The 111863-nt window shown below is 40.6% G+C and overlaps 1 protein-coding gene across 2 annotated transcripts; it reads right to left on the bottom strand.

The window, feature by feature from the left end:
• Positions 1 to 10567: 10567 nt before the first annotated feature.
• foxn2 (forkhead box N2) lies at positions 10568 to 76618 on the bottom strand. 2 transcript variants are annotated; one of them, XM_062970426.1, is made up of 6 exons: positions 76366 to 76618; positions 52956 to 53509; positions 29550 to 29674; positions 24474 to 24538; positions 22208 to 22276; positions 10568 to 20640 (listed from the first exon to the last, which is right to left on the bottom strand). In XM_062970426.1, exons 2-6 carry the CDS (start codon positions 53493 to 53495, stop codon positions 20075 to 20077), a joined length of 1365 nt encoding a protein of 454 aa, XP_062826496.1. In that variant the 5' UTR covers positions 53496 to 53509; positions 76366 to 76618; the 3' UTR covers positions 10568 to 20074. The 2 variants fall into 2 exon arrangements, with proteins under 2 accessions (XP_062826496.1, XP_016846200.1); XM_016990711.2 differs by lacking the exon at positions 76366 to 76618 and adding an exon at positions 62520 to 63613.
• Positions 76619 to 111863: the final 35245 nt, after the last annotated feature.

Raw genomic sequence — 111863 nt, forward strand, 5'->3', positions numbered from 1 at the left:
TCTACTCCAGTCAATGTCTCTCAGACAAAGGAACTGCCAGGTAAGAAAAATTTATATTTCTAGGCTTTAAGGCAAATTTGAAATGTATCTTTCTGCCTCTCTATATCACCTTTGACACACATTTCTCTGTTCACTTGATGCTTTAGACTAGATTCTACTAAAACACATCATCCACTAGATAGCTCCCCCTCTCTAACTACTTAACCCATAATCTTGTGCCGGATTCCCTATCCCATCACCTGTGTCAACCCAACCCCCTGTGGATATGGAGATCTAGATAGTCTCCCTCCTTCATCCATGTCCTTTCTGCCTGTGTTTTCCTTCCCAAGGAGGGTCAGCCCATCTAGTGTCTAGATGTCCTTGCCTTCCTGGACCCTCTTGTGGATGTTCCACTATCATTTTCTGTAATTTCATATTTCCTCCCCACAAGAGGACCAAGGGAGATAGGAGTCCCTTAGAGAACCTTGTGTATCCCGATCTGTGTGTAACCCCAAACCTGTGGGGACCAGGCCTCTGCTCGTACGGGTACCCCTGCAACCACAGCCCCTCATGTGTGTGCATGTATAATCTTGTTATTCTTTTGTATCACTTTATATAAAAAGTGGCACAGTGTGTTAAAGCACTGAGCTGCTGAACTTGCAGACCAAAAGGTCCCAGGTTCAAATCCCGGGAGCGGAATGAGCACCCGCTGTTAGCTCCAGCTCGTGCCAACCTAGCAGTTCAAAAACATGCAAAATGTGAGTAGATCAATAGGTACCGCTCCGGCGGGAAGGTAACGACGCTCCATGCAGTCATGCCGGCCACATGACCTTGGAGGTGTCTATGGACAACGCTGGCTCTTTGGCTTAGAAATGGAGATGAGCACCAACCCCCAGAGTCGGTCACGACTGGACTTAACGTCAGGGGAAACCTTTACCTTTTTAATATAAAATATTGGAAAAGTCACCAGCTGAAGTCTTGCAATGACATTTGCCTGCATTTTCCTGTCCTGGGAAGGTCTGTCAACTTCTTGCCAGGTTTCATCTACACAATGGGCTCAACCAGCTACCACAATGGAACCTATACAGACAAATGATCCTGGGGATAACAGGAGCTGGACGGACCACCCTTCCTTTGTTCACTGCTTGGACAATATGTGGCATTCACCAACCTGGCATGGAGTTTCCAGTCACGGGATACCATGCCACCATTTTGGAAAGGCTATTTCCCCTTTGTTATTCCTAGCCATGGACATTTATATGAACAATATGTTCTGCTGGACTTGTTTGGAAGCTTGGTGTTGGGGATGCTGGGCTCCATCAGAGACTGTACATGCAAAAGGGTAATAAGAGTTTCAACAGACCCATCAGGGTTATTGTGCCCACACAGGCCAATGGAGACTCCACCACAGACATCAGAAGAGTTGTAATACCAAGAACAAGCTATGAGTAAAGACAAAGATCCATCCAGGAAAAGTGTTCTTACCATACATCAAGGAAACCACTGACCACATAGGGAAGCTGATGAAGAAACATAACCTACAAATAATCTACAGACCCACCAAGAATATTCAACAAATGCTACGGTCAGCAAAGGACAAGAGGGACCCTTTCACCTCTGCAGGAGTAACGTATACCATGCATCTGTGGACAAGTCTACATAGGGACCACCAAATGCAGCATTGCCCAAACACGAATCAAGGAACATGAAAGGCCCTGCAGACTAAAATTATTATTTGAGAAATGCTGTACCACGCTGACAACCATAATGTCAGACTACACAGAGAAGCCATTGACATTCAGAAGCACGTGGACAATTTAAACAGAAAGTAGGAAACCATCAAAATGAACAAAATCTGGTCACCAGAATTAAAAAAAAAAACACCAAACTCAAGACAGTAAATAAAGAACAACACTCATTCCTTATGCTGGTCTATGAACGTAATAAAAACTTTTGATTTGTTTGATTTTGAACACCATTCAGAAATGGGAATTCCAGATAGCAAACAATTAAGTTCTTTGTATTGATTCATTTTGAATGTAATGTTGCAATCTCTGCTTCCATTAACTATACATGGGAAGACACCGTATAAATTCTCAACCTATACATTCAGGGCCATATTTGAGCTACAGTAAAGATCTTCTCTTTACGCCCAGCAGAACCTCTGAAGATGCCAGCCACAGATGCAGGCGAAACATTAGGAAAGAATGCTACTGGAACATAGCCATGCAGCCCCAAAAACTCACATCAAACCAAACCTGATTAACAGTTCTTACACATGTGAGTAAATGCAATGTGCATTTTACCTTAGATACACCAGAGGGAGCCTTTTGACTGTACTTTGAACACAGTGCGGGTTCAGCATCCCTTATCTGGATTTCTGAAATCCAAAAAGATTCCAAAATTGTCTACCTCCATGGCTGAGATAGCAAACTCTTTGCTTTTTGGTGGTTCAATGTACCCAAACTTTTGTGTCGTGCATACAATTATTTTTAAAATGTCTTTCAGGGAATATGTATAAGATACCTATGAAGCATGAATGCATATAAAGATATCTCATTATATACATATATACAAGTATAGATGTTCCAAAAATTTTTGAGAAACTGAAATTGAAAACAGTTCTGGTCGCAAGTGTTTTGGATAAGAGATATTCATCCTGTGTCTAATTTTAACTTTGAATATGTTTTAATGGCTTTTAACTTTATCCTGTTTGAGTATTTGTATTTTTTAAATTATAAATTATAGGTTAATGCTTTTATGTTAAGCCGCTTTGAGTGTTCTTCAGGAGAGATAAAGCACGGTATAAATAAATATTATACTAGTAATTTTTTGAAGATGAGAGGAAAAGCAGGGTTTTTTTCTAAGCAGGGTTTTTTTCTAAAACTTTGAGTAAATTAACAAGAAAGATAAGAGTGTATTGCAGGCTGTTAGGAACTGTGGGATTGAAATCCAAAACACATAGAGGGCCAAAGTTTGCCCATGCTTGGTGTATTGTGTCTAATATACAAAATTTCATAAAGTAGTTCTTGTTGACATCGCACAGAAAACTCAGTAATTTTGTCTCGTTAAGCATATACCTTGTCCACCCTTTCCAGTTCCCTTGAATAAGAATATTTTTATATGAATCCCGTTTGTTTAAGCAATATGTAAATATGGTGTAGTGGTTTGGGCATTGAACTACGACTCTGGAGACCAGGGTTCGAATCCTTGCTCAGCCATGGAAACTCACTGGGAAAAAATACCCTCTCAGCCTCAAAGAAAGGCAAATAAATCTTTCCAAGAAAACCCTGGTGGGGTTGCCACAAGTTGGGAACTACTTGAAGGTACACAACACATATATAGATTTGTAGTTGCTGTCGTATGATTAATATAAACAGATTACAAAAGAGGATGTTATAAATCACCTTTCACCAACTGGGATACCCTTTAAATGTCTTACAATACCCATCATCGTGGTGGGAACGATAAGATCTGTAGTCCTATACATCTGGATGGTTCCAGAGCTGGGGGAAAGCTCATAATAAGTATTGATTATGCAATGATGGCATCCCCCAGACCAGTGAAAAATTGCAAGCGAAGCGGAGAGTTACGACCGAAATAGGAAATGGGACTCCAAATCTTCCCATTCTTAAGGCACAAATGAAAGACTGGGGAAAGGGAGCCTGCGGTGAAGTGACCTGAGAGCTGAATCTGGCAAAGACCGGCTCTTCTTCTCATTTCCGCCCTGGACTCCTTCCATGCCCTTGGAGAAGCTCTTGTCTTTTGTTTATTCAGTTAAAGTTGTTTTACACTTTTGAAAGAGTCTCTGCCTTTTGAAATCTTCAACAAGGCACCTATTCTGAAGCTCTGGGAAGAATGCAAATGTTTTAATTTAAACTGTATAATGGCCTTGAAGTCAATGATAGAAAAACTATTGACTGAAAAGAGAGAGGGAGCTGTGTTTTAGGAGCAGGTATGTTTACATCCAGGGGGCTTGAAAAACTAGCATAAAACTTTTATTTCAGTTTAATTTTTACGACTTGGAGCAGAACCAGACAGAAATGTGGTATCCGACACCAGGTTTAGACTCAAAGGAAAGAGGTGTGAAGATTGGAGTTTAAAATATCAAGAGATTAAAAATATTCAGATGCCACCCTATTGCCTGCAGAAAATGGGGTAAAGACTTGGGATTATTATTGAGAAAAGTTAAGGAAGAAAATACAAAAACAAGGTCATAGTTGAATACAAAGTAAAGAAGAATAATGATTTACATACATTTGAAATGGGTCATGAAAACATTGGAATAATTAAGATTTTCTATACCTTGCTTTAATTATTAATCAGTGTGCTGATTTTAGTCAATAAATCAGAAGACAACGAAGACTTTGGCATTCCCAAACATCTCTCCCCATTGCCTTGCAGGCAAATGCCTAACTGACAACAGTTATAGATCTATTCTTTTATTTCACCCTATTACCCTACTTTCTGAATATGGCTTATTTTTAAATTTTCTAATATAAATATGAACTGAATAAACTGAACTGACATGTTATCAATGTGTTTTAAATATAATTGTTTACAAAATTTAAATATAATTGTTTAGTGTTGTTTATAATATTGATTGCATTCTCTTCAACTATTATGATATGTCAGGGACAGTCCTGATTAATCTTCTCTTGTCCTACTTTTTCCATTGCTTTTTAAATGTTTCGGTTTTTCTCTCCTCTTCTCACTCTTTCCCTTTGTCTTCAGCTCTCATAAATTGCTGCAAACCGAATTCAAAGTGGGTTCAGACAAAAGTTACCTGCTATTGTCACCTATGCTTCAGCAGTTTTCTTCCTCATTAATAAAATTTGACATAATGATCATACTCTGTTATTGGTTTGTCATATGAATCTCAGGGCTCTTCCACACAGCCATACAATCCAGAATATCAAGGCAGAAAACCCCAGAATATCTGCTTTGAACTGGGTTATCTGAGTCCACACTGCCATATATCCCAGTTCAAAGCAGAAAATGTAAGATTTTATTCAGTTATGTGGAAGGGGCTGCAGTTTACACCTGTGAAATGTTGGAAAGTATGTGACTGACATCCTGAATCAAGTACACAAAGTGTATGTAACTCTACTCACAGAGTCATATAGCAATTCTGCAACACCACATATACATGCACAATGCTCATCCCAATTCAATGCAGTTATGTGCACAATAGCAATCCATTCCACAACCACCAACTGAACACAGTAAAATTACATTAGACAAAAGCACCTAACTCCTTTCACAGGGAGATGTACACACATATAAGACATAAACAGGATTCCACCCTATAACTTTTAACTGTTGAACAAAGCCTTATCAAGTGCCACATTGGCCCATTCAAGGAGAAAGAATGGGCTTAGATAAGTGTGCCAAACTAAAGCCAAAACATTGTGAGCACCAAAATTCCAGAGGGATATTGACAAGTTTGAAATGTCCTGAGAAGGACAATCAAAATAATTAAAGATCTGGAAGCCAAGCCCTATGCGGAGAGGCTTAGGCAGCTGAGTTTGATTAGTTTAGAGAAGGTTGAGATGATAGCTATGTTTAAATATTTGAAAGGATGTCATGTTGAGGGGGAAGCAAGCTTCTTTTCTGCTGCTCCAGCGACTAAGGCATGGACCAGTAGATTCAAACTATAGGAAAAGAGATCCCACCTAAATATTAGGAAAACCGTCCTGACGGGAGGAAGAGTTTGATAGTAGAATATGATGCCCCAAAATATGGTGGTGTTTCCTTCCATAGATGTGTAAAAAAAGAGGTTGGTAGACCATCTGTCAGAAGCGCTTTGATTGTGTATATCTGTTTGGCAGAATGGCATTGGACTGGACAACCTTTGTAGCCACTTCCAATCTATGATTCCAGCATCAGTTGAATCTGAGCCAAATGCCATATTTTTACTCCCTTTTTGAAAGTTGCCATGTTTTCATTCTTCATATGAGAACAAATCTTTGCTTTGATTAAAACTACCATAAGAAAGTTCCAGCTACTGGGATTTAAATTCCTATGACATAATGCCAAATTCACATATCATGTAATCTATCCTATCTACCTACCTACCTACCTACCTACCTACCTACCTACAGCTCTGCTAATAGCCATATTCTATCTCAAACAGCTTTGGTAAGGAAACATGCCAGACTAGAGCTTTCTAGATCTATTGGAATGCTATTCCTATCATCCTTCAGCGTTTGAGGTGTGTATACCATGACACCTTTGGACAGGTTGGGCAGGATTTTGTCAATAGTTGCTCCACGCTTCTATTCCGAAATATTTCCATGTCATTCTCAAAGCCACCAGAATTACCCTCTACCACCAGATTTTTGTTCTAGCAAACTCCATCGTGGGAAGAAGTTTCTCCCTATTGCCTGGTCTTGTTAAATAGTTCTGGGAATATTTCGCAACAGGCAGTTCATTGTGAGTCACTGAAAGCGATCAGCCCAAGCCAAAACCGGGCCCACGGATGCTGATGCTGCAGAGCTCTGAGCTGCTGTTTTGTTGCTGTTATCATAGCAACAGCAAGGTTGAGCAGCAAGATGTACGTGCTTTCTCATAACAGATCAGACAAATTCTTTCTTGTAGGGCATTGCCTTTTAAAGCTCTTCAAATCCATTTATTCTTGTCTGAGCCAAGTACCGGGGAGTGGGAGATGGGAGCAGCAGGAAAGACAGGTGTGTTCTTGGCTTGCAGTACAAAATCCATAAACATCATAAGACCTGTAGGGCACTCAGTGCTGCTGATTTTGCATAGTGCAATCCTCCACAAAGCAAACATCTTCCATTATTCAACTTGACCCAAGGCTCCTTTAACCCTCCTTTGTCTATAGAATGGAATTCCTGGACAGGTTTTGGGGCCAGACAGACCTCAGTGACATCCAATTCAGTTCAAATAAATTTATTCAAAAGAATAAATTTAATATACAGTCAGCCCTCTACATTCTCTGGGGTTAGTGGCACAGGAGCCATGCAAAAGTGGAAAAAACACCCCCGAAAAACTTTTATTTTTTCCCCACTGAGAGTTGAATCTTTCAGCTCACCTCTATGATAAACTTCAGTAGAGTCACATTGGAGTAGTGTTTGTTTTATCTAGATTCTATGGCACAATTGTATGGCGGAAGTTAACTATGTATGCAGGGGTGACCCTGGCAAGTCATATTGTCTCAGCCTCAGAAATCTTCAGGATAGGTCCACCACTTCTCAGAGTGAGCCTTGGCAGATTTATTTGACAGCTATGCCAAGTAGTTGTAAAAGAGCTCTTTTCCCGCCCACGACACCCCTGATGTTCCAGGGCTCTGTGAGCAGTTAAATATAATAGTTCCCTTATCCAGCTGCTTGATGTTGGAACACTTCACCAGAGGAAAGATGATGAAGTGTTGGTACTAGAGCCAGAGTGAAAAATGTAGAGGGCTCCTGTATTCCTAATGGTTGTGCAGAAGAAAGCATTTCCAAAGGTGTTGCTTGCCATGTAACCAGGTAACAAGCAACACCTGCTGAAATTTCTTCTTCTGCACAACCATTAAAGGGACAGAAGCTCTCTCTTGTTTTTAGTCCAATATCCCTAGATGCCACCTTAGCATTGTATACCAATGTTGTGTGCTGTCTCCAGTAAAAAAAAAAACTATCAACATTAGCAGGAATATCTCTTTAATAAATGTACAGTGGGCTCTTGGTATCCACTGCGGTTTAGTTCCAGGTCCCCTCTTGGATACCAAAACCCGTTGGTCCTCAAGTCCCATTAGGCTTCAAAACCTTTGATCATTTTGGTCGCCCTTCTCTGGACACATTCCAGCTTGTCCATATCCTTCTTGAATTGTGGTTTCCAGAAATGGACATGGTGTTATTCCAGGTGAAATCTGATCAAAGCAGAATAAAGTGGGGCTATGACTTCTCTTGCCCTCGATACTATATTTCTATTGATGTAGCCTACAATTACATTGACTTTTTAATTTGCCACTTACAGAAACTGTGGAAAAGGATGTGCCATTGAATGCAGTCTAAAGAACAGTATCCTGGTGGGGCTGATGGATTGAAAACTGGAGACAGCACTTGTATTTGTAATGTCTGTGTAGAAGAGGGGAGTTCAGCAGAAGTTAACTCCTCACTCAATCAGCCAACCACCAGTTGAAATTTGCTCTTCAACACAGTTCTTAAAGGTACAAGATTTAATCTGGCAGCCTTGGTACCTTTATAGGACTGTCTTTCAGCCCTATGGAGGAAAGGAAATCAGCGCCATTAGGGGCAAAATTGGTCCAGGCACTGGACATGCCTTCCCCAACAAAGTCAGTGGAGAGTAAAAGTGCAACCTCTGGATTCCTCGTCTGTGGGCTTTGGCACCCCAGGAGTCCCTTGCAAGCATCTCCACTTTTAAATTTGAAGGACCATGTTTGGTCCTCAAAATAAAAGAGTCACCCGACTCCCCATATCTACAAACAAAATCTGAACTGACATAACAATATTTCCAGTTTCAACTAGAAGCTTGCCATTTTGAAAAATGCTCTCCTGTGCACCCAAGCATTGAAGGTGGCACCGTCTCCTTTTGCAGATTGCAGAGATATTTGGTTCTTCAGAAGCTCACATCAGGAAACATTGGAGATACGACAAATCCTGGACCTTCTAGAGTTAAACCTTTTAAAACAAGGTCTTGCTGAAAAAGCTGGCTTGTTGCCTAGCAACCAATGCATGGGATGCTACTGTCATTTACTGGATACTTCCCCAGAGAGTCAACCTTCTGCTCACAGAATACAGGTTAGGATTGGATGGAGATGACATCAAGCTATTTGACAGGAGCTCCAAATTGGGAGACATGCTTTCATCCAAGTACTTTTGAAATCAATGCTACAAAAACTCTCATGTTCCTTTCAGGCAGCCCAATCTGGCGCCTTCTTAAATGTCTTGCAGTATAATTTCTGTCTTCCTCAGCTAGCATGGCCAATAGCTGTCAAATGGTAGCAAAGATCCTAAAGCACAGCTTCTACAATGACATTACTCTTTATGCTTTTCTCCTGGAACTGACTGCTCTTATCTTCACTAATGTGTGCAGAAATAGAAGGGGAAAAATCTATAATATATTCCGAATGTTTCCTAATACTAATGTGTATTATGGATTCCACCTAAATATTAGGAAAGACTTCCTATTCTATATGTAGATTCATAGGTTTGAGGATGGAAATCTAGGGCGTAAAGAGATCTTTATGGGACTCAAATATGGCCCTGAATGTATAGGTTGAGAATTTATAGGGTGTCTTCCTATGTATAGTTCATGGAAGCAGGGATGGGAACATTACTTTCAAGGTGCATCAATACAAAGATACCTTAGAAGTCATCAGTAATTGTAATAGGAGTAATTCAATCCATCACCCCAGTACTGTTCAGCTAAGGCAGTGGTTCATAACCTGTGGGTCCCCAGGTGCTTTAGACTACAACTCCCAGAAATCCCAGCCAGTTTACCAACTGTTAGGATTTCTGGAAGTTGAAGGCCAAAACATGAGGACCCATAGGTTAAGAACAACTGAGCTTCAACATGTTGTTCTCATTCTCCTCTTCAAAAGTAACTTGGAGTCATAGAGTTATAGAATTGGAACAGGCTCCAGTGTTCCTTAAACTTTAGGTTCTACATTACCATTTAATGCAGTTTCAAACCAGTGCTGGAGAAAGTGGTTTTGTGGTGCAGATGATTACACAGAAATTTCTGGAACTAGTTTGAGGCCTGGCTAGGGACTGCACAAACCACAGAGCACTGATGCACATTAAGGGTACTTTTCTGGGAGTTTATTGTCTGGCTGTTACTACCTTTGGACTATGTTAAATGGCCAATGTAGATGGGGGGGGGGGGGGGCGAGATGTTTTGTACCTCAGCTTTCAGAATTCCTGACCATTGGGTAAGCTAGCTGGGGCTTCTGGGAATAGAAGTCTAAAACAACTGAAACACCAGTTTGGGAATCACTGATAAAATCCAATCTCTACTCAATACAGGATCTCCAGTTAAAGCATCTCCAGCAGCCTTATTGAAGAGGCCCCAAACTCTGCTTGGAAACAGACACCATTAAACTCAATGGGACACTATTTCTGAGTTAAGATAAATAGAAACAAATTATAAGATAAAGGTTCTCAGAAAAAATGAAGAGAACAATAATGACTAGAAGCACATATAGAAATGCCCAAATGAAGCTGTATCCAATAATCGGAACACTTAATCCTATAGATTACCAAAACATCATGGAAATCATAGTATAAACATTTAGCTTTAAAACCCTGTAAAATGCAATTGGCATTGTCATTGTGGGCACTGTGTCATCACATTTCTAGTATGCCAGTTTGGATGCGGCAAAGAGGGTTCCTCTGGCCAAGTAGAGTCAAATCCTATTAAGATCCCCGCTCCTCTGCAGACTCAACAAAAACCAGTTCATATCTCCCAAAATGGCAGGCTGAAACCATGACTTGAACTGATGTTGATAATATGTAATGGCAGAAGCACTGGCAAGCCAACATGAGCTTAACAGAACTGAGTTTATAAGAACAAGTCTTTGGAAAAGAAGCACCATATCTATTAAAAACCCAAATGCATTCAAGAGTGTTATAAAACAAAGTTTATTTTGAAATACTTTATCATAATGAATTGCATCTCTTTGGTAAAAATAAACTCCATAAACATTTCAATTAATAGAAGTTAGCATACAAAAACTAAAATATCTGTAAAATTGTCTTTAAACCAGGTGGACTACTAAACTGGGCCTAGGGAATAAAGTGTTAGAATGGTACTTGTCTACCGGCAGAGTAATTCTATGTAAGTCCAAGGAGTTTCCTTATGCTATCATTTCAGGGGTAGAGAAACAACCTAACAGGAATCTTTAGAAATAACTCTAGTTACTTTGATCCAAAAGCATTCTTACAATTTCCACATTTTAAATAAATAATAAGTTTACAATGAATTGGCAATTGTAAAAGGTTTCGTTTCACTATTAGATGGCAACATAATACTTTTAAATTAGGTACTTGAAATCTGGGAGAAAAAAATGTACATTTCTAAAACAGACCTTTATTGGCACTGGCAGTTAAGCTGTAGAGAATGTGCTTTTTTTCCAAATAAATGGCAGGTACAATATTTTAAAAATAGGCTACTCTTCTTTTTCAATAAATATTTTGACTACCCCATTATTAGCATGGCAGGGTGTGCTTTGCTTTAACCAAAGCACTGGCTTCAGCCAAAGAAAAGTAGCTGCAAACTGTGCAAGTTCAAAGTTAGGTTTTTATTTTTTTCTAACAAGGATTGCCTGCAATTCTCATAGAAGCTATAATTTAGCACTGGAGAACAAGAAAGATTTGCAAAGCACCGGCGTCAGTAGTTATATCAAGAATGGGCAGGCCTCTCTTGGAAACCTCTCCATGTTAATTTTAGGACTTGACCAGATTCATTTAACCTTTCCTCCCGCTGCCTTCCACCTGCTGCTAAACTGATGGTTTGACATAAACTCATTGAGAAAGAAAGGAAAAAGGAAACCCACAAGCTTTCGACATCATTTGAAAAGCAGAACGAGACTATAGGCTTGCAATGGAATGTCCACTACTAATGGCATATCTGGCTCCATTTTTCTCCACTCCCATTATGTAAGATCCTAAGCGTGGACAAAGGATCCTCAATGGTTAAGGATCACCCAGCTAACCTAGCTAGTAGGGGGACCTGGAATTCAGAAAAGGCAGTTTTCCATATTTAAATTACGATCATTTCCCCATTCATGTCGCCACCTTTCGACAATAGCAACTCATCCCACACATTGCATGGGACTGACATGTGAAACAGCCCCATATCCAACACTACTATCTTACATAGATGGTTATTGAGACAACAGCATCACCAGTTACTAAGGAATTACTGCTGTAATGCCTCAATAAAAACTACTAGATCTCTTTATCCGTTTCACATGGATGTAGAATGGAGTTACTATCGCCCTCTCCTCCAATAATAAGTAAACCCAAATAATAGTTAAGGGAAGAGCTCCATGCTCAGAAACCTTCATATGGCACAGTCATCCTGGGACAATGATACTGAATGCAATGGGAGACATGTGACTACATCCAAATACAAACTCTCTATAGATAGTTAAACCACTATCAGGGGCCAAGGTAGCCTGCTTCCAGGTACTCTATAGTTTTCTACATGCAAGAATCATTCAATTATACAACCATTATTATCACTCTGAAAAGGGCAGTCCATGAAGGATTGGTGTAGAGAACTGCAGTACACAACTCTTCCTAAAGACACACACAGGTTTAGTTTAGGAACATATAGAGAGAAAAAAATCTGTTCCTGATAAGGTAAGTTGTTACTTCAGTTGTAACCTAAGGATCCTGAAAGGAAAAATGGAAATGCACCTTACTTGAGCACCATCTATATATACTAGGGCCTTTTAAAGTAGAGAAAGAGATCAGGTTGGAAAGAAAGGCAGACTGATAAGAGAAAGTGAAGCACCACCAAACAACCAGAAAGCATTTGGTTAGAAAACAAGTGCTCTTAATTTGGTGTTTGGCTAGCAAAGGTTAATAGAAAAGTATGTGCAAAAATGCTACCATTAAGTCATACCTCTCTAGACCTATTCACTGTCTGCCTCTTGGACTTGACAGTTTGTGTTATGGAAGCCAGCAGAAGGTGAAAACCTCAAGAGGATATGAACCGTAAAGACCAAGGAAGCAGCAGATTTGCCAAATATCTATTTCTAAAGAAAAGGCTGAGTAGCCCTTATCCGTGCGTGTCTGAGATAGTGACCTTTGCTTTCTGATGTACATAAACTATTGTTTCATGTACAAATCACTGAAAACATTGTGCATAAATGAACCTCCAGGCTATGAGTATAATGCGTATAAGAAACATAAATGGACCTCATGTTTAGACTTGGGTCCCATCTTGAAGATATCTCATTATGTATATCCCAAAATCCAAAACACTTCTGGTCCCAAGCATTTTGAATAAGGGATACTCAACCTATATCAGTATCATTTGGATGTATCCCAACTGCACCAGAACCAACCAGACGTTAGAAGGACCTCACCATAGAGGTAGAGGGATGAGGTGGCTCTAAGATGGAGAAGTCTATAGCATTCCTTGCCTGTCTTGCCCAAGACTGGGAGACGTGGTCCGATTCATTACAAGCACCAACCTTGCCTAATCTGGTGCTTTCCTAGGACCTCCTCCACTAGCATGGCCCTTTGTAAGTCACCAGGTTGAGTAAGTCTGCTCTATATGTGGACTTTGGCCATATGAAAACATATAACATTCTGTAAATTTAGGCAAGAAAAACTATCCTGCTACACCAGAGTATCAAATGGAAATTACTGAATCTCCAAGTATGAGAAATCACGTAAAGCTCATTCATATCATGGCCTAAATCGGTTAGTGGCAACTAAAGCAAACCCAAAGATTTAATGGAATTTACTTGAGTACCAACTTACCAAATTCCTTTTGATGAATAAGATTTGCCTGAGTTGGGACTAACAAATGGATATAAATTATGTCAGCCCTTGACTGCGTGTAAAACCATAGTGGGAATAGACATAAGAACTGGTGAAATCAAAAGAACTATTTTAGATTATATTTCCCTCTCTTGGGCTCTTCCAACAATACATTTGGAAGAAACCTCCTCACATGCTGTTCCTCAAGATTCAACACTACACAGAATGCAAAACTCTGGACAAAAATGTTTTAAAACTGAGCTTTGGCTATGTGGGCCTCATTTCTCCTTGAGGAACACCACGAAATGTTCATGCACTTCTTTCTGTTGGGTTAACTTGCGATTCACTGAGAGGTTACTGAGTTTTCTTAGAGCAAAAGTCTTACTTCAGATCTGCAAGCTAAAGTGATCCAATCCAGAAATGGACCGCCACATTGTTTGCATCACAAAGCCCTGAACTTTTAGCACTTGTTCAAGTCTTGCTACAACTACAGCCCTTCAGTTTAGACTTTTAAATGGTTCTGTTCCTACTTTTATTGCTCTGCCTTTGAACATATGTTGGGGGGAAAGAAGAATAAAGAAACATAACCAGGGACGTGCAGTTGATGTTAACAAGCACTACGCATTTTCAAGTACAAAGGTGACCATAGACACTCCAATAATAATGGAAGACACAAACTGCTCATACACCAAATTCTGTTGTAAAAAAAGAGACTGCAGACAGAGTATATTAAGTCTGATGTAAAACAACAATACTGATCAGATGAGACAAGGGGAAGTAAATTCTTTTTTTAAAAACCTGACTGATTTTTAACAAGAACTGATTTCAGAACTAAGAGAAATCCTTTTTTGGACTACAGTTTACCAAAACGGCATGGGCAGTAGCTATGCTGGCTGGGGGATTCTGGCAGTTGTAGTCCAAAGCAACTTCTCCAGGCTCTGGTTTAATTCTTGCCAACTTTCAAAAGATATACCGTGTCAGAGGAATAGTTATGCTTTTTAAGATGGCTGTTTGTCTGCATTGCTACAAAAACAATTACCACATCACATTGAAAAGTTACTGAACACATATTTGGGACACGTGTTAAATGGAAGGGACAACTCTGATAAGCAACACAACATACAGGACTTAAAATGCGCATACACACTTACTATACAGGTTTGTGGATTTGCAAGTGGTGAATTCACCTTAAAATTCCCATGCTGCAGGTGCTCAAGACCACACAGTATATATCATTCTTCACTTAAGGGAGTGGGCCTACAAGTCATGCTTTTGGCAAAAACCAAGATATGGGAAAGATATGCAACTAGAGCCATTCACAAGTTCAGACCTATCCTTTTCTTCCTTTGCATTTCTGTTTAATCACTGCAGTCTCTTTTCAAGTTCACTATTCTGTGACTCCCTTTGCATTTCTGTTTAATCACTGCAGTCTCTTTTCAAGTTCACTATTCTGTGACTCCCCATTCTACCCAACAATGCAAATGTCTTATTGAGCTACTGGATGTCAACTATGTTATTTGGTTGCTTTCCATTTTCTTTAGTCAGAGATCCTGAAATAGCACTTTTTTTTGCAATTTACCTCATAGAACCCACTGCATCCTGGTTAGGTAATTCTGGGAGTTTAGGTTAAAAATATAACTTTCCTGAGTATTGAACTGCCCATTTTTCTGCTAAAAGCAATACTGCCAAATCTCAACTTTTGTGGATTTGATTATTCACAGATTTAAAAGAAAGTTATCTCTTGGAATCTATCTGTCCTTCAGTGTTAATTTGCACTGGAGGATAATTAGAGTTGCACTGGAGAACCTAGAGCAGTAGTTCTCAATCTGTGGGTCCCCAGGTGTTTTGGCCTCCAACTCCCAGAAATCCCAGCCATTTACCAGCTGTTAGGATTTCTGGGAGTTGAAAACCAAAACATCTGGGGACCCAACAGGTTGAGAACTACTGACATAGAGATTCTTTGAGAGAACCACTCTTTAGGAATCTCAAGGTCCTTCAATTAATGCTATGTCAACTTTCAGCAGAAGTTGGCCAATACAGTGATACAGGAGAACCTAGATAATCTCAGAGAGTGTTCTCTTGTGTTAAAAATCATTATTTTTATTCATGGTTTTTCACTTTCACGGGGGTTTAATACCTTAACATTAGCAAATGTGGACAATTGGCTATATAATGAAAGATAAAACATATGCATTCTTGAGAAATTGGGTGATGCCAATAGTTCCAGTTGTTACTGAGATATTTTTATGGCACTGTAACTATGGGACAATCCACCCAAACATGCTCTTGGTCACTATTTTAAGCATTTTCAACTGTGGAGTTGGCTTGATTTTTATATTACTTTGGCAGAATGTAAACTGATGGTTTAGGTTGAGTAGAAAAATAAAATCTAGAAATATTAAAATTAAAGCCATACAATATCATTGTCTAACTTGGGAGTGGACAGTTGCATCGACCCTTCCTATGCTGACTCGTAGCTAAACATTTGGGAAGCATAAAACACAACAGGAAGCCACATGAAACAGTAAATTGGGTTCGGGGCTGAGAAGAGTAAAAGCAGGCGACACAGAACGAGCACCATTTGTGTTGAAACTTTACATCAGAGTAAGTTGTGGATAAACAGGTGAACGTGCAAACAGCCATGCATCAACGTTTTGTTTGTTTGTCTAGAAACTAGCAGTGTGAATACAAAGAAGAGGCATTTACAGTTTGCCACCATTTTAACCAACGTTTTGCTCAAAAACGCTAAAAATGCTACACAGATCCTTCCCAATGCTAGGAGATTCCCTGCCAATGCTATGCAATATATTGTGTTCGACATCCAGCAGGCACACAAAGAGATCCATGTGGGTTCAATGGCACCGTTGCTCTACAAAATGTCTACATTACAGAATTGCTATAATGGAAGAGTTTATACCAGATATAAGGAGGCAGTACCCAAGAAGAGGCAGTAAACTCAAATCTCTGATCACCTACTGTAACGGGATGGGATGGGCAAATTCAGTGGGTCCAGAGGCCAATTTGAGAGAGGGGCAGGTTCTTCTATAAAGGCATGCAACATTTTCCTGCCATCTCCTGTAACTATCCAAACAGAAGTGGATCTTTTCTCATCAATACTACTTTGGAAAACAAAATACTTAGAAAATAATCTGGATCATCTGGACTTGTTCCTCAAGAAGCTTCCAAAACCACAACTACTTTCTAAAAGAAGCTCTTTGTTGATGTTGTTGCTATACTACCAAAACCTGGGCTCTGGGACCCCTGTGCCACAAAGGTATCTGGAGCCCACAATCGGCTTGCATGTTGTTTGGGCTTCTGGGAACCAAAGTCCAAAATTATGGGGGGCTTAAGGCGACTCTTCTAGGGGGTCACACTGCTTATGAAACCTCCTAGCAATGGCACTGGAGGAGTTTGTCCTCAGTCTAGATCAGGCCTGGGCAAACTTTGACCCTCCAGGTGTTTTGGGCTTCAACTCCCACAATTCCTAACAGCCAGAGTCCACGTTCAAAATACCCAGAGGGCCAAAGTTTGCCAAGCCTGGTCTTGATCTATTACTAATAGACTGCTCAATTTAAAGATGTGAGTATGTGAAAGCAGCCCTGTAATACCCAAGGACTCTCCTTCAATCACAACAACAAAAATCATTACAAACAATAGGTACAAGGAAAGGACTGTTTTAGACAATATCATTAGCTATGACGTGCAGGCTGTTCATCTTACCGGCAAAGATGTTTCCCTCTCTCACCTGCACAACTGTACCCAATGAATATAGCAGGTATCTTAGAAAACCCAAAAACACACATAAGGTCATATCTTCTGGCATGGGGGATAATAAAATACTGTTTTCTTGGACAACACTCATATGTGGCTTTGGATCACACATCTCACAGAGAAAGCCGTGTGCAAAAAATTGAAAGGCCTCTGAGAGAACATCTGAGGATTGGGCCCATTCAAGACTTCTCATAGGAAAAGGTGTTCTTTTATCATTTCCTTGTGTATTTTCGATACATTATGATAACACTGTGACATACAGTCATGGTATGGATGGCACAGAATTTTGGGACCAATTGAAAACTTGGCAGGAAGATTATGAACACATCCATGCTGCACAGTTATAGCAGTTTGGTACTGCTGGCAATGGTTTGGGCTCTGAAATTCCATGTTCAGAGAGCTTCATTAACTCCCCGAACCAGATGGCAGGGCTGTCTAGAAAAGAATACAAGTATCTCACCAAATTATAGGTCCCAGGATTCCATAGGATGGAACCATGGCAGTTAAGAGTGGTACCAAATTACAACGGAATAGTGTAGACATACTCCGTATTATGGCCGAAATAACCAATATGCAAGAAAGATGCTATTCTGACCACACCAAATCCATTCCTAGTCAGAATTTCATCCTGTCTCTTTTAGGTTTTGTGTGTCTGTGTGTAGGTTGCTAGGTTAATATACCAAACTATGTGAGATGGCTAATGTTTCAAGTGGTATGAAAGTGCATTCAAAAAGCTACCTCTGAAAAGTCTTTCAGGCTGGATCAACACTGCTCTAAAATCCAGTTTCAGAATGTGGATTAACTTCATTGATCTGGATTGCAGGGCAGTGTAGATTGATATCATCCAGTTGAATGCAGTTAATCCACATTCTGAAACTGGATTTTAGGGCAGTGTAGATCCAGCCTCAGATAGTATCAGGACTGTACAATTTCAGGATGCAAGTTGGGCTCAATGATAAGAACCTCCGATACAAGATAGACGATTCCTGCAGAGAGAACACTAGATATCTGAGAAAAGGCAGTGAGAAACCTTTGCCTCATATCTACATTTTAGCTGCATATGCGTATGTCTGTTTCATAGAGAACAGTGCAGAATCAGTGAATCTTCACCTGAGTAGGAAAAGATGCACTTGGAAGGCAATCATGCTCAGCTGCGAGAGATAACCTATGAGGAAAAGATACAATCCCGAACAGATATATCTGCCACCTTAACCTAAGAGAGAAAAATCAATCACCATTATATTATGCTACCTGAAAATGGAAATACGGGTTTCTCTTCACGATTTAGCAGCCAACATTTTTCAATTAATTCGGATATTAAAACAGCAAGAAGGGCCTTGGTTTTGCAAATGAATCCCTGTGTTGTAAAAATAAAAGCTAACGATTTTTTCCCACAAAGAAAGAGAGAGAGAGAGAGAGAGAGAGAGAGAGAGAGAGAGAGAGAGAGAGAGAGAGAGAGAGAACGAGAACCAGCTCCTTACTTCGTGCTACAACTAGGCAAGAAACTTTGGGACAGTGAGTACTGGGATGAACCACCCAACATGAAACCCTTAAATTCACATCTTATATATCTTCCACCCATCCCGTTTTAAAATTACAAGTATCAGTCTATAAATGATCCATGATGGCAGTGTTATAGCACTAAACATTTCACACTCTCATACATGAGAGAATTACATAATGATGGAGATAAAATAGGTGGGAATAGAAACCATCATCTCTGTCATTACTTGCACCAGAAGGTAAGATGTTGCCCAAACCTGCAACCACATATGCATTTTATCACAACACAGACAAGGCTCTGGCTATGCTGAGCCTGTAATAAGGAAGGGTGGAGCAGAGCAATTGCGGCTACTGACTTCATCCCTCCATGTGTAATTTCTCCACCTCCAGGCTCACCTGATGCCTGTTTGCTGGATGCCAGATTGGAACTGAAGTCTAAGTGAGTTACAGCGAACACCAGTCCTAATTTAGTTGGGACTTATTGCCTCCATACATTTCATTTGCTCTTTCCTAGGGAGAAATTTAAAAAGGGTGGACAACTGGTGCTGAACTTCCAACCATCTTAAGACAATGGCAAAGGTTCGTGGGAGTTTTAGTCCAACAACACCTGAAAGCTGCCAAGTTGTCCATCCTCAATGAAGTCCCATTCTATTTGATCTCTACTGCCTGATCTTTTAAGTTAAGAAGAATGTGAAACATGCTTCCATGGGTACGCTGCAACACATAGACCTGATCCACTTATCAAAATGTGAGAGAGCAACTCCAAATTGGGTTTGATGGAGAAAGTCACTGCTCCAATGGCTGACATACAAGCATCTGGTGAGCTTTGTGTGGGACAGACATAGGGTGCAATCCTTCAATACGCTACAATGTATTCCACCATACAAAAGGATAATGCATCCCCCAATTTCCATTTCATCCCATGAGCTTTACAAGATTCCTTTGCAGGGCCTGATGCAGACAATGACACATTTGTGAATCCAATCGTTCTATGGATAAATTTAAACTATTCCACTTAATTGAAATTATTAAGGAAGTTTGTAAGGCGTTCAGTTTTCCTCTTCCTCTGCCTGTCCTGCACAATTTCAATTCATCCTTCCCATCCGCCTAAAAACCATCATGCTCACAATAGAGAGGGGCAAAAAAAGAAAAAAGGAAAAAAAAGAAAATAAAATGTTTAAAAAACAATTTTTGTCAAACGACAGATCTGCAAAAAACAAACAAAACAAACGATTGAACAAAACAGTCCTTTTATGGCTTTGATCTCCCTTGTGAAGGGCAAAAAAGTAGGGGAGTATTGCCACACTGAAAAATGTAAAAAATAATAATATGCATTCCTATCTACTGGCAGGCGCAGCTTTTCACGCCGTGTCACTATTTGTTCTCCTTCGTTTGTGGCTGTGGGTCTTTGCAGTACTTATTAGGGTCCCTAGACACGTGCTAATGCCAGCGAGGTGAAGTAGAGACCCCGCGGCTTCTTTCAGTTCCTCGTCAATCTCTTGGCACAGCTCCTCCAGGACTTTCTGGCGAGGAGGGCCCTTCTCCGAAACCCCTCCGCACGGCTGTGAGGTATAACCACTATCCGCCAGGGGGTCGTCGTCATCTTCGTTGTCATTGTCATCCTCATCTTCGTCGTCGTCATCTTCCGAGTCCCCCTCACTATGGAACCCTTCGCTGCCGTCGCTGCCTGTCCGGCTGCCTTCCGAGACAAAATCATAGACTTCATCAATGGAGGACAAAGAAGACACGCTGGAGAGCGATGCGCAGCGCTGTGACGCCACACTGCTGGCGCTGTAGTTGTGATCCGCCTTAGGGTCAACGTTGGCGACTGCCAAATCACTGTTGTTCTGGCTTGACACCCCATGGTTGTGGAACGTGCTGCCATAATTCCTCTTTTTTGAGAGCTTGAGAGGCTGTGGCTTCTCACCTGAATGAAAATGAGCATCTTTATTAGCACCTGGGATAAGTACTCATTGTAGTCAGAGCAATGGGGCAAAGCCTGGAAAAATTACAGATTCCGCAATCATCAAGGGGGCAACTTTACCCAAGAAAGCAATGTTCTGACATTTGTAAATTATTGTCTAAAAAGATTTTGGAAGCAGAGAAACAAGGGATACATTGACATACATCAAGATCATTTTAATAGATGCTGTGGAATCATGGGAGAAGTAGTTGGGTGAGGAACTAAGACTCTTTGGCAGAGAAGGCTAAAGACCTTATAAAACTACAACTCCCATGATTTCATAGCCTTGAGCTATGGCAGTTAAAATGGCGTAAAACTGCATTAATTATACAGTGTAGATACATCCAAAGTCTACCTCTGTTTTCCAACTGATTCCTTCTGCTGTCACTGGAGATAACTGAAATCTCTAATCTGAGATTGTTCACATCCATCACTCATTCTAAACTTTTCTCCATGCATTCCATCTCGATTGAATTTTAGACACTAAGTCTTCCTCACCCCTCCATCAGAACATTGTTAATGGACAGCAGATATGGGCAACCTGTGGCATAAATGAGATACATGGCTAGTTTGCACAGGCCCTTGTGATGATTCATCTTCCCAGATCTTGGGAAATATACTTTTTTGGAGGAGTATGGTTTCCAGAAACTCCAGCCAATGTGGTCACGGAGTGATTTTAAGAGATGGCAATCGAAAAATCAATGTTTCCAAGTTCAGTGCCTACTTCTGCCCACAGCTCAGCTGATCAAGATAATGGTTTAATACAAGGGAAGGGACCTAATTCAAGGTCAAAGGCTTCAGACACACAGAATCATTACTTGTTGATGCCCTCATCAACTGATGTTCAGAAGACCCTTCAGTCAAGATGGAGCTTTAAGATAATTGCCAAGCAGTATGGCTATTGACACATCACCTACTTTGGAAGCCACCTCAGTTAGTGAAGAACACCTTCCAGCAATAAAAGACACAGCTAATCAATTTCATTAGAGTTCTGGTCTTATAAGTGTCAGAGGGAGAAAACCTCTCGTTTCAGTTCCTCCAAATGTATACATTTGTTGTACAACTCACCAGGATAGATGCACTCTAAGGACCCTTCCAGACAGGCCCTATATCCCAGGATCTGATCCCAGGTTTTCTGCTTTAAACTTCACTATATGAGTCCGCACTGCCAGATAATCTGGGATAAACAGAAAACCTGGGATCAGATCCTGGGGTATAGGGCCTGTCTGGAAGGGCCTTAAGTCTCACTGAACTAAACACATATTGGCTCTGATAGGTAGATAGAGGACTGGATTCTTAGCTTCTGTTTTGAATATAACTTGGGTGCATCTAGTGTAGTATTAATGCAGTTTAACATGACTTTAATCTCCATAGCTCAATGCTGTGGAATCTTTGGATTTGTAGTTTGGTTAAGCACCAACACTCTTTTAGCAGTGAAGGCGATATACTTGGTAAATCTACACCTCCCATGAATGGATTATCAAAGCAGCAGCACTTAAAGTGGAGAAGGGGTCACAAAAGACATATTTACAGTCTAAGATGCCTTCTTCAATTGAAGTATTCAAGAGCATCATGGCAGTAGCAGCATCAATATCAGAGTCTGGAAAAGTAAAGAAAAAAATAAGCAATAAATAAGATTCTCTTTGAAGGAAGAACACTTTAATGTGCACTAAGAAAAAAATAAACTAACAAATTAAGCAAGTTAAAGGTCTTGACCAAGAGTACCTAGTCAGTCTTACAAGCATAAGAATCTGAATACTATTTCCACTAATTCAAGGTCAAAGGCTTCAGACATACAGACTCTCCAGAAGAGGGAAATAAGCTACACTCCAGATCAGATCATTACAAAAGCAAATTAAAAATGGATGAACAGTATTCTCACATGGCACCAAAGTTTCCTTTAAAAGTTTTGCTATTTAAGTACCAAGCTAGAAGGGAGAGGCTGACCGTTCGTTAGAAACAAAAGGATGGAGAGAACACAGGAAGAGGAAATGCAGACTAAGTAGCTTGAAAAACATAAATAATAAATGGGAAGTAGATTAAGATTTAGATGAATCATGATTGCAAATGGAGTTGTAAAAAAAGAAGAAGAAAGGAATGAAAACAGAATGAGCGTTCATACTAAACAAGGACAAGAAATTGGAAAAAGACTGCAAGATGGCATGAAGGGAATACAAAAAGGCAGGTTTGTTAATACACCAGGAACAGGAGATTTTTCCCATGACCCCAGGTATCCAGGTATATAAAATAGTTATAGTAGGTAAAGGTGTTCCCCTTAACATTAAGTCTAGTCGTGTCCAACTCTGGGGGTGATACTCATCTCCATTTCTAAGCCAAAGAGCCAGCGCTGTCCGTAGACGCCTCCAAGATCATGTGCCCGGCATGGAAAAGTTTAAGAAGCTTGGCTCTAGAGGGCTTCTTTAAACCATCTAGAAGATCACTTTCAATAAGACATCCTTTCAAATATTTAAAGATGGCCTTCATATCACCATCTAAGTATCTATTCTCCAGGCTAAACATACCCAGCACTCGAGGCTGTTCCTCATAGGGTTTGGCTTCCAGACTTTTTATCATTTTGATTGCCTTCCTCTGGACATGTTTCACATTGTCAATAGCTTTACTAAACCTTGGGTACAGTGTGATATCACAAACGGGACAAACTATTGGTTTGCTGGTGACATTTCCAGTGAGGTCATGCTGGTGACATTCCCAGTGAGATCAAGGCAGTGTACTTAATTTCTTAATTAATCTGCTTATTTTCATTTAAGAAACCTAATGACACACTAAAACAAATGTAATGTAGAAATTGAAGTCCAAAACACTTGGGGGAACAAGTTTGTCTAGACCAGGGGTCCTCAAACTTTTTAAGCCGAGGGCCGGTCCACAATCCTTCAGCCTGTTGAGGGGCCGGATTATCATTTGAAAAAAAAAATACAAACAAATTCCGATGCACACTGCACATGTCTTATTTGTAGTGCAAAAACAACAACAACAACAATGAAAGAATAATACAATATTTAAAAATAAAAACAATTTAAACCAATAAACATTTATCAGGATTTCAATGGGAAGTGTGGTCCTGCTTCTGGCCAATGAGATAGTCAAGTTAATTAGGATTGTTGTTGTTGTTGTTGTTGTGTGCCTTCAAGTCATTTCAGACTTTGGGCGAGCCTAAGTCTAAAATTTATTTATTTATTTATTATTTACTGCATTTATTTACTACATTTGTATCACACCCTTCTCACCCCAAAGGGGACTCAGAGTGGCTTACCAATTATATGTACATAGAATATATTTTATTATTAGCATAGCACAATATTAGCATTATATATTACTATATTGAACTATACCACTATACTGTAATATTATTAGTAATATTATATGTAATATAGAATATATAATTAATATTATTATAAGGTATTATTATTAGTGTTATATTGTATTACATTATAATATTATTAATATTATATGTATATACAATATATTATATTATAAAACTGAGGGCAGGGGCCAGGTAAATGACCTCGGAGGGCCGCATCCGGCCCCCGGGCCTTAGTTTGGGGACCCCTGGTCTAGACCATTGAAGGAATGTTTTGACTATTTCTTAATAGAAATGAGAGCTAAACCTTAGGCCAGTGCTTCCCAACCTTTGGTCCTCCAGTTGTTTTGGACTTCAACTCCCAGAAATCCCAGCCAGCTTACCAGCTGTTAGAAATTGTGGGAGCTGAAGTCCAAAACACCTGGAGGACCAAAGGCTGGGAAGCACCGCCTTAGACAGTAGATTACACCACACTTACCTTTAACAGATCGGCTCTGACTCTGTTTCAGAACTGAGGTTAAGTAGCAAGGAGACGAAGAACCACTGAAAGAGAAGGAAAAAGGAATCCCAAGGTTTACATTCATTTTCATTCATATCACCATTTAATTTTTAGTCCTACCAGTTTGGCAGACTGGGACTCACTACTGACAAAAACAGCTGAATACAAAATCACAACCAGCTATCATATTAAGACTGTGTCAGAGAAATTATATATTTTTTAAAATGTCAAAATCAATTATAAAAAGGAAGAATAAAACACTGAAAATTCAATGGACTTTCCTAATCAAAGTGAAGCTCACTTGTTTTAACCATACTGTTTTTACTAGTTTTTATCGCATTGTAATTGCTGCTATAGTAGGCAGTAGATTTTGGAATAACAGGTGACTACCTACTTATTGAACAGAAAACATGTATTTGTTAAGGTGTGCAGTTTTGAGGGAATTAGTTCAAATTAAATGAGTTCAATTCTATGGAATTCAGGTTTTGAGGTTTTTCCATATTTCCTTTTAAGTGGGCTTTAAAACGTAACATATAGTCGATTCTCAGTCTATATCCATGGATTCTGCCTCTGTGGATTCAACCATTGAGGTTTTAAAATCCAAAAATCAACCTTGCTTTTGCTAATGTATATAAGAGTATCTATTTAAGTATGGCACTGTATATAACAGGACTTGAGAATCCCCAGATTTTGATATCCTAGAATCAAAGAATAACAGAGTTGGAACAGACCTCATGGGCCATCCAATCCAACCCCCTGCCAAGAAGCAGGAAATCGCATTCAAATCACTCCCGACAGATGGCCATCCAGCATCTGCTTAAAAGCCTCCAAAGAAGAAGCCTCCACCACATTCCGGGGCAGAGAGTTCCACTGCTGAACAGCTCTCACATTGTTGAGAGAGCTGTCGCATCACATTGTTGGCTCATGTTTAACTTGTCCACGAGGACTCCAAGGTCTTTTTCACACGTGCTGCTGTCGAGCCAGACTCCAATGGATATCAAAGGTCCACTGTACTGGACTGGGTGCAGAAATAATATAATCTTGTATAAATTCTTGAATTCATAGATTACAACTAGTTCCATGTCTTTATAGAGGACTAGAACCTCTGTAAATGAGAGTTTGAACAGTAGCTCTGGGCTCTTATTTCTTTCTCTTTCACTCCACCTAGTTCTGAACCAAAATCATTGGAGCTGACTTTATTCTGCATCCCAAACCAAACTCTGGTCTTGGAAATTCCCTCCTTAGGCTAAGAACCAGCAAATGTTTAAAAACAAAGCAAAACAATACCCAAAAAATGCAACCATAGTCTTTGAGTCCACCTCATGTGACTTTCGCAAAAGTGATTTGAATATCTGTTCATGGGAGCCCTTGGACAAAAAAAATTTAGAAAAAAAACTCTACTATGTTCCAGTCTATTTTGAGAAAATGGACTGAAGAGTCAAGTGGCCTTTCTGCAGCCTTGCATACAATCAACCTGTGGAAAATATTTCCATCTTTTCAGCTGCCCACCTAAGTATAAAAGGCCACCCGGGCAAGAGGACTCATTGGCCACTGTGGCCTTTGATTCAACCCAGTGGTTTTACGTCCCATTTATTTGCAGGGGCTTCTGAAATTAAGAGCTTGGAAAATTACTTATGTGGAAATTAGGGATCCCCCCCCTTAACTTGCCTGAAATTAGGCATTAGGCTGATAGCATACTCTGCAACTGTCCTGTTTTGACAGGGACAGTTCCAATTAATCCTCTACCATCCCATGTTTTCACCTGCAGCAAAGTAGGCTGAAGACAAAAGAGAAAGAGGGGAGAAAATGTCCCAGTTTCTCCCCTCTTTCTCTTTTGTCCTCAGCCTACTTCGCTGCAACCTCTGTGAAACGTTTGAGGATATGTTATGGATTGTCTGCTACAACAGACAATCCATATAGGGTAAACTTCAGCCCTCCAGGTGTTTTGAACTTCAGCCGGTTACAATTTTAATAACTGCATTAACTAAGTCATAAGTTAACATTATTTTGAATTACTGTATATACTCGAGTATAAGCCTAGTTTTTCAGCCCTTTTTTTAAGACTGAAGAAGCCCCCCTCAGCTTATACTCGGGTGAGGGTCCTGGTTGGCTTATATTTGGGTCAGCTTATACTCAAGAATATATGGTACATTTATTATTTCTCTCTGTTATTATTGGTATTATTATATTTATTATTTTTCTCTATTATTGTTGCTACTATTACATTTATTTTACCCTATTTTTATTATTTTTTATTATATTATTATTATTATTATTATTATTATTATTATTATTATTATTATTACTGCATTTATTAGTTTACTCTATTTATTATTACTTGTATTATTTTCCTGTATTTCTTATTATTATTATAGGCCCGGGCTGTGGCGCAGGCTGGAGAGCAAGCCAGCTGAATCCAGCTGCAATGAATCACTCTGACCAGGAGGTCATGAGGTCAAGGCCCGCTCGGAGCCTATGTTTGTCTTGTCTTTGTTCTATGTTAAAAGCCATTGAATGTTTGCCTATATGTGTAATGTGATCCGGCCTGAGTCCCCTTCGGGGTGAGAAGGGCGGAATATAAATGCTGTAAATAAATAAATATTACATGTATTATTTTACTCTATTATTATTACAGTATTAAAAGGATACATAAATACATTTACATTGAAGCAGATGAAATAATTATTTGATCAGAGTTGGACAGTCTTATCTTAAATTTGAGCTTTATGTAAATATTCAAAAACATTTAACCTACTGATGACTCAATTAATGTAATTTTATTGGTATCTATTTTTATTTCTGAAATTTACCACCTTCGGCTTATACTGGAGTCAATGTTTTCCCAGTTTTTTTGTGGTTATAATTAGGTGCCTCGGCTTATATTCGGGTCGGCTTATACTCGAGTATATACGGTATATTATACTGAAAAATCTATGTTTGATGTGTTTTCATTTACCCTGTTAAAAAGTCTATTTTAATATACTGCAGTCGTGGGTCACTTTGCCTTTATAAAATGAGGTTGCGACTTGAAAAATGTTGTGATCCACTAATCTAGAGATTTCCAAACTGTTGTTTTGTGACACGTTAGTGTGTTAGCTGCAGTGTGTTGGGTGTGTCACACAAATGTAATGAGACACCAATGAGTCTATGTAAAATATGCAATAAACTATATATTTTTAAAATCATAAATGAAAGTTTTCCATGAGATATGTTGTGCCTCCATACATTTTGTTATTACAATTTATGCATGTGTTTGTGTCTCTTATAAGGGGTTAGTTTAACTACCAGTTTGATTGTAAAACTGAATTACTGTGTCGCAAAATTATGCATGTATAAAAAGTGTGTCACAAACATGAGATGTTTGGAAACCTCTATTAATCTAGTCTCTCCTTTTGTTTGTCAGGATTTTTTTTAGTCTTACTTGTTGCTATATTTTAATGCTATAGTGTCAAATAAATTTCAGGAAAGGTGGGATAGAGATCCCTTTTCAATCAATGTGTTATCAACTGCTCTTAACCTAATGGCATGAGGTTTCAAAGCTAGACTGTGACAAAGGGAAGAAATGTAAAACACAGAGCAATGCAATGCCCTCTAAAACAAGTGTGAGCAAATGTGTGAGGTCTGGGGCCATTTTCACTTTGGATCCCCACAGAAGTCGCACCTCTCCCATAGCAAACTCAAATACAGTCAACCCCCAACATTTACTCGTTTTAACTTTTGTAGATTTGATTAACATGGTCTCTCTACGAATCTCTAGGTCAGAGCTTTGCAAACTGTGTGCCATGACATACATGTTAGTGTGTTGGCTGCAATGTGTAGACGTGCCATGTGGACATAACAAGAAACCTTTGAGTCTATGTGAAATAAGTAATAAATCATATATTTTTATAAATATAAATGAAAGGTTTTCATGAGCTATGTTATGTGCCTATACATTTCATTATTACAATTTACCTACATGTCCGTTTTTTTTAAATAAGTGGTTGATTTAACCTCCGGCTTGCTAATAAAACTGAATTATTGTGCTGTGAAATGACTTAAAGGCATATAACAATAACAATGGCCAACACACATTTTGGTGCCTCCAATGTTAGACCTGTTTCTGGGTATATCTGACCTGGTGGTTCCCAAAATGTCACCAGTTTTGCCCTGTCAGCAATATTTTCGAGATACAGGACATATGCCATCTACCACTTTTCATCTGCTCGCCCACAGAACATCATGAGAATTTGTGTTGTCGAAGGCTTTCATGGCCGGAATCACAGGGTTTTTGTTTGTTTTCCGGGCCGTTGTGTGTTTTCCGGGCTGTATGGCCAAAACCTCTGAGGATGCCTATCATAGATGTGGGCGAAACGTCAGGAAATAATACTTCTGGAACATGGCCATAAAGCCTGGAAAACACACAACAACCCTATCATGAGAACTATATGTAAGATGCTAGAGCTGGTGCGGTCTATTCAATGCAATTTTCTGAATCAGTGTCCCAAATAATTCCATGGAAAGGCCTCAAAACCAAGACGTCAATAGATTTTGTTTTATTGGGTTGCATAAATGGGAATCTGAAGACTTTGTGGACATTTTTCATACAGAACCCAAGCTTTCCACCACAAAGTTATGGTCCCCAACCTAAAAATGAAATGACAACTTTGAGCAACAGACTTTATCTTTGTGTTCATGCGGCCTGCTCTTGTTTTACTGTTTCTTGATTCCTTGATGTGATGTTTATTGTTATCTATTGTATTACTTTTAATTATGCTATGATATGCTGTTTTTATATTTTATTATATTATATTGCTCTGGGCATGGCCCCATGTTAGCCGCCCTGAGTCCCCGCTGGGGAGATGGTGGTGGGGTATAAATAAAGTATTATTATTATTATTATTATTATTATTATTATTATTATTATTATTATTATTATTACTAAGGTCAACACTATCCTGTTTTATTTTTATACCACTGTGTCTGGACAAAACTATATCATTCATCAAGACTTGACGTTACATTCCATGCTCCACCTTAGCTCTAATGTTATATATTTTTAAAGATCAAGCCTACCTCAGTGGTGATGCCGGCGGGGTATAAAACGCGAATGCGGAGGGAAACGGTTGCTTCTTCAGAGCTTGTATAAGGTTTGGTTTATATTCTGGGTCCACACACCATAGAGAACCTTTGCCATTCACCTAGGAAATAACAAAGCAGGGATTCTGGTTACAAAGGAGATTTTTCCAAATGTAAATCCAAAGATTATGCTAGGTGGCAGGCTCAAAATGAGATGGTCTTCAAGATCCCACCCAAACACAAAATCTCTGATGAATTAAATGATAATGGTCCTTTCCATCTCTAATTAACTTCAGGATCCCTGGACTTCTACTAAAAGTAAAACCCTAGGTCACAGTTCTCATCTACAAAGAAATAAACACAGAAAACGGTTGTGAAAGAATACAGCCTGAGAGCTGGATATAGCAGGCATGAGCAAACTTTGGCCCGCCAGGTGTTTTGGACTTCAACTCCCACAATTCCTAACAGCCTACCGGCTATTAGGAATTGTGGGAGCTGAAGTCCAGAACACCTGGAGGGCCAAAGTTTGCTCATGCCTGCTACATAAGGGATTGATGGTTCCTAAACTCCCCTTCGTTCTGAATAGTTGGGTAGTCATAGCAGCAGTCCCTCTGGGTTGGAAATGCTGCTGCTTAATGAAAGGTTAGTGAATGGGAAAACAACTGCCATTCAAGACTTAATCCTGGATGAGCATGCCAACCTGGCCTGGATCACAGAGTACTGCTTAGATGAGGCAAAACGTGGGGGTTAATTCTTGAATCCTATAGTTGGAAGAGACCCAAGGGCATCCCAGTCCCGTTCTGCCAGGCAGGAACTCACAATGAAAGCACTTCCGCTACAGCCGTTATTTGAATCGGGAGAGGGGAAAGTCTCTCTCTCTAGATGTTGGGCTGCAAATCCTGTCATGCACCATCGCTGGATGTGCTGGAGCCCCCGGTAGCGCAGTGGGTTAAACCCTTGTGCCAGCAGGACTGATGACTTGAAGGTTGGGTAGCTGACCTGAAGGTGGCCAGTTCAAATCCACCGTCAGGTCAGCTAGAGGGAGCGGATGAGCTCCCTCTATCTGCTCCAGCTCCATGTGGGGACATGAGAGAAGCGTCTCACAAGGATGGTAAAACATCAAAAACAATCGGGCGTCCCCTGGGCAACATCCTTGCAGATGGCCAATTCTCTCACACCAGAAGTGACTTGCAGTTTCTCAAGTTGCTCCTGGCATTAAAAAAATGGGTGTGCTTGTAGGAATAATGGGAATATTAGCTCCACATCATGCAGAGGTCAAAGGTGTTTTATTGATAAGGTAGTGGGATATATTGGTGTAGGAAACCCTGCCTGGATAAAAGGATTCTGTCCACCGGCTGGGTGCAGCTTTGTAAAGGAAAGGTACTTTTTGGCACAAAATTTCCCAGAAGTCCCCAACTCGTATGGCCACATGGAGATGCTGGGAGTTGTTCTTCCAAAAGTAGCTTTTCTAAACTGTATCCAGAAGCTTTGCATGAACCAAGAAACACCCTCAGTCTTCTGCCTCAATTTCAACGTTTCATAGTATTGTAGGTTTCTGGCACATAGAAATATGCAATCAAAACACTCCTGACAGATGGCCATCCAGACTTTTTTTTTCAAAGCCTCAGTGAGGCCTTGGTATCCATTGGGGTTTGGCTCCAGGACCCCTTGTGGATACCAAAATCGGTGGTTGCGCAAGTCCCATGCTATAAAATGGCATGTAAAATAGCATCCCTTGTGGAAAATGGCAAAATCAAGGTTGTTGTCCAAGGCTATCATGGCCGGAATCACTGGGCTGCTGTGAGCTTTTCAGGCTGTAAGGCCATGTTCCAGTAGCATTCTCTCTTGACATTTCACCTGCATCTGTGGCCAGCATCTTCTGACAGAACCTCTGAAGATGCTGAGCACACATGCAGGCGAAAGGTCTGGAGAGAATGCTACTGGAACATGGCTATACAGCCTGAAAAACTCACAAAAACCCCAAATCAATTTTTTTTTATTTCTTAAAAATATTTTCAAGCTGTGGATAGCTGAATCTGTTAATACCGAATCCATATATACCAGGGGTCCTCAAACTTTTTAAGTGGAGGGCCGGTTCATGGTCCTCAGACTGTTTAGGGGCCAAATTATCATTTGAAAAAAATGCGAACAAATTCCTATGCACACTGCACATATCATATTTGTAGCACAAAAACAACAACAACAAAAGAACAATACAAATTTTTAAAAATTAACCAACATAAACCTATCAGGATTTCAATGGGAAGTATGGGCCTGCTTCTGGCCAAGTCAAGTTAATTAGGATTGTTGTTGTTGTTGTGTGCTTTCAAGTCATTTCAGACTTTGGGTAAGCCCAAATCTAAAACTGAGGGCGGGGGCCAGGTCAATGACCTTGGAGGGCCACATCCGGCCCCCGGGCCTTAGTTTGGGGACCCCTGATATATACAAAGGGTGAATTGTATGCATATATGATTTTCCTTTGTCCAATTTGTATTTTGCCCAAAGTAGCTACTATTCAGCAATTGCATGTTAAACTTTTTTTGAAAAATTCCAATAAACTCAACAATTACGAATTTCATAATGATAGGTCTAATCAAAATTATCAAATCTGGAGTAAGTCAATTTCCTGCAAATCCTTGTCTTGGAAGTCAATCTCTTAGGCCCCTTCTACACTGCCATATAATCCAGGTTATCAAATCAGATAATCCACAAAAATCTAAAACCTACCACAGAAGATATCTAACCAATGTAATGTGATGACCAAAGGAAGGGCATTGAGAGAATAATTCTGACTTGCTCATTTCTTACACAATGGGAAACATGAAACCAAATACCGGTAGTTGTGTGCAGACTTTTCCAGATTGCAGCCGGCCAACCAGCTCCACCCACTTCCTACAAACGCCATTACACCCTTCCCCTAATTTCCTATTCTTATCCCACAAGAAGACACACAGCATTCCATAAATACCATGATTACGTAATCCTCAGTGAAGTGATTTGGACTAGATGATGATCTCCTAGATACTGATAATGTATTTCATTGCATTCCCTCTTGTTTCTTTGTGGTCCTCTTTTGTAAAATTGTTGTTGACACTCAACAACTGAGACTGGTGTCAGATGAAGCAATAACTTTCCTATCCACAAATGAGATTTTTGTGATCAACATTCACATTGTGCAGGAACTACCAATACGTTTATAGCTTTCACAGCTCCAAAAATTCAGCCAAGTAAAGTTAATCCTCCATCCCATCCCAAATGCCCTTGCCTCTGAGGGAGAGAAGAGCAGCATTTGCTGGACTTGATCCCTTCCTCCACTGCCGCTTCATTTTCCACCTGAGAGTACAGTCTTTTTGGAAGAATACAATACAATTCCTATAACCATGGGGGATATGTTCCAAGACACACCTACCCTGTGGATACCTGAAACTGCAGATAACAGCGAACCCTGTATTTAGACTATAACTGTTGTGACTCAGCTGGAACCTCAGATTGACTCTGACGAGGATGATGGGATTCAGGTTCAAAATCAGGTTCAAAATGTCCCTGTTGTAGAAGATGAGGAACAGATAGTGCAAGTTCATTTTCCCACAGCAAGGAATGATGTTGATGATACTGAAACTAGCCAGGTGCAAACTGACTTGGAAAAGGAGGACAGTTCTCAGTCTGATAATGAGGTTCAGCAAACTAATGAGTAGGCTGACCTTGACAAAACAGGTTCCTTAGATCGAGCTGACTGTTTGGAATTCAGGGTTCGGAGGAGTGTGAGAATTGCAAACAAGAGGGAGGTTAGAGGCCAGAGAAATGCTTTCATGCTTTGCAAAGGGTTTTAAGCAATGTGTTTGGAGACAAACCTTTGTCAAAACAACTTTCGTTCAACCAAGAAGCAAGCTCTCGTTTTCCTGGATTATCTTGCAGCCTATGTGTTCATGTTCCTGGGACTTTGTCATGCTCTATTGGGACTTCGTTTATTCCTTGTGACTTCTTGAATTATTCTATAAGGCTTTATTTTGTAATGCACTTTTGGAACTTTACTTTTGCTTTTTAAGAACTTTTTACCTTCTATTCTATTACCCGAGTCCCCGTTGGGGAGATGGTGGCGGGGTATAAATAAAGTTTTATTATTATTATTATTATTATTATTATTTTCTAATAAGCTAAAAAACTTCAACCTGTGTGCAGTCTGGTGTATATAGCAAGGTGAAGTTAGCCTGAGGTGAAGCTAGCAACAATAACTGAGTTTAAAGCATACCATAGAATGGCACTGGAAGACCAAGGGAGGTCCACGAGTGCTTATGGTTGGAAATAACTGAAGTGTGGGAAAGTGAAACTGGATATTGAGCCCATGAATAAAGGTCCCATAATGTAATAAGCACTGAAAGGGTTAAATGGATGTTATGACTCAGCAAAAGCTGCAGTACAATATAAGCAGGTGTGCCTGTAGTTTAGTCAGCCTCAGTTTGAGGGAGGCCTCATGTTAGTAGATCTCAGGGTGAGAAGGAATGGTGTGAGAAGCTTCTGTGAGAGAAGCCCCAGGTTGAAAGACTCATGTGTAAGTTCGATGTGAGAGCAGGCTTTGTGAGAGCGAAGCTGTTTATCTACATGAGAAAGCAAGCAAGGCTCAGCAAGGAAGCAAAGAAGGAAGTATAAAGAACATTTGTGTTGTGGAAACCTTGTTTTTGTAAAAAGTGCAACCATATTATTTTGTTACAAAGAAATGCTTCCAAAGGAAGAAATAACATCGGTCTATGTGTTTTTGTTCTTTTTATCACTTTCGGCTACTGGTGCTGGGTCACGCTGCTGCTAATAGTTTACTCTGCGATACATTTCTGGGGTCTTTTGTTAATAAGCCCACCCACTCAACAAGTTTCACTCCATAAGAGATACTGAGTAATAATCAAAATGTTTATATCGGTTCCAGCTGCCAGTACTTAAAGCTTGGCAAAGTTACTCTTTGGACCACAGTTCTCAGAATCCTCCAGCCATTTGGGGAGTTATTTGTAATCCAAATACATGACTATTCCAAGCTTTGCCAACAACACAGATACTACAGGCATGTTAACTACTTGCCACTTAACATGAAAAGCAATAAATTTTCCAGCATGAGTTCACATTGAGGACAAGTGGAAGAGTGCAGTAGATCAGGATATACAGATAGGTATCTGGACTGTTTGCCGCAGGTCCAAAATAACCATTACTATTTAAATAAACAACATATAGGCCAAACTAAGATTCTTTGATCTGTAGTAACTTGAAAAGGGGGGCATCCCACTGCACGGCTCATTGGGCTATGATAGAGAATTGACTCTACTTCCAAGCTACCATTTTGTAGCTAACTCTATCTGCTGAGCTGTGGGCTTTTAGAAATACAGCAAAACTGATCTCATAAGCCTTGGGTATATTGGATAAATTGCTGCACAGGGAGATCCAGGATTGAGTCCCCACTGAGCCAGGCAGCTCACTGGATTACTTGGGTAAGGCCAATTTGTCCCAATATTGGCTTTGATGTCCCTCACAGGTTTAGTGAGGATAAAGCAAGAGAGAAAGTCCTGTCTTCTGGTTTAAAATCAGTGGAGGGAAGGAAGAATAAATAGAACTGATAAATAATAAATTAAGCCCAAACTCTTCCTCCTCTGGTTTACCAGGCTGAACCCAGGATTGCCATGGTTGAGTAATGATAGGAGTTGCAATATAAAAAGAGCCACAAGCACCCCAAACTTGGCTTGGATTGCTCACTTCTTCTTGTTTGTAATTCAAGAAAAGGAGAATTTGCATCTATATTTCAACTAACTTCTCAGCCACAAAAACGCTTGCTGGAAGCCAGCGTCATTTAGAGCCAACTCAAGCTTTGAAAGCATTGAAAGATACGATTAATAGAGTAATTCCTTAATAGCAGGTTTGCTTGCTAATTGGATTTTATGTGGAGTGGTCTGGTATAAAAGGGTGTTTAAGGCTTATTGCAGGCATTCATCCATGGTCATCCAGCTCTTTAGGCTATGAATTAGCAGCGGCTACTCCAAAACAGGGATGATTTCTCTAATTTGCATTCTGCACATTTCCAGATGTGCTGTTATTTACATGGGCCGTCTACTGATAGGCTGAAAAGAAACAAGGAACCTGAGGCCCTCCAAATGTTCCTGGCCTACAACTCCTGTTGCCACTTGCCACAAACTATGATCTAGATCAGGGCTTCTTAAACTTTTCCATTCTGACTCCTTTCACCCTGAGATTTTCGGTAACTTGATTCAGCTATATAGTATATAACATAGGTGTAAAAGTCAAACATTAATGATAATACATCAGAATTTGCAAAGCCTGAGAAACAAGCTATTTTCCTTTTTATTTATGAAGTACAGCTGAAGAATCTTCTGCAGAATCCACTATAAACAATACACAACAGTCATGTAAATGTCTAAAACAGCCACTAGGTGGAGTTCAGAAAACTTGAATGCTGCCTAATTTTCGGGACCCCAATGTTGAACTAAGGGGACCCCATTTGGCGTTGGGATCCACCATTTAATAAGCAGTGATTTAGATAAGCTGATGGAAATCTAGAAGAGTTCTTCATCCATGGACTAAGACAAAGTCCATGCTGTACAAAATATCTGTTGCTGCCTTTTTCCGCCATTGCAGCCATTGTAACATGTACAATGCTATCATTAGCCTGCTCTGCCATTGAGATCTTTTGCAGACACACTTCCAAGACTCCACTTCTGGAAGACAATCATACATGGCCATAAGTGATCGCCTATGATGATACAAAGTGGTCTATGGACCAGTGTTGGCCTGTCAGTCATCAGTTGCCACTCCACAGGTCTAATATAAAGGGGTGTTGCTTGTAAAATTCTAGGAAGTTTCCAGGAAAATTAAAAACACAAACAGCTTTAACCACTGGGCACAAATGAGTCGCTAGTCGCAAGCACATTATGAACAGAAAAACTGCTGGTCCTCAACATCAGACAACCTGGACATCATTGGACTAAGAAGCTCATTTCCATTTTTATTTTTTTACATAATACAAATATAATCCCACCTTTCTTCCATCATTAAACTCAAGGGCACATCTATGAAGTCCCAAGGAGCGTCCCATCCACATGTAGAAAAGGGACAAGTTTGCTTAGCTTTGGAATGGATTTGGATGGCCCGTGGGTGTGTTTGTTTACTGAACAACTCAAGAGAACTGTCTTTCGCGTAACTGTCACCTATTCTCAGGCAACTAAAATTTACATTTAACTTTTCCGCTCTTACTTGGGGTTCCCAACAATCTGTCACTAAAGGAAATGACGAGATTCACAGCAACTTAATCTTCCAACATTGCTGATACATGAAAGGTTGAGTATCCCATATCTGAAATGCTTGGGATCAGAAGTGTTTTGCGTTTCAGATTTTGGAATAACTTTGTTTACATCTCTTGGAGATGGGACCTCTGTCTAAATACAACATTCATTTATGTTTCATATACATTTTCTATAGATACCCTGAAGCGAATGTTATTCAATATATCAATAATATCACACATGAAGCGAAGTGTGTGTACACTGATGCACTATAAAGCAAAGGTGTCAGTATCTCGGATATACATATGAATAATTTTGGATTATTTCAAATTATGGAATCCTGGATTTAAAAAATCAGCCTGTACTTACAAAGCTATTTGTTATACCTGGTTTACCTATTTTAGAACAGCTTCCAAGTACACCCAATAACTCAATTTCTCCTTTGGTATGCAAAGTTATATTGGGAAACTATTGGAAAACTATGGATTGAATCCTTGGTTACTAATGAATCTTAAGACAGACATACACACTCCTTCCACTCTTTTGATCTATACATACTTTATGTCTTAAGTATGTAAACAAGATAATTAAAAATTCTGGGTACTAACGCATTTACTCACTAAAATATTCCCCAAGTTCCCCAAGAACTAAAATATGGTTATCTCAGAAGTTAGTTTGACTTATTTCAAGGGATTCTACAAACAGGATGCTAGACTTAGGCTGTTGTCTACACAGGGCAGGTTAGTCTAAGGTACCTCTGACCCAGAGCTGTCCTGGATCCAGCATGTGTCCAAACAGTCCAGTCCATCCTCTTGCTGGCCCATCCCCTTGTTGCCATGTGGCCACCATTTCTCTCCGTTGGCCACTGAGCTCCTTGTGAGTACTTGACCATCAACTGTCACATCTGCTGATATTTTAACATGATACCCAATTAGCAAGAAGGATGTAAGTTGGGCAAAAAAGGATATATGTGCCAAGTCTGATCCAGATCCATCAAGGCATCTAGGAGCCATCCCAGAACATATATATAAACACTAGCTGTGCCCGGCCACGCTTTGCTGTGGCGTTGCCTGGTGGTGTTGGTGAGAAATTGTTGAGGTAGTGGTGGTATTGAATGTCTGTTGTATGGTTGTCTTTATGTTTAGTATGCACACTGAAGTGGATTATATGGCATTGTGGAGTCAAGATAATCCAGTTCAAAGCAGATAATATAAGATTCTAAATGGGTTATATAGCTGTGTGGAAGGGCCTTGAGTCTGCACTGCCATATAATCCAGTTTAAATCTGATAATCTGTGGAAGAGGCCTAAGTGAGGCCTAACTCTGCCTGTCCCCTGGGCTGAGGAGGTTGTTAGGAGACCAAGTGGGCGGAGCTTAGCCTTCAAACTGGCAGCAATTGGATAAAAACTATTATTCCTCTCCCTGTAATTAGGACTTTATTTTTCTTTTCTTTTGTTGTATCAACCTAGAGCCGTGAATGATGGGTTGTGTTGTCAAATTTCGAGGTTGGGGGGCCTGTAGTTTTGTTGTTTTGTCCGCTGCCCTGATGCCATCAATCTTTTATATATATAGATAGAATCATGCAAACATATTTTCACTTTTATATGTATAGACATTTTCTATATATTAGAATTCTTTGCAATTAGCATAGTTAATAAGTGAGTACCATTAGTCACAGAAATCATTACTTATCAAATTCAATCTATTGGCTCATATTTGATGTGTTAATTTGTCCACGAATGCCAAGGCAGTTTTATCACAATGGTGGGAAAGTTAAACAGTGTTAATTTCCAAAAATCAGTTGTGACTGAGAAATTTTGGAACAAGCTGGAATGCCACCCAACAAATTAGCCAAACAAGACTAATTGCACAAACACACACCACCCAGAGGTCCCTAATTAACAGCTAGCGTATTTCCAATGCCAAGAACAACAAAGAACATTTTTAAAAACCCTTTTAAAGCGAGGGTTTGTTGGGAGCCAGTGGTTAGAACATGGGACCAAGATGTGGGAAATTCAGATTTATTTTTATTTTATTATTATTATTATTATTATTATTATTATTATTGACACAAAGACAAGGTAAGACACACCAAACGAGATATATATGCTGGATTTCGTATCACAGAATCACAAGTCGAACACTAACCAAGTGTTTAGGACTGTGTGATGTATTTTCGGATGATGCGTGCAGATCTCAGTAAGGTGACCTTTTGAAGTTGACAGATCGTAATTTTAATAATAATAATAATAATAATAATAATAATAATAATAATAGTAATTTTATTTTTGTATGCCACCTCCATCTCCCCAACGGGGACTCGGAGCGGTTCACATGGGGGCAAGCCCAATACAATCATATAATATCATAAAGTCAACAGTTGAGGCATCAAAGAATGCATTTAAAAACAAATTAAACAAGTCATGATTTAAAATAGACATAATTAAAATATTAAACAATCATCCAAGGCGTTAAAAGGTCCAATATAGGACAACAGTCTGGGTGACAGTCAAAAGTGATGAAGAGAGTGTCTATTACAAAATAGAACAATACATCAAATAGACACAACAAGCAGGGAAGATAAATCTGAATGGAAATCAAACTATAAAGTGACAGGGCAAGTTTCAATGTGGATATGGACCAAGTTATAATGGACTTGTCTACTCAAAAGCACAACGGAACAGCCATGTTTTTAATTGCTTCCGGAAAACAGTGAAAAATACTTTGTCAATATTGATTTTTTCCAAATGCCAGCTAAGATCTTTTGGTACGGCACCCAGTGTGCCAATCACCACCGGGACCACCTGTACTGGTTTATGCCAGAGCTTTTGCAGTTCGATCTTGAGGTCCTGATAACGGCTGAGTTTTTCCTGTTGTTTTTCATCAATTTAACTGTCACCTGGTATGGCGATATCAATAATCCAAACTTTTTTCTTTTCTACAACCGTGAGATCTGGTGTGTTGTGTTCCAAAACTTGGGTCAGACTGGATTCAAAAGTTCCACAGTATTTTTGCATGTTCATTTTCCATTACCTTTGCAGGTTCTTTACTGCTGGCAGCTGGTACTTGTGACATAAATTCCAATGAATCATTTGGGCCACATAGTCGTGCCTCTGTCTGTAGCCTGTCTGTGTGATTTTCTTACACCAGCTGAGGATATGATCAATAGTTTCATCAGCTTCCTTGCAGTCTGCATTTTGGATCACTGGCTGATTTTTCGATCTTGGCCTTAATTGCATTTTTTCTAATGGCTTGCTTCTGGGCTGCAAGAATCAGGCCTTCTGTCTCCTTCTTCAGTGTCCCATTCATGAGCCAGTCAGGTCTTCTCCTTATCAACCTTTCCTTCAATTTTGTCAAGGAACTGCCCATGCAATGCTTTGTTGTGCCAGCTCTCAGCTCTAGCTCGTAGTGCAGTTTTTCGTGTACTGATTTTTTTGTCTGCTGTGCTTTGAGGAGTTTCTGATTTTTGACTTCAATCAAAGCAGGTTCTTCACTTTCCCTTACATATTCTTCCAAGGCATGTTCTTCTTCTTTGACTGCTTGTTTTACTTGTAAGAGTCCTCCCTCTGCCACCAGCTCTTCTAGGCAGATATAGCTGGTCAACAGCACTGTGAAGATGAAGTGAATGATGAATGGTCATGAGTTTTCTTGTTTTTCTGTGCAAATTGTCCAGTTCCACCTGCGTCCAATTTATAATGCCTATAAATATCTGGGTATACTGCAGCTGGACAACATTAAACATGAACATGTAAAAACTGTGGTCAGCAAAGAATACATTCAAAGGGTCAGAAAAATTCTCAAAAGCAAGTTCAACGGAGGCAACACCATCAAGACCATAAACACCTGGGCTATACCTGTCGTAAGATATACTGCTGGCATTATTATTATTATTATTATTACTATTATTATTAATTATCCTTGATTTCTATCTCGTGTTTCTTCACATAGGGACTCAAGGTGGAATAGATTCAAGTGCCCACTTGGCTTGACCCTCATCAGGTGACCTTGGGGAAGCTAACCTAACCAACTTTACAGGATTGTTGGGATCATAGAAGTGTGCTCATGAGAGAAAAAAGCAAGATAATAATGTGACTAATAAAGAATGACCACTTTTCATGCACAATAGTGTCAGTCAACACTACTGTATATGACGGTAGTCATTATTTATTACCATAATTACATTATTTATTGATGTGATTCAGCAAGGCCTTTGACATGATCTTATTAAAATGTGGGCTAGACTGGGGCTAGACTGGAGGACCAACTGTATCACCTTAGCCATCTTGAGTCTCCATGGGGAGAAAGGTGGAGTATAAATAAAGTAAGTAAATAAATTTTATTTTTATTTCATGTCAAAAGCATTGAATAATAAATAAGTTCAAAAGTGATAAAATAAAGGAATCACAAGCAGCTGAATAGTTTTAGACCAAAAGCGGGCAACAGCGACCGCATTGTCTGTAGCTTTAAACAACTCCTACTCCGTACATGAGGCAGGACATTGTGGGCAAGCATACATATGCGGAGTTGTTTGTTCTGCTCCACAGTCACACAAGGTGGAGGATTCCTCCAGGTAGTGCCATCTTGTCAGGTTGTCTTTTGATCTGCCTGCTCCGCTTCTGAGTCTGTGTAGGGACTTATAGCAATAACAATTAGGACATGCCTAACTTCCAAGTACATGAAAACCAAAAACCCCTTAAGTAAAATGAGTATCTGCTGCAGTCTGGTTCCAGGACCCACAGAGGATACTAAAACCCATGGATATTCAAATCCCATGCTATACATGTGTGTAGTTAAATGATGTCCCTTATATAAAATGGCAAAGTGAGGGTTTGAGAAATAGATGTTGAACAGTACTGGGCTCACGACCAAACCCTGCGACACTCCACTAGTCACTTCTTTCCAGGATGAAGAGGAATAATTGGTGATAACTCTTTGGGTTTGATTACTTAACCAATTACAAATCCAGCTAACAGTAGTGTTGTCTAGCCCAGAGTCCTGAACCCCAGATGGGGTTCCCCTTAGCTCCATTTTGGGGTCACAAAAGGCTCCCCCCTGAAGTTTGGCTTCCAATAGGATGGGCCCTCTGCACCCACAGATTCAACCACCCATAACTTGAATATCTATTTATTAATGACTTGGGTGAAGGTTTAGAGGGCATGCTGATCAAGTTTACATATAATAATAATAACAACAACAACAATAACAACAACTTTATTTTTATATCCCGCTCCCTTCTCCCCAGAGGGGACTCGGGGCAGCTCACATGGGGACAAGCCCAGTTTCAACATACAATAAAATACTGCATAATTAAACCAATGTAAAACAGGTAAAATAGTATAAACATACAAACCAGCATAAAACATCAACATCAAAACATTAGAACATTAGAGTCTGAACATAATATACAAACTGTAAGATAAAATTCAGCAGACTCTACAAGAGGGAATTAAGGATCTCATTACAGAGTTCAATCAATAAGAGTGGAGTGTGATAAAGTGCAGTAGTTGTGGCAACTAATAACTCACCGGAACTATTTATTCAAATGCACATCAAAATCACCATGTTTTAAGGTCCTTTCAAAAGATGGATAGTGAGAGTTCCAGCTTGATCTCCCTGGGGAGGTAATTCCAGAGCCGAGGGGCCACCACCGAGAAGGCCCTCTCTATCGTCCCCACCAACTGCGCCTGAGACGGGGGTGGGAGCGAGAGAAGGGCCTCCCCAGAAGATCTCAAGGCCCACGTGGGTTCATAGGGGAGGAGGCGGTCACGAAGATAAGCAGGTCCTGAACTGTTTAGGGCTTTATAGGTAATAACCTACACCTTGAATTGGGCCTGGAAACTTATTGGTAGCCAGTGGAGCTGCTTAAAGAGGGGTGTTGACCGCTCCCTATAGCCAGCTCCTGTTATCACCCTCGCCGCTGATCTTTGTACCAACTGTAGTTTCCGAACCGTCTTCAAAGGCAGCCCCACGTAGAGCGCATTGCAGTAATCCAGTCTAGAGGTAACTAAGGCGTGGACCACCATGGTCAAGTCAGACTTCACGAGGTATGGTCGCAGCTGACGCACAAGCTTTAACTGTGCGAAAGCCCTCCTGGCCACCACCAACACCTGAGCATCAAGCGTCAGCGCTGAATCCAGGAGGACCCCCAGACTGCGGACCTGCGCCTGCGCATATGACACCAAATTAGGAGGGATAGCTAATACTCCAGAGGACAGGATCAGAATCCAAAATGACTTTTACAGATTAGAGAGCTGGGCCATAACTAATATAATGAACTTCAACACGGAGAAATGTAGGATAATACACTTAGGCAGAAAAAACGGAATGCACAGATACAGAATGAGTGACGCCTTGCTCGACAACAGTACATGTGAAAAAGATCTTGATGCAGTTTAAAAAGCCAATGGGATTTTGAGCTGCATCAAAAGGAGTATAGCTTCTAGATCAAGGGAAGTCTCTCTATTCTGTTTTCGTTAGACCTCACCTGGAATACTGTGTCCAATTCTGGACACCACAATTCAAAAAAGACATTGACAAGCTGGAAGGTGTCCAGACGCGGGCAACTAAAATGATCAAAGGCCTGGAGACCATGCTCCATGAGGAGCATCTTAAAGAGCTAGGAATGTTTAGTCTGCAAAAGAGAAGGTTGAGAGGAGACATGATAGCCATATATAAATATATGAAAGGGTGCCATAAGGAAGAGGGAGCAGGCTTGTTTCTGTTGGTACAAAGACTAGGACATGGAGCAACAGATTTAAACTACACGAAAAGAGATTCCACTTAGGCCTTCGGAAGATCTGATCATGGATACGGAGGACCAACTGTATCACCTGAACATACTGCTTGGGATTGTGGTGGAATCTCCTTCTTTGAAGAGTGTTTTTTAAAGTCCGGGTGGCCATCTATCAGGAGTGCTTTCAGTTTTGTGGCAGAATCCTACAATTCTATGATTCCTGAAGCTGATGCAGAAGACTGCTGCTGTTTCTTGGTATGTGCAGAGCCTCTGGAAACAGATGAGAAAAGCTACTTTTGGGGCAGCAATTCCCAGCATCTCCTTGCAGCCATGGCAGTTGGGGACTTCTGGGAAACTACTTTTCTCTGTGTCTGCCACTTACAAAGCTATACCAAGGAGGTGAACAAGAGTCCATTCCATCCATCCAGGATTTCCTACAGCAGTTCATCCCACTATCTTTTCATCCAGAGCACCATGGACCTCTGGATAATGTGGGACTACAACTCCTATTGATCCTAGCAAGCACACCCAAGGACAAGGGATGATAGGTCTTGAAGGCCACCATCTGGGGAGCCACACTTTCCTCTCTCCTTGATTTAAACTAGGGCTCCGATTTCATCTCCCTGCCAAATAGGGACTTGGAAACAAAACAAAACAGAACACCTTTTATTTTCCTTCCCCTTGTTCTCTTAGGACAAACCGGTTTTGGGAGTAAGCAAGCACACTGGCCAACACCTGAACTCAAAGCCACACCCAGCTTTGCCCAGAAGTAGCCATGCCAACTTGAAACATGCCCTCAATTTCAGCTGAAGCAATGACCCTGGGCTGAAAAAGCAGAGGCATTTCTCCTGACAGCTGCCAATGCTTGGTAGGAAACAAAGTCAGGTTTTGCATTTTGCACATTTATGGAATCAGACTCATAGACTGCAAGGGCAGTCCATCCCAACCCCCTTCTGCCAGTCAGGAAAATACAATCAAAGCCCTCATGACAGATGGCCACCCAGCCTCGGCTTAAAAACCTCTAGACAGGAGTCTCTACCACACTCCAAGGCAGCATATTGCACTGCCGATGTGGACATATACATGTAGATATAAAAATACATATATAGTACAGTTACCCTGAACTCAGGCAACTAGAACTCTCAAGCATCCAGCAAAGAAAAAATAAATAAATACAAATTACAATAAAATCAATGTTAACTGCTATTTAACTTATATTGCAAACTGCGTTCACAAAACTGTTTTTATAATAAAGTAAAACTATACAGTGTTTCCTCAGTTATCGTGGGGGTTACGTTCCAGGACCACCCGCAATAAGGGAAAATCTGCGAAGTAGGAACACTATATTTGGACACTATAAATGATCCTGCCACTGCCGCTGTCTTGTGAGGCGAAAACAAAACTGCTTCAGCCTCCTTTTCTCTTCCTTAGGCTTCTCCTTAGGAAGGAAGTAGAAAGAGGGATTAATAATATTATTTTCAACAATATTATTTTATGATTTATAATATTATTTTAGTGTTAATCAAACTAGCGAATCCATGAAAAGTGAACCACGAAGTAGTGAAGTAACACTGTATTAAGTTAGGTTTGTCTTTGTTTTCATTTGTTTTTTATTACTATTTTTCAATATTAACGCCAAGTTAATACAATGGCATAGTCAATACAATGGTATAGTATAGGGTACCGGATTACCTAGGCCTGTTTTTAATTGTAACTCTCAAGCAACCAGAAACCACCTTTATCCAGGATCTACGAATCCCCATGGGTGCTGGTTAACTGAGAGTCTATAAATAAAAATTCTAATTAATTTTTTTAGCAGAAATGTGTTGCGTTGAGTTTGTATTTATTTGTCGCAATTTGCGTTTAATTACACGCAGTTCCTAAGTAACGAACAAGATAGACAATAAAGAGTATGGGATATAGCATAGAGTATAATATTAGTTACATCTTAGTAAGTCTCCTGTGAGTGGGATTTTGGGGGGGACGCTGTCTAGTTTACATTTCTATTGGGTTGTGTCATGTTATTGTTAACCGCCTTGAATCCCTATCGAGAGAAAGGTGGAATAGAAATAAAGATAATAATGGGTTGCTGTGAGTTTTCCGGGCTGTATGTCCATGTTCCAGAAGCATTCTCTCCCGACGTTTGGCCCACATCCATGGCAGCCATCCTCAGAGGTTGCGAAGTCTGTTGGAAACTAGGCAAAGGAGGTTATATATCTGTGAAAGGTCCAGTTTGGGAGAAAGAACTCATTTGTTTGAGGCAAGTGTGAATGTTGCAATTGGCCACTTTAATTAGCAATAAATGGCCATGCAGCTTCAAAGCCTGGCTGATTCCTGCCTGAAGGAATCCTTTGTTGGGAAGTGTTAGCTGGCCATGAATGTTTCAACATGAAGGAAACCATGAAAATGAACAAAATCTGGCTACCAGTATTAAAAAAAACCCTCTAAAATCAGGACAGTAAATAAACAACAATCCTCTGAAAACAGGGAAATTCCAGACATGAAACAATCAGAGCCAGCTAACCTCTCGTAACAAAGGATTCCCCCAGGCAGAATCAGCCAGGCTTTGAAGCTGCAAGGCTTTTCAATGCTAATCAAGGTAATTAATTACAACATTCTCACTTGCCTCAAATGGACAAGAGTTCTTTCTCCCACCCTGGACTTTCCACAGATATATAAACCTGACTTGCCTATTTTCCAACAGACCTCACAATGTCTGAGGGTGCATGCCATAGATATGGGCGAAAATGTCAGGAGAGAATGCTTCTGGAATATGGCCATACAACCTGGAAAACTCACAGCAACCCAGTGATTCTGGCCATGAAAGTCTTCAACAACAAAAAGATAATAATAGGAGCAGGAGTATTATTTTTAATTTTATTAATTGGCATTTTAGTCTTTACATTTCATGACAGAAAGATTTTTTTTTAAAATCTGTATTTATATTTACGTCCTTTGTTTTTAATTTGTATTGTATTGTGTCATGTTCATGATTAGCCGCCTTGAATCCCTTGAATATGTCAGTATGTTGGGATGAAGGCAGCATTTTTGAAAAGTAAATAAATAAATTAGGTCTATTTTTAATAGTCACTCTCAAGCAACCAGAAACGACCTTTATCCTGCATCTCCCCATCCTGACAGTAAACTGAGTCTAATGTATATCCTGTTTCCATTGCATAAGCAGCTCCTCTCTCTGATACTGCAAAACCAGCTGTTGGGTTGAGATTTGTGTGTGTTTTAATAACAACCCACAAAGCAGCTCTGTGCCCTCTGATAACCCTTGAGCTCAGGTCAGTCCCATCAGCGCACACAGGCTCAATTGGGCTTTAAAAAGCTGAAAAGGGAGATGTTCCTCCAGCCCGACCCACGTCTCCCCCTTCTCCGGAAGCCGTGCACATCGCCGGATCAGCAGGAACCAAGCCTCGGCCTCGCAAGAGCAGCCGCTCACAAGAGGAAACGCTACTATGGCAACTCCAACCAGGCTGCTGTTGAGCCCATACTTTACACACTAAGCCTTTCCCCGGAACACCAACGAAACCCGTCTCTTTGGCGGAGCTGATACAATGGGTCATTATTCCAGCTGTTCTGCAAAGCACAGCAACCCTCCCCTTGATACCTGAAAGTAGACACTCCATCACATTTAAGGCCACAAAAGCTGGGGGGGGGGGGGGACTTCCAAGTGTCACCAGGGCAGATACCAAGGCACAAGAAAGGACAAGAGTGGGCAAGCAGACTGGTGTTAACCTGTGCAGGATGTCTAATGTGTGTAATTATTTCTGAGTCATTCAAAGGAAGCCGTAAGCAAAGGAGGGGAAGAACGCCTGCCCTCTTCCTTGGTTACTTCCTTGGTTACGGATCAACATCTGACACACGACGGATGACTCTGCCAAGTACTAGTCAAGGTCTAGAAGAGAGCATCCAAACGTCCTTGCTACCTGCAAAGCCTCCAAAGATTTCTCACTGTTTACTCCTGTTAGGCCGTCATTTAGTTGGAGGACATTAGTATTTTACATATAGTTTGTAGGGTTAGTCTAGATCAGTGGTTCTCAACCTGGGGTCCCCAGATGTTTATGGCTGCAAGTGCAGCGTTTTTCTGAATGAAGCAGAGAGTGTTTGATGATCGGGACATCCGTAGAGACAAAGCGTCCAGAGGAGGGCGACTAAAATGATTAAGGGTCTGGAGAAAAGCCCTATGAGGAGCGGCTTAAAGAGCTTGGCATGTTTAGCCTGCAGAAGAGAAGGCTAAGAGGAGACATGATAGCCATGTACAAATACGTGAAGGGAAGTCATAGGGAGGAGGGAGCAAGCTTGTTTTCTGCTGCCCTGCAGACTAGGACACGGAACAATGGCTTCAAACTACAGGAAATGAGATTCCACCTGAACATTAGGAAGAACTTCCTCACAGTGAGGGCTGTTCGGCAGTGGAACTCTCTCCCCCGGACTGTGGTGGAGGCTCCTTCCTTGGAGGCTTTTAAGCAGAGGCTGGATGGCCATCTGTCGGGGGTGCTTTGAATGCGATTTCCTGCTTCTTGGCAGGGGGTTGGACTGGATGGCCCATGAGGTCTCTTCCAACTCTACTATTCTATGATTCTATGATACCAAGGTACTTGTTTATAAAGCCGCTGTCCTCCCAACCCTGCTCTACACCTGCGAAACGTGGACGGTCTACAGACGTCACACTCAATTCCTGAAGCGTTTCCATCAGCGTTGCCTCAGAAAAATCCTGCAAATCTCTTGGGAAGACAGGCGGACAAATGCCATCATGCTGGAAGAAGCAAAGACCACCAGGATTGAAGCAATGCTCCTACATCATCAACTCCGCTGGACTGGCCACATTGTCCGAATGCCCGATCAGTGTTGTTTTTACTTCAAATGTGCAACATTTGATCTGTTCCCTGCATCACAGGCACCTTCCAAATAAATAGCTAGTGTGGGGGCAGAACACGACCTGTCTCAATTGCCTTGCATCGTACCCAGAGTCTGCATAAATCGGGGCATTTGTGAAAAGAAGTCCCTCCTGTGTTGGCCAAAATGATTGAAGTTATCTCGGTGATCTACTGGAGGTCATTTTAGTATGCCTCCTGTTTCGTAAGAAGGTATCTCCAAGCATCACAGTGGGTAATAACCATCCACTTCAACCCCATTCTGCCATTCAGAAATATACAATGAAACACTCCCAATAGAGGCCCATCCACACTCCATTTAAAAAGAAGACTTCACCACACTCCGGGGCCACTCTACTGGGATCTGCGCACATCATCTGAAAATACATCACATAGTCCTAGACACTTGTGATTTTGTGAAACGAAATCCAGCATATCTATCTTGTTTGCTGTATCATACAATACAATATAATAATAATAATAATAATAATAATAATAATAAGGGTTGGAAGAGACCCCTTGGGCCATTTAGTCCAACCCCCTTCTGCCTTTGTGCACCAAAAGCACAGGCAAAGCACCCCTGACAGATGCCCACCCAGCCGCAATGTTAATAATAACAACAACAACAACAACAACAACAACAACTTGGGAAGTGTTTTGAGTTGTGATTTTCTGATATGAAATCCAGCATACAGATCTCGTTTGCTGTGTCATACTATGTCTTTGTGTCAATAATAATAATAATAATAATAATAAAGAGGTTGGAAGAGACCCCTTAGGCCATTTAGCCCAACCCCCTTCTGCCTTTGTGCTGTGGGGGCCGGATAAATGGCTTCGATGGGCCGCATGTGGCCCGCGGGCAGTAGTTTGGGGACCCCTGCTATAGACATTAGGAAGTTAATGGTCCGCCAGTATAACATTTATGCTGATGAAAATTAAAGTATAGTTCACAAAGGTATGAGACAGATACAACAATGGCAGCAACCTGGTTCATTTGTGGAACACTTTAGAGTAAGCATGGGCAAACTTGGGCCATCCAGGTATTTTGGACCTATCGGCTGTTAAGAATTGTGGGAGTTGAAGTCCAAAACACGCGGAAGGCCCAAGCTTGCCCATGACTGCTTTAGATAGAACATAGCAAACAGCTCTGTGTACAGTCCATTCTCTTTTCAGAAAAGGTAGAGTAATCAGAAATTAAGAGTAATCAAGAGAACAGGTAGACCTGATGGATACTTGGAATCAGCTAATTATTCCACACTCTGCCATCTCAGCAGTTCCTTTACATTTGGTGGATTCATTTGCTGAACTGAACTGCCAAGCTCACAATACGATAGTCACAGCCAAGCAATCTGGTGTCTTTTTCCTTTCTCAGTTACGAAGTCTGATTTATGTATCTTGATATGATATGTCCTTTTCAATAATTTCTTTTCCTTTTTAGGGTTCACAAGGCTCCTTGGAATTTAGATCTAGTGTACATTTTTTTAAAAACTATAATGCTACCTAGGTTTTATAAACATATGTATGGTATGAACGAAGTGGATAGAAAAAAGGCCTTGAAATAATACATTATCATACTAAACTGGGTTGACTCACTGAGGATGGCCAGTGGGGGATTCTTAACAGGTTATGAGTCAAAACAAACATTCCCGGTCTAAAATGCCTAAAAGTGAGATTTTTTTTACCAAGAAGTGCACGAATAATGAAAGAAACGGACTGGACAGCTTTCAAAGATTTTCTAAAGAAATAGAGGAACTGGATTTAAAAATGAACTGGAAAGTAAAGGAAGAGAAGAACGGAAGTCACACCCCTTCTTTCATTTTTTTTCTTTCTTTTCTTTTATTCTTAGGCCCCTATCCCTTGGCCTCAGCCAAAATGTTTTCCTTACCCATCCTCAGCCCCCTCATTTTTTCCCTTCCCCTTTTTTTCCTATCCCAACCCCTACCCAGCCCAGCCCAATCCCCACCTCAATCTTCCCTTCCCATAATTTCCCCTTAGAATTTTTTTTATCTATAGTGTAATAGAAAAGCATCAATAAAAATCATTAAAAAGGAAAAGTGAGATTTTTGCTGTTGTCATTATTGAACCATTGACCACTCAGTCTTTCTTATTTACTCACTTGCTCTTGGCATCATTGGTTATATGGCTGACTGTGCAAGAACCAAGAAGTTCATGTTCCTTCAGATTTACTTGCTGAAACTGACCTCCCATCACTCCTCAAATCATGACTTTACAAAAATGGATTGCAAGGATTTTCACATTGTGCATATCTGCCTTCAAGTCACCTGTCAACTTAAGTAACCCATGCATTTCATTGAGTTTTCTTAGGCAAGGAATACTCAAAAGACAGTTTCGCCAGTTCCTTCCTCGGAAATACAGCCTACAGCACATGCATTAATGAGGGAGAGAAAAACAAGTACAGCAACTTTTATCTCCATACCTCTTTGATCTCAAGATTCTTCATGTAAAACTGAACAGGTTTTGAAGAGCTTTTATCTTTTTAATCGCACTTCATTACTTTCTTCCTTTTTCGGTGCTGAATTGTTGTAATATTGCAAGTCTAATATATACTTCTTGTATGTTTTAATTGCATTATACTGTGTGTGTGTCCCAAAGATTGTGACCACTTAGCGGGGAAAGCAGGACATCAATAAATGTAACTCCTGGCATTCCTCCCCATTGCTGATGCTGGCTACGACCACTGAGACTTGTAATTCCAACAAAACATTGGGAGGGTCACATCTATGCTATAGTCATCCCAGTAATGTTCCAAGTGTTTCTTTCCAGTATGTCTAAAAGAGAGGGAAACTTACAGGAGGAGCAATATCTTGAGTGTTAGAGTGGAAACAGGCAAGGAAATATCACAAAGGGAGTCCTCCGAGAAACCACTAAAGTTGGTAGGACTATCTTCCCAATCAATATGTGTAGGATTAAACTTAAGACATGCCTTAGCTGAATACACAAAGGGGAAGGAAACAAGACAGGCAATAACAGGGAGAAAGGGAACTGTATTGGCAAATACAATTGGCCTCCCACATTTGCGGGGTTGACTTTTTCAAATTTGAAGATTCCTGATTTTAAAAGTTCTCCAGTGTGACTCAAAGATCAACATCTGCCAGGGTTTGGTGATAAGAGTCATGCTAGAGGACCTAGAGATCCTTAGAGAGTCATGGTAGAGATTTCTAAAGAGGCCTTTTTTCCAGTAAAAGAATAGTGGGGTTTTTATTGGGAGTTTTTCCACTTTCACGGGTATCCTATGCCCCTAACCACAGCAAATGCAAAGGGCTGATTGTAATGCAAGAATTTGGAGAAATATCAGTTTCTCAAAAAACAATTTCTAAGTGTGATTTACTCATTTGTCCCATGGGAGAGGAAAATATTTCAAAATTATCAATGTAGGTTAGAAACTATTACTCACAGAGACCTCTATTCCATCCCCCCCCCCCCTCAAAAAAAGTGTTGAACTGGAGGGTTGTTTTCGTAAGAATAAAATAAATGCTGTAACCACCTCATTGTTTCTGAGACGTATGGGTAAAAAAAAAATTCCTCACACACTGAACTTTGTGTTGGAAATAGCAATCTTCTTCAAGCCTTCACTAGTTGTTTGTTTTGTATATATTTCAGACTCCTTACTGTATTGTAAATGTGTATATTGGTTTGCAGTTTTCTTTATCTCTATGCTGTGGGAGGGGCCACAAACCATGCAATCAGATCTGGGCTGGTTCAGGACTTAGACTCCATTTTAGAAACAGTGCAGTTTGGAAGACTGTAAGAACTGTATGCTTTTAGACTTTGTAGGAATGGTTCTGTTTAGACTTCAGTAAGAACTGTATGCTTCAGACTTCAATGCAGGAACAGTATGCTGAACAGAAGCCATTAGACTCCATTGGACTATGGACTATTGATTCTAAGAAAGATGCGTTGTGTTATCTACACAGAGAAACTACTCCAAATCCTATCTGTAACTGGATTCATAAGCAAAGTACCTGTATGCTGAATATATGAAGTTTGTGAGCAAACCAGCTATGTTACTTTTAAAGAAGTCTGTTTATTTTTGTCTCTTGAGAGCATGATTCAAAGGCAAATATATTTTAAGGGAGAGTAGATTTTTTGAGTAACTAAAAAGAACACTTCTGGAACTCTGCTGAATATGTATGTTTGTGCATTGGCACATCTTTTTCCAAAGAGATATTAGGACATCAGTTTCACAGTTGAGCAACCTAATTGCCTTGCATGAATGCTGGTGAATGCCATTTTCCAAAAGGTTATGACTCTAATAGGTTAGGCTTTTTACCTAGAGGTTATGGCATCATTTTTCAAAAGGTTGTGACTTTTGACAAGGTCATGCCTTTCCAAAGATCATAAAATCTCCAAAAGGTTATGAAGATTTTCATTTTCCAAAAGCTTGCACAAAATATTTTTTGCAATTACAATTCATTCATCACAACAGAAAATTCATTAACTATTTCTCTACTCCCCCAAAAAATGAAATTCTGCCACTACCAGCCCATTCTTACCTTTCCGTGACTCCTCTCCACCTTCCGGAAACACTTGTTCAGAGAAAGATTATGCCGAACAGAGTTCTTCCAGCCAGTGGGTGCTGTAGCAAAGTAGGGGAAGCGTTCCAGGATCCAACTATAAATCTCCTTCACCGGCAAGCTTTTATTTGGCGAATGCTCAATTGCCATGTATATCAGGAGGCTAAAGGAATAGGGGGGCTTAGAAGTGGCAGATTTCTTCTCGGGGTTGGAGTAGCAGGAAGCAGGGTAAGAGGGCGCATTATCGCCCTCAATGTCGTACAGAGGACTAACCCCCGGAAGACCCTCGTTTCCGAGGCTAAAGTTTGTTAAGAGGTTCGTACTTTCGTGCAGCCAGTTCAAGTTTGTGAGTTCGTCATCGGCGACTTCGCTGTCCACGGCCGAAGCCTTTGGTCGAGCGGCATCGATGGCCTCCTCCGGCAAACTTCCCATTCTTTGGATGTGCCGTAGCCCCGCGGCTTTCTCTGCCCCTGGCGTTTCAGCTTTCCTATCTGGAGTCATTCCAGTTACTGGACCCATTTAACCTTGTTGGCCTGGAAAAAACATGAAAAGGGTTCTTTTAAAAGAAACAATCAAAGAACAAAGAGAGGTGACCTATGGAAATTCTGACCACCCTGACATGGGCAAACTTGGGCCCTCTGGGAGTTGAATTCAAAACAGCCGGAGGGCCCAAGTTTGCCCATGCCTGGTCTAGTTCAATCCAGGGGTGACAATTGTGCTGCTCTCCAGATATTGTTGAACTACAACTCCTTTGGTTAGGGAGACTTTAAACAAATCTTTGCCACTAAAAAGGGTCTCCGCAAAGGCACCAGGGATTGTATAACATGGCCCTTGGGTTCCTTCCTTTTCTAGGAGTCTGTGCTTTCCAAGGGTAAACCTGGATCTTGGTGCATCCACAAACTTGTGATCTATCACCATGTTGCAGGTTAAAACCCAGAACCTCAAATCATGGCTGATATTGAAGATGGCCTTAAGAAATGGGGCCACAAAGTGGTGTCCACGACATGCGAGTGTAGAGAAGAGCAAACCACAGACCACCTACTACGATGCGGTCTGCGCCCTGTCACATGTACGATGGAGGACCTTCTTATAGCAACACCAGAGGCACTCCAAGTGGCCAGCTACTGGTGAAAGGACATTTATTATCATGGCAAGTCTTTAACTTTGTGTTTTTAAATACATTACAACTGTACTCTTGGCTCGCTTCTGACACGATAAATAAATTAAATAACCATGTTTCTTTCCCAAGAGGAAATACTGTAAAAAAATAAATAAAGTAAATAAGAACCACAGAATATAAATACCGCAAATAAATAAATATTTTCAGAAAGTTAAACTTACAGTAAACTAACACACTAAGATTCAATCATTTCTGTTACGATGCAGTGTAAATAAAATGTTGTACTGTTAGCACTGCTGCTGTTCCATTTTTCCCACTCATACCTGAGCTTGCTTATCTGCAACAGTGGCAGAGCTTGCAGCCTACAGCTCAGGAGAAACAGAAATTTCCCAACCTGCCATTATTAATGAATATAGGTTAACTTTCAAACAATGCTAAAACTGTGGGCGACTACTTTTTAACCCTCCCCTTCAGAGATACCTAAATCTGACCCTGAGAATCCTCACCAGGTGTGTTGTCGGAGGCTTTCGTGGCTGGGGGAATCCTTTGTTGGGAGGTGTTAGCGGGCCCTGATTGTTTCCTGTCTGGGACTCCCCTGTTTCCAGAGTGTTGTTCTTTATTTATTGTCCTTATTAGAGTTTTTAAATATTGGTAGCCAGATTTTGTTCATTCAGACAGGAATCAGCCAGGCTTTGAAGCTGCACGGCTATTAAATGCTAATCAAGGTGATTAACTGGAACATTCACACTTGCCTCCAACAGACAAGAGTTCTTTTTCCCATCCTGGACCTTCCACAGATATTTAACTTCACTTGCCTAGTTTCCAACAAACCTCACAACCTCCGAGGATGTCTGCCATAGATGTGGGCGAAAGGTCAGGAGAGAATGCTTCTGGAACATGGCCAGACAACCTGGAAAACTCACAGCAATCTAACTAGGTGGCTTTTCATTGCAAAAATGCATTGTAATCTCCTTTGATCTTGTCACAAGGAAGCAATACAGGAAATGCAAGATTCATTGGCTACCACTTTTCAAGTATCTGCATTTTGTTCAGTATTTACTGACAACATGCCCCTACTTGGGATGTTTAAGGGTAAAAGCTGACAGAGCATTGAACAAAATTCAAATGGCTCATGGCTTGCTGTAAATCTCTCTCTTCCCCAAAGCCAGGTAAACTCGGAAAGAAAAACGGAGGGGATGAAACCTGCAGGATTATTAGATCTGCCCTGGAGTTAATCTGGTTGGGAAAAGGTTCACGTTGGCTAGTGCCTCCAAGGCTTCCCGCAGATGTAAAACCTAAATGTCCCAAGTAGTTGTTGCATTGCAACTGAATGGAATGGAAGCAAAGTGCTCAAGGATTAAAACAAACATAAAGAAGATCAACAGTTGGAAACATCACCCACATAAAAATGGAACAAAGCTGAGCCAATGAAAAGTCAGCAGGTTTTAAAGCCATATAATAAAAAAAATGATAATGAGTCACCAAATGGCTATTAAATGCAGCCTTCACGAATGCAACTAAGTAAGGATTGGGAGCATTAATATTAAATTAATACTAAATTCTCTTTGCCACTAGTATTCCCAGTGCTATGAAGACATAAGAGGGAAGATGGTTAGGAAAGTTAGATGGATCACATGAAAACATTAAATGACTAGTACACAATTAGTGCGCTAGTAATATTAACAGGAAAGGGGGATATTAAAACTGAAACTTCTGCTAGTCGAGCTCAATATTGCTCAAATCCAACAAAGGAGGACTTTGCTTGCCGACAGTAAGGCACTTGGTAGGCTGGAGGTATCTTCTTCTCCCTAGAGCGAGATAAGCTGCGAGATATACAAGGCTTCTCTAAATTAAAAACACACCACAAACACTTTGCCACAAATGTGTTAAACTTGTAGATTAAGGTCCAATAACAACAACAAAACAGAGGCTCCACTTTGTTCTTTCCTGTAACTACCTTAATTAAATTCTGCATCAAAGACATTTGGTAAGCTATAAGGCAACAGAACATATATATATATATACATGTAGTGTGTGTGTGTGTGTCTGAAAGAGAGAGAGGGGATGAATTTTCATTTCACAGCAGGAACCCACAGCATATCAATGTGAATCAAAAGGAGTTATGACATCTAATCAAGTCAAGGTTTCTATAGCAATGGCATCGTGATTTCTTGATGCCTGCAGCTGATATGCAGCACAGTACACAGTGGTTTACAAGCCTTTTTATCCTCAAAACAAAAAGGTACCTTGTGAAGAAGATTATTATTTTTCTGTTGTTGTTTTTTTAAAACAAAAAAACATATACCTGATGACGGGGAATTGAGGTGATGGGTGGGTGACATTCACAAAGACACTCACAATCCCCCAGCAAGGTGTTAGGATTTCAACCAAGGCTTCCTACTGATAATACCAAAAGGTTTAAAATAGTACATGCAACATCAATCCAATACAGGTTGAATATCCCTTATCTGAAATGCTTGGAATAAGAAATATTTTGAGTCCCCCCCCCCCAAGTTTTAGGATGCCTGCATTTGAGTAGAATGAGATATTTTGGAGGTGGAACCAATGACTAAATGTGAAATTCAAGTAACCCAATCAGCCCCATTCTTCTGTTTTAATTGATACGTTGCATGTCTATTTTTAAAGGTTAATTAATTGTTGTGTTATGTATTTTAATTTTGTAATTGTATTGTGATTTATGTATATGTCAACTGTTGTTTTAGGGCTTTGTCCCCATGTAAGCTGCCCCGAGTCCCATCGGTGAGATGGAGGCAGGATATAAGAAATATATTATTATTATTATTATTATTATTATTATTATTATTATTATTATTATTATTATTATTATATTCATTTATGTTGTATACTGAGCCTGGAGATGATTTTAATAATGTTGTGAATGAGCAAAGTGTGCGTGTACACTGAGCCATCTCAGCCACCCAACTGGACAGTTTTGGAATGTGAAGTATTTCGGATTTCAGCATTCTGGGTAAAGGATGCTCAACCTGTAATAATAGTGTTACGCCCTTACTTAAAACTCCACAGCATTCCACATGTATTTTAATAAACCTTTACAGTATAAATAATTGGATTGCAACTCTGAAGACCAAGATCTGAATTCTCATTCAACCATGAAAACCCACAGCAAGCCACACACCCTCAGCCTCAGAAAACCCTATGACAGGTTTGCCTTAGAGTTGGCATCAGTCAGAAACAACTTGAAGGCATGCAACACCAAAATCAATGAGATGGAGATTTGGCAGCCCTGGTGTTAGTAAAGTGTTAAAATGACTCCAACCAACTATCTAGATCAGGTATGGGCAAACTTTGGCCCTCCAGGTGTTTTGGACTTCAACTCCCACCATTCCCAACCGCCAGTAGTCCAAAACACCTGGAGGGCCAAAGTTTGCCCATGCCTGATCTAGCCAATATTATCAATTCTGGTTGCCAACAATGGCTCCTCCAAGGTTTCAGCCAGGACTCTTTCTTAGCCAACTTGGAGTTTCCTAGTATCCCCTGGTGTTTCTCATCTATGTATTAAGCAGGCTTGGTCCCGTTTAGCTTCTGAAATCTGAAATCATGGGACACCTATTTCCAGTTCTCCAAAATACCTTTTACATACTATTAACCACTGTAGATTCCTCCATTTTGACATATCTTTCCCAGAAATTAGAAGTATTGTTTTCTGAGTTGTCCACAAAAGTAGTATTTCCAAGTACTACTCTTTCTTTGGCACCATAGACCATAGTGTGAAATTGTATTTTAAATCCTGTTATGGAAGTTTGGGACCTGTTGGTTTGATGGCTCAGAAAAACAAAAAACACTTTAAATAATGCAAGTCTCATTTTTTTTTCTTTCTCTGGCATTTCTGAAAATTATAGAAAAAGAGAAAACGGAAGTTCGTTAAAACTGTAATGTGATTTTTAGCACAACCAAACTGGCTTTGAATTCACATGCACTTGAAATTTCTTGGTTTGACTTATGTTTTATCCAATGCCTGTTAGTAACTACAATACAATCTCAGTATCCACAGGGGATACTTCCCAAGATTCCTGTGAATACCTCAAACCATGAATACAGTAGAATCTCACTTATCCAACATAAACAGGCCGGCAGAACGTTGGATAAGCAAATATGTTGGATAATAAGGAGAGATTAAGGAGAAGCCTATTAAACATCAAATTAGGTTATGATTTTACAAATTAAGCACCAAAACATCATGTTATACAACAAATTTGGCAGAAAAAGTAGTTCATTATGCAGTAATGTTACATAGTAATTACCGTATTTACTAATTTAGCACCAAAATATCACGATGTATTGAAAACATTGACTACAAAAATGTGTTGGAAAAGCGAATGTTGGATAAGTGAGACTCTACTGTAATAGCAAACCCTACATGTGTTGTACCCTGGCTCAAGCCATGATTAGAGGCAGGTAACAAATAAAATCATCATCATCATCATCATCATCATCACACTGGTGCTAGAAGCATTCCATAAATTTGCAATGGAAGACCTAGAGAGGCCCATAAACACTTGTGTTTATATTTGTGGACCATTGATAAATTGAAATTGCAGGTATCGAATCCAGGAACAAAGCGGTTGCACTACAATTTTATAACATAAAATTTTAATTAAAAAAAAATTGCTGCAGGAAAGGGAAATCCACCTGACATATCATGGCTTAGAAGGAATTCCCAGAACATTCCTGCACATTAGGCCTGGGTGACCCTTCCACCAACTTGTCCCTGTGAGTTGAATTAGTCAGCAAGGACACCAGATAACAGGGGATGTCCAAAGGCAGAGGGCTGGCTGCGTTCCCAAAGAGCGCTTGTGTTCAGGCCTCCATGGCTCCCTGCTTGCTCAGCATCACACGTTCCAATCAGCAGTTGAACGAATGGACTCTGCCCTCATTACCAGCACTTAAACCTTTGGCATGTAATACTACGGTGCATTATGCTGCAATGCTTTTAGGGTGTGTGCGCTCATGAGAGTGTAACTGGGGGCAGGCCGGGAGGAGGAGGGCGGCTGCTGGATCTGTAATTATTGACATCAGATAAAATCTGCAGTTGCCTCCTAACTGAACTGGTTTAACAGAATGAGAAGAGAAGTCTACATGAACATAAAGATGATATGTAGTTGGGCCTCCACATATTTGGGTTTAACTTTTGCGGATTTGGTTATCCACAAATTTAATTACTATGTCCTGCCTAGGAATCTCTAGCTCTTCTGGTACAACTGAATGGTTAATTTCCGCTGTGCCAAATGACTTAAGAGTAGAGGTGTCCAACCTTTTAATGTGTTCTTATCTGCTTGAAGATGTTGTTTACATGTATTTTATTTTGTTTATTATTTGTTCTTTGGGCTTGGCCCTGTGTTAGCTGCCCCAAGTCCCTGGGAAGATGGAGGCGGGATAGAAAAATAAAGTATTATTATTATGTTATTGTATGACACAGCAAACAAGATAGATATGCTGGATTTCGTTTCACAAAATCACAAGTCGAACACTTCCCAAGTGTCTAGGACTGTGTGATGTATTTTCGGATGATGTGTGCAGATCCCAGTAGGGTGGCCTTTTGCAGTTGGCAGATCGTGATTTTGTCAATGTCTATTGTTTCCAAATGCCAGCTGAGATCTTTTGGCATGGCACCCAATGTGCCCATCACCACCAGGACCACCTGCACTGGTTTATGCCAGAGTCTTTGAAGTTCAATCTCGAGGTCCTGATAGCGGCTGAGTTTTTCCTGATGTTTTTCGTCAATGCGACTGTCACCTGGGATGGCAACATCAATGATCCAAACCTTTTCCTTTTCCACAACTGTGGTGTCTGGTGTGTTGTGTTCCAGAACTTTGTCAGTCTGGATTCGGAAGTCCCAAAGTATCTTTGCGTGCTCATTTGCCAATACTTTTGCAGGCTTGTGATCCCACAATAATAATAATAATAATAATTATTATTATTATTATTATTTCATCTTGGGCCACACATAACATAATAAAAAGGTCCATGCATAATCTTTGTGATATACAACCACCACAGATAAGAAAAAAATAAATTAAAATAAAAAAATTCCTTGCATAGTAATCCTAATTATGCGCTGACCCATTTGGAAGGACTTTTCAAACTGTTGAATTGGTCTTCTGATCAAACTGTTTGCAGTTGCAATGTGAAGTAGGGATAAATAGTTTGATATTTGTAGACATAACTTACTCTGATTGTTCAATTCTGTTGCGGTTTACAAAATTCATAATCGAGAACTGTGCAATCAAGTTGCAAAAAATAAAATCGTGTTTTCAGTAAGTTTACAATTTTGTGTAGGGCCGTATTCATAAGCATCTTGGGCCACATGCGGCCCCCACAAGTCAAGGGTTAAACAAGTCTGACTTAAATTCCTAGAGACGCTTCTCTGGGCATTTATAGGTCCTCTCCAATGCAATTCTATGGCCAACATTTGATAGAAGATGATCTCAGTCACACATGTTTCATTTGCAGTTTTCTATTTTCGTGGGGGTTGTGTCCCAAAAAGGGAGGCCTACTGTACTTGTGCTATGATGTTGTCCAACAGCAATAAGCCTCAGTTTGGAAATTTTACTACAACTCCCAGACTTGCCCAACATATACAGCTCATGAGGAATGGTAGGAGCTGTAACCCCACAAAAGTTAATTTTTGATATCACTTCAAAGGAACCCAATACAGAATGGATGGAACTGGAGTAAGAGCCATTAAACCATAGGTTATCAAGCACTGACGACTTCTCCCAGGCCATGTCTATACTAGTCACTTAATCCGATACCAGTTTAGAGCATTATGCTCCAGACTGGACCTGGATTAACCTTGATGGTAGCCAGAATCTCCTTGCACTGGTGCCCAAATAGTCCAGACAGAGATCACATTGGTTCCACTAACCCATTTTCTTGTCCTCCATCTTACCAACATCACTCTCCACTTGCTTTGGAGCTTTATGAAAGCACTTCACACATCTGATGAGGTTATAATGGGGCACCCATGCAACTAGAAAGGAGAAAGTTGAGCAAGACACAACTGCAACAGCCAAGGAACTTCCTGATCAGAGGTAAATGATGACAATGACATGGGACTGTAATGGCAGAAATGTCCATGTGGATTGGCCTGCAACAGATCTGACCCTGCTATCCAGCTGCAAAGTCCTAGGGTACTCCAGTATTTCCTGCACTAAACCAAGTTGAGGACACTGTGATACTAAGATACTCAGCAGAAGCCCTCATGTATAATGAAGACTGAGTTGGATTTTTGTGTAGGATTTTTTGAACTAGTATAGACAAGCTCCTAGTCTTCCTCAGAGAGCATCCAATGGTAAAACTGATGAGTTCATTTTTACAATTATGGTTTTAAACCTTTAAAACACATAACACAGTAACAAACAAGCAAGGAAAAATGTGAGGGACATGTAGTCATTCAGATATTGTTGGACTACAATCTCCAACATTCTTAACAATTGGTTATGCAAGCTAGGACTCAGAAGGGGTAGAAGGCCATACTGAAGGGCCATAGGTTTTCCAACCCTGTTTTAGGATTTTTAACAAGAGTCTTAGGTTAGTAAATCGTGATACTCAAGAGGACCTGCTCCAAAGATGTCATAACTCAGAATTCTAAAACTCAAGTCCTCATCACCCTGAAGCCAGTGTCCTTCCACACTACACAATTATATATAGCCTGATGATTCCCATTAAACCAATGGTTCTCAACCTGAGGTCCCCAGATGTTTTTGGCTTTCAACTCCCAGAAACTCCAGCCAGTTTACCAGCTGTTAGGATTTCTGGGAGTTGAAGGCCAAAAACATCTGGGGACCCCAGGTCATGGGAACATCCTATCGAATCCTAGTGTTTGTAGTATTGGCAAGGTACTACATCTCTCTGGCTGACAGTTCTCAATAACTCCCTCCAATTGGCAAATCCCAGCATCCCACAGGATGGAACAAGCTGAAATGGAATAATGGTCCTATAATGGTGCAATGTGAAAGTACTCCAGGAACAGAGATCTGTGGCAAAAACACTGCCATCTCATTGTTGCTGTTGTTGCTTCAAATTATTCCCGACTTCGACAAACCTATCTGAGTTCTTTGGGGCTGAATGTGAGTTGCCCAGGGTCACCCAGTGGAAACCAAGGTTAGGATCTCCGCACAGAATTGGAAACTACTGGATGACCCTCAGGCAACACAACAGCAATCTCAATATTCAGAAGTCTTGTTACACACCGATGGGTGTGGTAGATTGAACCAGTGTTTGAACTTGAGACACACCACTCTCCCCAAGCACAGTGCATCAAATTTCATATAGAAATATTCCAACAGACATGCAGCATTATTAGCAGAAAGGGGGCTAAATAAGCGACTTAAATTGAACTGTTTCATTCTGCCCAGCCATTAAATGCTGGGCACACTTACCTAGCTGGCACCCATGCGAGTTACATCCAAGAGGTGAAGAGCAAAGCATGATCTTTGTGTCTCTTCCCCTTTGTTCTCCGGCGCTGCCCCACGTGCGGACACACACTGCCCACCTCACTAGTGGAGCCGTTACCAAGATCAGAGGTCAGATTTAAATTCCCCAACGCCACTGCAGATGGCCTATATTTGATTACAATGCTACATACACCACCGTGTATCCAAGACAACTGAAGCTCGTCTGTTCTCCTTGGGGATAAAGCCCTGCCTCTTGGTCATACGCTGAAGCAAGCTGGCACATCGCGGAGCAGCCTCTCCCTCTCTTTCGGAGGGATGGAAAAGCACATGCACAGCTGTATGGCTCGCAGCACAGAGCACAAAGACGGCCCGGGGAATTTCTCTACTCTTGAGCCACGAGTTTAAGAATGGCTCCACAACGATGTGTTTCTCAACCATCACAAGGCACCCACTTTCACAATTGGTATTGCAAATATATTTGGTGGCTCATCAAAACCTTTGAGCCTCACAGCAACGTTGAGTCTCATTTTAGAGAGGTAAGTAGGCCATACCGTAAACAACAACGCCGACAACAACCACAACCTATCAGTCTTGTCTTTCCCATAAAATTTGGAAAAGTTCATTTTTTTCATCTTAAAAATCCTGCAATCTTCCACCAGTGCAACAGGCCCAACTAGCTGGGGGATTCTGGGAGTTGCAGTCTTTAAATCTACTTTCCCAGTCTCTACTTTATAATTGATTAATTGGCCTTTTTTGAGGCTTTAAAATATGTTCAGATACGTAGCCAACCCAAATCCTTCCTCGCATCACTAGAGAGGTTGTCAAATCAGAGGCATGATATAATATACTCGCAGGTATATTGGACCGCCATTTCCAAAGACATATCCCCAAAAAGAAAGCAAAGAGTCCATTACACTCACTGTAGCCCTTCTCTATACAGTTGGCCTTTCCCTGTCCATGGTTTCCGTATCCACAAATTAAACAATCCATGGCTCGAAAAACATTTTAAAAATCCAAAAAGGCAAACCTTAATTTTACTATTTTATATGCCATTGTATATAATGGGACATAACCATAACAATAATAATAATAATTATTATTATTATTATTTATTTATTTATAACCTGTCATATCTCCCTGGGGGGACTCAGGGCGGTTTCCAGCAAAAGACGGCAAACATTCAAAGCCATAATAAACAATAGAAACAATACAAAATCAAAACAGTAAACAAACACATCAATACAAACTTATAGTAACTAGCCAAAAAGGTAAGTAATTAAATAGACATGATAGATCTAAGCACATGAGCACCCACAGGTTTCAGTATCCACAGTGTCCTGGAACCAAGTCCCAGCAGATACCAAGGACCCACTGTCCTTCAATGACACCCCAAAGCATAAAAGTTAGCATTATGAAATCGCAGGCATTTAAAAGAGTTGGAAAGGCTCACAAAGGCCATCTAGTCCAACCTCCCGTCAAGCAGCAATACACAACAACAGCACTCCTAAAGGATGCCCATCCAGCTACTCTCCACCCCCCAAAAAACCAGTGTCTTTAAAATTACTAGACAGCAATGGTGGTTATGAACAGGCAAAAGTATCCAAAAATACAAATGAAAATCCTAAAACGCCCATAAACAATTCTATTCAATGCTTGGAAAAGTTGTATTTTGGACAATAAATCCCAGAATTCCCTAACCAAAAGGCTAATGTTCTTGCTAGCTGTTGGACATGTAATTAAGACTGTAACTTTTGTAAGCTATACCTATACAAGCCTCTTGTTCCAATCGTTTCTGATTTTTGGCATCCAAAGGCAGTTTTCTCGACAAAATTTGTTCAGAGTGGATTTGCCTTTCTCTGAGGCTAAGCGCTCCACTATACAATAGAATTAATGTAGTTTGACACCACTTTGACTATCCTGGCTCAATGATCTTATAGCACTTTTAACTACCTCTTGTTTACAAAACTTACTTGGCGCACTTTTGCCCAGTTCATTTTTATGATTCTATTGCTGTGTTATAACTTGTGTTTTACTAATGTTTGTTATTTTACTTTTATGTTAATTTTTAATTTTTATCTGCACATGGTTTTTGTTATTTGATGTTGTTTTATGTCTGTTATTGTATTTGCCCGGGCTTTGGCCCCATGTAAGCCGTCTGAGTCCCCCCGGGGAGATGGAGGCGGAGTATAAAAATAAAATTATTATTATTATTATTATTATTATTATTGCTATTAGGTCCTGGGATTTGTAGTTTGGTGAGACACCATCACACTGGCTAAAAGTGCTAAAGATATTGTAAAACTAAAACTCCATGATTCCATTGGGCTATGTTAGTTAAAGTGATGCCAAACTGCATTAATTCTATAGTATAGATGTTCCTTCAGAGAGTGCAATTCGCCCAGCATCAAATGTTAGGTTTCCCTGGCTGGAGGGTTTGAACCCTGGAGTTCTGCCAGAGTCCTAATACAAACCACAACAACACTCCTATATATTCTTATCTAGGAACAAATCAAATTGAATCTGCTTATCTAACATTGTTATAACAAATTTTAAAACAGTGAACACAGTCTTCTTAAAGCACAGGTCTAAGTGGAACTAAGTGGGACCCCTCCGCAAAAGAGCACTATCAGAGTGCAAATAGGAGCAACCAAATCCAGGCACCGACAATGCCTCTATTAATTAATCTTCCTTTATGCCCTTAAGCATCATCATTCCCCAAGTATTTTCCTAAGGGAACCCAAGTGCATCGTGCCATTGTGGAGAGCCATCTGTTCCAATGGTGGCGGAGGCAGTGGGGTTGCCATGGTTTACATGTCATGTGTGGGTTTGGGGTGGGAAGGCGGACTGATTTGATGGATTTCACTCCCCGCTTTAGGTGAGAGGTGTGATGAATCCGTTTCCTCACCGGATCAGTGGCTTAATGCTAAGAATACCAGAAGCTCTGCTATATGCATCAGACAGTATGTTCACGTAGTCCAATAATTTCAACTTTGAGTGTATCTACACTGTAGAATTAATGCAGTTTGACCCCACTTTAACAGCAATAGCTTAATTGATAGATACAAACATATGTGGGTACCCCAGTATGGTTCTATGGTCAACCTCTGGCAGAAGTAGATTGTATAATTGTGCAGAAGGACCTAGAGATTCCTAGGAGAAGTAAACAAAAATAGTGAGTTTTCTATGTGTGATTATTTCCACTTTCCCTGAAAAAGCTGAGCGTCTACTATCTTTGGTCATAAGCCGCTCTGGGTCTCATTATCTGAAGAAAGTTAAAGCATTTATGAAATATATAAAAACAAAAAAAACCTTCATGCTATATGTATGCTGAGGCAGAATCGTACTTCTGAGTGTTCACCTGTGTTAAAAACCTTGGCATAAAGAAGACAGTACTACACAGAAACAAAGGCATATCTGACATGCAAGACATTAAAGGGGGAAAATCACTCTCAATGAAAGGGAGTAAACTATGAACTCCACTGACTAAAACATGAAATAGTACCATTTGGAAAATGTCCATGGTGCGATATGCTTGTATGTATTCATTTGTCCATACATAAATTCCAAGTCATACTTGGAAACAAGCCCGTAGCCAAGAGGCCAGCTTAGAGGTTCAAACCACCCCTGAAATGCTTCGGGTCAAATGTTTCATGAGTCATTTACTCATGAATTTTAACTGGTTAACCGAATCTCCATACCAAGTACCTGAGAAGCAAAAATTAAGAGTCCTTCCAGAACTGCAAGCACTACCTCAACCAAATTTTGATTATTCACACGATCATTACCTACCTTTCTAACAATTAAATTGCAATAACTGACATAGTGTAAGCGACCATAGTGGAAGTTGCCAAAATGTGGTAGCCAGCAGGCAAAGCCTAAGGCGTGTGCGCTAGTGGGGGGGGGGGGGGAGATCTGACCTGGATTGCAGGTGGGAACGGAGATATCTCCCACTGGTTCATCTAATCCAAGCCCTGTCAAGGAAACCATGGAACAGGAGCAAAGAGAAGAAGCTGTGCCATTGTTAGACCTTGGACTGTATATGAAAAAGACTGTGTCTGATAAGTGAAAGCTCAATTAGTGTGAAATCCACAACTCCTTTGCTAGGATATGTATTTCCTGTGGATAAGAAGAGACATTTAAACTTTCAACCCAAATGGTTCAACAGATTTCCCTGGTTAGCCTACTCATTGCACATACAAGATGCACTCTGTAAGTAAGGTGTGGTGTTTGGAGGAGAAGTAGGGGGTAAAAGTAGTCATCAGAAGCTTGGTGCATTGGTTGCTAAACCATTTGTGTGATGGAAAGATGCAATAGAAGTCTTCAATAGACCCCCAAAAACAGAGTTTCATCAAAACAACTTGTGCTTGGCTGAAAACTTTTAGCTAATTCGCAGTGAAAAACGTCTTGATATAATCCGTCATCATGTTAAAGGAAGTAAGAAGAAAACAGAAAGAAACTTCTGACAATTGTGGAAATGATTGTCCTTTGTAGCCAACAAGAACTGACTAAAAGAGAGAGCAATGATTCAGGACCTTTTACCTGTGAAGAACCTTTGCATAGTAATTGCAAGGCCCTGTTGAGATCTTGTGCCAGATCAGGAGACACTGACTTGAAAAGTCATCTTGGGAGAAAAAGTTTCAACCTCTCCCGAATGTTTTTTCTGGCTACAGACCTGCTAGGAAAAGTTCTCCTTTGGATGACAATTCCTAGAAACCCATTCAGCCAGTCTAACTACTAGCTAGGGATTGTGGGAGTTGTCATCCAGTGATGACAGTATTCATGCGGCCCGCCCTGTTATATTGCTTTTTGGATTTTGTGTTGTACTGTATATGATCCTTTATTGTATTGTTGTAATTGTATTATGATATGTTGTTTTTATATTTTGTTATATTGTATTTTTCCTGGGCATGGCCCCATGTAAGCCGCCCCGAGTCCCCATTGGGGAGATGGTGGCGGGGTATAAATAAAGTTTTATTATTATTATTATTATTATTATGACTGGAACCTCCCATGTAAGTGTGCTAGTGAATCCAATTCAGGATCTAGTCTATATCCAGCACTATATCTATCTATCTATCTATCTATCTATCTATCTATCTATCTATCTATCTATCTATCTATCTATCTATCTTTCTCAAAGTTTGCTCACATTCCTTTTGGGAATACAAGCAAACTTTGGGAGCTACACTCCTCTCCCCACTGTTTCCTACACAGAAATCCTGACAGAAAAACTGACTGTTGATTCGCAAGAGTTGCAGAAAGTATGCAAAGGCAAAGGCACACCAATGTGCTTCTCTTCAGATATGGGTTCCTTCTACATTGCAGAATTAATGCAGTTTGACATCACATCGACTGCCATGGCTCAGTGCTATGGAATAATGGGAGTTGTAGTTTTACAAGGTCTTTAGCCTTCCCTGTCTGTGAACTTACCTTTTGTGTCTAGACTGAGTGATAAAAATCAAAATGCAACAGAAAAGAGGAACTCCATCACAAGGTCATGTGATGAACATTTCTGATATTATACTGCTTCCCACTCTCTAAATTCTGTTTCCTTTAAAGAACACACCCACTCTGTGTGGACAGGAAGCAACCTTCTTCATGCTTGTAGCCTCAAAAGGTTGCCTTCAAATTGAAAATCTATTAAAATAATTCATAACTCCTCAGTTGAACTTTTAGAGCACTGGAATGCACATTTTGCAATGCATGTGGTATATCAGTGATGTGCCCATTTTCTCACTTGACAGCTGCAATCTTGATAATTACCATTTATTTAATATCATCAAAGTGCTGTAACATACATTTTGAGATAGCAATGTAATAGTAATAATTTACCTCTCAATGATAAATCATTCACTAAGGTTTGTTCCAAGACCCCACATGGATACCAAAATCAGTGGCTATTCAAGTCCCATTATTGATAATGGGTGTAATAAAATGGCAAAATCAAAGTCTGCTCTCTGGATTTTCAAAATATTTTCAAGCCATTGTTGTTTGAATCTGTTTGTGCCGAATAATAATAATACACTTTACTTATAGGTAAAGGTAAAGGTTTCCCCTGACGTTAAGTCCAGTCGTGACCGACTCTGGGGGTTGGTGCTCATCTCCTTTCTAAGCTAAAGAGCCGGCATTGTCCATAGACACCTCCAAGGTCATGTGGCCGGCATGGCTGCATGGAGCACCGTTGCCTTCCTACTTTATTTATATTCCGCTCTATCTCCCAGAGAGGACCTATTCATCTACTTTCATTTGCATGTTTTCAAACAGCTAGGTTGGCAGGATCTAGGGCTAAGAACAGGAGCTCACCCTGTGGATATGGAGGACCAATTGTGTTGAATTTCAAATCCTAACTAGTAAAAAAGAAATATGGGAAATCTCAGAACATGAAGGTCTAAGAACACAACTGACTTGATATGGAATCACTCCTTCAACTCTTACACAGATTAAGACATTTATTTTCTATTTATTAAGGCAATGGTTGTGGCCTATTTTTTAAAAAAATCTATTGCTGCTATAGCAGCAATTCTGACACAACAAGATCTTAGCCTAAACTGCCTGTTCACATAAACTGTTCCCGATTATTAAATTCAGAGATTAAATTCTTCCCATGGGAATCAGCCTTGCTCAGAACAAGGAGGGTTAGAAAAACAGGAGCAACTCGCTGGTGTGTTCACACTAGTAGCAGACCCAACAGATAAGCTTCCCCAAAGGGTTATGGCTAAAACAACTGCTAGTTGTCCTAAACGTAGTAGGGTTTTTCACACAAAATAATTGGAAGCTTCAGGTTGTATAATATCCACTGCTGCTGACTCCACAAACATTTAGCCACCCCCTTTGCTCCTATTTCTTACTACTTTCCAGCAAATGGTGCTGGTGTGTTTTACCTGCATATTTCCTTTCCTGCTCATAAATGAAAAGTGGACCGTGAACTCCATTGTTAACCCTTTCTTCCTCAGTCATTGCTCAGCCTTAGAGCAGAAATAGGGTGCACCTGCAAGGTAGAATTAATGCAATTTGACCCCCCACTTTAACTACTATAGGTCAATGTTATGGAATCCTGGAAGTTGTGGTTTTCCAACAACTTCAGACTTCTCTGCCAGAATACTGATGCCTACAAATCCCGGGATTCCGTAGCATTAAGCCATATCAATTAAAGTGGTGTCTAACTTCATTCATTCTACAATGTAGATGCACCCTGACTCATCTACGTTGGAACCATGACTGCCATGATCCTTTGTCACTGACCAGGAGGGCTGGAGATGATGGGAACTGGAGTCCAATGACATCCGGAAGAACAAAGTTCCCCTATCAGAGAAACTCCCTTATCCACTAATCCTGAACTCCCTTATTTGCTAGGAATGAAGGCAGAAACTCTCGGTTCAGGTGAAGGACCAGAGGACTGGAGACCAATAAATTTTGTCATTCTCTGCTGTCATCTGAAATCCAAAACAAACCTAGTTCTTTACATTTTGAATAAGGGATAATGTATTGTGAATGATTCAGTTCTGTTTTGACACTTTTCTATGTTTTTAATGCATTGCACATGTTTTAAGTCCCAATTTTGGGGAACTGTTAGGAGACAAATAAAAGATTGTTGTATTATACTTGTTTTATAGTGAAAGCTGCCTTAAGTCCCAGTTTTGGGGTAAAAAACCAAGATACAAAGGTGATGATGAAGATGATTATTGTTTTTATCGTGTCAAAGGCGAATTGGAGTTGCTTACGGTGTGAGAGAACTGGCCGTCTACAAGGACGTTGCCCAGGGGATGCCCAGATTTGTTACCATCCTGTGGGAGGCTTCTCTCATGTCTCATGTGGGAAGCTGGAGCTAAGAGATGGGAGCTTACCCCGTTTCACATATTATTTAGTAAATACATTTAGCAGGAGCCAATATGGAGTAGTAGTTTGCGCACTGGATTACAAAGCCTAGAGACCAGACTCTGCTTAGTCAAAGATAGGTAAGTCTTCACTCTCACAGCCTTCTGAATAAATCTTGCCAAGAAAACCTTGGAATAGGTTTGTCTTAAGGAAGCACACAATAACAGCAGCAGCAATTAGCAACAACAACAGCAACAACCTGAAATAGTCCACATTCAATGTACACACATACTGTTTCATGCACAAAATTGTCAAAAATACTGTAAAAAATTAACTTCAGGCGATGTGTATAATATGGCGTATCCAGAGGTGTAAAACTTGTGGACCTCCAGATATTTGGATCTCCAACTCCCAGAAGCCCTAGTCTGCTTGCCAATGGCCAGGAATTCAGGGAGATGAAGTCCAACACACCTGGAGGGCCATGAGTTTGACACCACTGGTGTATATGAATTATACATTAGTTTCATAGTTAGACTTACATATACATATCTCATTATGTATATGTAAATAAAGTCAGCCCCCACTCTCATACATTAGCAGGCTTCGCTTTTGTGCATTTGATTATTCCCAGATTTGATCAATATTTTCTCCCTAGGAATCTCTAAGTCTTCTAGGATGATTCTATGGCCACAGTTCACAATAGAGTTGTGCTGGAGAACCTGTGGGTTTAAGGCTGAATATGTTTTAATCAGTTTTGCAGAGTTTAACAGATTTTAACTGTTGGTTTTTAATTAATAACATTGATGTTTAATTCTATTTTAATGTTTGTATATATTTGGATTTTAAATCTTATCGAAATGGTTTTAATGGTTTCCTGCCTTGCAAGACCAGAGCCATTCACATGGGCTGAAGTGGACATGATGCTACAGCCTAATAATTTTCATGCCTATATTGTTTGGCAATCCTTGCACATTCCATTTTACAGTCAATAACATATACATATTTATCCGCAGATGCCAAAACACTGCATAATGATGGTCTTAAAATGAACTTCACTATTCCAGACACAGAAGTGCTGGGCAGCCAAGGGTGCATCTACACTTTTAAATTAATGCAGTTTGACCCCTCTTTGATTGCCAGAGATGAATACTATAGAATCCTGGGAGTTGTAATCTGGTAAGGCACCAATGCTCTTTGGCAGAGAAGGCTAAAGACCTTGTAAAACTACAAATCCCATGATCCCATAGTATTAAACCATGGTAGATAAAGTGGTATTAATATGCATTTATTTTACTGTGTGGTAAAAGGTAAAGGTTTCCCCTGATGTTAAGTCCAGTCGTGTCCGACTCTGGTGGTTGGTGCTCATCTCCAGTTCTAAGCCGAAGAGCCGGCGTTGGCCATAGACACCTCCAAGGTCATGTGGCCGGCATGACTGCATGGAACGCCGTTACCTTCCCGCCGGAGTGGTACCTATTGATCTACTCACATTTGCATGTTTTCGAACTGCTAGGTTGGCAGAAGCTGGAGCTCACTCTGCTCCCTGGATTTGAACTTGGGACCATTCGGTCTGCAAGTTCAGCAGATCAGCGCTTTAACACACTGAGCCACCGGAGGCTCCTTATTTTACTGTGTATCAAACTGAATTTTCATCGAGGGCCACATCAGCCTTATGGTTGCCTTCAAAATCCATGGACAGAGACTCTATAGATATAGAGGGGCAACACATATTACATAGTGGTCGGTGTTCTTAAGTTTTTACCTAATTTGTGTCCCCAGATTTTACTGGACAACAACTTCCATCACTTTTGATTATCTGCCATCTGGACTGGGGATAATAGGAATTACAACCCAACTGCAGGTTGGAAAAGGTTAAAGGACATTTTAAAGTCAGACATCATATCCACAATCCTTGTATCTAAATCCAAACCCCACTATCCTGGCTAAACTGAACAAACTGCAGCATTCTGGATGTTGCTGTATCACAACTCCCATCAGCTCTAGTCATGATGTCTAATGATGAGGAATACAGGAGTTGTAGCCCAGCCAGTATTGCACCACCTGACATCCATTGGGAAGTAGCAGCCAATAATGTAAGGACCCAGGCAATGACATCTTCGGCCCATCCTCTGTTTGAATATCAGCCAGCATGCAAATGACTTAAATCAAGAAACAGCTTCCTAAGATCTACAGAGATGCTCGCAGGAACACCTCAGCAAGTGAGAGTCCAAAAGTGGCAGGTTAAAATCCAGAACATCAGTGGCTGAGACCAGATGAGAAACTCCCTCCTGGGCACAAAGAAGACTGGGCGACTTGGAAGGCACTGAACAGACTGCAGTCTGGCACCACGAGATGCAGAGTAATCTTAAGAAATGGGGCCACAAAGTGGAGTCCATGACATGCGAGTGTGGAGAAGAGCAAACCACAGACCACCTACTACAATGCAATCCGAGTCCTGCCACATGCACAATGGTGACACCAGAGGCACTCCAAGGGGCCAGCTTCTGGTTTTTTTTTCCGTGTCAGGAGCAACCGGAGTTGCTTCTGGAGTGAGAGAATTGGCATCTGGTCAAAGGAAATTGAGCATAATGCCAAGTTCTTAACTTTGTTTGTTGCTTTTCTAATACATTATAACTGTATTCTCAATTTGCTTCTGACACAATAAATAAAATAAGTCCAGCAACTGGAGCAGGCATGGGCAAACTTGGGCCCTCCGGGTGTTTTGGACTTCAACTCCCACAATTCCTAACAGCCTGTTAGGAATTGTGGGAGTTGAAGTCCAAAACATCCGGAGGGCCCAAGTTTGCCCATAACTGATCAGAAGGGTCACATAAAATACTGCAAATTTTGCCCACAGGCCTTGAGTTTGACACCTGTGGTGTAGCTGCACCTCCAACCTCTATTCCAATCCCTGATGGAGACAAAGGAGAGGAACCCAGTGTTATACTGAGGCTCACCCACAAGACAGTCCATGCATCTAACCCTCCAGGAGGAAATAGAGTGGCGCAACCCAGACCTTCAGAAGATAATGCAACCACAGAGCAGATTTAGGAGCCTCCGATAGCCTAGGGGATAAAAGCCTCGTGACTTGAAGGTTGGGTTGCTGACCTGAAGGCTGCCAGGTTTGAATCCCACCCGGGGAGAGCATGGATGAGCTCCCTCTATCAGCTCCAGCTCCATGCGGGGACATGAGAGAAGCCTCCCACAAGGATGGTAAAACATCAAAACATCCGGGCATCCCCTGGGCAACGTCCTTGCAAACGGCCAATTCTCTCACTCCAGAAGCAACTCCAGTTGCTCCTGACATGGAAAAAAAGAGCAGCTTTATTCCCTGAGATATCTGTTTTCTCTTACTTTTCAGTGATAAGCAATGAAATTGGGAGAGACAGGTTTTCCCCCTTGTGCCTGGTTGTACCTATTTACCCTGCAGAATGAATACATAGCTGGGCTCATTGCAATGGAATCATGGGAGTTGTAGTTTGGCAAGTCTTCAACCTTCTCTGCCAAAGGGTGCTGGTGCCTCACCAAACTGCAGCTCCCAGGATTCCATAGCATTGAGCCAGAGCAGTCCCAAGTCGGGCCAAACCGCGTTAATTCCACCGTGTAGATGCGCCCCCCTGCTGTGCGCTCCCAAAGGCGCAGGCTCTGCGGCCACGTGGCTGTCAGGATCCCCACCAAAATGGAGGGGAAGTGGGGAAGAGAAGGGACAAAATCGCGGGAGGAGGGACAGACCCGACCCCACCGAGAGCCGGGCTGATGAGGATGCAACCCCTTCCCCTTTAAAAACAAACCAAAACCCAACCAAACTTTTTGCAAGGAAGAGAACCGGTTGCGGAATTGGAGAGCTTTGCATGCAACTTTCCAAGCAGGCCCCGGAAGAACTTTTTTGCCTTTGCAAAGAAAGGCGGTCTTGAAATGAAGGAAGAGGAAGCTTTAAAAAAAAAACTAAGGGGGGGGGGGGGTTCAATCCCATTACACCTTCCCCTCTTTATTATAATCGCTCTCAAAAAAGGAAAAAGCCAAAGAGGCGGGGGTTTGGATAGGAGGCCACCACATGGCACAACTCCATGGAGGATAAAGCAAAGTCCAAGGAAAAGGGGAGGTTGAATGGGAGGGCTCAGTTAAACCCGGGGGGGGGCACTTCCCCAAATTGGGGTGAAAGGGACCCTAGGCAGAACCCCAAGGAAGGCCGGATAATGGGGACAAAGACCAGGAAACACAAAATAGTCCCTAAAACTCAACCCAAACTCTTCCATCCACATGAAACGCGTGCGTAAAGATACTGGAGATCTGAGTCCAAAAGGGAACAGTTTGGGGGTCCTTATCAGACCCCTTTCTCCCCCCTTCAAGGGATCTATTCATTCCCAACACCCCTAAATTGGATGAGGGGAACTCTAGGCAAGCCTCCAAGGAAGATTGGGAAGCGGGCAGAAAAATTAGAAACCCCAAAAAAGCCCCTAAAACTCAACCCAAACTCTTCCATCCACATGAAAAGCGTGCGTAAAGATACTGGAGATCTGAGTCCAAATCTGAGTTTGGGGGTCCTAATCAGAGTCTCCTCGATCTCAACCACAACAACAATAGTAAAATGATGATGGTGGTGGTAGTTGTGTATTTGTTGCCCACCTCTCCTCATGGATGAAACCATACACAAATAAAACACAACACCATTAAAAGACATATATGAAAAGACACAAAACCAAAGATTTTAACACCAAATACTAATACAATGTAAAGTTTGGATGAGATCTGAGTCCAAGGGGGAATTGTTTGGGGTCCTAATCAGAGGCCCCTCGATCAATCATTTCCAATAGCAACCTCTCCAGAAACAACAACAACAATAAAATAATTATGATGATAATCATGACGATGGTGTATTTGTTGCCCACCTTTCCACAGGGCTTAAACCACACACAAACAAAACACACCACCATTAAAAGGCATATATTAAAAGACACAAAACAAAAGACTCACACAATGTAAAGTTGGGGGATAGAAATAACCCTTTTTATGGCACTGCGATACTCAAAACTCACTTCTTTTAATAATTGTATGTTAATATTTCTTTCGCTCCAGATCCCATTCCCAACCTTTTCCAAAGAGATCCTCTCAAATATTCACACACTACTGTTTTGGACCAGAAGAGACCCCCCCTTTTTTTTCCTTTGGAAAAGGAAGACTCAATCCATGGCAGAGATAAAACAATGTTATTTCCTCCAAAGTCCCCAGTTGCAAACCCATTTATTCCTCCTACAACAACCATCAAATACATACTGGAAACCTCCTGTATGTATTTCCTCCAAAGACCCCAGTTGCAAACCCATTTATTCCTCCAACAACCACCACCAAATACATACTGGAAACCTCTTGTATGTATTTCCTCCAAAGTCCCCAGTTGCAAACCCATTTATTCCTCCAACAACCACCACCAAATACATACTGGAAACCTCCTGTATGTATTTCCTCCAAAGTCCCCAGTTGCAAACCCATTTGTTCCTCCAACAACAACCACCAAATACATACTGGAAACCTCTTGTATATATTTCCTCCAAAGTCCCCAGTTGCAAACCCATTTATTCCTCCAACAACAACCACCAAATACATACTGGAAACCTCCTGGTTTGTTACAATGCACAGCCACAAATGGCACAATCCCCCCTCCCCTTCCCACCCTCTTTATTTCTTTCTCTGACACACATTCAAACCCACCCCCTTTCCCTCGGCTATCCTAGATCTCCCAAAGCCATTCATAAAGACCTCTCCAAGAGGAAAGACACCTCTCCAAAAGGCACACCATTGTGTGTGTGCCCCCCCCCCCCCCATCCATTAAAGGCGCATGCTGCCCTCCAAAGCCACTGCTTTCTTTCAACATGCCAAAGTGGAACTACACATCCCAGAAAGACTCACAATGATGAAATTGAAAGGGAATGGAAATGGGAAGGAAAAGGGTGCCCAGGGAGAAGGGGCTTGGAGGGGATTGTGCCCAAACCTCAAGGGGGAAGCAAAGGTTGCAACTCACTGTCCTCATGAAGGGGGGAGAGTTGAGGAGGGGGCTCTCTCAATATGGCAGCAGCAGCAGCAGCAGCAGCAAAGAAGGGGAAATGTGTCACCGACCAGCAGCAGCTGCTCCTCTGGCTTGGCTGGCTGGCTGCTGCCGCCTCCTCTTCCCTCCTCGCCATCTCCCCATAGCAACAAGGCGCCCAACTCCTCCTCCCCTCTCCCCACGCCCCCCTAACTTCTCCCACCCCTTTCTTCGCAATCAGGGCGGCCTCTCGCCTCGGTTCCCCTCCGGGAGGCGGGCGAGTCCATTCCTTGGGAAAGGGGGGGAAGGCTGCGGAAAGGGCGCCGGGGAGGATTGGCTGGAGGCAGGGAAGCATGCGTTTGTTTTGTGTGTGCAGGGAGGGAAAAAAAAAAGAAGAGAGTGAACGGCTGGGGAGAGAAATATGCCTCCGTTGATTTATTGTTGGGGTTATGTTTATTATGTTTCTGATCTTTATTTGCACCCTGCTTTCCTCTCTTGATCCAGACCTAAAGCCACTCACCACTTTAAAAGCAATCCAGTTTTTTTTTATAGAAAAAATAGTTAAACATCTAATAATAATTATATTTACTTGTACTGTTGTATTATTATTGCTGTTATTTGCAGCCCATTTCCCCCTCTTGATCCAGACCCAAAATGGCTTGCCACCTTGCAAACAATCAAATTAAAACCTACAAATTATTATTATCATCGCTGTTATTTGCAGCCCACTTTTCCTTCTTGATCCAGCTCCAAAATGGCTTGCCACCTTGCAAACAATCCAATTAAAAACCTACAAATTATTATTATTACAGTAGAGTCTCACTTATCCAACACTCGCTTACCCAACGTTCTGGATTATCCAACACATTTTTGTAGTTGATGTTTTCAATACATCATGATATTTTGGTGCTAAATTCATAAATACAGTAATTACTACATAGCATTACTGTGTATTGAACTACTTTTTCTGTCAAATTTGTTGTATAACATGATGTCTTGGTGCTTAATTTGTAAAATCATAACCTAATTTAATGTTTAATAGGCTTTTCCTTAATCTCTCCTTATTATCCAACATATTCACTTATCCAACGTTCTGACGACCCGTTTATGTTGGATAAGTGAGACTATTATTATTTGTAGGTTTTTAATTGGATTGTTTGCAAGGTGGCAAGCCATTTTGGGTCTGGGTCAAGAGGGGAAAATGGGCTGCAAATAACAGCAATAATAATACAACAGTACAAGTAAATATAATAATTATTAGACGTTTAACTTTTTTTTAAAAAAACTGGATTGCTTTTAAAGTGGTGAGTGGCTTTAGGTCTGGATCAAGAGAGGAATGCAGGGTGCAAATAAAGATCAGAAATATAATAAAAATATCAATAAATATCATCATAATAGTATGTTTAATTCAATTTCAATATTTCTATTTTGTAGGTTTTAATTGGTCAGTTTGCCAGGCAGGAAGCTGTTTTGGGTCTGGATCAAGAGGGAAAAGTGGGCTGTAAATAACAAATATAATAATAATATAATAGTACAAGTAAATGTAATAATTATATGTTGTTGTTGTTTTTTTAAAAAAGCAGCTTTTAAAGTTGCTTTAGTGAGTGCTTTAGATCTAGATCAAGAGAGGAAAGCAGGGAGCAAATAATTACAATAAATATAACAATACATATCATAACAGTATGTGTAATTCAATTTCAGTATTTCTAATGTGTAGGTTTTAATTGGATTGTTTGCAAGGTGGCAAGCCATTTCGGGTCTGGGTCAAGAGGGAAAAGTGGGCTGCAAATAACAGCAATTATTATTATTATTTATTATTATTATTATTATTTCTAGGTTTTTAATTGGATAGTTTGCAAGGTGGCAAGTCATTTCAGAACTGGACCAAGAGGGAAAAGTGGGCTGCAAGTAACAGGAATAATAATAATAATTTGTACTGGGGAAAGGAATAAAGGAAATCTTTATTTATATCCCGCTTTTCCTCCCAAATGAGCCCCAAAGCAGCTTACAACATTATATGACAGACAATACAGAACAATATACATATGTGGAACAATAACCTATAAAAACAAAGTTGGTGCTCATCTTCATTTCTAAGCTGAAGAGCTGGCATTGTCCGTAGACACCTCCAAGGTCATGTGGCTGGTATGACTGCATGGAGCGCCGTTACCTTCCTGCCGGAGCGGTACCTATTGATCTACTCATATTAGCATGTTTTCGAACTGCTAGGTTGGCAGAAGCTTGAGCTATCAGCAGAAGCTCATCCTGCTCCCTGGATTTGAACAATCAGCCTTTCAGTCAGCAAGTTCAGCAGCTCAGCAGTTTAACCCACTGCACGACTGGTATAATATTTGTATTATTGTATTATTATTATATTTGTTATTTGCAGCCCACTTTTTCCTCTTGCTCCAGACCGAAAATGGCTTGCCACCTTGCAAACAATCAAATTTAAAACTGACAACATGGAAATATTTTCACCATTAAAATAGAATTAAGCGTAGCAATTATTAATTGTAAGAATATTAAACAAATAAGTAAAAACTGTTAAAAACATTGAAAACACCATACAGTCCCCCTGACTGGTTCTTAAAAACAGGAAGTAGATCTGTTCCTGGAGGTTGCTTTTAAAAAAATGGAACTAAAAGCAAAAGTAGCATGGAAAGATTAGGGGTAGGTTTCTATAATACAAAAAGAAAGAGAAGGTCAAACTTCTTAAACAATATCAGCATGCGAACCAGATCAGCCTTGGAGAAGTAAAAAAAAATGTTTTGAACCTTGAAGGTTTCTTTGAAAATGCATTGAGGCAGGACTATTTTTTCACCAACCTCTACTTTGCTTTTAATTTCTTTTTCATAGAATCATAGAGTTGGAAGAGACCTTGTGGCCATCTAGTCCAACCCCCTGCCAAGAAGTAGGAAAATCGCATTCAAAGCACCCCCGACAGATAGCCATCCAGCCTCTGTTTAAAAGCCTCCAAAGAAGGATGCCCAGACCTCTAGATCAGTGATCACCAAACTCTTGTTCTCCATGAGCCTTTTTCTCCAAAGCCTTAGGTGCCCTTGCCAATGATCAGAAGTTTTAGCTGAAGTCTAAAAACCTGGAAGATCAAATCATAATCGGCAATCCCTCATAGCCAAGTACAATTGTCTTCCAAGGATAGAGCCTTGCCGATGGACCTATAAGTGACTGTAGATACCTATTCTGGATCCACATGTCTGTCACAATGAGGACAGATGTTTCCAGATGGAAGGTGGTCCCCACAAGAGTTTGCTTGACGTGCCTTCCTCTTGGCACGTTTCTCCCTTTTGATATCCATTCATGCCTCTTCAAAATCCACATCACTGTTGGTAACAGCGGACCTCCAGTTAAATGCTCAAAGGCCAGGGTTTCCCAGTTCTGTGTGTTTATGCCACATTTTTTTAAAGTTAGCGTTAAGCCCATCGTTAAATCTCTTTTGCTGTCCACCAACATACCGTTTTCCATTTTTGAGCTTTGAATAAAGTAACTGCTTTGGGCGACGGTGATCGGCATTCAGACAACGTGGCCAGTCCAGTGAAGTTGATGACGGAGAATCAACTGGCTTCTTCTAGAATACTGACGTTTCTCTGCCTGTCTTCCCAAGAGACTTGCAGGATTTTTCAAAGGCAACACTGTCTTTCCAAAGTGACGTCTGCAGATGGTCCATGTTTCGCAGATGTACAATAGAGTTGGAAGAACAATAGCGTTATCACCAAGCATCTTGGTATCTTTCTGAATATCTTGATCCTCAAACACTCTGCTTCATTCAAAAAATGCTGCACTCACAGAGTTCAGACGGTGTTGTATTACACTGTTCTAGATCTATTGTTTTGTCTAACATGCTGCCAGTACCTTATCTATTCTTTTTTTCCCCCTGTTCTGTTTATTAATGAATGCACAGCAAGGAATTCGGAAACTGGTTGCTGCTCTTTATCTCATCTGCCTTGAGTGGCCAACTGTGAATACTGGCGGAGTTTGGGGATTATTGACCCAGGATTTTTGGGAATTGTAGTTCACCCGCATCCTTATGCATTCATTCATGGGAGCATTCATAAAAAACAAAAGCCAAGACTGAGGTTTTTTTTCTAAGAAATGGCGTAACATATTACCAAACTGATATTACCTAACATCCAAAAACAAACAATGCCCTTTTCATATAACCCGGTACCCAAGCTAGTTGAAAATAAAAATAATGAGGTGATGGTTCTCACTATGCAATCACATAGGTGTCTGTTTACCATGCAAATGCTGTTCTTGTTTTGCATTTTGAAATTTTAATGAAACTAGATGTTTTTATGAGGAAGAGAAAGGTGAAAATCCTTTATTGAATCACTTGAGAGGTGGCAAGATATCAATGTGTAAAGCAGGGGTCCTCAAACTTTTTAAGCCGAGGGCCGGTCCACAATCCTTCAGACTGTTGAGGGGCCGGATTATCATTTGAAAAAACTACAAATTCCAATGCACACTGCATATGTCTTATTTGTAGTGCAAAAACAACAAGAAGAACAAGAACAAGAACAATGAAAGAACAATACAATATTTAAAAATAAAAACAATTTTAACCAACATACATTTATCAGGATTTCAATGGGAAGTGTGGTCCTGCTTCTGGCCAATGAGATAGTCAAGTTAATTAGGGTTGTTGTTGTTGTTGTTGTTATGTGCCTTCAAGTCATTTCAGACTTTGGGTGAGCCTAAGTCTAAAATTTATTTATTTATTTATTTATTTATTTTACTGCATTTATTTACTACATTTGTATCACACCCTTCTCACCCCAAAGGGGACTCAGAGTGGCTTACAAATTATATGTATATACAATATATTATATTATTAGCATAGCACAATATTAGCATTATATATTACTATATTCAACTATACCACTATAGTAAAGGTAAAGGCTTCCCCTGATGTTAAGTCCAGTCATGTCTGACTCTGGGGGTTGGTGCTCATCTCCATTTCTAAGCCGAAGAGCCGGCGTTGTCTGTAGACACCTCCAAGGTCATGTGGCCGGCATGACTGCATGGAGCGCCGTTACCTTCCCGCCGGAGTGGTACCTATTGATCTACTCACATTTGCATGTTCTCGAACTGCTAGGTTGGCAGGAGATACCACTATACTGTAATATTATTAGTAATATAGAATATATCATTAATATTATTATATGGTATTATTATTAGTGTTATATTGTATTACATTATAATATTATTATCAATATTATATGTATATACAATATATTATATTATAAAACTAAGGACGGGGGCCAGGTAAATGACCTCGGAGGGCCGCATCTGGCCCCCGGGCCTTAGTTTGGGGACCCCTGGTGTAAAGGCTGAACGTTCACCTGCTTTTCTGTCTTTTACCAGCTCTTGTTTCATTATACTTTCAGGTTTATAAACTCGTCTGGCCAAGAGCCTTGGTATTTGTTCAGCTCAATGTACTCTGTGTTGTGTTTACACTGAAGAGTTCGACTGCATGATACGGGATTTGGAACATGAGTTTCGTATCTAAACACAGTGGGGTTTTTAAAAAAAATAAAGGACAGCAAGTTTATTTGTGCCACTTGAGCTTCAGAAGGAAACAGCTCTGATGACACGTAAAGGTAAAGGTAAAGTTTTCCCCTTGACATTAAGTCTAGTTGTGTCTGACTATGGGGGTTGGTGCTCATCTCCATTTCTAAGCCAAAGAGCTGGCGTTGTCTGTAGACGCCTCCAAGGTCATGAAGCACTGTTACTTTCCCACCGTAGTGGTAACTATTAATCTACTCACATCTGCATGTTTTCAAACTACTAGGTTGACAGAAGCTGGGGCTAACAGAGGGAGTTCACCCCACTCCCCAGATTCAAACCACCGACCTTTCGGTCAGCAAGTTCAGCAGCTCAGAGGTTTAATCTGCTGCGCTATCAGGGGCTCCCTGATGACAAGTAATTGGGTCCAATCTATCATACACCAAAGGTAATAACCTAAAGATGCATCAACAGTGTGATGTGGCAATTTAAAAAGCCAATGTGATTCTAGGCTGTATCAATAGGATTATAGTGTCTAGATTGAGGGAAGTCATAATTCCACTCTCTTATGCTTTGATCAGACCTCACCTGGAATAACACTGTGACCAATTCTGGGCATTACAATTCAAGAAAGTTATTGACATGCTGGAAGGAGTCCAAAATGATCAAAGTTTTGGAAGCCAAGACCTATGAGGAATTGCTAAAGAGCTGGGTAGGTAGGTATGTTTAGAAGACAGTACCACAATTCAAAAAGGATTATTGACAAGCTGGAAGGAGTCCAGAGAAGGGCAGCCAACATGATCAAAAGTCTGGAAACCAAGCCCTGTGAGGAGTGGCTGGGAATGTTTAGCTTGGAGAAAAGAAGGCTGAGAGAAGGGGACATGATAACCATGTTTAAATGTTGGAAAGGGCGTCAAATTGAAGAAGATAAAGCTTGTTTTCTGCTGTTCTAGAGACTAGGACGGAGCCCCTGATGAGGAGCTGAGCAGCTGAAGTTGCTGACCGAAAGGTTGCCGGTTCAAATCCGGGGAGCAGGGTGAACTCCCGCTGTTAGCCCCAGCTTCTGCCAACCTAGCAGTTTAAAAACATGCAAATGTGAGTAGATCAATAGGTACTGCTCTGGAGGGAAGATAACAGCGCTCCATGCAGTCATGCTGGCCATGTGACCTTGGAGGTGTCTACGGACAATGCTGGCTCTTCGGCTTAGAAATGGATATGAACACCAACCCCCAGAGTCGGACATGACTAGACTTAATGTCAGGGGAAAACCTTTACCTAGAGACTAGGACACAATGGAGCCATGCAGTCAAGCTGCAGGATAAGAAATTCCACCTAAACATTAGATAAAACTTCCTAAGAGCAAGAGCCGTTCAACAGTGGAATATGCTGCCTTGAAGTGTGGTGGAGTCTCCTTGAAGATTTTTGAACAGAACCTGGATGGCCATTTGTCGGGAGTGCTTTGATTGTGTATTCCTGCATGGCAGGGGATTGGACTGGATAGCCTTTGTTATCTCTTCCAATTTTACGATTCTATTAATCTTGACTCTCTACTCAAAAATTGATAGGATGAATCTATTCGGGGCTAACCAAGGGGATTTCAAGGAAGAACCTTGTCCACCTTCCATTTGATTGAATTAGCTGGGAAAGTCTTATTTTTGGGTGAAAAGTGCTTTCAATATTGCATATAATGGCATTTTGGGGCTTTGCCTCCAACCAACCAAGAATAGATCCCCAAATTAACTGGAATTGACCAGAAGGTTTCTTCTGGTTCCCGAAAATGGTCCTTCCAGCCCTTTCCATCTATCTGCCCACAGTCCTGATCTAGGTGTTGTGTGGAAAGGGTTTCCAAAGCCAGTTTCTATAGCAACTGCTAAGCTAAAACCTATATAGACTTCCTTTCTTTCCTTTTTTCCCCCTTTTCTTTTCCAGCAAGGCCAAGACAGTTGTTCTTTTGCTGAGTCCTCAGATGAGAATTGGATGCATGACAGTCGAGGCAGGTTGAATTACCCAGATAGGGCTTTGGTTTGGAAGGGGAAAGCATACAGAACAGAGATCCTTCAGGTTTAATTGCCAATAAATCAGCATGACCTCTACTCCTTGGCACCTTTTAAAAACAATGCTCTTTTCAGCCGGAGAATGGAGAGCAATTTTTACAGTGCGAGCAAACTGTCTGCGGAGAGATAACCGGAGCGGCTGTTTGCTCCATTAAAGCGTATGTTAGATAATGAGGGACTCCATTAAATGGGTGTCCTATTTGTTTTCTGGTTATGTTCATCTTGTATTATAGCAGGCTTGTGTGAGTGTGTGTGATCATGAGAACCATTCTGGGGTGGTTGTATGTTTTTTAAAAAAAACATCCATCCTTTCATTTGATGACTGGGTGTTTCTGAGTCCTTGAGAAGTTATTGGATTGCTTTTTTTCCAAATACTTACCTTCTAAAAGGGGAAGAATGTGCCCCATTTCAAAGCCAATCGAGGTGTAAACAGTCTTCCTGCCAGAGGACAAAAGCACACAATGACTGTTTATTTAAAAAAAGGAAACTGATATAGTGAGATCATATGAAGGATTCTTTTAGCACAATATTCGGAGATAACAAGGGAACGGGAGCTGTCTTTTTCTTCTCATTTCTTCTTTGTGGTCCAGCCAGAGTTTTAAGACACAAGGCACCTTTCAGATCAACCTGAAAATAGCTTCATAATGGACAATGGATAAGAAGCACTTGTTTTTCCCTTGAATGCTAATTGTCTAAAGTCGTATTGACTGGTTGAAAGATGGATTGTAAGCTGTCAAACCACATTAACCTTACGGTGTTGATCAGGTGCGGGCAAACTTCAGCCCTCCAGGTGTTTTGGGCTTCAACCTTCGCAATTCCTAACAGCTGGTAGTGAATATGGGAGTTGAAATCCAGAACACCTGGAGGACTGAAGTTTGACCATGCCTGGTATAGATTTTTTTTTTTATTATGTCAGAAGCGACTTAAGAACATACTGCTTCTGGTGTGAGAAAATGGCCATCTGAAGAGACATTACCCAGGGGATGCCTGGATGTGTTACTATCTGTTGTGGACAACTTTTTTACTTCTGAGGAGGAGGTAGAACAGGAGGCTGAAGAGGTAGCATTTGGGGATTTGGAGCCAAGCTTTGAGGAAGGAGAAGATGGGCCCGGGCTGTGGCACAGGCGGGTGAGCAAGCCAGCTGCAATTAACTGCAATGAATCACTCTGACCAGGAGGTCATGAGTTCGAGGCCGCTCGGAGCCTATGTTTGTTTATCTTTGTTCTATGTTAAAAGGCATTGAATGTTTGCCTATATGTGTAATGTGATCCACCCTGAGTCCCCTTCGGGGTGAGAAGGGCGGAATAGAAATGCTGCAAATAAATAAATAAATCAGCCTCAGATGACATTTTAATTCTATCCTGAATTTTATTAGGTCCTCATCACTTATGTATTATAACTTATCATATTATTCCTATTTTGCTGCTGCAGTTCCTCCATTTATGCAGACAACTGAGCTGTACCTTGTTGACTGATATTTTAATTGTTGTAAACTCTTGTTTTTATTGTATTACTGTTTTATCTTTTGTATATTGAATTGTATTTTGTGGCTTTTTGCTCAGTTGAATTGTACGGGTATTGCCCCATGTGAGTCCCCCCGGGGAGATGGTGGCGGGGTATAAATAAAGTTATTATTATTATTATTATTATTATTATTATTATTATTATTATTATTATTAAGATGAGGAGGACATACTACAAGTCCTTACATTTTTAGAGCAGCAAAGGGCGAAAGAAGAAAGGAGAAGTTCAGCTAGAATCACAGGGAAAATGCCCTAGGAACATCTGCGCTGGGAGCTCAGGGCTAGAAATTAGCAGCAAAGCCAGTAGTCAGTGCTGGCTACAACTGACTTACTTGATGTGTTTGTGTTCCAGTCTCCATGCTACAGCTTCAACGTTAACTTTGTAAAGGACTTCTTGCCACAGACTCTTGTTCCTTTTTTTTGCCAAAGACTCTTGCTCCTGTCGGCTGTGAAGACCTGCCCCAAAGACTTTTGTTTCACTTTTGTCTGCTGTAAGGCCTTGCATTGCTTTTGAATTTTACCTTCTGTCCTTTACTGCTGTTTGTATTATTATTATTTTGCTGAAGTAAAGCTTTTTTAGTTACCTTTGCTCATGTGGTACGGCTGTCTCTGGAGCAAAACAGGACACCATCCTGCTGGGAGGCTTCTGTCATGTCCCTGCAAGCTAGAGCCAACAGATGGGAGCTCACCCCATCTAGCAGATTTGAACTGGCATCAACCAAACCTTCAGGTCAGCAGTTTAGCCAGCATAAGGGTTTAACCATTGTGGCACCACTTTATAGATGCGTCTACAGCTTCCCTGCCTCGTGTGGCATGGAATCGGCTTTTCCTTTCCATTAAACGCATCCAAATGTCCAGCTTTAATATCTCAGCCTGCTCTCTTCCCAGTACAACAGAAACCCTACTGGTCCTTTGCTAAAGGAGGCAGAAGGGAGGGCATATAGCCCTGTAAATCTTTTAAACCACTGCAAAGTGTGGGCAGAGCTCCCATTTAGATAATCTCCCTTTGTATATGTTGTATAAACACAAACTATTCAGGGCTCACAGCTGCTCTCTGCAACACAGTAATGGATGAGAATAGAATTAATACATCTTTTCTTTAATGAACATGTCTGTGCTAATCCGAGTTGGTCTAATTCTCTGCATTACGCCCAGCGATGGGAACAAAGATGTCGAATAAATAAATATTGGGTACTAACAACTACATCAGTTTCCTTGGCTGAATTCTCTCCATTCCCTCCATGGCGGGAGGGTGAGGTCAGATACGCAGAACTTACAAGCACACTTTGAAAAATGAGCCATAAGGAGAGGCGGGTAATAAATAAAATGCTGATGTGTTGAAAAAGTATTGCATTTTCTTTGTTTCTAGGAAACACTTTTCCCATCTAAACATCTCTAAAAATGGGGTGAACTTTAGAAGCGCAGGTGCTTATATCCATTGATATAGATAGATATAGATCCGGCATGGGCAAACTTCGGCCCTCCAGGTGTTTTGGACTTCAACTCCCACAATTCCTAACAGCCGGTAGGCTGTTAGGAATTGTGGGAGTTGAAGTCCAAAACACCTGGAGGGCCGAAGTTTGCCCATGCCTGATATAAATAGATAAAGATGTTTTTCTGTTGGTAGCACTAAAATTAGTATACGTCCTACAATCAATGACGTCTTAAAATCTGTGAAATGAAGTATTTTTTTGCTGTTATGTATTGCAGTGTGATTATAGTCAGCCCTCCAAATTAACTGACAAGCAGAGGACCCCACAAAAGTGAAAAAAATGCAAATAAAAAACTATATATTTATTTTAACTGAAAGAAAACTTCTCTGGGAATGTCTAGGTCCTCCAGCATGATGTCCAGAGAATTGCTCTAGAGATTACATTTTAATCAAATTGGCCAAACCCAAACCTGCTCAAACCATTAGGCGATGCTGACTATCAAACATGTGACAGGGATTACATGCCTACATGTAAGAAAATACTCAGCGTTGAGTAAATATGATGGTTGCAAAGTATTCACAGCTTGGAAAAATTAGCTGGAATGTGTCAAGAGGAGGGAAACTAAAATGATCAAGGGTCTGGAGAACAAACCCTATGAGGAGTGGCTTAAAGAGCTGAGAATGTTTAGCCTGCAGAAGAGAAGGCTGAGAGGAGACATGATGTGGGCCATGTATAAATATGTGGGGGGAAGTCATAGGAAGGAGAGAGCAAGCTTGTTTTCTGCTGTCCTGGAGACTAGGACTCGGAACAATGTCTACAGGAAAGGAGATTCCACCTGAACATTAAGAAGAACTTCCTAACCATGAGAGCTGTTCAGCAGTGGAACTCTCTGCCCTGGAGTGTGGTGGAGGCTCCTTCTTTGGAGGCTTTTAAACAGAGGCTAGATGGCCATCTGTCAGGGGTGCTTTGAATGCGATTTTCCTGCTTATTGGCAGGGGTTGGACTGGATGGCCCATGAGGTCTCTTCTAACTCTATGATTCTACTCTTTTATTTTACAACTTCCAGACTTCCCCAACAAGCAGGCCTGGCCAGGATCTAGAAGATTCCCAGTGTTGTAATCCAAAGGACAAACTTCTCCAAGCTCTGCTATCCCTGGAGAAACTCATAGAACTTGTGTATCAGCAAACTGTAGTTTGAGCTAAAAATGGGGGAGAAAGACGATGTTTACATAGGGCTTATGTTCAGACATGCATTGTATGATTGGCATTCAGGATCGTCTAATCATTTGAGATAATTCAAGTTGCTTGCAACAATCTATTAGTACATCACCCTATTGGGAGACACTGGAGAATTAAACACTAGTGCAGGCATGGGCAAACTTTGGCCCTCCTGGTGTTTTGGATTTCAGCTCCCACAATTCCTATCAGCCGGCAATAAGAATTGTAGGGGTTGAAGTCCAAAACATTTGGCGGGCAGAAAACAAGCTTGTTCCCTCTTCCTTATGACATCATTTCAAATATTTAAGCATGGCTATCATATTGCCATTCAGTCTTCTCTTCTCCAGCTTCCTAAGCTGCTCTACATATAGGGCTTGTTATCATTTTGGTTGCCCTTCAGCTTGTCAATATCCTTCTTGAATTGTGGTGCCCAGAACTAGACACCATGTCATTCCTGGTCAAAGCAGAATAGCGATCTCTAGACACCAGACTCCTGTTGATACAGCCTAGAATCACATTGGCTTTCTTAGCTGCCTCTTACACCCTTGAGTCATGTTCAGCCTGTGGTCTACTAAGATTAGATCTATACTCTCCTATATTCCAGGATCTGATCACAGATTATCTGCTTTGAATGGGATTATATGAGTATACACTCAGATTATCTGGGATAAAAACATAATCTGGGATCATATCCTGGGATATAGAACAATGTAGATCAGGCATGGACAAACTTGGGCCCTCCAGGTGTTTTGGACTTCAATTTCCACAATTCCTAACAGCCTAGAAGTTGGAGCCCAAAACATCTGGAGGGCCCAAGTTTGCCCATTCAGCCTTAGGCTTCTTCTACACAGCTGTATAAAATCCAAATTGAACTGGATTATATGGCAGTATGGACTCAGGTAATATTGTGGATTATCTGCCTTGATATTCTGGGTTATATGGCTGTGTGGAAGGGCACTTAGACTCCTATATCCCTTTTACATGTAACTGTTTTCAAGTCTGGTGTCACCCATCCTATATCTGTGCATTTCATTTTTTCCTGCCTAAGTGTAGTACTAAGTATCATACATTTCTCCCTACTGAAATCCATTTTGTTGGTTTTGGCCCAGATCACTTTGGATCCTGAACTTGTCTTCAGGGGTATTAGCTATCCTTCCCAATTTGGTGTCATCTGCAAATCTGACAAGCAGGCCTTTTATTCCATCATCCAATTTATTTATAAAGATGTTGAATGTAGGATAAGCTATAAACCACCTTTTGTTTGGGTGGGAAATGTTCCTGTGTCTTGCGTGTTGTCAGCTAGCCCTTGACTCCCAGCTTGTTCCCTCTTCTCGTCTCCCACCTCAAAACTCAGGCCTGACAAATATTTATTTGTTGAGCTTTATTTGTATGCTGTTGCCCAGTGACATGATGTTCTGTGGGCAGTTAGTCTTTTTAAAAGTTGTTTTTCCATCAGGCAAACCATGGAGAAGACAGACAAGCCCTATTAATTAAGAAAGCCAGAAGGTGATGCACTGTTCACTGCTATATTTATTTTTAACTGTAATCATATCATTAATAAACACCTTGTTCTATAAAATGACTGCTTTTTAGGAATTATGCCTGGGCTGTCAAGCATATTTTCTGATTCTCTTCGCTACATTGTGTATACAGTCGCTTACATAGCATCTGCTGAATAAGTTTATTCCAGAGTTTCCATCTGTGTCTTACAGTGAATTATAAATATAAAGAAAATGTGTCGATACCACTGAAGCTTTCATATGTTTTGTTTCCAGGGGAGGAAAGAGCCCTTTTCACACTATCAGATAAACAACTTCTTCCTGTGAGCCAAATCGTTTCTTATTGATACATGAAATTAGTATGCATTATTGAACATTTCAAGAAGTACACATTATGAGAAATTGTAGCTTTTATTCTATAAAATAAAAAGCGCCAAGCAAAGTTTAAATTGATCAATGATCACAAAATGCTGAGGGCCTTAGAAGCTGAAAGCAGGAAAGAAGGGAAATAGTACTTGGTTTTCTGGAATGGTGGACACTCCCTGCCATGATACTGTATTTCATTGCAGGTTCTGTTAGAAAGTAATACCAATTTCAAATACTTGCTTATAGGAGACTTGCTGCCATTAAATCAATTTCGACTTAAGCCAATGCTATGAATGGAAGACCTCCAAGTCGCCAACGGTTGTAATCAGGTCTTGCAAACTCAGGCCACGGCTTCTTTGCCCAATTCTCTGGAATCACGGGAGTTGTAGTTTTAAAGTCTCTTTAGCCTTCTCTGCCAAAAAGTGCTAATACCTCACCGAATTGCAAATCCCTAGATTCCATAGGATCGAGTCATGGCAGTTAAAGTGGTATCAAACAGCATTCATCCTATGGTGTCAATGTGCCCTTAGGCGTGTCAAAAGAGCTGAAAAATGGGAAAGCAAAGAATTCACTGGGACTGTCCCTAATTGGGACAGTTGGAGTCTATGCCATTTCATCCCGAGTTAAAAAGATGAAGCTAGGAGTGTCCACACAGACCTGAAATGAAACTACTTTTGTTTTCAAAAAAGGGAAAGCTGATTTTCAACATGCTACATTTTGCACTGCATATTAGTCTTGTGCATTTGTATGGAATCGCTATCGGTTTCTGTATGTCCCATTCGTATGACTCCTCCGTCCTCCACTTCTGAAAATGGGCGCCTATACAAATGACCTTTTCTGCCCAAGGTCCAAAAAAACCCCAAAGATCTTCGGACTTTGGGTGGCAAAGCGCCAGGGCCTACATCCGAATGGGCCCAGTACTCAGCGTTTGGCTGTAGGACCTGCCAGCCAGGGCCTACATCCGAGCGGCCCTGGTGATCGGCGTTTGGCGCTTGGCTGTAGGCCTAGCCGGCACGCTACAAATAATCTGAACAAAAGGCCACCGTTCCCTCCTCTTTTTAAAATTTCATTGATGTTTCAATTCCAGAGCGAGTTGTACCGTTCCGTGCCATTCAAATGGATAGAACGGTATGAAAACACTAAATAAACAGATGAAATGGTAACCAGGCCCATGACTACTGCATATCAGCTTCTGAATGAAATGGCCATGATCAGAGAGAGGTATTGCCATTGCCTTCCTCTAAAATAGAGAGAGTGTGTCCAAGGTCATCCAGTGGGTTTCCAGCACTGAATGGAGATCCATACTCTAGTCTCCTGAGTCCTAATCCAATACCACTACTCCTTTCTGACATCACTTTAATGACCATATCTCAATGCTATAGAATCCTATGGAGTTGTAGTTTTACAAGGTCTTTAACCTTCTCTGCAAATAGTGCTAGTACCTCACCCAACTGCAAGTCCCATTAATCCGTAGCATTGAGCCAAAACAATTGAAGTGATGTCAAACTGCATTAATTAGATGCATTCTGACTGTCAGACACACATACACAGGCAGTCCCCATGTTACGAACGAGATAGGTTCTGTACGTTTGTTTTTAAGTTGAATTTGTATGTAAGTTGGAACAGGTACATGTTTTAAGTGTAACTCCAGACAAATATAGAAGCAATCATATTCGTTTTGGATAGTATAGAACAGTTAACACCCCTGTGATGTTTGTTTTGCTGACTGTGCCCCTGTTCAGATTTCACCTCACTTTCTATCCCTGTGATAATTGGGTTTTGAAAAAGGATTGGTAATAAAGCTTCAGTGGAGACATTTTTTCCCCCTATCATAGTGAATTTCCCTTCCGAGGGGTAGATTTCTCTCACTTCTTTTTGTCTCACCCCCGTTCTATGCAAGTCAGATGTCTGTAACTTGCTTGTATATGCCTGTATTGTCCAAGGACATCCCTGCTCCCAGTCACTTGCAGCTGTTATTGTAATTCAGCAATATTTTGTTCCACTTCTATTTTTAGCTCACTGGTGTCTGCAGCTCTTCCCCTGCACTTTTCAGGCCTCCGCGCTCAGGCCAAGAGGAAAACAACGATAGAAACCCGCTGCTCAGGGCTTAAGCCCACAGAGTGACAGCCACAACAGAGAAGAGGCAGATAACTTTTATAAGAGTCCCAAAATCAGCGTGTGCATAAATACGAAAAATACACATTGAGGGTAAGCTCTTTCGTTGCTCACGGCATGTTCTCCACGTTGCAACCCCAAAGACGATTCAAGCAGTCAAGTGTCTGGGAAATTTAACATCAAGATACTTTTGTAGCTCTTTCTGCAACCCCGCACCTCCAACGGGAGAATGTGGTTCGAATTTGAACACAGCAGCGCCACAGCTTTAACAGGAAACTCTTTTGTATAGTCTTGCCACTGTCACAGTCCTTCGCCTCCCGAGGGGACTGAGAGGTCCGTTGTTTTGAGACAATTCTCTTTTTGTGTCCAGAACAGCCAGTTGGCCTGATCCCTTTCATTGTTTGCTTTTTAAAAACAAAAAAAAGAAAAAGAAGTGCATTGCAAAGTCGAGAGCAGAGAGGACCACGGGAGAAAGGGATTTGGATTTTGATTCTAAATCAGGAAACTGGTCAGGAATCGATTGCAATAAGCGGGACGATTGCCATTTTGAAAAGTTACTCTTTGAATCGCTTTTTGCAAAGTTTGCAGAATGTACAAGTATAATGCACACCAGCAGTCTCAATATTCTGAGCATACATATATCCCAGCAGCGTCAACAAATAATAATAAGATATAATAAATCTTTATTTATGCCCTGCCACCATCTCCCCGAAGGGACTCGGGATGACTCACAGAAGCACTTAAGTCCCGCATATAAGCAACAATACATAAGAGTATACACAGTGACATAAATATAAAAACAACAATGCACATAAAATCCCAGCACATAAAATCATGTGGCTGGCATGACTGCATGGATTGCTGTTAAATTCCTGCCGAAGTGGTACCAATTTATCCACTCACATTAGAATGATTTCAAACTACTGTGTTGGCAGAAGCTAGGGCAAACATCAGAAGCTCATCTGCTCCCGAAATTCAAACTGCCAACCTTTCAGTCAGCAAGTTCAGCAGCTCAGCGGTTTAACCCACTTATTGCTATCTTCCTTTATCTCTTCAAAAAGAGACCCAAAGCATCTAACACTAAAAACAATACAATATATAATTTGAAACCTAAAAACAACATACAAACCTTATACAGTAGAGTCTCACTTATCCAAGCTAAACGGGCTGGCAGAAGCTTGGATAAGCAAATATCTTGGATAATAAGGAGGGATTAAGGAAAAGTCTATTAAACATCAAATTAGGTTATGATTTTACAAATTAAGCACCAAAACATCATGTTATACAACAAATTTGACAGAAAAAGTAGTTCAATACGCAGTAATGTTATGTTGTAATTACTGTATTTACAAATTTAGCACCAAAATATCATGATATATTGAAAACATTGACTATAAAAATGGTTTGGATAAACAAAGCTTGGATAATTGAGACTCTATTGTAATTGGATTAAACATTGAAACTATCAAGGATAAACAGTTAAAACCATTAAAAACCTATTCACATACTTGAAATAATTCACAGTGTTTTAGGTATGTGAACAGGTTGAGGATCTCTTATCTGAAATTCCATAATTTAAAATAATCTTAATTTGGGTGCGGTTGAAATAGCGATACCATTACTTTCTGATTATTCAGTGTGCACAAAATTGTTGAAAATACTGTGTATAAAATACAGTAGAGTCTCACTTATCCAACATAAACAGGCTGGCAGAATGTTGGATAAGTGAAAATGTTGGATAATAAGGAGGGATTAAGGAAAAGCCTATTAAACATCAAATTAGGTTATGATTTTACGAATTAAGCACCAAAACATCATGTTTTACAACAAATCAACAGAAAGGGCAGTTCAATACACAGTAACAGTATGTAGTAATTACTGTATTTAGAAATGTAGCACCAAAACATTGCAATGTATTGAAAACATTGACTGCAAAAACAGTGGCAACTGACAAATTGACTTCAAATAGAGATAGAATTGCACAAAATGAACTTATAGTAACAACATTGTCAGAAATTAAATCCGTAAAAAGTTCAGTCCTTGCTGCCTAGAGAAAAAGCTGTGAATCCGAGAGGGAGGCAGATTGAGTTGGATAATCCAGAATGTTGGATAAGCGAGAGTCTACTGTAACTTTAAGCCATGTGTATAAGATGTAAATAGAATACAAATCAATTTTGTGTTTAGACTTTGGTCCCATCTTCAAAATATCTTTTTGTGCATAAACACTAATGCAGGTAATTCCAAAATCTTGGGGGGGGGGGGGGAATCTAAAATTCAAAACTCATCAGATATCAAAAATTTCAGATAAGGGATACACAAACTGTGACAGGTAAGGGGCTGTTTGTTTTTCCCAGCTTGATGTAATGGTTTGTGAGTTGGATTATAATGCTGGAGACCAAGGTTCAAACTTTATTTTGACTTTAGATATAACAATATTCAGAGACCCTGCATGATGTAGTGGTTTGAGTGTTGGACTTAGGACACTGGAGACCAGGGTTCAAATCCCTGCTCAGCCATGGAAACCCACTGGATGACCTTGGACAAGCCACACTCTCTCAGCCTGGACAATTTCCAGGGCAATTTCCACCTGAACAAACTCTTACCAAGTAATCCTTAAGCAATATCCACCCAGAGGGCAAGTGTTTTTACCATACATCAAGGGAACCACTGGCCGCATAGGGGAAGCTGATGAAGAAACACAAACTACAATCTATTTATTTTTTTATTTATACTACTTCTATCCCATCTTTCTCCACCCCAAAGGGGACTCAAGGTGGCTACAAACTATCTACAGGCCTACTAAGAAAATACATGTTCAGTGAAGGACAAGAGGAATCCTCTCACCTCTGGAGGAGTCTACCATACACCTAAAAGCCAACTACCTCTATGCAGATACATTCACTAATTGACTTTGCAGCTTCATGGCTATGCAATGACCCGCAATGAGCCTTTGAATGTATTTTTATACTTATATGGATGTTTTAATTAATATTATTGCTGAATTGTGATTTTATATATATATATATATATATATATATATATATATATATTCTGTTTTATATTCAATTGTAAGCTGCCCTGAGTCCCCGCTTGGGGGTGAGAAGGACGGGATATAAATGTTGTAATAAATAAAATGCTATTCAAGCTGGCTAATTGCAAAATTCACACTTATTTTATACCACTTTGTTGCTATGAGTTTTCCAGGCTGTATGGCCATGTTCCAGAAGCATTTTCTCCTGACGTTTCGCCCACATCTATGGCAGGCATCCTCAGAGGTTGTGAGGTCTGTCGGAAACTAGGCAAGTGGGGTTTATATATCTGTGGTATGTGGGAACCCCATTTGCCTAGTTTCCAACAAACGTCACAACCTCTGAGGATGCCTGCCATAGATGTGGGCAAAATGTCAGGAGAGAATGCTTCTGGAACATGACCATACAGCTCGGAAAACTCACAGCAACCCAGTGATTCTGGCCATGAAAGCTTTCGGCAACACATTATACTCCACTTGCTTCACTGCCAACAGAACCTCTGACGATGCCAGCCACAGATGCAGGCAAAACGTCAGGAGAGAATGCTACTGGAACATGGCCATACAGCTTGAAAAACTATACTATCCATGTTTTCTTATCATCTGTTGGCAACATTTTCTGACCCATATGATTTTATGGTAAGAATTCTCCAAAATCAGTGATCTAGCAAGGATAAATACAGATCCTCGTATGATGCAAATCGTTATGACTTTCCTGTAGTTAAGTAAACAGAGATGTATTGAGTTAATCAAGTTTGTGGAGGGGGGGAGAGAGCGAGGACTGAGACGTGGTTTTGAAATACAGAGGTGATTTCCTAATTATTAAAAATGCCACTGCAGACGAATGGGGAAATGCTAGGTGGTGAACAACAGCATACTATGGCATTACCAAGATAATACAAAAAGTACAGTAATTCAATATTCGTGCAATTGGAGACAAGAGCTTCAAAATGCTTTCCATAAAGCGAGCTTTTACTGGCAAGTCCAAAATCATTGAGTTAAGTGCCATTCAGCCGAGCGCATTGATTATTTCCCCTCCCGAGTCTCTCCTTGCCTTGCCTTTAATGGATTCCATTTACTATTTACTGAAAGAGGGAGAAGGTACAGCAAAGACATTATCAGGCAGAAGGAAAACTAAAGCAGGGGTCTCTAAGGAGGGGCGGGAGGAGGAAAACGGCCCAGGTTTCCAGGAAACAACCAGCAGCCTAGTATTTCTTCCCAGTTTCTCGGCATCCAACATCTCTGCATCCAATATCCATAACCTTGAACTTGGATGTGGAGTTCTAGCTACCCAAAGGAATAGGGCATTTAGTGAAACTGGTTACCCAAATGTGAAGTTTACTTGTTTATAATGCCCAGGGTTGGTTCTGCGTAAAAGTAAATGGTAATAATGAGTGGCTCAAAAAAGGCTTGATGCATACCCTCCAGCATCTCACATATGATGTGTCCAAGCAAACAAACGAAAGAGCTATTAATGAAGAAAAACACACCAGCTAGGAGAAGCTGCCGCAGTTCCTTTTTGCCTGAAATTACTGGGAAAGGAAAAGGTTCTGCCCACTCCTCTCAGGATCCCAGGGTTCCATAGGATGACACCGTGACAGGGAAAGTGGTATTAAAGTGCTATAACTGTGTTGTGTGGATATGCCTGTAGTTTCCAATCTAGATATATAAAAATGTAATGTGCATAATTAGCAACGAGTTAACAACAAAACCACTGGGCCAAATCACACCAAATTTGGTCACAATACTAATCACTTTCCAAGGAGTGACCTTGCAGCTTCAAAGCTTGGGCTGTGGCGCAGGCTGGAGAGCAGCTGCAATGAATCACTCTGACCAGGAGGTTATGAGTTCGAGGCCCGCTCGGAGCCTATGTTTGTTTGTCTTTGTTCTATGTTCAAAGGCATTGAATGTTTGCCTATATGTGTAATGTGATCCGCCCTGAGTCCCCTTCGGGGTGAGAAGGGCGGAATATAAATGCTGTAAATAAATACATAAATAAATAAAGCCTGGCAGCTTCATACCTAGGAGATTTCATTGTTACCCAACTTGAATACCACTAAATACCCTTGCAGCTTCAAAGCCTGGCTGCTTCATACCTAGAGGACTCCATTGTTGGCCAACTTGAATACCATTGAATAGCCTTGCAGCTTCAAAGCCTGGTTGATTCATACATAGAGGAAACCTTTCTAGGCCACCTTGAATGCCACAGAGAAAACCCCACTTAGGACTACGCCACAGCAACATGTGGCCGGGCACAGCTAGTATATTTCTAAAGATACATATACACTGCAGATATATAAACTCCACTTGCCTAATTTCCAACAGACCTCACACCTCTGAGGATGCTTGTCATAGATGTGGGCAAAACGTCAGGGGAGAATGCTTCTGTAACATGCCATACAGCCCGGAAAACTCACAGCAACCCATATATATTGTAATAGTAGCAAACCTTCTGCATCTTGTTGCATATTATGTAACACATTATAATATTACACTGCTATACTGTTTTATCATTTTTCATGCTGCTCTTATTGCCACAAGTCCCCTAAAACTATCAATACAATTTTTTTTTGTCCAGTGGCAAGTTGGTTCTCTGCTGAAACTGGTAGTGAATGCTATCGTTGGCTTCCAAGGGAACAAGCCCGAGGACATAATGTGCCGCACCACCTCACTATGGCAGCACCCATCACTGCAAACAATCAGATCCACACTCTGCTACTTTGCAACATTTCCGTTCTTTGGTCGGGCGAGGATGCCAGGCTTAGGTGGCAAATCAATTTGCGACTTGTTGTCGGCAAAGCCTCCTAGCCGGTTTCATTGACATCAGCAGCCATAATTTATGAACAGTGTGGTGGTAAAAGACCTGAATCAGCTTAATGTACTATAAGTAGGACATTGTCATGGCAACAAGATGCGGAAGGTTTGCTACTATTTATGTATGGGTTTGGTTTCTTCCCCACCAGCCGCCGTTGCTGAACCTTAACACAAATAGATGTAGAAATATCTGGTGAGGGACACGATTCTTCCCATCCCACCCTTCCAAATATCTTTAAATAAATATACATTTATGGGTGTCTGGATGCTTAAATCAGGTTGCAGCTATTTGCAAACTGGGCCATAAAGGCAGCAAATAGAAATTGCAATTTCAACGTAACAGCTCAGAAACCCAAAAGTCTTGGTTCTGAATTTATGCCTAGATATTAGTGTGGATTAATCAGCGTGTGGTCTGTTTTCAAAGCTAACCTGCGTTACCTGTCTTCTAAGGTTTTTTTGCTCACCAATATAGAAAGGTAATAAATTGCACAGTAAAATTACTAATTTTTCTGAAGATAGAAACATTGCTATCACAATATAGAGCACAGCTTCTTAAACTCTGGGTCCCTCCAAGCCCAAATAAGCTCAATGTTGGAGTCAAGCAAAATTTGGAAACACAAAAACATTTTGGAATGCCACCCATTTACACAAATGTGTTAGTAATAATATGCAGTGTTTGCACTGGACTCTGCAGGAAATGCTTCAGCTGTACTCCACAAAAAGGAATATCAGCCTGTTTAGCAAGCCTTGCAAATGCCAGTTCATGGTCAGTAAATGTTTATCTATTTTATGTGCCTACAAACCTGGGATCATATACAAATTTCTCGGGTGGAAAGGGGTCACAAGTGTTGTGGTAATCTCTGAGCGGTTAGACTCAATTTAACCCTCTCTGGGGGAGATTCCACCAAAATCAGTAGAGTAGGTAAAGCAAAGCTTTCAAATGCAACAGTTACTTACACGGGGCGAGCAAGAGAAGCCTTTGTCTATTTAGGATTGCAATGGACTGCAGAGTCTCAATAAAAGTTCAAAAAGTATTTATTCAGGTAAAAAGAAATCCATTGTAGATAGAAAGGCTTGGGAGCTATCTAGTCTACTCTAGACTGGTTTCTAAGGAAAAATGACAAACATCTAAATAGTTACATGTTGCCAGGAGAGATGGCAAGATGCTTCTTGTTAGCTAGAAGAACAAAGGGAGAAGAAGACTTAGAAAGGGGCGACTGACCACATGGTCGTGCCTTTTATTGGGGCAATAAACATTCCAATGGATAGGAAGTTAGTATCCCTAAAGAGTCACATTTCTACTAACTTCAAAGTAAGGGATGTGACGTAAACAGGATAGAGTGAAACACAGTAAAGCCTGTCTAGGCATGCTTTGGAAACAGGGAAAGGATTCCCTCAATCTAACTCTATCATCTATCTAACTACATCTAGACTTGAGTAGTTCAGGATGATTCCCAACAATAAGTAGGAAAGTTTAAGAAGCCCTGGTATAGAGCACTGAATAATCGTAACACTGGAATTGTGAAGAGCCAAGATCGTGTAGCGTTTGAGTGATGGATTAGAGGTTTTATTACACAAGGTAAGCAAACTAGCATTGTAGCTGGACCTTTGATAATGATCCCTAATGATCAAAGTGGTATGCATCCTGATGTCAGTCTCCTTTCCCTTGCCCCGTGATTCTCCTATCCCACTTCTGTGCTAGCATTTGGCATTGAAGTGAGGTCAGGTGTCAGGATTCTTCTCCACTTCCCCCTCTCAGTTGCTATTCCTAAGCTTGCTATTTTATACTTTTTCCTTATTTTTAGATGCTATAATTGCACAATTATTATATTGTGCCTCTTTTTCTTATTTTTAGATGCTATAATTGCGCAAATGCACTTAAATAAATAAAATTAAGGTACAGCAGTAATTCAGGAAGCAGGGATTATGAGAGTGTGAGGAAGTACAATTACAGGACCGCAAATTGGCACAACTGTACTAAAAGAGAGAGGTGTGATATTGAGGGTGCTATCAAGGATGACACTGTAGTAGAATAGTGGGTCCATGCGATAAAGTCCTAGGACTTTGAAGGATCAGGGTTTGAATCCCTGATCAGTCATGGGATCCCACTGGGTGACTTTGGGCAAGTCACATTCCCTTAGCATTACAGGAAGGCAATAGCAAACACCCCGATTGATTCTCGCTATGAATCCTCATGATGGACTCACTTTTGTTGTTTACCTTCAATATGTTTCTGATTTATAAAGACCCTAAGGCAGGGATCCCCAAACTAAGGCTCATGGGCCAGATGTAACCCTCCAAGGTCCTTTACCCACTTTAAACTTTAGACTTAGGGTCGTCGTAAGTCTGAAACGACTTGAAGGCACACTACAACAACAATACTAACTAACTTGACTCTCTCATCAGCCAAAGCAGTCTCATAGTTCCCATTGAAATACTGGTAAATTTATGTTGTTTAAAATTGTTCTTCATTTTAAATATTGTATTGTTCTTTAATTTTTTTTGCACTACAAATAAGGTATGTGCAGTATGCATAGGAATTTGTTCTTTTTTTCTGTAGTCCGTCTGTCCCCCCCACCCTCCACACAGCCATATAACCCAGAATATCAAGGCAGAATAACCCACATTATCTGTTTTGAAGTAGAATATTTGACTCCACACTGCCATTTACTTCTTTATTTATTTACTGTATTTATACACCACTTTTCACACCCCTGGGGGAGGACTCAAAGCTGTTTACAACATAGTAAAGGAAGGTAAAGGTTTCCCCAGCATTAAGTCTAGTTGTGTCCCAAAGCACAAAGTGGTGTCCGACTCTGAGGATTGGTGCTCATCTCCATTTCCATAGGTAAAAGGTAAAGGTTTCCCCTGACGTTAAGTTGAGTCGTGACCAATTCTGGAGATTGGTGCTCATCTCCATTTCTAAACCGAAGAGCCAGCGTTGTCCATAGACACCTCCAAGGTTATGTGGCCGGCATGACTGCATGGAGCACCGTTACCTTCCCGCCAGAGTGGTACCTATTGATCTACTCACATTGGCATGTTTTCGAACTGCTAGGTTGGCAGGAACTATGGCTAACAGCGGGCGCACATTCCGCTCCCGGGATTTGAACCTGGGACCTTTTGGTCCGCAAGTTCAGCAGGTCAGCGCTTTAACACACTGTGCCACCAGGGGCCCTCCATTTCCATAGGGTTTGATATTATTCATGGTTTCCTGTTTCCATTGTAAGTTCTATCCCATCTAGATGAGTAGGTTTTGCTATATTTGCTTCTTTGCACCTGATGTGGAGTCCCACCTGCATTCGTTTGGAATCTTCAAATACACAACACTGATTCCTTGAAAGCCCTCCCTTCAACAACTAGTCATTTCCCCAAAACCCTGTTTTTGCCCATCGGATTGATTGATTGATTTTATCTTCCACCTTTGTTTTGTCAGGGACCCAAGGTGTCTATCTAGGAACTGATCCTATGTCCCTTAGACCTGAGAGACTGTGGATCATGGGAACTACATCTCCATCTGTGGAAACGTCCCAAATGGCAATTAAAACGCTCCTGAAGTGTAGTCCATTTTATGGTTACCCCAAGGTAAATCTAAGGTCTCTTCAGCACAGCTGAATAAAATCCCACATTATCTGCTTTGAACTGGGTTCCACCTCCTTCACAAGTGTGGTTGGTGGGGACGAGAGACAGGGCCTTCTTAGTGGTGACTCCATTGCTCTGGAAATCTCTCTCCAGTGAGATTAGATCAGCGCCCTCCCTCTTGGCCTTCAGAAAGAAAACAAAGACATGGTTGCTGGACCTAGCTTTTGGCCAGTAAAGTAATGCAGTGCAAGAAATAAATAGGGAATGTGTGCAATTTACAATTTGGAATGACTTTGGTTTGCAACATTGGATCATGTGATTTTAATGTTTATACTACCATGTTTTAATGCTATTTCCTAATGTTTAAATGTGGCTTATGTTTTATGTTTAATGGTTTTCATGATTTTAACTTATAAATTATATGTTTATTGTGTTGGGAAATCATCCTGGACTACTCAAGTCCAAATGTAGTTAGATAGATGATAGAGTTAGATTGAGGGAATCCTTTCCCTGTTTCCAAAGCATGCCTAGACAGGCTTTACTGTGTTTCACTCTATCCTGTTTACGTCACGTCCCTTACTTTGAAGTTGGTAGAAATGTGAATCTTTAGGGACACTAACTTCCAATTGGTCAGAGTGTCTTTTATGGCCCCAATAAACTGGACCATGAGGTTGGAACCATTTTGGTTCTCTTTTTTCTCCCTTTGTTCTTCAAACTAACAAGCAGCATCCTGCCATCTCTCCTGGCAAGATGTAACTATGTAGATGTTTGTTATTTTTCCTTACTTATTTTTCCTTAGAATCCAGTCTATAGTAATCTAGACAGCTCCCAAGGCTTTCTATCTACAATGGAGTTCTTTTTACCTGAATAAATACTTTTTGAACTTTTATTGAGACTCTGCAGTCCATTGCAATCCTAAAAAGGCTTCTCTTGCTCGCCAGTGTAAGTAACTGTTGCATTTGAAAGCTTTGCTTTTGCTACTCTGCTGATTTTGGTGGAATCTCCCCCAGAGAGGGTTAAATTGAGATCTAGCGGAGAACCAATTACTGAGAGAATGTGCATAGGATTAGTTGCGTGTGGGATCCATCCATCTTACAAAAGTATTATTACAATTTTACGTAATACACACAGACTTGAAAGTGAAGAGCTTACTCTTAAATCTATCACGGCTGAGTTGAAATCGGAATATCTCGAAAGAAATGGATCTGATTCCAAAAATAATATGCAATCTGAATCTCAGTCAAAAAGCATGGCTCTGAAAGCTGGGCACAAATTTAAACTCAAGAATAAAGTGATTTGTAATCTCTGCCAAAAGGCAGGACATTTGCAAAGGGACTGCTGGTTTGCTAAAAACAATCAAACTAGTTCTACAGCTTCTCACAGCAGGAGTCAAGGATCAAAGCCTAGGGTTTTCAATACCCAGGTCAGAAGACAAAGCCAGTCCTTTGCCAGTGAAAATGCAAATGAGAGATTAGGTCAGCACACCTCTGCAAAGCATGCAAATTTGGTGTTACCAAGTGACACAGCTGAGTCAGAAGGAATTAATGATTTCTTTGGAAGTCTTGCATTACATGTGACCAATAAGCTTGTTAATGAAAAGGATATCTTATTAGATTCTGGAGCGACGGACCATTATTTTTGTCATTTGGATTATTTTATTGAAATCGAGAAAGAAAAATCTACTGTGAAAGGAATTGGATGTCAAAAAGTTAATTGTACAGGGCTAGGCAAAGTGAATCTTGCATGTGCAGACTCTGGGATCAATCTAACTCTCAGCAATGTTTACTACAGTAAAGACATTGGAACTAATTTGATTTCTGTGGCAAAGCTGATGCGTCATGGATGTAAAATTGTTTTTGAGAATGGACTATGTAAAGTGCTGAAAGATGGAAAACTTGTTTTAAAGGCTGAGGAATATCATGGGATATTCAAAGTTATGTTTGAGCCAAAGTTTTCAGGATTAGCCTTACCAGAATGTGAGAAACGAAATTGTGCTCGTTTATGGCATGAAAGATTTGGTCATGCAAATGAGAAATATGTCTGGAGTGCAAAAGAAGTATGTAGAGATATGGAAGTAAATTCATGTTGTAAGGAGATATGTGAAACTTGTATAAAGGCCAAGGCATGTGCTCCAAATGTTCCAAAAGACAAAGAGTTTGAAGCGCAACGCCCTCTGCAGGTCATATCCAGTGATGTATGTGGCCCCATGTCTACATCATTGGGGGGGTCTTTGTACTTTGTGGTTTTCAAAGATTCGTTTTCTGGATATACCAAAGTGTATTTCATGAAGCACAAAAACGAATTATTTAACAAATTAAAGGAATATTTGGCCATGGTTGAGAATCAATTTCAAAGGATGCCAGAAATTCTGAGGACAGACAACGGAGGAGAATTTTGCAATAAAGCAGTGGATGATCTATTGAGGAAATATGGGATTAGACGCCAATATTCTCTTCCCTATTTTCCACATCAGAATGGCATTGCAGAAAGAAAGAATAGAAGTTTGATTATAATGGCAAAATCCATGATTTATCATGCAGGAATTCAGCGTAAATTCTGGGCTGAGGCCATTAATACTGCTTGTTATTTGCAAAATAGAATGCCCAATGCAAAAAGTCATGTAACCCCATATGAATTGTGGTTTGGTCATTCTCCAAGTGTAAAGCATTTGCGTGTGTTTGGATCCAAAGCCTATGTGTACATCCCAAGAGAAAAGCGAAATGGGAAGTTTGATTGCAGCTCTAAAGAATGCCTACTGGTTGGTTATTCTGATGAACATAAATCTTACCGACTTTATGATCCAGAAAAGAATATAATTTTTGTAGGAAAGACGGTTTACATAGATGAAAGAGTTGGAAGAAATTTACAGCCTCCTGTTGATGAGCCTTTGTTAAGAAATGACTCTGATGACTTAACATGCGGTCTGCAGAGTGGAAATGAGCCAATTGCGCCATCTGCTGGAAAAGTCCTGCCATCGCTGGTCAGAAGGGCTGATCAAAGAAATGAGCCAACGCCACCCAGTGGAGAGACCCTGACATCTGAGGTCGAAGGACCCGATGAAAGGATTGACCCACATAGTGGCATGGCAGAGGAACATCAATGGCACCCTCAAGGACCAGATGAAAGTGCAGAGACACCCGATGGACAAAATGAGCAATTACCACGCAGATCTCAAAGGACAAATTGTGGGGTCCCTCCCCAGAGATTTGCTTATCTTACCAATGAAGCTGAACTACAGGAACCATCATCCTGGAATCAGATGCTGAAGTTTCCAGAGGATGAAAAAGAAAAATGGCTTACTGCTGCATCAGATGAAATAGAGTCATTACATAAAAACAAGACATGGACACTTGTACCACCACCAGAAAATAGGAATGTAGTTGGCTGTAAATGGATTTTCAAACTGAAACGTGATGAAAATGGACAGATACAGCGATACAAAGCCAGACTTGTAGCTAAGGGCTACTCACAACAATATGGAGAGGATTATGATGAAGTTTTTGCACCTGTTGTAAAACACACCACCTTGAGGACATTGCTTGCAATTGCAGCCTCTAGAAAAATGAATGTTGAACACCTTGACGTTGCTACAGCTTTTCTTCATGGCGAATTAGAAGAAGAGATATTTATGCAACAACCACCTGGATTTGAAGACAAGGCACACAAAGGATATGTATGCAAATTGCAACGATCTCTCTATGGTTTAAAACAAGCAGCAAAATGCTGGAATCAGAAATTAAATCAAATGTTAATTGAGAAGGGGTTTGCACAAGGGAAAGCTGATCCTTGCCTTTATTCTAGATTCAAAAACAACAGATGGACATATGTTCTAGCCTATGTAGATGACATAGTGTGTTGCTTTCAACAGAAATCTGACTTTGATGATCTTGTACAACATTTGAGCCGTACCGTTGAAATCAAACAACTTGGCAATTTGAGTCATTATTTGGGAATACAGGTTGAAAGAGAAGAAGATGGGAGCTTTCTCCTGAATCAGAGACAAAAGATTATTGACTTGCTAAAACATCTTGGACTCTTAGAAGCAAATACAGTGACTACACCCATGGAAGTGAACTATTGGAAAAACACTTCAGAAAGTGAACCATTGAGTGACAACACCTTGTATCGAGAGGCAATTGGGAAAATGTTGTACATCTCTCGAATCACAAGACCAGATATTTCAGCAGCGGTTGGGATACTATGCAGGAAGACTAGTAAACCAACCAAATATGACTTAATTGCAATCAAAAGAGCTGCTAGATACCTAAAAGGCACACTGAACTTCAAATTGAGACTACAAGCCACCAGCAACCCTACACTGACAGGGTATGTGGATGCTGACTGGGCCAATGATATTACAGATCGCAAGTCTACCAGCGGCTATCTATTCTTCTACGGAGATGCACTGATAGACTGGACAACACAGAAACAAAAAGTAGTAGCTTCATCTTCAACAGAAGCAGAATATGTTTCCGCATCAGAAGCGTGCAAACAATTGAAATGGCTACATATGATGTTATTTGATTTTGGAATCGAAGAACCAACACCAATACAAGTTTTTGAGGACAATCAAGGTTGTCTGAAGTATACTCAAACAGAGAAGATCAGTGCATTGCTCAAGCACATTGACACAAGATACCACATCGTGAAGAATGCACACGAAGAAGGATTTATGAGGTTGGAGTTTTGCAGATCTGAAGACATGATTGCCGACATTCTGACAAAACCCCTGCCTAGACATGCTCATGATAAGTTGAAGAAGATGTTGAACCTGATGGACATGAGCAGCCCAGGCTGAAGAAGGGGATTGTTGGGAAATCATCCTGGACTACTCAAGTCCAAATGTAGTTAGATAGATGATAGAGTTAGATTGAGGGAATCCTTTCCCTGTTTCCAAAGCATGCCTAGACAGGCTTTACTGTGTTTCACTCTATCCTGTTTACGTCACGTCCCTTACTTTGAAGTTGGTAGAAATGTGAATCTTTAGGGACACTAACTTCCAATTGGTCAGAGTGTCTTTTATGGCCCCAATAAACTGGACCATGAGGTTGGAACCATTTTGGTTCTCTTTTTTCTCCCTTTGTTCTTCAAACTAACAAGCAGCATCCTGCCATCTCTCCTGGCAAGATGTAACTATGTAGATGTTTGTTATTTTTCCTTACTTATTTTTCCTTAGAATCCAGTCTATAGTAATCTAGACAGCTCCCAAGGCTTTCTATCTACAATGGAGTTCTTTTTACCTGAATAAATACTTTTTGAACTTTTATTGAGACTCTGCAGTCCATTGCAATCCTAAAAAGGCTTCTCTTGCTCGCCAGTGTAAGTAACTGTTGCATTTGAAAGCTTTGCTTTTGCTACTCTGCTGATTTTGGTGGAATCTCCCCCAGAGAGGGTTAAATTGAGTCTAACCGCTCAGAGATTACCACAACATATTGTTTAGATATTATGAGTGGGTTTTTATATGTATGTTTGGCATTGAATTTTGCCATTGATATGTTGTAAACATATGTTTACAACATATTAATGTTGCATCAGAGCCCCTAGTGGTGCAGTGGGTTAAACCGCTGAGCTGAACTTGCTGACCGAAAAGTTGGCGGTTTGAATCCGGGAGTGGAGTGAGCTCCTGCGGTTAGCCCCAGCTTCTGCCAACCTAGCAGTTCAAAAACATGCAAATGTGAGTAGATCAATAGGTACTGCTTTGGAGGGAATGCAACAGTGCTCTATGCAGACATGCCAGCCACATGACCTTGGAGGTGTCTACCGACAATGCCAGCTCTTCATCTTAGAAATGGAGATGAGCACCAACCATCAGAGTCGGACACAACTAGACTTTACCTTTACCTTATTCTTGAATAAACGTTGGCCTCTTCTACACTGCCATATAATCCAGATTATCAAATCAGATAATCCACATTATCTGCTTTGAACTGGATTATATGAGTCTACACTGCCATATAATCCAGTTCAAAGTAGATAACCTGGATTTTATATGGCAGTGTGGAAGGGGCTGCAGGCTGTACAAAACCCACATTATCTGCTTTGAACTGACAGTGTAGACTAAGATAATCCACTTCAAATCAAATAATGTGGATTTTCTGCTTTGATAACCTGGATTATCTGGCAGTGTGGAAAGAGCCTCAGTTATATTATAAAATTGCACCACAGCTAAAGGCTTTCGAGTTTGTAATGATTATCATCTCCAAATGAATGCTTGCCATCTAGTGGAAAAGTTAACAATAACAAGTTGAAATAATATAGGCCCCTTTTAAACTGCCAAACAATCCAGATTAATAAAGCAGATAATCTGTATTATCTGCTTTAAATTTGATAATATCAGTCTACACTGCCATATAATTTAGTTCAAAGCAGATAATCTGGATTTTATATGGTAGTGTAGAAGGGCCCACACACAATCTTATCTGAAATGGGAACAGAAGAATTTGGAGGGTTTTTTAAAACATTTTGGATATTTGCATATATGTGCATAAAGATATATTAGATATGGGATCCAAGTCTGTCCAATGAATTTATTTATGTTTCATATAGATCTTGTACACATAGTCTGAAAGTAATTTTATGGAACATTTTTAATATTCTGTGCATGGAAGAAAGTCTATGTAAACTGAACTTCAGAAAACAAAGGTGTCTCTATCACAACTACATGTGTAGAAACTTTCAGAGTATTTTGGATTTCTCAATTCCGGATGAGTGATGTTCAATCTGTACTAATACATCATCATCATCGGTTTCAGAGGCTCCTTCTACACTGCCATACAAAATGGCAGTGGACTCATATAATGCAGTTCAAAACAAATAATGTGGATTATCTGCTTCGATAATCTGAATTATATGGCAGTGTAGAAGGGGCCTAAATGTCTTTCTATTGTCCCTTTCCCATCCACACACCTTCAAGTAGTCACTTTTTGGAGCTACTGCTTTCAGTATCTTTCAGCCAGTATGATCACTCTCTTCTCCAAGCAACATATATACACAAATTCTTATCAGGACATGTGGGTAAGAGGGTTCCTTTTAATTCCTTTGTCTTTTTAAAAAGCAAAATACCAGCCATGGCATTGCAATGTTTGTACACAACTAAAGCAAGCACAATGTGGCGGAGAAGCTTCAGCAGTGGCCTATGACTCTGAAGACCAAGGTTTGAATCCCTGCTCAGCCATGAAACCTACTGAGTGACCTTGGGTGAGTCATAGTGCCCTTCCACACAGCCATATAACCCAACATATCAAGGCAGATAATCCACAATATCTGCTTTGAACTGGGTTATCTGAGTCCACACTGCCATATGTGGATTTTATACTGCTGTGTGGAAGGGGCCCTGTTCTCCACCTCAGAGGAAGGCAATGGTAAACCTCTTCTGAACACATCTTGCCCTGTAATCGGTACGCCTGAGGATTGCCATAGGCTGGAAATTATTTGAAGGCTGTTACAACCACAACAAACCAAGCACAGGTGGATAGCAGAACTGACTGGACAAATATGTCAGCACACCACAGTTCTTGTAGTTATTGAATGTGGAAAGGAAAATAACACCATGATGTTCTTTGTTTTTGTAAAAATGTTGTTGTGTTTATTAGAGAAAGACAAGTATGGTTATCTCTGGAATTTGCATGTCATCTCTACAAATAATAATAATAATTGGGTGTCATGCCAAAAGATCTCAGCCGGCATTTGGAAACAATAGACATTGACAAAATTACGATCTGCCAACTGCAAAAGGCCACCCTACTGGGATCTGCGCGCATCATCCGAAAATACATCACACAATCCTAGACACTTGGGAAGTGTTCGACTTGTGATTTTGTGAAACGAAATCCAGCATGTCTATTTTGTTTGCTGTGTCATAATAAAATAATAATAATAATAATAAAACCCTTGCAGCCCAGGAGCAAGCCATCAGAACAAATGAAATTAAGGCCAAGATCAAAAAATCAGCTGATGACCCAAAATGCAGACTGTGCAAGGAAACCGACGAAACCATTGATCATATCCTTAGCTGCTGTAAGAAAATTGCACAGACAGACCTCAAACTGAGGCACAACTATGTGGCCCCAATGATTCATTGGAACTTATGCCTCAAGTACCACCTCCCAGCAGCAAAGAACTGGTGGGATCACAAACCTGCAAAAGTATTGGAAAATGAGCACGCAAAGATACTGTGGGACTTCCGAATCCAGACTGACAAAGTTCTGGAACACAACACACCAGACATCACAGTTGTGGAAAAGAAAAAGGTTTGGATCATTGATGTCGCCATCCCAGGTGACAGTCTCATTGACGAAAAACAACAGGAAAAACTCAGCCACTATCAGGACCTCAAAATTGAACTTCAAAGACTCTGGCAGAAACCAGTGCAGGTGGTCCCGGTGGTGATGGGCACATTGGGTGCCGTGCCAAAAGATCTCAGTCAGCATTTGGAAACAATAGACATTGGCAAAATTACGATCTGCCAACTGCAAAAGGCCACCCTACAGGGATATGCGCACATCATCTGAAAATACATCACACAGTCCTAAACACTTGGGAAGTGTTCAACTTGTGATTTTGTGAAACAAAATCCAGCATATCTATCTTGTTTGCTGTGTCATAATAAAATAATAATAATAATGTTCGCCTTGTGATTTTGTGATATGAAATCCAGCATGTCTATCTTGTTTGCTGTGTCATACAATATAATAATAATAATAATAATAATAATAATAATAATAATAATAATAATAATATATACACCTAATAATAAAAGTGAAAAATTTGTATTTATGTATGTGGCGGAGGTGTCTACTGACACACAGTCTCCCACCTCCACAAGCAACTATAGCTCTCACTGATCAGGCCCTTCCTCCAAGGAACATTGCAGGTTATAGTGAGCGCCATGAACATGTAATCCAAACCCTGCCAGTGTCCTCCACAAACGCCATTCTGCCCCCCACACAAGTGAAGGTGTTCATGTGGGGACCACTTCATCCTACGTGTCCCGTTTTCCTCCAGAATGCACATCCCAGGGTGCCTTATTTGCATGACCCCCCCCAACTGCCTCTCCCTTAACCCTTTCCTATGGCACACAGCAAACAGAGCAATTGATCAGCAACTGAACATACCAGAGAGGTCTGGGGGGAAATTGACCATGATATATAGGAGTTGTACTTGGCCTACATCCACAGAGCACTGTGAACCCCACCAACGATGGCTCTGCACCACACTTGCCACGGATGATGGGACTTGCAGCAACTTCACCAATACTGTACTGTGATCCTCACCAACAATGGACTGGGACCAAACTTGGCACAGAGAAGCCCTATGACCAACTGAACATACTACAGGGGTTAGTGGAAATGGACCTTCATACTGGGAGTTCACCCTTATCCAGAGAGCACTGAACCCAGCTGACGTCAGATCTGGACCAAACCTGGCACACAGACCCAACAAGGCCAGCTGTGAATACTGCCAGGGTTTGGTGGTGATTGCCCTGGTAATCTGGGATTCATAGTTCACCCATATCCAGTCAGCACTGAACCCAGTCAATGACGGATCTGGACCAAACTTCACTGATATTATCTAACATCCCAAAACAAACAATGCCTTCTTTCAATAACCTGGACAACGCTGGGTCCCCAAGCTAGTGTTTAATAAAATGAGCAACATCTTGGGTGGGAGGGGTCTTTTGGAGCAAAGAACATTGGGGTGACTGGCTGAGCATTTGATTTTTAAAAGACTGCTGTGTATTAGAGTCCACAAGTTAAGATGGGATGAGGATGATGAAGATGGGTTAGAGATAGGAGCTTTGGCGGAAATACAGGACATGGGTGAACTAACCTTTTGTTGAAAGAACAAAGAGGACAACCTACAAAGAGAACAGACTGGACACAGTTCAAAGAATACATGGAAAAATGTAAGGAAGAGACTTAAAAAAAATGAGGACCAGAAATGGAAGCAAGATGACAACCAGGACAACAAGAATATAAGACTATGAAAGACACGAATCCCGCGGCGGTAAGGATGAAAGACCAACTCATCCCCATCTCCCCTTGTTCCCTACTTTTATATCCCCTAGCTTTGTCCTATCTTGACCCCTCCTTACTCTCCCTAATCCTTCCCTTACTTTTCCATCCCCCATATCCCTTCACTATCCCCCCCTTATTTTATGTAAACCTTTTGAAAACTTTAATAAAAATATTTTTTTTAAAAAAAGAGATAGGAGCTTTGGAGAAGGGGCAGTGAAGTGTGGAGTAAGAGATGAGAGAGTGAAAGTGTTTGAGGTTAGGGTGCATCTATGCTATAGAATAAATGCAGTTTGACATCACTTTAACTGCCATGGCTCAATGCTG

Source organism: Anolis carolinensis, chromosome 1 (assembly GCF_035594765.1).
Source record: "Anolis carolinensis isolate JA03-04 chromosome 1, rAnoCar3.1.pri, whole genome shotgun sequence".
NCBI classification, from domain to species: Eukaryota; Metazoa; Chordata; class Lepidosauria; order Squamata; family Dactyloidae; genus Anolis; species Anolis carolinensis.

Excerpts from the sequence above, each read along its gene's own strand:
- foxn2 (XM_062970426.1), bottom strand. The coding sequence starts at position 53,495 with ATGGGTCCAGTAACTGGAATGACTCCAGATAGGAAAGCTGAAACGCCA. Across the intron at positions 24,539-29,549 it reads CCGCCGGCATCACCACTGAG|TGGTTCTTCGTCTCCTTGCT; the intron begins GTAGGCTTGATC and ends CTTCTCTTTCAG. Across the intron at positions 22,277-24,473 it reads TCAGAGCCGATCTGTTAAAG|ACTCTGATATTGATGCTGCT; the intron begins GTAAGTGTGGTG and ends TTACTTTTCCAG.